The sequence below is a fragment of the Acomys russatus genome, chromosome 16, assembly GCF_903995435.1.
Source record: "Acomys russatus chromosome 16, mAcoRus1.1, whole genome shotgun sequence".
In the NCBI taxonomy this organism is placed as follows: domain Eukaryota; kingdom Metazoa; phylum Chordata; class Mammalia; order Rodentia; family Muridae; genus Acomys; species Acomys russatus.
Window position 1 is genome coordinate 10,532,502 of NC_067152.1, and position 126,974 is coordinate 10,659,475.

General features: G+C 46.6%; 2 protein-coding genes across 2 annotated transcripts; both read left to right on the forward strand.

Annotated features, from left to right (window-relative positions):
- Window positions 1–37,099: 37,099 nt before the first annotated feature.
- Window positions 37,100–41,153, forward strand: LOC127200082 (protein Wfdc21-like). The gene is made up of 3 exons (XM_051158154.1): window positions 37,100–37,340; window positions 39,444–39,544; window positions 41,142–41,153. Exons 1-2 carry the CDS (start codon window positions 37,244–37,246, stop codon window positions 39,536–39,538), a joined length of 192 nt encoding a protein of 63 aa, XP_051014111.1. The 5' UTR covers window positions 37,100–37,243; the 3' UTR covers window positions 39,539–39,544; window positions 41,142–41,153.
- A 1,276-nt stretch (window positions 41,154–42,429) lies between these two features.
- On the forward strand, window positions 42,430–71,665 carry Heatr6 (HEAT repeat containing 6). The gene is made up of 20 exons (XM_051158155.1): window positions 42,430–42,667; window positions 45,269–45,376; window positions 46,903–47,043; window positions 47,950–48,065; window positions 49,093–49,207; window positions 50,600–50,701; window positions 52,646–52,783; window positions 53,826–54,112; window positions 55,143–55,320; window positions 56,980–57,186; window positions 57,573–57,672; window positions 60,691–61,058; window positions 62,359–62,481; window positions 62,865–62,951; window positions 65,565–65,699; window positions 66,743–66,865; window positions 67,441–67,565; window positions 69,179–69,275; window positions 69,722–69,926; window positions 71,017–71,665. Exons 1-20 carry the CDS (start codon window positions 42,449–42,451, stop codon window positions 71,586–71,588), a joined length of 3,546 nt encoding a protein of 1,181 aa, XP_051014112.1. The 5' UTR covers window positions 42,430–42,448; the 3' UTR covers window positions 71,589–71,665.
- Window positions 71,666–126,974: the final 55,309 nt, after the last annotated feature.

Sequence of the window (126,974 nt, forward strand, 5' to 3'; positions counted from 1 at the left end):
GATCCCAGCCAACTGGGAACTGTAGGAACCAGGCCGGACTGGGCTGCCTGCCTGTCTTGCTGTTTCATGTCCTGTTTCTAGCAGCTTCCATGTCTGTGTTTATCTTGGTTAGATAGTCATGTTTTCTGCTCTGAGAACGTGCCCCTCCCTTCCTCAGGACTTTTCCTCCTGTGTGCAATCACCTCTTGAGGGATTTCACCTGGGAGGAGGATTCCTGTTTTGCTGCCTATAAGAAGGCTCTTTGGAACTCTGGGAGGAAAGAGAATAATAAACCGCTGCCGGGGCTGCTGCTGCAGTGGTTGCTCTCTTAGCACAAAGGACCCACTGTGTTATTGTGTGTGTGTGTGCGTGTGCGTGTGTGTGTGTGCATGAGTTAAATCCGCAGTCCCTCACCCTTGACTCAGTACCTCGGTGGCGCGGGCGCCACAAGTGGAGGTTTCACCGAGATCAGGGAAGGAAGGGAGGAAGCTGATGGATCGCCCAGGGAAGCTGGCCAGCCCCTCAGGGAGGTAGGAAATGGGCGTATTGGAAATAGGTGCCACAGGTTTGTCCACAGTTCTAGTGGACTGGTGATTAAGGCACCGTGATTAAGTATGAGAGTGTTAAAATGGGTGCCGCAGGTTCATCCACGGTTCTGGTGGATCAAGTAGTGAGATTGTTAGAGGATTAAGCATGAGAGTGTTAAAGATTTTATAAAAACAATAGAATTGAGTAGTCCTTGGTTTATGGTATCGGGAGAGCTAAATATCCAAGATTGGGATCAGGTGAAGTCTGATCTCCAGAGGACTTTACGAAATGAAGGGTCCAACAGTGTTCCTATCGCTACCTTTTCGTTATGGCGTCTTGTTAGAGATGCGCTTAGGAGCAAGGATGAGAAAATAAGTGAGCAGCTAGGAAGTTTGGAACTTGCCCTAAATGAAGTGCAGGAGGAGCAATCTGTAAAATCTTTGGCCCCTGTCTGAGATTGCCTCTGATATATCTTCTTCTAATTCTGAGGAGGAAGAGGCAACTTTAACCTCTGAGATATGGGCCCTCCAGAAGAAGTTGAAGTGTAAGACTGAAGGAAAAGAAACTAGAGGAGAGCGGCCCCTGGCGTATAACCCAGATTATCCAAGTCAATTTTCTTTGGCAAAGCCTTCTGCTCCCCCTCAGGGAGTAGTCTTTCCAGTAGTCGAAGTGCCTCACCCAACTAACCCAGGGCAAACGCAGAGACAGCATGAAGCCCTCCAGTTTAAAGACATAAAACAGCTTAAGAAAGTCCACATGCCCCTTCTACAATTGCCATTTTTTAATCCTTCACAGGACAATTCTTAACACCTAGTAATTGGCTACAAATGTGTAGAGCAGTCCTCAGTGGGGATGATTATTTGCTTTGGCGCAGTGATTATCAAGAACAGTGTATTCAGCTGGGGTTCCACAGAGAAACGTGGATATGCTAGCAGGCCTGGGTTTGTATACTGAACTTAGTGCCCAGATACAATATGGCCCAGCTGTGTATGCGCAGATTGCAACTTGTGCCATGAGGGCTTGGGAGTCCTCGCCTAATAAGGGAGCAGGAGAACAACTGTCTAAAGTGGTCCAGGGACCCTCGGAACCCTTCCAGGAATTTGTTGATCGCCTTATGCAATTGGCAGGAAGGATTTTTGGAGATGTGGAAGGAACCATGCCTATTATTAAACAATTGGCCTTTGAAAATGTTAATAAGTATTGTCAGGAAGCTCTTCGGCCTTATAGATATAAAAATGTGAATGACTATCTGAAAATTTGCCCAAGTATAGATATTACTCACATAATGGGACAAGTAATAGCTTCTGCTGTTCAGGGACGGTCACCTTCTGGGGAAGTCCGGCCAAAAACATGTTTCAGATGTGACCAGATAGGACACCTTAAGAGAGAATGTACTGGAAGGGAGACTGGACAAGCTCGAGATAGAGTTGATCATACTAAGCCAGGTTTGTGTCCTTGTTACCAACAAGGGCATCATTGGGGGAATGAGTGCCGCTCTGAGACAAATAGGCAAGGGAGGCCATTGCAGGAAAACAGGCCCCGGGGTCAGCTCCGGGCCCCGTCAAGACAGGTGTGCGGAGCATTGTAGACACCTGCCCTTCAAATGATTCAACCTGTGCATTCTATCCCCCAAAGAAACCCATTTTTATCCGAGATCTCACCTGGGGGACAGCAGGCAGCGCAGGATTGGACCTGTGTACCTCCACCAGAGTCATATTAACACCTCAGATGGGCCCCAAGGCCATTGGGACAGGAATTTTTGGTCCTTTACCTGATGGCTCATTGGGATTGTTGCTGGGTCAAAGTAGTGCCCTTATGAGAGGTCTTAAAGTTATTCCTGGAGTCATTGATGCCAATATAAGGAGAGAAATAAAAATTATGGTGGAAACTACTAAGGGTATTCTGGTGATTCCCCAAGGAGCCCGTATAGCTCAATCCTAGTACCTCAATTCCGAACAACCAACCCATTTTTAAAGGAAAAGAGAGACAAGGGAGGGTTCGGCTCTACTGGGCCAATGGCTTATTGGAGTGCAACTCTATACTATCACTGAAAATTGATAGCAGAGACTTTAAGGGCCTACTGGACATGGGAGTGGACACCTCTGTCCTTTCTCTCTCCTATTAGCCTATAGCCTGGCCACTGTAACAAACAAACACCCAATTGCAAGGAGTAGGAACAGCCAACACTCCTTTTCGCAGTACTAAGATGTTGACTTGGAAGGATGAAGAGGGACATCAGGGAATATTTCAGCCATATGTCCTCCCTCATATTCCTATTAATTTATGGGGAAGGGATATACTGGAAGGAATGGGGGCTGTATGGACCACACAGCCAGTACAAAGAATGTTAAATCAACAAGGATTTTGTCCAGGACAAGGTTTAGGCAAACACCTACAGGGTAATAACCGTCCTGTCTCAGACCAAGAGAGATAACTCTCCGCCACCCTTCTGATAAACAGGGCTAGGGTATTTTCCATAGGGGCCATTGTTCAACCCAAATTGAGGTATCATTTTTCCAGTTAATAGGAATAGCGGGAATTGGCGGCTGTTGAACAATGGCCCCTGGCTAAAGAGAAGTTGGGGGCTGCCAATGTGCTTCTACAAGAGCAGCTCGCTCTAGGTCATATTATACCTCTACATCCCCTTGGGACACACCTATTTTGTTATCAAAAAGAAATCAGGAAAATGGAGATTGTTACAGGACCTTAGAGCTGTCAATGCTACAATGGTAGTTATGGAGGCCACTCAACTGGCCTCCCTGTTCCATAGCCATTCCTAAGCATTGGCATATGATTGTAATTGACTTGAAAGATTGTTTCTTTACTATTCCCCTACATCCCAATGATTCACCACGGTTTGCCTTTAGTGTTCCCTCCGTTAATTTGCGAGAACCTTATAAAAGATATCAGTGGGTAGTATTGCCTCAGGGTATGGCTAATAGTCCCGCCATTTGTCAGAATTACGTGGCATCTGCCATAGAGTCTGTCAGGACGCATTTCTCTGCTGTATATATTATTCATTATATGGATGATATTTTGCTGGCTGCCCAGACAGAGGAGGAGGTATTATCTGCCTTAGCTGACTAGCAGGAGATGCTGAAACAGGCTAACTTACAGATCTCACCTGAGAACATTCAAAAGCAATTTCCTTATCAATATTTAGGTCATCAGTTGTTGCAGAATGGTGTTAAACCTCAAAAGATTACTTTAAGATTGGATTCCCTTTCCACTCTCAATGACTTTCAGAAGCTTCTGGGAGATATTAAGTGGGTTCGTCCCAGTTTAGGAATTACTTCTGGACAGTTAAAACCGTTGTTTGATATTTTGCAAAGACATCCTGATCCTACTTCTGCCCGACATTTAATACCGGAGGGTCGTACTTGCATAGAACTTCTGCAAAAGGCCCTATCTCAGGTCCATGTTAATTACATAGATTATAACCAACTGTTATTGCTATTGATATTCTGCACAGCCCATGCTCCTACTAGAGGTTTCTGGAAGACCAGGCCTATCTTGTGGGTACACCCGCAGGCCTCACCTGCTAGAGTAGTCATTTCTTATTCTCAAGCTGTAATAACACTATTATTTAAGGCCCAGAAATCCAGCCTGCGTATTGTTGGAAAAGAGCCTGATATAGTAATCTCTCCTTTTTCTTCGGCCCAAGTAACATGGCTTCAAAATAATAATGATGATTGGGCAATTTTTATGTCTTCTACCCTCAGCAAATTTGATAATCATTATCCTCCAAATAAGTTAGTTGAATTTTTAAAAATGTACCCTGTTGTTTTTCCTGAAATTATACAGAAGCAGCCCATTCCTCATTCTAGGGTGGTCTTTATTGATGGAACGTCTAAAGGTATTGCAGCAGTCTTTTCCCGGGAGGTAATCAAACAATTACGGTCGCCACCCTTTCTGCTCAGGCGGCAGAACTGCAGGCTGTTCTTTTGGCTCTACAGTGATTTCCTAATACATCTATAAACATTTATTCTGATAATAAATATGTGACTCAAATTCTCCCTCCCCTGTAAACATCTGCCTATGTAGCTCCTATTTCTTTGGTACATGGCCTTCTCTTACAGATGCAGAGATTAATTTGGCTGAGACAGGATCCTCTTTTTATTGGACACTTAAGAGTGCACACATCCCTGCCTGGACCCTTGAGTGAGGGAAACAGGATGGTGGATGCCCTTACTCAAAAGCCCGTATCTCTGACAGTAATCACAGGGGTGGATAAAGCTCTGCAACTACACCATAAATTCCATCTCAACGCCAGGTCCTTACGTTATCATACTGGTGTTACCAAAGATCAAGCCACACAAATAATTAAAGACTGTCCATCTTGTGCAGAGTTCCTTCAAATTCTGCAACCTGGGGTCAATCCTAAAGGGCTCCTACCAAATCATATTTGGCAAACGGATGTAACTCACTTTCCCAGCTTTGGTAAATTACAATATGTTCATGTGTCTATAGACACATACTCAGGTTTACTTTTTGCTTCAGCTCACTCAGGGGAAAAGATATGAAACCTTAAGGAACATCTGCTCTTGGCTTTCACCTATATGGGCACTCCCAAGCAAATAAAAACTGATAATGGCCCTGCATATATTAGTGCTGGCCTTGCCAAGTTTCTAGATGACTACGAGATCATTCATAAAACCGGGATCCCATAAAATCCTCAGAGACAAGCATTGCCAGAATGTGCACATCACACCATTAAGGCTTCTCTTGCTAAAATAAAGAAGGGAGAGTATGGAGGAAAATCCTCCCCGCATTCTCAATTAGCATATATTTTGTATATTCTCAATTTTTTAACTGTGGACGATTCAGGCTTATCTGCTGCGGATAGACTTTGGAGACCTCCCAAGTCACATAAAGGACTGGTTAAATGGAAAGATCTTTCCACTGGTCAGTGGAAGGGTCCGGACCCCATACTGGTGTGGGCCTGAGGGTCGGCTTGTATCTTTCCACAGGGCAATAAAGTGCCAATCTGGGTTCCTGGGCATTATGTGCGTCCTGTTGTTCCACAAGAGTCAGCCCAGCCTACAGGAGACCGTTTGGGCTCTGGTGAAGAGCCCCCCCCCCTTCCTAATGCCAGTAGGTCTGAGCAGACCAGTATGGCTGTATTTGAGTAATTGCAGCCTGGGCATGGCTGCTATGCCTGAGGATTTGGAAAGGAGTAACATTATGGGGACATTTCATTTAAGATATCATAAGTTCAGCTCTCTGTGCTGTAGCACCTTTCCTTGTTGTTGTTACTAACAACTCCCTTGAGGGGGAGACTTTAAATTGTTCCCTGCAAGTTTGCCATCTAAGAAGTTGCTGGAATGATGAGAAGACTACCGTGGTGGCACAAACACCTGGAGTGGTTCCGTTTCCTGTGACGCATGACGGCTGGCAAGGCCTGGTGATCTATCAGGAAAGGATAGATTTCGGAAATACTGCTGCTGTTATTGTCACCATTGCTGTAGCAGCTGCTGCCACCACTGCTGTGGGCCTTGCCCTTTCTCAGTCTGTTAACTACTGCGCACACGATGGATAAACTCTCAGGAGAGGTGGCCAGTGTGTTGGTTACTCAGAATTCCCTAAATTCTATGATACACCTGGCTATCTAAAATCTTAATCAGTGAACAGCCTTATTACAGGAGACTAGAGTTCCACTCATTACAGGAGCTGCCTTCTTAAAGGGCCTACAGATGTGGGAAGCTTGCTAAAAAGCTGAAGTGATGCTATCGCGCTAGGCATCCTGCTATGTGGCTTAGGAGGTTTTCTGTTCTGGAGCCTCTGCCACATGAGAACGCAACAGGCATTTCAACAGGTCCATGCCTAACAGGTCCTCACGCCTTTGGCAGGGGATAACCCCACTGCCCTCACTTGGCTGAACCTTGATAAATGAGTATCCAATGACGGGTAAGACCATGCAGGTACCTATCCACCTAAGACAGGAGGGTTTTGCAGCACAGTCTTTCCAATGACGGGTAAGATAGGAAGCCAATGTCCTGGCAACCTAAGACAGGAGCTCATTTGTATTTTATATAAAGGGGGAACCTGTAGGAACCAGGTCTGACTGGGCTGCCTGCCTGTCTTGCTGTTTCATGTCCTGTTTCTAGCAACCTCCATGTCTATGTTTATCTTGGTTAGCTAGTCACGTTTACTGCTCTGAGAACGCGCCCCTCCCTTCCTGGAGACGTTTCCTCCTGTGTACAATCACCTCTTGAGGGATTTTACCTGGGAGGAGGATTTCTGTTTTGCTGCCTATAAGAAGGCTCTTTGGAACTCTGAAAGGGAGAAGAATAATAAACCACTGCCACGGCTGCTGCAGCTGCTGCTCTCTTAGCACAAAGGACCCGCTGTGTTATTGTGTGTGTGTGTGTGTGTGTGTGCGCGTGCGAGCGTGTGCATGAGTCAAATCCACAGTCCCTCGCCCTCGACTCGGTACCGCAGTGGCACGGGCGCCACAGGAACAAGTGTGTCCTCAGTAAATCTCCCCCTGCCCCATGTGTATCTGCAGACACGGCAGGGGACATGAGAATATTTTCTGGGGTATTCTGTGAACATAAGATTCGTCAAACGAACAAAAGGAACTGACCACATCCCACTGAGCAGGCCTGATGGGGCTGCCTTTATTTAGTGGGTGATGACACAGGAGGAGCAGGGAGGGCTCTGGAATTTCCTTTTCTAGGACAATCCAACATCCTGCAGGACTGGATAGAAACCTAGGAACAGGACCATGACCTTCAGGGTATGGTGCTTCTCAGTAGGAGTTAAGAGTCTGGGGAGCCGGCTCAGTGGTTAATAGCACATACTGCTCTTCCAGAGGACATGAGTTCAGTTCTTAGTGTCTGCATCAGGCAGCTCAGAGCTTCCCTCTGCTCCATCTCTATTAGGATCTGGCACCTTTATCCTCCCGAGTCACCTGCCCTTACGTGCACCTATACCTCCTCAACACAATACACATAATTTAAAATAATTTTTTAAATCTCTAAAAAGCACAGATTAGAAGTACCAGTTCCTGTCTTCATTGAGAGTTGGAACTAAACTGAAATACCTCTAGGAATTTCGGGCCTATTTCTATCCTTCAAGCTCAGCATTGGTGTCTGAGCCCCTTCCCTTCCCCTTCCCCTGGCTTTAGCTGGATGAGGTGCAAGCCATGTCCACATTTGATGGCTTGGTTCTGTCAACATTGTTTAGGGTTTATGAGGATCACTGTAAAGGATCAGTAATTTAAAAAAAAAAAAATTAAATCCTTCCTTTTCAGGGGGGATCTAACCAGGAAACAGTGTCTATTAACTTTCCTACATCTCTCATCTTTGTCTGCCAATGGCTGGTGTCTCCTGTCTGACTCTGTCACACTTTTCCTATGCCTCACATGGCTTCCCTTATAACTTGATAGCCCTATGCCTCCTCCTGTGTAGTTCCCTCCAGAATGTTTGCTCCACATCTCATTCTCTCCGATTCACTGGGCCCATTTCCCTGTTAAATGTGTATCTCTCATCTGTGCCAGTTCTGATTCTCAGTTCTCTGGTTTTTCACCCTTCCTGAGCTCCCAGTTCCTCCTGACAGCTCCCCTCCTGTGTCTCTTCACATGCTAAACCCCAGCTCCTTGCTTGTGCTTTCCTAGAGACTTTTTATGGGGTTGGATCAGACATCCCGCTCATGTAATCTCAGTGTGTCCACCACACTTAGTGAAGCTGGTGACTTTGTATCTCAGTCGGCCTCTCCTAATTTCTTGGGCCAGTTAGGATTCAACCAGAACCCAGAATAAGTAGGATTAAACATGAAGAAAGCTTGGAGTTGGCTCATGTAGTTGGGGCTTGCCTTGCTGGCTGCAAACCCAAGCAGCAGCCCGAGGGACATTTCAGAATCCCCAGGCCAGAAATACCCACAGAAGCAACTGGTCACCTCATGGAAGGTGGACAGTGTCTCCTTCCTAACTAATGACCCTTTAAGTACTTATTTGTGTATACATGTGTCTGTATAAGTGCATGCCACAGTGTCTGTGGGGATTTCAGGAGACAACTCATGGGACTCAATTCTCTCCTCCTGCCATGTGAGTCCTGGGGATGGAGCTAGCATCATCAGGCTTGGCTTATGATGCCTTTCCCTGCTGCGCCATCTCATCAGCCTTGACTTCTTTCTAAAATCCAAAGAGGTCTTTGCAAAGTGGTCTTTTATTACTATTATTTGTAGTGGATGCAAACTTGTTTTTGTTCTGATCCCAAGTGTGAGATGTGAAACAGACAGGTGAGAGCAGCAGTGTTTGTCCACTGGAAACAGACTTGTGAGAGGGGACATGATGTTTGTTTGACAGGAGGGAACTGCCTCGTGCCAGGGCATGGTTTTTGCCAGTTGATAAACATCCTGGTACAGACTCTGAGAGGCTTAGGGTTTTTTGGTTTTTGAATCACTTCCTATCGTTTGGCTGTTCATCACTCCACTTCAAAACATTCCTATAGAGAAATGCTCAAGAGAATGCTTCGAGGTCACTTTTTTGCTGGGTTGGAAGGGAGGTATAGGCATTAAAGAACCCAAGAAAAAGCATGTGTGTAAAAGATCAAGGCCTACAAATTATCATCTTTATAATTATTAAATTTACCCTGAAATTATATGTTACTTTGACAGTCTTTTATTGCTATGAGATTACAAATGAGAAAGCTTTTGTTTTATAATCCAGAAATTCTTCACTTTTCTATATTCCAATTTCCACTTGAAAATAGATCTTTCTTCTCTCATCTCTTTCTGCCTTAGTTTGTTCAGGTTTCTGTAGCAGAATGCTACAAACTGAGCAGCTTACAAGCAGTTTCCATCTGCATGCTACAAATTTTAGACTGTACTGCGCAGTATATTACTTTCAGAACCTATTTAGGTTTGAGTGATCTTTGACTGTATCAAACTACCCCAAACCTTAAGGATTAAAAACCAAAACCAAGTATAAAACATTAATTGCCTTAATGATAAAGAGAATAAAAAGAGTGGCTGGAGAGCCGGCTCAGAGGTTAAGAGCACTGACTGCTTTTCCAGAGGTTCTGAGTTCAATTCCTAGCTACCCGCATGGTAGCTCATAACATCTATAATGTAATCTAGTGCCCTCTTCTGGTATGCAGATGTACATGCAGGCAGAGCACTGTATACATAATAATAAATAAATAAATGTTTAAAAGAATAAAACTACAAGATAACTGACCATTTATTCATCTCAAACTTTTGTAGGTTGGCAGGGCAGTCTGGTTTGTTCCATCTCAGTGGCATCTGCAGGCACTTGGCTTTTCTGATGGTAAATGGAAGATCAAAGTGGATCTTATTTACATGCCTTGGGTGTGACAGGCTGGACTGACCTACCATAAAGATGCCTGGACCATGTGTGTTTTGTCACTCAGTAATCCACATCAGGCAGAATTCTGGGATCACTAAAAAAAAAAGCTGCAATGCACAGACCTTCCCTATACCTTACTTGCTCTGAATATCTTATAACAATGGCTGACTGTATAAATCAGTTTTTAGCCCGGTAGATTACTGTGAGTTCGAGGCCAGCCTAATCTACAAAGTTAGTCCAGGAAAGCCGAGGAGGCTCCACAGGGGGAAAAAAGAGTCTGGTAAAGAAGTGAGATTTTAGAGTTCTCCGCAGGTGTTGGTTTTTCCCATTTAGAACAGGAGAATCCTGGTCAACTTGTGTGCGGTGGATATCTACAGTGTAGAAGTGTGATGGGGTTGGACTGCCAGCATTTTAAAAATGCTGTCTATACATATTTTTTCATATTTAAACATCTTTAAAAATTGGAATTACTCACCCTGAAAGGGCATCCGGCAGCTGGGGACAGCTGTGCTAATGGTTGGGGAATTTCCTAGAACAGGAAGGCCACAGAATTTCTCATTGAACATGGATATAGTTTATGTTCAACCTGACTCTGTGCAGACATTCTTTTCTATCGGTAACAAGTAGAATTGATTGGTGGAGCCTGAAGCAAAAATGGCTACAGTTGTGTTAAGGGGGCAGGTCTCAACAAATTCCTCTTCGTGGCATAGGAAATGGTGGTACTTCTTGAAAATGAATTGTTTCTTAGCTTCAGTGAAATCCAGTAAACGTAACTGGTTAATTGGCCCAGCTCTCCTCTGACTCACAGGGAAGGGCTCTGGCACACAAAAATCTCTCAAAGGGCCTAAGGCGAAGTCTCTCTATGTAGTCTTGGCTCTCTTGGAACTCGCTATACAAACAAGGCTGGCTCACAGAACTCCCCATGCCTCTGCCTCCCAAGTGCTGGAATTAAAGGTATGCACCACCATGCCTGGGTCCTAGAACCTTTTATGATAGTTTTTTGTTTGTTTGTTTGTTTGTTTTTCGGTATTTGTCTAAGGTTTTTGAAGGTTGCAGAAAAAGACAAGGCCATCAGTAGGGCTTTCAGGCAGATCCCCAGATGCTCAATACTAGCTTCCAGGAATGAAAAGAGCAGTTCCAGGGTGGGCCAGTGTTTCTGTTATTGAACCCCTCTTACGGGGCATGTATCCATAGCGTGGCTTGTTTTTTTTTTTTTTAAACAGGCTTGCCTTGGGTATTGATTGGACAGTAAATGTTAAGTTCAGGAGTGCTGCTTGCTGGGCCCTGCAATCCCAGCATGCGGGAGGATCAAGCACTGTAAGTGTAGGTATGTAGCAAAAATGTCACCTCAAAAAAAAAAGTACCTAGGCAGTGGTGATGCAGGTCTTTAGTCCCAGCACTTGGGAGGCAGAGACAGGCAGATCTCTAAGTTCGAGGCCAGTCTGGTTTACAGAGTGAGTTCTAGGACAGCCAAGGCCACACAGAGAAACCCTGTTTCAAAAAACCTAAATAAATGTAGTAAGCAAATAATTAGTGTGTATGTGAACTAAAAAATAGTGCTGCTTGTTTTCTTGCTGTTTTCTTTTACATTTCTAGTTCTCATGCATAATTGTTGGGACTTTAATTTTCTCGTAACCGAATACTTGTGTGCAGATCTGTGTAAACCCAATATCCCTTTGCCCCAGTGGATTAAGGAAAGAACGGGTAGCATTCTGCTCACTCATACTCTCACTTTGTTGTGAGTAGCTATCATAACACTCCCAAACCCTGGGAGGTATGAGTTGGAGAAAATCGTGGACTGCTTCCTCCATCTCCTTTTTGTCTGTCTCTAATCTGGACACTTTGTACTTCTCCCTGCCAGCTACAGTGTGGACTTGAGTCCAGAGCAAAAGGACAGACTCATCCTGCAAGGAAGAAGGAAGTCCTTTTTTTTTTTTTTTAAATAACACAGATCTAGCTTTTTTTAACCTTTATTTTCTGTGTATTGGTGTTTTGCCTGCATGTGTCTATGTGAGGGTGTCAGATCTTGGAGTTACAGACAGTTGTGAGCTGCCATGTGGGTGCTGGGATTTGAACTTGGCTCCTCTGGAAGACCAGGCAGTACCCTTAATTGTTGAGCCATCTCTCCATCCCCAAGAAGGAAGTCTTAAAGATGAGCAGAGCCCAGCAGTGACACCTTGCTGCAAAGCGGAAGAGCCAGATCAGGTATGGAGACTGCACCCTGGCTTGTCCTGGTCTCCATGGATTAAGTCTGTGAGGCCATGAAATAAAAGCAGAACAAAACAAAATAAAACAAACAAACAAAAACCCTGAAAGTAAGTTTTCCTTCAACACTGTGAAAGATGGAAAGTTCTGGAACTCAAGCTATCGTTGAATTCTCTGCTGAGAACCCTGCAAGCTCCCGGCCACAACTGCTCCCAGCACAAGCATCAAGAATGGATGCCCACCTGGGAATTTTGACTTATTATTAATTATATACACAATGAAATGGCCTGAGTCACTTTGTAAAGACTTCACTCTGTCAAAAATCTATGAATGGAGTTAGGGTATAAGAGGCCTCTTTGGTACTGTATGCATCTTTTCTGTAGATGTTAAAACTGTTACATGTAAAAAACTTTCCACAAACATACCTAGGAGACACAGGTACTTCTCAGGGGTACTCCTCAATGGTAATAAAGCCAAGTCCCATGGGCTAGCACATGGATTAGGTAGTCACACAGGTAAGAGAAGACTCTTGCCTCTCGCATTTTGATCGTGGGTATCCCCATCAAATAGAACGTATTACCTAAAGTTCAAACCTCTTAATGAATAGACATGTGGCTTGGTGACAGCATATTTGCCTACTATGCCTAAGGCCCTGGGTTCAACCCCAAGTACTGGGTAGGGGGTGTCATTGTTTCTCCCTTAGGGGCTTGTTGTCTGTTAAGTGGAAATACTAAGAACGTTGAATGTTATCCTATCACAACATGAGATTCTAATGCTAAAGACACTGAGAAATCGGGCTGAATTTCAGGTAGGGCTTTCCTTTCTGCTCACTGGCTTTCAAAGAATTGGAAGGTGCTACGCAAGCTGCAGGGAAAGAAATCACCAACAGCCCTATCCTGCTCGGACCCTGTGGCTACAGTAGTGACCTGCCTGGCAAGTATGCCCACCAGTACAACAGTGGCATGGCCATTATGGTGACAACCAATGGGTTTCTGATTGGATCTGAGGCCCACGCCATAGGAGGAAACTCATGTCTGGCACTGTAAATCTGGTCAAGGACACTTGGCTGTGGTGTTAGAAGCCCTAGTGGGATTCTACAAAAGCACAAAGGCCAAACAAATGATCTAAGGACAAATAAAATTACATAATTAAAACAACCAAAATAACAGTATCTAATACTGCAAAAGATATATTTTTCTCTGAAGTTAAATGCAGACATTATATTTGATAATTGAAAATTTTGGGGGCCAGGCATGGTGGCACACGCCTTTAATCCCAGCACTTGGGAGGCAGAGGCAGGTGGATCGATGTGAGTTCAAGGTCAGCCTGGTCTACAAAGTGAGTCCAGGACAGCCAAGGCTACACAGAGAGACCCTGTCTTGAAAAACAAACAAAAAGAAAAAAAGAAAGAAAAACTTGTTTGTGTGCTTATACCATAATTGAAGACGAAGGAGTGGGAGTGGTGAGATGGCTCAACCAGTAGGGATGCTTGTGGCCAATTGTGATGACCTGTGTTCAATCCCTGAAATCCACACACTAGAAGGAAAAGCCTAACTCCTGCAAGTTGTCCTTGATCTCCACACACACACTGTGAGACACCCGCATCTACGCACACACGCCTCACAACGATCTGTCACTCCAGCTCGTGTGCCTAACACCCTGTTCTGGTCTTGAAAAACACCATCACACACATGTGCATATACACATAAACACCATACATACACAAATCAATCTTCTAAAGTGATTTGGTCAACTAAATCAAATGCAGCGTCTCCAAATTCAACATAAAAACAAACCAAAAAAAAAAAAATGAGGAAGAATGATCTATATTGTCTATCTCCTATCAGCCTTTCACAAATGAACCTTCCGAATTTGTGTTTCTAACTTCCACATATTTGCACTACTCCAACTCACAAAACTCAGATGAGAGCACACTCTGGGCAGGCTCCTCATGAGTGTCTGAGCAGTTCTGTGTTCTCCCATCATCCTGTTCGTGAAACCTGAGAGGTCCACCATGATCATGCCAATGGTGAACAGTTTCCTAGAAGAACTTGTAGAACTCAGAAAAGCCATTATATTCTTTTTAACTGCAACCAGCCACACTTTAATCCCAACACTTGGGAGGCAGAGGCAGGTGGAGCTCTGTGAGTTCAAGGCCAGCCTGGTCTACAAAGCAAGTCCAGAACAGCCAAATCTACACAGAGAAACCTTGTCTCAAAAAAAGAAAAGAAACAACAACAAAAAAGGAAGTGTCTAGGCAAAGGGCCAGAAGGCTCCAGACACAGACATCCCAGTTGTCCCAATAGAGTCACAAGGGTGGCTTTTGCTTCTCCCAGTGGCAAGGTATGGCACTATCAGCCCATGGAGCTATTGCCAGCCAGGGAAGCTCTCCCTGAAAGACTCCAATCTCCCAGGAAGGGATCTCTGCCTATCCCTTAGAATCACCTGGAAGTTTTTAAAGAACACCAATGCCAGGGCCTTTGAGTCACATCCATTAAATCAGGTTCTCTGGACATCTTCCAGCTGTGTGGTGCACTTAATGAAATAGTTACACATAATTACAAAGTACACAGGCTAGTGTGTATTCACAATTTGAGGCAGCCACCAGCACTGTCTAATACAGAACACCTCCACAACTCCAAAGTTTAAAAACAAAAAAACTCTGTAGGTATTTAGGGAGACACGGATGATCTGCTCTTTGCTTCCTTGGGTCCCTGATTTCCATCTGGAAACATTTTCCTATTCTGGAAGTTTCATCTAAACGGAATCAAATAATTTCTAGTCTTCTAAGTGCAGGACTTCCCAGTGTTTTCACAGTTCATCTGTGCCAGGCACCTCTACCAAAACTTAACTCTTTGTAAGGTATGAATGATGTCCATTGAATGCTTGTGGCACATGGTGTCTGCACACTCATTGGTCAGTGGCACACTTTCACTGTTTCCACCTTGTACATTTTACAAAACGCTCTCACCAATACCTCATACAGCAAATTTTGTCTGACTGCACTTTCAATGCAATTGTTCCGTTCTGTGACAGCTCCTCTGACTTTCTGAAGAACTTCCAAAACCTGCCCATCAGCAATGGATGAGGCTCCTAGCTTCTCCACAGTTTTCATCCATATTTATGGCTTACCTAGCTTTGTTTCTTTAATTGGCTAATTAACTGTGTGGCATATAAGTGGAGGTCAGAAGGCAACTTTCAGACTCAGGTCTTCTTCTACCATGCGGGAGACAAGGATTGAACTCAGATTGTCAGGTTTGGTGACAGGCACCTTTACCTATGAAACCATCTCGCCAGCCTGGCACCTGACCCCAGGACCTAAAGCAAGCTAGCCAAGCACTCCGCTGTTGATCTGTAGCTCCATCCTCCTGTTATTTGTGGCCAGGTCTAGAGATCAACTGTCCATTATTTAATCCAAGGTCACAAAGATCTATACCTATATGTCCTCCTAAGGGTCTCTATTTTGAGTGAGGTTTTTGTTTTGTTTTGTTTCTTTTTTATTGATCATTCTTGAGGAGGGTTCAGTAGAAGAGTGGAAGGAAGGATAGAGGGAGCCAAAGGGGTCAAGGACACCATGAGAAGACCACAAAGTCAATTAACCTGGGCCCATGGGGGTTCACAGAGTGAACCAGCAACCAAAGAACATTCATGGGGTGGACTTATACCCCCACACATATGTAGCAGATGTTGTGCAGCTTGGTCAGCCTGTAGGTTCCCTAACAATTGGGAGTAGGGACGCCTCTTGACTCCTTTGCCTGCCTTTGGATCCCTTTCCCCTAGCTTGGCTGCTTCTCAGACCTCAATGGAAGAGGATGCCCTTAGTCCTGATGCAACTTGAAGTGCCAGGGTGGGTTGGTACCCCTAGGGGGGCTTCCCCTTCTCTGAGAAGGAGAGGGGAGCATGGAAGAAGAGAGCATGAAGGTGGGGCTGGGAGGAGAGGAGGGAAGGGACTAGGAACAGGCTATAAATAAATAAATAAATAAATAAATAAATAAATAAATAAAAACATACACGAGGGGGGGCAGAGCAAAAGTAGGAATAGTGGTGGGGTCCATTGCGTCACCTGCTGGCTGTTACTGTGCAGTGCAGAACAAGGGAACACAAGTAAATCTCAACTTCCCCCCCCCTTAATCTTCACAATACCTTTTCTAAATAAATGTTACCCTTGTTTCAAATCCTTAGAAGTTGAGTCCTAAATCAAACACTTTATGAATAGCCTAGCTGCTGTCTTTGCTTCCAAAGCCAAAATTCATTTCCTGCAAACCATGCCACCTCCCCAAATGCAGTAGTCATGAGAAGTCAGTGTGTACCTCTTTCTGCACGTTCCTCTAAGCTGTGCAGAAAAAAAGAAAGGCACTCCACATCTCTGACCACAAACATGAGTGGCAAGGGCTGCCCCTGCTGACTCGCTCACAGAAAAGCTCCTTACTCACGACTGTCTCTTCTGCTCACAGTCGCCTTCTGCTCTGTGCAAAAGCTAGTCAGGGCAGAGAAATTCTTCCCCAGAGGATGGTTGGGCTTTCTCTGCAATCCCCCTCTTTCCCTAATCAGAGCCCCAAAGCTACTATATCCATGAGCCTCCTGATGTGGCCAGTGGGGCCAGCTATCCCCAGAGGCAGCTGTTGGCATTGTTCTGGTTTGTGGGCGAATGTGGCCAGCCACTAGCTCCATGGGTTTGGCAAGTGTGAGGTGGTTTCTTTTTCAATTTCCCTCTGGAAGTCTTTGCTTGCAAGCTCTGCCCATTCATTCTTGGCTCTTTGCTTTCACATAAGTTGCTTGTGCTCCCACAGCCTAGGTTTCCATGCATTCGGGTCAAAAATACCTATTCTGGGGCTGGCAGATCCCTCTCTTCAGAGCAGAAATTGAACTTTTAGGGAGCCCGAGTTCAGTTCCCAGCACCCACCTAGAGCAGTTCATAATCACCTGTAATTCCAGCTCCAGGGGATCAGATGCCCCCTCCTGGCCTCTGTGAGTACCTGCACTCACACGCACATACCTACACACAGACACATGCACAATTTTAAAGTTTGGAAAAAACTTAAAACATTTTAGAAGAATGATCATTTCATAGGGATCTCATGACAAATGTATGAGGCTTGGTGTGAACCATTTATCAGGAAATGACACAAGAATGTCTTGGAAATGGTACAGAAAACCCATAGGGAAATGAAAGTGAGAGTTGCCTGTCTCTACAGACATCCTTCATCAAGAGGGAGTATTACTCATACATAAAGAGAACCCGCCATGTTTAGTGTGCCGTAAATATCTAATAGAAGCCCACAGCCCTCTCCTCTTTTGCCGTGGGCTTCATGCTATAGGTTTGGATAGTATTTGTTCCCCCCAAAGATTCGTGTGCTTCTAGCTTGATGACATTGGCGTGGGGAAGGGAACTAAAGGACTAGGACACTGGAGTGCCACCTTCACAGGATCTGTCTCATGGGTGGGCTCAAACTTGCAGCAGTGGATTAGAATCGTCTGTCTGGAGTGGGTTGTTATAAATGTGTGTGCCTGCGTTTTCCTCACCTCTCCCCTCCTGAATTACTGTGAGATCACTCTCTTCTACAGGGGCTCACCACCAGGATGCCATCCGCTCTGTTTTGATGTAATGAGAAAGCGCTCACCAGGAGCGGATTTAGACAAGGTCAATCTTAGACCTTTTCTGCTTCTAAAATTATAGGCCAGATAAGTCTTTTAAAAAGGAGGATCACCCAGCTTCATGTATTTTGGTATAGCAACAGAAAACAGACTAATATAAGGCTCATTGTCAATCCTCCATGCAAAGCCATGGCACTGTGACCTTGCTCACATTTGTGAGTTTTGATACCTTTTAAAACTGCCCCGTGGGACCTTTTATAGCATAAGAAATGTTAGAAAACCTTCACAATGCGCTGTCCCAGTGACCCAGTGATAACTGTTAAAAGGCAAATCATTTTACTGGCTACAACAGGTTTGAGAAACAGTCGTGTGAAGCTCTGTAGAATTTGGTGTTTTTAAGGGATACCCAACCTCACGCAATAAACTACTCTCCCTAAGTAAGAAGAAGACTCAGCAAGATTGTTTATTTGTTGAGATAGGGTCTCATTCTATAGCCCAGGCTAGCCCAGAACTCACTAAGCATCCCAGGCTGGTCTCAGGGTCAAAGCAATCCTCCATCCTCCATCCTCCATCCTCCATCCTCCATCCTCCATCTCCCACGTGATGGCATTATTGGCATGCACCAGCACACTTGGCTCGCCCTCAGGTCCTAAGATTATACTCCTGCTAGTCACATCCTGATTGTTGCTTTTAAATCTCAGACTTTCCCTGCAATGTTACTGATGTCATTGTTTTACAGGTGAAGGAGCTGAGGCAGCAGACAATAATTAGGAAAGACAAGGTCTGGCTGTGGAGCATAACAAAATTAATGCCGTCATACTCTATAATGTGACACGCTCTATTGTGTGTAAGATTTTATATTGTTGCTATTTAACCTTATTGATAAGCATATTTTGTATCAACTCTCCTTGTTGTTGTTGTTGTTGTTTTGGTTTTTGAGACAGGGTCCGTACAGCCCTGGCTGTCCTGGAACTCACTTTGTAGACCAGGCTGCCCTTTAACTTACAGAAATCCACCTGCCTCTGCTTCCCAAGTCCTGGGATGGGATGAAAGGTATATGCTACCGTGCTCAGCCTATGAATTAACCTTATCCTTTGGGGGTTATATAAGCTTGGTGACTGGATTTACTGCAACCCACTTAGCCAACAGCCTTCTTTCTGTGACCATTGCTCACTTGCTTGCATTTTGCTGCTGTGCTGGTTGCTGTAGTTACAATGATGCAACAGCAATATTTTGTACATCTGGGGAAGATGCTCCCTGTAATCCCTAGGAATGAAATTGCAAGGCCAAAAGATTACAAATATTCATTTCATAAATGTCGCCAAGTCAAGAAGCAAGCGATAGGTCGCAGATGGTTTCCAGTCACTGTATTTAAAAGTAAGAACTTTATTGAGCGCACTTTCACAAAGAAATGCTTGTTTTCAGGTACTGGTCTAAGTGCTTTGTAAGATTTGTTTCTTTAATCTTTAACACAGAAAAAAATCATGTGTTTCTATGGATGTGGAGCATCCTCTGATACATAAAGAGTAGAGCTTTCCCATAGCACTTAGGAATGAGATTATACATCTCCTGGGGGTGGGCAATAGAAGGTGTGAGGCTGGGGCAGGTGCCTGTGGGAACAGTGGTGCTCCTTTGAGACCAGGTCCACAATTAATGTAACCCTCACGGATAAACATTTCTTTGGGGGGGGGTGCCAAATTAAGCTTTTCAACAGAAAAAGACTTCGTTAGCTGAAGTTGTGGTGGCAGGCCATGTATTTTATTCTGTAATGCCCACAAAATAATGTATTAGTGGTATTGCATTTTTCCTTTTGGGGGGTGAGGGAGAGTGAGGCAAAGTTTCATGCATCCCAGGCTGGCCTCAAATTTATTACTTTACTATGTAGCTGAGGGTGACCTTGAACTCTTGATCTTCTTGCTTCCACCTCCCATGTGCCTCACTGACCTATATCACATATTGAAATCAGTGTGTCTAAATTTACGCCTTAAAGAAGGATTCTAATTACCCCACAGATACCTGCCTCCTTCTTGTAACTTTTATTTTTCCCACAAGAATAATTCAGTCACGATACAGTAACTATACACTATAATATAATATATACGTTTATGTAGATCAAAGACATTATAAAGTAGGCTGCATTTCTATTAAGCTACATACATTGGATATAGAGAGGTGAACTACAACCTATTTAAACATTGCAGAACTATTACATGGAGGTTGGCCAAGACTGGTTTTCCCCGATCATGTGGTTAATAAAAACGCAGCAGAAATCTAGCTGAATCCTTGGGACTCTCCCTGACTTTCTCAAAGGACAAATCTGCCTCAAAGTCATCATTTTCAAGTATGAGACCCTTTGGAGGTGGTTAACATTTGAATTTCTCAGCGAATACATATTTGTCCATACTCATTACAGAAAAGCCAGACCCTACAGAAAAACAAGATCTTAGGGAAAGCTATAATGCCACCATCAAAACAGAAGCATCCTTAGCTTGTTGGGCCACATGCTCCTATGTTCTTTCCTGTTGCCCAGAATAATCACAGGTGATTACAGTTGGGGATTTTCCTGGATTTTTGTTATTAGCATATATTGACCCATTCCCTCAGACTTGCAACATACATTGTTTCCAAACAATAGATTTGTAAATGTAGGCACAACACACACATACACACACACACACACACACACACACTCATATGTACATGCAGTTATATTAGCGTGTTTTACTTTACATCATAGAATGCTTACGTTTTTCTAGCATTTTCTATTATCCATACCTGGAACCAGTGAATGTTTCCATGAAAAGTCAGTGAGTTAAGATGTTAGATTGTGTAAACCACGGGCTTCTTTTGCAACCACTCAACCCTGCCACCACAGGAACATGTCAGAAGGTTTATAAATGCGTCACTTGGATGACGTTGCTCCAGTATTTCCTGCTCTTCCTCACTACCCGGAAGTCTTTCCTCATTCCTTGGGATGAAAGCTTGCTCACATCCTGCATCCTTCCTGCGCCTCAGCTAAGTCCTGTGCTTACCAAGTTTTAAAACCCCTTTCTTTCTCCATAAGTCCTACTGATGCCTAATTCAACCAGGACTAATCTGAAATTCCCTGCTGAGCCCTGGCCCCTTTATTCCAGGCTATGGCACCCCTTCAGCAGCTGCCACTGAGCAGGGAGACACAGGACAACCAGAAGTGTGGAAAACCCACCCCAGCACTCAGGTAGGCAGAGGCCAGCCTGGTCTACAAAGCGGGTCCAGGACAGCCAAGGCTACACAGAGAAACCCTGTCTCAGAAAAACAAACAAACAAACAAACAAACCCCCTACTGGACTTAAACCTCAGAATTCCCCCAGAATGTCACATGCAGTGTGTTTCATGTGCACTGTGAATGTGTCACCACACTGGGCTCACTTTGCCCCCACTACACAAGCCATTGAAATGAAGAGATTTACAAAAGAGAAATGAGAAGATGGCCAAGGATAGAGTCAGGGAAGCAGATCTCACCTCCCCAGAGATTGAGTTTAGAAATGGTGGAGGGGTGGGGAAAGATGCTTAGTGGTTAAGGCATAATCAGAGCTTTTATCATCAAACACCATCATGGTCCATGTCGGGTGTCCTCTACCCCTCTAAAATAGCAACTGTCCCAAGGAGAGCTGGAATGCAAGGAGAGCCATGGCCCACTCCCCTCTTTTCTCTGCAGTCATATTCCTGTCACCTCGAAGGAGTAGATGAACCTGAAACTGAAAAGCAGATCAGACTTTTAGCCCTTGCACACTGTGTGTTTGATATGGTCTGGCTTCTATTCCTACATCTTTAATTGTGTAAAGGGCTTCACATCTCCAGCAAGGAAACCGGAAAAGCACAGACACCCTACTAAGGCCACACCTGAGCACTGCGCAGTCACAGCAGAGCTCCCCTCGTCTGTCTCATATTTTCTTTCTCTGTGGCCAGGAAAGCTCCAGAACTGTAGATGACAAGTCCATTCCCCAAGCATCTTGTCTAAAGAGTGTGTGTGTGTGTGTCTGTGTGTGTGTGTGTGTGTGTGTGTGTGTGTGTGTGTGTGTGCGCGCGCATGCGCGCGCTCGCCATCATTTAACCACAGGCATGAATTCAGAAACCTGGGCCCCATCCCCCTAGACATGGGACCCTCAGCCAGGCCATGGTGGGTGGGTGTGGCGAGGACACATGTCTGTCTTGGTTTCCCAATACCATGAGGATGTCAGTGTCACTACTGATAGATACTGATAGAAGTGCTCACTTCTGCAGACCACCAGGATAATACTTCTTGGGCTTGCCTTCTGATGCTGGTACATGAAAGCATTATCCTACTCTTCACCCCAAAGAGACTGGTTGGCACAGTTTCTTTAATTTGGCTCTCTCCTGCTCCCATCTACCTAGCAACTTCTCTCCTCCACTCTCTGGACAGCTACAGCACAGCAGCATCTGGGACATCTCTATAAACTATAACCCCAAAGTGTCACTCTCTGTTGTCCACAGGTAATACTTCAGGTTTTCCTTCCTGCCCCCACATAGTTTCTTCGTATCTAAATTGATAGCGAACTATTTGTCTGTCTGTCTGTCTGTCTGTTTTTGGCAGGGCTTCCACTATCTGAGTGGGCAATGAAAGGCTCGGGCCTGGTATTTGACTCTCCAAGCATAAGTAAAAGAAGCAGCCAAACACTAAAGCAAGGGAAGCCATTTCTTCAAGAGGGCGTATGTGTGGCACAAGGGCCACCCCTTGCCTCCCTGCCCCTGTTTCTCAAGTATAGCCATTGGCATTTGCTGTCGAAAAGAGCTTCTACGGTTGCAATGACATAGGGATAGAGACCATGACCTGGGAACTTAGGTGCCTTAGCTTGCCTCAGGTTTATAGCTGTATTGACGAAGCAGCTTTCGCCTTTAGTCAACCCTTTGTAATGAATCAATAGGCACAAGAAAAGTGGTGTTCAGTGCCAGTCATTATGGAAATGCAAATCAAAACCATGGATGACATCATCTCATCCCAGTTAGAATGATTTCTATAGAAAGCCCCAAAATAGCAAAGACTAGTGAGGCAGTGGAGAAAGGGAAACTCCCACTGGGGAACTCTCGGTAGGAATGTATATTAGTACAGCTATTGCAGAGAGGAGTTCCTCAAAAAACATGAAACAAGACTGCCATCTGATTCAGCAATCCCACTTCTGGGTATGTACCCAAGGGAAATGAAATCACTATATCAAAGTCACACCTCCATTGTCTGTTAGAGCCTTATTCACAATGGCCAGGATATGGAATCGACCAAGGTGTCCACCGGTGGATGAACAGACAAATAAAACGACATACATACTGGTGGTAGGATAGTATTTGGTCACGAAAAAGATGAAGCACTGTCATTTGCAACAGCACAGATGAAGCCAAAAGACAGTATGTTGAGCGAAGTAAAGCAGGCTTAGAAAGACAAATACTGTGTGTTCTTACTTACTTGTAGAAACAAAAATGTTGATATCATGGAAGTGGGGAGCAGAACAGTGGTTATCAGAGGCTATCTAGGAAAACTACAGAGGAGAAGGCGTTTGGATAATTAGGAGCAAAAGACAATGGAAGAATGAGTCCCTGGCTCCATAGCGCACTAGCTCACTCTGCGGTCTACATCAGTTCCTTAGCTATTTCAAACAACTAGAAAAGATTGAAGGCTCCAAAAACATAGAGTGATCGATGCTTGAGGTGACACAAATGGCGATTATCCTGATCTGATTATCACACGTAGTATACGTGAACTGAACTATGGCACAGTACCCATAGCTATGTATACCTGATACATGTTAATCTATAACATTAAATTCCATGAGAAATTTAAAGTGTTGCAAGAATATAAGTCAAAAGACTAGTTCTGTCTATACGCTTATCTTTTTAAAATAATCATCATATTAATTAATATTAATATGACAGGTAACTAATAGTTTGGTAGATGTTATCCCCATCTCTTCTATGGTATGCCAGTAACTTATATTACGTCCTGTTACATGTTCCATTACAATAGCTAAGCCATCCTGTCTAGAAATAGGCCATGCCTAATTGCCACTGTGTTTCCAGAGGCACAGCTCTGAGGGTTGTCTGTGTGCAGGGAGTCTTTTCAGTGCGAGGAATCTGTGCAGGCTGCTGCCAAGGGACCTGGGACCGTGGAATCCTAGACCAAGAAGGGACATGGCTGTGTCTGCTCTCCAGCCTGGAAATCGTGTAGAAGCACCGTGCCCCGCCCAGGTCCCCACCTCACACAACCCAGTGAGATCATGTCTGGCTCTGTTCCGACCTTCCTTACTTCCATGGTTAATGCTCAGGTGCTCTGCTCTCAAGCCTGTCCACGTGGGGTGAAGAGAAGATCACAGAAGCTTTTCCCAGCCTTTTTTGAGCACAGATCAGTCTGCTCTTACCTTATTATACAAGTCAGCTGTTCAACATGGGAAAATTAAGAAAGGACACTATCAGCCAGGCGTGGTGGTGCACGCCTTTAATCCCAGCACTCAGGAGGCAGAGGCAGGTGGATCTCTGAGTTCGAGGCCAGCCTGGTCTACAAAACGAGTTCAGGACAGCTAGGGCTGTTACATAGAGAAACCCTGTCTCAAAAAACAAAACAACAACAACAACAACAACAAAAAAAAAGGATACTATCCAGTCTTCCCACATAGAAAGCCACATTGATGTTCTAAATGAAAGCTTCTACACACATGTACACACATACACACTCACACACACAGGTACACAAATATATATGCACACACATACACACACTCACACACACTCACACACAAACATACACAACACACACACACACACCCATACACATACACCTTATACTGTATGTCCATGCATGAACGTAGTCCAACCTGCTTGATATCAAAACCAACATCCTAGCGGAAAGCACTGTTTGGACACTTGATGTAGTTGTGACCTCCAAGAATCAGGAAATGAATTATTTTTCTATGGTCAGAAGACCATGAAGACACAGATGGATATGTTGCTTAGAAGTCTTCATAAACTTTAAAGAGCTGCAAATATTCTTAGTTTAAAAGTTTAAGTGTCCATTAGGATTTCAATTTATTTTTGGATATCAACGTATTCTCAGCAAGAGCTGAAAAGAACTGGGCTGTAAGGAAGTTAGCCCAAACCTTGTTCCTGGCGCTCGCCTGAGACATGCAGGCTTTTCATCCATCCTGCCACCTGGTGGATGCAACTGTCACTGTACCTCTGTAGCCCTCTCTTCGCTGAAAGCCTAGGATTGATTGTTGCCACTAGATCTAGAAGGGGTGTCCCACGATGACCTGGGAACTGAGGTCAGAGGAGCAGAGACTGACGGTGTAATCTAAGAACAGCTCGCAAACACACATATTCATCATCTCAGGCTTACGAGCCATGCTTAGATGTGTGGGCGACAGGGAGCGTGGGCTTTCCTCAGCTGAGGGAAATCCTCCCAATATATTCACTTAAAATGGGAGTGTAACATCCAGTATGCATCTTCCACGCCACCAATTTTTGTTTTAAGGTTGTTTTAAGAGGTTGCTGTGCATAGACAGCATCCAAAAGAATTGTTGCTTGGAGCTGGGCGTGGTGGCGCACGCCTTTAATCCCAGCACTCGGGAGGCAGAGGCAGGCGGCCAGCCTGGTCTACAGAGAGAGTCCAGGACAGCCAAGGCTACACAGAGAAACCCTGTCTCGAAAAACAAAACAAAACAAAAATAAAACAAAACAACAACAACAACAACAAAAGAGAATTGCTGCTTGGGGCAGGGGTGTCTTGTTAAACTCCAGATTATTGCACCCCAACCCCAGGGTTTCTGCTTCAGTAGGTCTGGTGTAAAATCCAAGGATCTTCATTTCTTCCAAGGGATCTGTACAAGGCGAAGACCTTGGTGGTCCATGAATCTGTTCTTATTTCAGGCTAACTGCAAAGTATCTGTCAACCCTACCCTTCTCTCTGAACTACACTGCCTCGTTCTTGTGATGAAATCCTGGAGGGTCACAAATATTCCCTCTCGTGTGTGACAAAATATATATTTATAATGATGCAACACCCCGCAACTCCATCCCCCCACTAAAAGTGCTATGGTTTTTGACAAATGTCCATCCAAAGACCCATGTGATAAAGGCATGGTCTCTAGCCTCTGGCACCATTCAGAGACGGCGGAGCATTTTGGAGGTGGGTATGACTGAAGGCAGTTAGGTCACTGGAGGCATGAACTTGAAGCAGATGTGGGGGCCACTCAGTGCCCCTCCCTCTTTTTCTTCCTGCTGCCCGCCCTGAGGTAGGCAGTTTTCTCTGCCACGTGGTCCAATCATGAGGCACAGTTTTACTACACTGCCCCCCAAAATGATGGAGCTGACTAACTACGGATGGATACTCGTGAATCTGTGAGCCAGAATAGATAGATCTCGCCCTTTTGTAAACTGTTTACCTCAGATAAATGCCACCAGAAACACGGGAAATTATCTAAAAGGCAGGCACAAAGTTAAAACAGAATTACAAAATAAGGGCTGGGGAAATGGCTCAGCGGCTAGGAGGTCTAGCTGTTCTTCCAGAGGGCTCAGGTTCAATTGCCAGCAGCCACATGGTGCCTCATGACTGTCTATAACTCAAGTTCCAGGGGGATCTGGCACCCTCACATAAACATGCATGCAGATAGGACACCAATGTACATAAAAAAAAATAAGTGAATAAATAAAATCATTTTAAAAAGAATTTCAGACTAGTTTGGTGATGTTTAAATGTTGTAAGAATATAGTGTTCTTCAGCAGCTGCCCCCACCACTGTTTTGCTCAGAAATGCAATCTCCAAACCCCTGTTCCCCCCAGGAGTGCAGTGTGGGGCACTGTTAGCATCTCATAGAGCTAACCACGTGATGAATTCTAGGCAGCTTGGACATTGAAACAAAGAGGATGCCAGTCTCTATTCCCAGGCTAAGCTCTGAGATTTGGGTGGCAAGTGAACACAAGTGGGGAGCTATGCAGGTACACAGAGGTGAGGTGTGGACATGCAAGTTCGCAGAGCGGAGACATGGGTGAGGGAGACAGAAAGACAGGGAGTGAAGCTGGGCCTCAGCTAGGGCAATGACGCAGTGGGTACAAGCTCTTGCTGCACAACTAATGATGGTGTGAGTTTGAATTCCTCATCCACACTAAAAGGCAGGTGTGGCCATCCTTGGGCCTATAAATTTAGGGCACGGCCATGTGTGAAATGGAGCTAGCCCTTGAGAATTTTTGTAACAACAGGGATAGATTTTGGGGATACACATATGCATTGGGGTGTGTGTGTGTGTGTGTGTGTGTGTGTGTGTGTGTGTAATGCAGCACGTACACATGCCCAGTGTGTACTAATCCCTTTCTCCCCGTCCCATTTCTCTGTCATTCAGAGTGGCCTCCATTCTTTGGTAATGTCTATTATAAGGCAGAGGGGTTATTTTTCTCCACTTGGCATGCTGGTATGAAAGCAAGTCATCAGTCAACGCTTAGAAAAGATCTCTCACTCAGAAATGACAGATAGTTATCAGGACTAGGCTTCCAAATGCCTAAGTTGCGTATGCCAGCCTGGCTCAGTGGGAGGGAGTGTGACATCTTCTCTCTGTCTTGGCCCATCTATGGTGTACCAAAGGAGGCCACTCAGTGGCCGATGCCGGAGCTGAAGGACATGTCCTTGATTGCACAGGAGGGTCTGGCAGGCTGGGGTCAAGTGCGGATAAGCTGGCTCTGGTGCTCATCAGACATTTACCAGCTACGCTATGTGGATCTGGTTCAGATGAAAGGTACAGTGGGAGGGCACGTGCTTCTCGTTCTCCTGGGACACGGACCTTACCCTACGGTCCCCGACAGGTCTCACGCTCTAGTTTCAGAGCATAAGAGACAGGATAGCTGGTATTTGGAACAGCTCAGTTCTTACTAATCAATGTTGGCAACAACTCTTTTGCCTTGCAAATGTTCTGATCAAGAGCGGGAGCCCTTTAGGGGATGACAGTCCCCCTAGACAGTATTGTGCTCTTTATTCCCTCTAACTAATGACTCTTTAGCAGAAATTGTTCTCATGCTATGCTTCTAGGCTTCTGTATAGGACCCATGAGGGCATATATGATCGCTGAGCTAGTAGCTCTCCTCCATTAAGCCCTGGGGTTTCTTCATGGCTCAGTTATAATGTCTGGTGGAATAAGACACGCGCGGGTCCTGACGCCTTTTTATTTATTTACTTTGTAGTGTTTCCTTAGTATCTCACACACTTCTACACAAGTTGTGTGTAAGTGGCCTGTTCCAGAGACCATAAATACAAACTAGCAATCCCTTTTGTAAGTACAGTCCTGAAAGCAGACAGCTTAGAGCCAAGAGTAGGAATACGTACGAACTATATTTTTTCTCATCTCATATACCCAATAAAGCACAGCCCCTGTCAGTGGCATCAGAGAAAGCAACCCTGAAACGCCATCAGCAACCTGAGGAGTTACCTTTTACGTAGGGACATCCACTTGGGTAAAGCCAGGTCTTTGACTATACCATAGAAAAGAACCTCAAGGTGAGCCGGAGGAGAGCAAGGTTAGTGATTTTAAGTATTTAGACAGGGAAATGGATAGAACAAGGATAGTACAGGTCAAAGACATAAGGGTAAACTGGCTGGCTCTCTCTCTCTCCTCCCTCTCCCCCTCCCCCTTCTCCTCACTCTCTCCCCCTCCCTCTCCCCCTCCCTCTCCTTCCCTCCCTCTCCCCCTCCCTCTCCTCCTCTCCCCTTCTCTCTCTCTCTCTCTCTCTCTCTCTCTCTCTCTCTCTCTCTCTCTCTCTCTCTCTCTCTCTCTCTCGTTTTTCAAGACAAGGTTTTTCTGTGCAGTTTTGTCTGTCCTGGAACTCACCCTGTAGACCAGGATTGCCTCAAACTCAGAGATCTGCCTGCATCTGCCTCCCCAGTGCTAGAATTAAAAAGCATGTGCCACCACCACCCAGTTGAGTGTGGACTTCTGAAGGCAAGAATCACACACACACACACACACACACACACACACACACACACGTTCCAAATGTGTGTGTGTATGTGTGTGTGTGTGTGTGTGGTTTTGTGGTTTCTAAATTACATCATTCAAAGAATATCATTTACCAAAAAAAGGTTCGAAGTTAAGTAATGTTTTTAAATCAAGTTAAATTTTTTTTAAAGTATATTATGTGTATGGATGTTTGGTCTGTATGTGTATCACATGTGCATCTGACTCCCACAGAGGCCAGATTCCCTAAGACCTGGAGTTGAAGACAATTGTGAGCCACAATGTGGGTGCTGGGAACTGAGCCTGGGTCCTCAGAAAGAGTAGCTAGTGCTCTTAATCATGAAGCCATCTCTTCAGCTCCCAGAATCAAAGTAAAAAATTTAAAGTAAACCTCTGTGGTCTAGCTGGCTTACTTTTCCTATCTTAAAGAATTTCCTTTTATAAATGAAATCATTAGATGGTTTACAAGGTGTATTGTATAGATTTAGAGATGAAAAGGAAGACCCATACAGTTCAACTCAAGGCCACAAACACTTTGGTCCCAAATAAGCATAATTCGTTCTTTTAAACATTCTTGGCAACAGGAGATGCAAACTAGCTCCCAGGGTGAGAGGCTCCTTTCTCTTCCCATGACCCTCTCATCTCTCTCCTCTTTCTGTTTTGCTTCATCCCCACTTCACAGATGGAAACCCTGAGGCCCAGGGACCTCGCCTGTACTGTTACTTGGAAAGATGTCTGGCTGAAACTACACATCAAACTCTCAACCTTTAGTATCCTTCAATATCTCTTTCTCACATGGTTTAAGAGAGAGAGAGAGGACTGGGTTAGCGGAATGTGAAAGACAGAGCTGAGGTGACAGTGAAGCAGACACGGCTCCTCCACACCCTCACACAAATTATTTGGGGCAATCAACGCTGTAACTGATGAACCCACCTGACTGGACTGCCTGTTGGAGTATTAACCCCAGGAACGGCTGGTGGAGAGCTTCGCCTGCGCTCCTGGAAGGCAGGTGAACAGCCACGTCCTTGGTTCACATCTGCCACGCACCAGTCTTGTTGACTCCTTGGTCTACACAATGGAAAATGATTTTTTCTCTGTGTGTAGCACTATAGGCTCTCAAAGTTTAAGGCTCTATTTAATTGGCAGCATAAAGGGAGATAGCACAGGTTAAATATATAGTAAGGGCATCTGTGCAGCGAGAGCTGGAGCTGGCAGAGAAGCCAGTCTCATTTTTGCAAGTGAAGAACCCAGTCACCCATGCAAAATGCAAATGAAGTCATCCTGGGCAAGCGAGGTGGCTTTTGGTTTCTACTTTTTATTTCTGTAAATAAAACACTATCTGTCTTAGTTGGGGTTTCTGTTGCTGGGATAAAGCACCACGACCACGAATAACCTGGGGAGGGAAGGGCTCATTTCCGCTTACAAGGCATATTTCACTGCTGAAGGAAGTCAGGGCAGGGACCTGGAGGCAGAAGCTGATGCAGCAGTCATGGAGGGATGCATCTTTTTAAAAATTAATTTATTCAGATTACATCTAAATTGTTATCCCCTTGCTTGTCTCCTCCCGTTCCTCCCTCCCTCCCTCTTTTGCCCTATTCCCCTCCCCTAGGTCTGTGACAGAAGGGGACCTCCTCCCTCACAATATGGTCACAGCCTATCAAGTCTCATCTTAGTAGCCTTCCCCTTCTTCCTCTGAGTGCCACCAAGGCTCCCCGCCAAGGGGAAGTGGTCAAATATGGGGCACCAGAGCTCATGTCAGAGTCAGTCCCCGCTCTCCACACAACTGTGGATAATGTCCTGTCCCTTGGCTAGATCTGAGTAGGGGTTCAATGTTTACTGCATGTATTATCCTTGGTTGGTACAGTAGTTTGAGCAGACTCCCCTGGGTCCAGATCCGCCCATCATGATGTTCTTCTTGTAGGTTTCTAGGACCCTCTGGGTCCTTCTATTTCCCCATTCTCCCATACTTCTCTCACCTAGAGTCCCAATAGGAGGTCCCTGCATCTATCCCAATCTCCTGGTAAGTGGAGACTTTCAGGGGATATTCCTGTTGGGCTAGTGCCCAATTATAAGTGAGTATATACCATATGAGTCTTCCTGAGTCTGGGTTAACTCACTCAGTATGATCATTTCTAGTTCCATCCATTTACCCACAAATTTCAGGATTTCCTTGTTTTTAATAGCTCAGTAGTATTCCATAGTGCAAATGTACCACAGTTTTTTTTTTTAATCCATTCTTCAACTAAGGGGCATTTAGGTTATTTCCAGGTTCTGGCTATTATGAATAAGGCTGCTATGAACATGGTTGAGCATGTGTCCTTGTTGTATGGTATATTCCAAGGAGTGGAATAGCTGGGTCATGAGGAATCCCTATTCCCAGTATTCTGAGAAAGCGCCAGATTGATTTCCAAAGTGGTTGTACAAGTTTGCACTCCCACCAGCAATGAAGGAGTGTTCCCCTTTCTCCACATCCTCGCCAGCGTGTGCTGTCACTTGAGTTTTTGATCCTGGACATTCTGGTGGGTGTAAGATGGAATCTCAGAGTCATTTTGATTTGCATTTCTCTGATGACTAAAGACATTGAGCATTTCTTTAAGTGTTTCTCAGCCATTCGATATTCCTCTGCTGAGAATTCTGTTTAATTCTGAGCCCCATTTCTTAATTGGGTTATTTGGTTGGGTGGTGTTTAATTTCTTGAGTTCTTTATATATTTTGGATACTAGGCCTTCATCATATATAGGGTTGGTGAAGATCTTTTCCCAGTCTGTGGACTGTCGCTTTGTTCTGTTGACAGTGTCTTCTGCCTTACAGAAACTTCTCAGCCTCATGATGTCCCATTTATTAATCGTTGACCTTAAGGCCTGGGCTGTTGGAGTTCTGTTTAGGAAATTGTCTCCTGTGCCAATGAGTCTCAGGCTCTTCCCTACTTTTTCTTCTAACAGATTTAGCATCTCTGGTTTTATGTTGAGGTCTTTAATCCACTTGAGTTTTGTGCATGGTGATAAATATGGGTCTACTTGCATTTTTCTACATGTAGACATCCAGTTAGACCAGCACCATTTGTTGAAGATGCTGTCATTTTTCCATTGGCTTTTTTGTCAAAAATCAAGTGTCCATATGTGTGTGGATTTATTTCTGGGTCTTTGATCCTGTTCCATTGATCAACCAGCCTATTGCTGTGCCAGTACCATGCTGTTTTAATTACTGTTGCTCTATAGTACAGCTTGAGATGAGGTATGGAGTTCCTCTGGAGGATCTTTTATTTTACAGGATTGTTTTAGCTATTCTTGTTTTTTGTTTTTCCATATGAAGTTGAGAATTGATCTTTCAATGTTTTTTAAAAATTGTGTAAGTATTTTGATAGGGATTGCATTCAATCTGTAAATTGCTTTTGGCCATTTTTACTATGTTAATTCTCCTGATCCTTGAACAAGGGAGGTATTTCCATATTCTGATGTCATCTTCAATCTCCTTCATCAGATATTTGACTTTTTTTTTTTTCCCCAAACAAGTCTTTCACTTGCTTGGTTAGAGTTACTCCTAGATATTTTATATTGCTTGTGGCTATCGTGAAGAGTATAGTTGCCCTAATTTCCTCCTCTGTACAATTGTCATTTGTGTATAGGAAGGCTACTGGCTTTTTTGTATCTAGTCATTTTGCTGAAGGTGTTTATCAGCTGTAGGAGTTCTCTGGTGGAATTGTGGGGGGTCAGTTATGTACACTATCATATCTGCAAATAGAGATAATTTGACTTCCTCCTTTCCCATTTGGATTCCCTTGATCTCCTTTTGCTGTCTTATTGCTCTAGCTAGAACTTCAAGCACTATATTGAAGAGATATGGAGAAAGTGGGCAGCCTTGCCTCATCCCCGACTTTAGAAGAATTTCCTTTTAATTTTCTATTGGCTATTGGCTTGCTGTATGCAGCCTTTATTATGTTTAGGCATGTGTCTTATATTGGAGGGATGCTTCTTACTGGCTTGCTCCTTGTGACTTGCACAATCTGCTTTCTTACAGCACCCAAGACCACCAGCCCAGGGGTGGCAACCCCCCATAGCCTTTCCCATAAATCATTAATTTTAAAAAATGTCCTACAGACATTTATTTATTTATTAGGCCAATCTGGTGGGGGTGTTTTCTCAATTTCAGTTTCTCAATTAAAGTCCTCTCTTCCAAAATGGCCCCCACCTGTGTCAAGATGACACTGTCTTTGTTCTCAGCCTTCAGGGCTTCTGTGGGCTGTTTGTTTGTCTCTAGCTCCCTCCTTTAAAGTGGAAACTCCTAAAGAATGCCCCATACCTGTTGCCCCCATAAGCCCTGCACACAGTAGCAGACTCATAAGCTGTGTTCAAAATAAACACAGCCCTTTAGTCACTGCAGTGAATTCTTATCTGCCCTCACATTTTCAGTGGCGGCATACTGAGCTCCTCCAGTGCTGTGCCTTTATGGAAGACCCAGTCTGGCAGCTTCAAGATCTCAGGAGGGGTTCTAGGTAGGCCTACCTTCAGCTTCTTGTCCTCTCCTCCAACTCTCCCATTCTTATTCTCCGCCACTTTCATCATTTGGTTAGAAAAAGAAAATCAAATCTACACTCCACCCCAATAGTCACTAAGGACAATAAACACCCGCCATGGAGCACTGAAAACAAGCCCCCCCCACCCCCCGCCCCGCGCCTAGCTATCAAGATCCTCCCAGGAGAGAAATGCAAGGTAGCGGCAGTGGTGACTAAGTATATAGTGCTAACAGAGCTCAAGAAGAGCCATGATAGTCTGAAGACCAAGGGCTTGGGGACGTTCCTGAGGTGGTGTTGGAGCTAGGGTGACTGATAAATAAGGACTTGACTTTTGACGGAAAGTAATCCCATACTCCAGGAACAGCCTGCACTGGGCAAGTCAAAGGCGGCTGTTCTCAGCAATGAGGGGCATGAAGCAGAACAGCTGGGATGGATGGCGGAGACGGGTGGGGTCCAGGAGAAGAGACGAGGGGCAGGATGGAATGTGTCACTCAAACTCGGTCCCCATTCTGCTCTGAGAACCTGCACGCATATGGCACCAAAAGTAAGATCAGAAATGGGGCTGCTTGGAAAGAAATGAGGATGATTTCAGTATACATTTGACTTTCGTGTAATTTCAGGAAATAGTTTTATTTCAGGCCTCAGCATTGTGAAAACATGGAATTACATGGAAGCACACTGTGTAGGCCTTTCAGTATTCAAGCTCTCTAAAATCTTTACTGGGTGTTATGGATCAAGAATGAAATGTCCCCACCACAGGCTAAGGTGTTTGAACACTTGGTCCCTAGCTGGTGGTGCCCTCTGGGGAGACTTCAGAAACTTGAGGAGCTAGAGCTTGGTTGGGGGAAGTGGGGTACTGGGGACAGGACATAGGAATTTTGACCTAATCTCTGTGTGTGTGTCTGTCTCTGTTTCTGTCTGTCTCTGTCTTTCCCTGTCTGTCTGTCTGTCTGTCTCTGTGTGTGTCTCTCTGTGTGTCTCTATATCTGTGTGTCTATCTTTGCCTCTTGCTCTGTGCGTCTCTCTGTTTCTGTCTCTGTCTCTCTGTCTCTCTGTGTCTGTATCTCTGTGTCTCTGTGTCTCTCTCTTCTTGTCTGCAAAGCTGTGAGAAGTCCCAGCTGCCCACTGCCATGCTTCCCCACCATGATAACAACTCCCCAAACAGGGAACCCATCTTCCCTCCACTTGTATGAGCCAGGAATTTTATCACAGTGACCAGAAGTCAGTGACGTGCCAGGCTTCAGACTATTGCACAAATCATACACCAATGGACCTCCCTTTGGCCTAGGCTGAGTGGAGTTAAAGCAGCTTGCAAAAGGATTTTCTGCATGGCCCATAATCCTACCTTTTCACCGCTCGGGAGAGCTAGCAGTGTATGGCGTCAGTTGTTTGTCAGAAGGACATCCAACTTGTGGCACTGAAGAGCTGTGACAAATGAAAGGAAGAGACTCTTCCTGTAGCTCCAGAATTAGGAACCAAGGTCCTTGTGAAACATCAGGTTTTCTCTTCCTCCCCTCACCGTGTGTGTGTGTGTGTGTGTGTGTGTGTGTGTGTGTGTGTGTGTGTTCCTAGGAATTGAACTTAGGGCCTCATGCCCTCTACCATTCAGCTATAACCACAGCCCAAGTACTCGACTCTCTAAAGTGAAATCAACCATTTCCCACGGGATCTACAAAGGGACAACAAACTGACCTGCTACCTCTCACTCCCCCTCCTCCCCCTGCTACCCCTCACTCCCCCTCCTCCCCTGCTACCTCTCACTCCCTCTCCTCCCCCTGCTACTCCTCACTCCCCCTCCTCCCCCTGCTACCCCTCACTCCCCCTCCTCCCCCTGCTACCCTCACTACCCCCTCCTCCCCCCTGCTACCTCTCACTCCCCCTCCTCCCCCTGCTACCTCTCACGTCCACCTCCTCCCCCTGCTTACCTCTGCACTCTCCCCCCTCTCCCCCTGCTAACCCATGACTCCCCCTCCACCCCCTGCTGCCTCTCACTCCCCCCTCCTCCCCCTGCTACCCTCACTCCCCTTCCTCCCCCCTGCCTACCTCTCACTCCCACTCCGTCCCCCTGCTACCTCTCACTACACTCCCCTCCTCGCCCCCCTGCTTACACCCTCACTCCCCCTCCTCCCCCTGCTACCCCTCACTCCCCCTCCTTCCCCCTCACTACCCCTCCTTCCCCCTGCTACCTCTCACTCCCCCTCCTCCCCTGCTTCCAAACCATTTCATGTTAAGGTGTTTTATGAGACACGGTAGTTAAGGGTTTCTATTGCTACCAGAAAATACTGTGACCAAAAATCAAGTCGGGAAGGAAAGAGTTTATTTGGCTTATATTTCCAAATCATAGTGCATCCTTGGAAGAAGTCAAGACAAGAACTCAAGCAGTGCTGGAACCTTGAGGCAGAAGCTGATGCAGAGGCCATGGAGGAAAGCTACTTACTGGCTTGCTCAGCTTCCTTATACAACCCAGGACCAGCAGCCCAGGGTTGGCACCACTTACTATGGGCTGGGACCTCCCCTATTAATCACTAATTGAGAAAATGCTTTACAGCTGGATCTCAAGGAGGCATTGCCTCAACTGAGGCTCCTTCCTCTCTGATGACACCAGCTTGTGTCAAGTTGACATACAAAACTGGCCAGTACTGTGTTTATAGACAAACATTATGTGTGCCCCTCTCCCACCTCTCAGGAAAGAAGAGGGTATGTCCCCCTGGCACTCAAACCAAGAGTAGTCTGAGGTACACTGTTGTGGGTTGGCCTGGTGCTCTGTGTATTCAAATGCTGGATTCTGGGCCCCAAGATCTGGTTGCACTCCAGACAAGAACATTGTCACGTACATTAATCATTATTGTACAAACTCTGCTTCCCAATTATCTCTGATTGGTTAATAAAGAAGCCAGACAGCCTGTAGCTGGGCAGAAGAGGTAGGCAGAGCTTCCATTCCCAGTCCTGGGGTCTCAGGTAGGGAGAGAGAAGAAGGAAGAAGAGGGAAAGAAAGGATGAGGCAATTAAGAACTGACCTGATGGAGCAGAAACAGCCCAGACAGGACCAATATGGCAAGTAACTCAGGACGTGTGGCCGGGAAGTAGCTAGACTAGCTTAGAGGATTAAAATAGATCATATCTGCCCAGTTATTGAGCCTAAAACTTATTAATAAATCTTATAAGTCTCTGTCTCATTTATTTGATAGCTACAGTGAGTGATTAGAAAAGCCAGCCCAAAATTATAATATCTTTTCAGTACACACTCACTCACTCATCTAGATTTGTAGGCACATCTACAAGGAGGAAATGAAAGGTCACACCTAGGCTGGTTGCCACTATCACCCCGTTCCAAGTTCCACAGCAGTGGTACAGCCCGAGAGGCATCCTGCGGGTGTTTAACATGGATATTGCCAGCTAGGGTTCCCCAAGATGAAGGCTCCAAGCAGCAGAAATCATCACATCAAGGCAGAGGCTTGCTGTCTCCTCAATGGGTGGCCACTCTTATTGCCCCTCCCTGTCCTCAGGGACAAGAACAATTGTCCTAGAGCAGCAAGGGAGGCATGAAAAAGCTGATGGTGTCCTTGCTGACACTCAGACCCTGGATTGTAATTCCCTGAGGACATATTCCTTATCCCAGCTCATTCCTGGCCCGGAGTAGATCTCTAATATTTTGTTGAAAATGAATGAAGAGACTTGATATTCTGAGAGCATATATAGGGGGAGGAGGTCTCCCTCGGTCACGGACATAGGGGAGGGGAGAAGGGGAGAAATAGGAGGGAGGGAAGAATGGGAGGAAACAGGGAAGGGCTAACAATCGAGATGTAATATGAATAAATTAATAAAAAAAAGATTTAAAAAAAAAAGAAAAGAAAATGAATGAGAGCTCCTAACCCACCCCAGCGTTCCAGCTTTAGATATGTGGAGAAGAGGAAGGTGTTCTTTGGCTGAACCTGGCTTGGGTAACATGGCACTACCCAGACACACGCGGCGTGTGTGTTTCTAGCAATGCCAGTTTCTGGGTGGGGCTTTGGCTTCCGGGATGTGCAGACCCGCCCCTGGCCTTGCATCCTGGCTCAGTGGATGGAAAGAACTGCAATTCTAGCAGCTCTCAGCCCCGCCGCTTGTTAGTCAAAATCCTCCAGCAGCAACATGAAGTTGGGCGCCTTCCTTTTCTTGGTGCTCCTCGTCACCCTCAGCCTGGAGGTGCAGGAGCTACAGGCTGCAGTGAGACCGCTGCAGCTTTTAGGTAAGTCTGGGCAAATGGTTGCATTATTCTTCCTTGAGTGAAGTCGCCTCTGGAGTAGAACCTCCAAAACCAGTGCATGCAGGAAGTGAGGAGAAAAGAGAGGAAAGAAAGTTCTCTTTAGAATCCTCCTTGATGGTCACCTCTTAGCTCTCCAGAACAGAATCACTCTTCTGTTTCTTCTTTCTCTCTCCTTTTGCTGGGTCACCTCCTAACTGGACTCAGCTGCATGCTCATCACAGCCACTCTCCATCTCCCCAGCGTCTTCCTCTCTACCAGCTTCTTCCTTGAACTGTCTACAGAAAACACCTCTGTCATTATATTAAACACAGGTCAATCTCCATGTCCTTTACCAACCATAGTCTCAAAAAGGGTTTTGGTGCCATAGGGTGTTTGTTGTTGCTTGTTTGCGGAGGTCTCATACTGCAGCCCAAGCTGTCCAGGAACTGACTGTGTAGCTCAGACTGAGCCCAAACTCATGGCGATCTCCCTACTTCATCCTGCTCTGCCGGGATCACAAACACAAGCCGCCTCACCTCAGTAGGCTTCAAAGGAGTATGCTTATTCTCTGACCATTCCTCTCTTGAGCTCAGCCTTGCCAAGCTCCTGACACATCCCCCTCAGGTGCTCTGAATGAGGTTCCCGACTCTTCTCAGTAGTAAAGCCTCACCTATGCAGCCCTGGAGCTGTGTGCCCTCCTCCAGCCCACGCCCACCCTGCTTTCCTGAAATGTAAGCTCCTAAATGGCTTTAGACAGAGCTCAGACCCTCTCTTCCCCACTCTTTCCCACTCCGTCACCTGCCTGCTTTTGAAACACTGCTCGCATCTCCCTTGCCCTCCTGTTGCCTCACTGGGGCCAGCCCCGATTACTCCACTGCTCTGCCACTGCAATAGTTCCCCCAAAGCTCCCCTCCCCGCCCCCTCTTGCTTCTTTGATGTGCTTACTAGTTGAAGCCTGGTTCTGTCTATGCTTTTGCAGCCGAGACTCCTCCCAAGTGTCCTCCTTCCCTCAGCCTGTTACTTGGCATCCCAAATCCCCAGGTCCTGCTGAGCTTCTTGCCCTCTGAAGCATTTCTTTCTCCCGCTCCCGAACTTTCCCAGACTTCTCCTTGCCATTCCTCTTCGCTCCTCATATTCCAGGGAACAGAGAGAGGCAGATAGTATGTCCAACAAACAAGACTGGAAGTGTCCATCTCAGCGTCTTGGGTCGGCAGCCCTGTCTCCTAGGTAACACACCAGCATCCCCAGAGTCCTGCCCTACTACATTTTCCCCTTGTGAATTTTTGCATCTTTCCTCACAGCACTCCACCTGCTTTCTCTCCCCCGCGCCATCTCCATACTCTTCCTTGAGAATATTCCTGCACTTCCAGGCTTACTTTTTCTGGTGAACAAGAATAATGTCGTGCCTCCTCTGAGCCCTTTGAGTCCCCTGGATCCACCTTCCAGGACACTTGGGAAACCCTGCTTTGTTTCCAGTACCTTAAAGATAAGTCTCACTTGCACTGGAAGACTCTAAGACGTGCTTCTTATGTCATTGCCCTTCCTGGTTGCTTTATATATAGCAAAACATCATAAATACTTAATGATTGACCAAACTACTGTGAATAGGGGCAATGGTCTTTCTCACCTCAAAGCAACAACAGTGTCATAACCACTTAGGGATCACACTATAAACTAGGGAGAACAGCCTCACAGAGACTGCAAGACAACCAGCAAGTCTGGGTGTCCCCTTCTCCGCTCCATGTCCTGTGGTGTGGGAAAGTATTTTCATTTAAACAACCTTCTGCCGTCCTTTCCACAAATGCAATCTCTGTATCTGTCTCAAAGTAGGCTTGCTTTAATGTGATTAATTGTATGCATTTTTAATAGAAACAAACAGTTACAAATGGTACTACGTATTGAGCTAAAAGAAAGAAAAGAAAAAGAAAGAAAGCTGGTGAAATTTACTCTTCAATCAAGGGCTGTCATCCCCAGCACTTGAACCTCTAGCACAGTGGTCTGTCTGTGAGAGGGTAAATGCATTATGTAGTCCAGGTTGGCCTCTTGCTGATGACCGGCCTGCCTTGGTCCACCGTGCTTGCTTTCAACTGATCTTTTCTAACTTAGGCACCTGCGTTGAGCTCTGCAAAGGTGACTGGGACTGTGAGCCAGGGGAGCAATGTGTCAGCAATGGGTGCAGTCACGTCTGTATTATGAACTAACAACAGGTAAAAACAAAACAAAACAACAACAACAAAACACATGGCCCTTACTATTCCTACAAATCTTGCCCAGACTAGGCAGGGTCTACATTTGACCTCCCATGGGACTTTCCAGAAGTTGGTAGGATGGAACTCTATGTATCTTCCTATAGCTCCTCCCTTTTTCCTCCATGAAAAAGAAGCACCTACCACAGGATGGTGCTTTCCAAACCTTTAGAACAATTTTCCAACCCAGTCTACCCAGGAGAAAAGTCAGACCATATTTGAGCAAGAAGATAAAAATCACCCAAATCACTCCAAAACGATGTCTGAATGTGACTGTGGTGCATATTTAACTATGCACAAATATATATCTAAAAACAAAATCCTGGGCTGGAGATGTGGCTCAGAGGTTAAGAGCACTGGCTGCTCTTCCAAAGGTCCTGAGTTCAATTCCCAGCAACCACATGATGGCTCACAACCATCCATAATGAGATATGGTGCCCTCTTCTGGCCTGCAGGGGGTCCATGCAGATAGAACACTGTGTACATAATAAATAAATAAACCTTAAAAACAAACAAACAAGCAAGCAAAATATTGTACCTATTTGGTTTCTTAGCTATTTCACTCAAAATTAGTTAATCAACAATTTTTAATCTCGGTACTTATCCTCAGTCCCATCCAACCATCTTTGCTTTCTCTGTAGTCCATCGTATATGGTCCTCTATGAGAAATCTCTGTAAATGTACATTTAAGGTATTTATTTTATAACATTAACATGGCTGAAAATGAATATTAAAATGTGAACACCCTTACTAATTCCCTTGGGAATTAGTAATTATAATCATGTTAGTCCTTTGATGTATGCTGCCACATGTACATCATAAGCACATCCTTTCTCTGGAAAAATAACTGATGGGATTCATATTATTGTATGTTTACCTTTCTAATTTTCAGTACCCATTAATTTTTTAAAAGAATAAAAAGCTACCATAATTAAGTTGAATTTATACGGTTAAATTGTATTAGCAGATTTAGCATGTACTCTTAAACACCAAACTATTCAGGCCAACAAGATTTATCTATAGGTAAAGGCTCCTGTTGCCAAGACTGGTGACCTGAGTTTGGTCCCTAGAATCCACATGGTGGAAGGTGAGAACTGGCTCTCAAAAGCTGTCCTCTGTCCTCTACATGTGCCATGGCATGCACATGACTGCACATACACATATACACAAATAATACTAATATATCAAATTAAAACAAGCCCAAACAGTGGCTCAGCTTTAATCCCAGCACTTGGGAGGCAGAGGCAGGTGGATCACTGTGAGTTTGAGGCCAGCCTGGTCTACAAAGTGAGTCCAGGACAGCCAAGGCTACACAGAGAAACCCTGTCTCAAAAACCCAAACAACAAAAGCAAAACAAGCCCAAACTATACCTGTAGTGCTTGCTGGCTTCTTGATGGTGTTATGGATTTCTAGAATCAAGAACTGCTGTTTCTCATTGCATTCTGGGTAGCCAGCTATCCCAAACACATTCTCATGTGTAATTCTTATATCCATTTCTCCAACAAAGAATTGTCTCAAGGGCCATCTTCTCTAATAACTGCTCATCTCTTCCTGTAGCTTCTACCTGGGGTGAAAAAAATGTGCCTGTTGGAGTTCTCTGACCAAGAAATAGTTGAAGATGGAGGCCATGGACGGAGATTACAAGGAGCACAGTGGAGGAGGAACAACGTGTTTCTTTTAATAAACAACACAGTAAAAGTCTCCACACTACTTGGGTTCCTTTTTTGGAGGTTGTTATGGTTTGACTATGGCACGTCTCCCACAGACTCATATGTGGAGGGTGATTTGGTCTATAGCTGATGGCACTGTTTGGGAAGGAGGGGCCTTGCTAGAGTAGGTAGATAACTGGGGAGTTTTGTCCTGGGCCTGCCTTGTTCCTTGCTGCTTCCTGGTTGCTTTAGGTGAGCGACCTCAACCAAACCCTCCTGTTGTCACGATGATCCACCCAAGCATAACCTTAAACTTATGAAATAGTGCACCCCCAAATGACAACACCATCAACAACAGCAGCAACAACAACATTCCTTCCTTTAAACTGTTTCCAACAGTGGAAAGGCTCCTAATGCCAATATCTTGAGTTCTGATAGCATATATCCTTGTGGGTGGCAATGTGGGTCCACCAAGAAAATGAACGTACCTATTCTACGGTCATCACCAACTGAAGGGAAAAAAAAATATATATAAGAGTTCCCAGGAAGACCCTGGCATGAGTTACACGGCAGTACAGACCCTACACGCCCACCTCCTACCCTGAGACTGGAAACTCACAGCTTAGCACCAATATACTCTTTAATACCAAGGCCATTCAGTCTTTCTGTGGGTCATCCATGTTGTTAAACCCAGACTGTTGACACAGTCTCTTCATACGTCTGTTGTGGTAAGAACCAGGCCTTACACATCCTTCAAGCTCGGCGCAATATTTCCATATGTCCTAGGTACGGCTTCAATTACTCTTGGTGCTAAGCAAGAAGCACCACTGCTAGGGTAACCAGTTTATCTCTCTAGGTAGTGGGACTTTTGTGGCTGGTGGTAAGGAGGAAACCAAGGCCTTTTACAGTATATAAGAATAGAAGGATGGATGTCACATCTATAAGAGTGCTCTCCAATTCCAGCCAGAATCTTAAACTCTAGCAACGTTAGCCCTGCCAACATTCTGAGAGGATAAACAGGGGTGGGTAAGTGAAGTTTCCAAGCCTTACTTCTGCCACCTTTTACAGGATACCTCGCTGAAGGACACCCTAACCACACCCCTGTCTTGCAATCCGTAGTGCAAATAAAAGCCTTTCCGGAACTAGAGCCTACAACGAGGCCCTGCCCCAAACGGTGCCCCGGAAGTATTTCCGAACTCTCTTATGTAGGAAAAAATGGCGGCGGTGCAAGTCGCCGCCTCGCTTCCTTGTGGGCAGCCGCGAGAGGCCCCGCGGGAGCTATCGCCCGAGCTGGACGATGGGTTCCGCCGCTTGTCTGCCAGGCTGCGGGCGCTGCAGCCGGATGACAGCACTGTGTCCCGCATGGAGATCCACCTGCTCTTCGACCAGCTCATCTCCGAGAACTACAGCGACGGCGGCGGCGTGACCCCCGAGGTAGGCGGCGCGCCTCACCCTTCCCGGTCAACCGCTGGTTCCTCCCTCCCGCCCCTCCGGGTCTCACCCGTATCCCGGATGACTTAGTTCCAGCCTGGCTTTCTCCCTCCACCCGTGCCGTATTCTCTGCCCTCCATCTTTCTGAAAGCTGGCAAGCTAGCATCTTTCAAAGGCTTCTGCGCTAACGCCCTCAGTTGCCATCCCTGGAAAAACGATTCCAGGAATGTCGGGATGAGAATGGTTTTAGTTGGTTTCGCTGATGAATACACTGAAGCTCACAAAGATCCAGCAGGACTGGTTTGGCAGATGGCAGAGTTAGAACTGGAGCCCAAGTTTGCTGTGGGGAATCTATTTTCTGTCGTTTTCGTACTAGCTCTCCTTTGCCTCCCATTTCTACCGTCATAGTAATTTTATTCATACACATCAGACCTCTTCTATCCCTGATTTCCAGAATCCTTGAGCCAGCCCTACCCACAAGCACCTCACATTTGATAGCTCAAAAAGATGACTACGTTGTCTCCCACACTCCCATCCCCAATTCATTCTACCCTTCGAAACCCTAAATACACACAAGGCGCGCGCACGTTTGTTTTTTGTTTTTGTTTTTTTGTTTGTTTTCTTTGTGCTGGAGCCTGTCGGATTGCAGGTCTTCAGAGTCGGTCTCAAACATGTTTTTTTCGGTTCACTCTCTCTTCTCTATTCCCATTGTCTGTGACTTAGGCAAAAATAATTCTTGGCTGGACAATTCCCCTGGTCTCTTCACTGGTCTTTCTTCAGGCTAGCCCCTTTCCAGACTACTCTTGCTTATGTTGCCAGAATCTACTATTTAGTTAATTAAAAAAAAAAAAAAAAAGACAAAGAACCCATAAAAGTGTAAGCCTAATCAGATATTTTCAGTGTATATTTGAAAATGACCGAAACAAGCTGCCTAATAAAACAATCCATCCGTACAGTAAGAGACAAATATGGAACTCAAGGAGGGAGAAGGATTTTTAAACTAAATAAATTTATATACGAAGGGGGGGGGGGGGGGGAAATCCAGAAGAGCTCACCAAAGGGAGCGAAGAGGAATTAAGACTGAAGTTAGGGGAACTTTTATTTATATAGTTTGATATTTTGTACAACAACAACAAATCTGTGCCTTCCTAGTTTTCTCTCTTATTTCTCCTCTTAGCCCCTGGGCACAGTCTTTGGGACTTGCTGCTGTTCAAGCACCTGACGACATCACGTCTCCAAGGCATCTCACGCTCCACATTACTTGTTTTTTGAGTACTCGTCTACCTGGCAAAGCTCTATTCAGTCTTCAAGCCTTGAGAAAGATTTGTGTATCTTTCTGTCTCCCTCAGGAGACTGTAAATTGTTTGCCATTCAGGGAAATGTTGCCTCACCTTTGGAGTCAAAAGACCTAGCCTACTACCTGACACATATCAGATGTTCAGAGGCTTTTTATTCAGTAAGCATCAGTAGATGGTGTCATCCATGGATATTGTTATTTTTGTTGTTGTTGTAAAAGTAACTTTTATCCACCTAATTAACCTAGGCCTAGTCCTGGAAGCTTCTAGCCTCCATACAATCTAACCTAGGGCTAGAATGTTTTCAGCCTCTGAGACTTACTGCTTAATAAGCTCACCCTTCCTAGTTCTGAACTCATGGCTGGCTCATTCAATTCAGCTGTTCTGCCTCCAACTCCTCTCCCAGCTGACTTATTTAATCTGGCTTCTCTCTCAGCACCTGAATTGCTCTGCTTCGCCTCAGACTAACTCCAGCATCTGCTCTAATCTTCTGGCTTCCCGAATTCTCTGGCTTGTTCTCTCTTTAACCTCCCTCTGTAAAAGTGCCTCTCTCCTCGGTGCTGTTTCCCTTTCCTCTCTCTTCTCCTGAGAGTTGGGCATATCCTAATCTGTCAAATCTTTCTCTCACTCATCACTTGTCTGCCACTCAATTAGACATCACTTTCAAACTTGGGTGCTTCCTTCTACAAGCTAACTTCACCTTCATTGTTTGGGATTAAAAGTGTGTAGCACCACGCCTGGACCTAAGCTTTTGAAACCTTCCTCTATACCAGGCTGGCCTCGAACTCAGATATCTGCTGGCCTCTGTCTCCTGGGATTAAAGGCGTATGCCACCACTACCTAACGTGTCTGCATTTCAGCCAGATCACGCAGACCCAGAAGGTCTTTGGATGTGGTCTCTTGCCAGAGCAGCCATGTTCTGAATTAAAATTCCTTCTACATTTTGTAATTTTCTAATTCTATCTAAGAGTCATCATGTAAGTGTTTGTTATTTGTTCAACAGCATTGAATGTCTGGGTTACTTGATGTTCTTAGCTATAGCATGTGTTTTTCTATGCTAGAAGCCTTTCTATTGCTGTTTAATAGTACTGTATGGTTAAAGTTCTTTCCTTTCTTTTTAGTGCCTCCTAATTTTTGTTATTTCATTCCCCCAACCCTTACTTTCTGTCTCAACTTTCACTCAGATATTTTTCCTCACTGAGTGTGGAGCATTCACTATACTTTTCCCACTTGACTGTGTTTGGATGGGGTCACTTGGCTAACAGGTGCATTATCATTGTTTTGTCTTTTTTTTTTTTTTTTTAAATAGGATGTCAGTGGTCTTCTTGTGCGAGCTTGTCAGCTGGTGCCTCTTAATCAGAATCACCTTGTGAGCAAAGTGTCTCAGCTGATCCATCACTTACTTAACAGATTACAGGTAATTCTGTCTGTAACCTTAGGGCTCAGATTGGGAATGCTGAGAACACATAAATGCCTTTGAAATACCGCCCCGTGGTAGATATGGTAGGCTCGTCTTTTTTTTTTTTTTTTTTTTGAGATAGGATCTTAGCTCAGGTTGGCATGAGAAAGATTTTCCTTAACCTTCTCGTCTTTTTGTTCACCTGTAAAGTGCTAGGATTACAGATGTTTGCTACCACGCTGAGGTCAGTATTCGAATCTTTTGAAAAACTTGGGAAAGCAAAATGTCTTGAGCCGGGAATGTAACTCAGTGAATGGTGGAGCCTTGGCCCCCTGGCACACATGAGGCCATGGGTTCACTGCCAGCTATGCTTAATAAGAGTACATCATCAAATCCAAATATAACTGACCAATTATATATTCTGAGACATTCTAGACTTTTGCTTATGAGAAATATTCCTTTATGTTTGATTCAATAAACCAACATCTTAGATTTTTGGTGTTTGGGTTTTTCTTTCTTTCTTTCTTTCCTTTTTTTCCAATGGAAGATAGAATTGACCAAGATATATCCCAGAACAAAATTACAGGATTCCTTATTTCTTTCCTACCAATATTCCTCCTCCCCCCCCCCCCGCCCGAAACTATTATTTTTGTGATCTACATAAAAACCTCGAAAGTAGCTTGGGAACAGAGAGCCCCAGGATGAAAGTCCACAGTTATTTCTGTCAAGGTCTGTTTTGTAGTTCTCCTTCCGTGAGAACTCCTAGGTGAGTCCCTGAGTCGATGAGTGTTTGACTGCCAGTTAGCATTGTGTCAGCCAGAATCCTCTGGACTGCAAGAGAGGGGGCACCCACAAACCAGAGCCCTGCCATCAGAAGGAGATGGGTGCTGATGTGTGTGTTTGGTGAGCTCACGTTGTTTCCAGGCTTAGAATGTCACAGACAGGTGTGGGGTATCGTCTGAATTTTTGCTGCTGTCACGTGCTTCATTTTTGTGTCACTGACAGTTGGAAAACTTCCTATCACTTGTGGCACCTGCAGCCCACAGCCAGCTTTCTAGCGTTTGATGATATTGTATACGGACTTGAATGTCTATAAATAGACTTTCGGTTAGCCCACTCATTTTCAGGAGGATTATAAACTCTGGGGGAACAGGAATGTGTCATATCTTATTGGTGTATTCCTCACATCATGACAGATTCATAGTATGTATTTAGCAGATATGTTTCTTTGCTGTATATTAGTTGAGTAATTACTGTGTATAAGTCAATTAAATTGAATTAAAACATTTCAGTGTATTGAATCTTGTATTATAGCTGCCAGTTTCTGAGTAATTCCAGGAAAAGTTACAGGGACTACCAGGTTCTACTCTGCAGAGATCTAAGGGGCAGAAGAGGCGGAGACCCTGCAGCAAGGGGAAGGTCTCCCCGTATCTTGATTAAGCTTGCAAACCTTAGAGCCCCGATGCTTTGGTTAAAAATTAAAAAAAAAGATGAGCATGCTCTCTCTTAAGTTAGAGCATCTCGGTTCTTTCCTTTCTTGGCAGGTGGTTGTGGATGAGCAGAACTTGGATTTCCTGTTGACCTATACAATCTCAGCTATTGAGCAGTGTAGCTCTTGGACACACATGGAAATTCTTCAAGCCCTGGCAGCTCTGCTTTACTGCAATGGCTCAAAATGTCAAAAGGTAATGTCTTAGGTTGTGTCCTGTGATATACACCGTGACCAAAAGCAACTTGGGGAAGACTGGGCTTATATCAATTTGCAGCATCTAACCGACCATCGAGCAGCCAGGAACTGTAGAGGAAACCATGGAGAAATGCTGCTTACTAGCTTGCTTCGGCTTACTCAGCTAGCTTTTCATACAGCGCAGGCCCAACAGCCTAGGCCTAGGGATGGTGGACACCCACAGCGGGCTGGGACCCCCTACATCAGTTAGCAATTAAGAAAATGCCCCACAGACATTTCCCCGGGGCCAGCCTGATGGAGAAAAGTCCTCAGTTGAGGTTCCCCGCTTCCCAGGGGACTGTAGGTTTGTGTCCGGTTGACTACTGAAGCTAACTATGACAGGTAGTTTAAACTATTCTGTCTTTCCTCTGAAAGGCTAGTAGCCCAGACTTGAGAGCCAAGGTGCCCTGTTTCCAAGTATCCATCCAGTCGCTAATTGTATGGATAGCCTCGGGAAGTTCTTATGAACCTCCCCCCCCCCCCCCCCCCAGAGCCTTGTTCACCATGTGTAAGAGCGTTAATTATTCTAAGGATGAAGTGAGACAGTGCGTGGCACTCTGTTAACCGATGGCCATCGCTGTCATCAGCACCCTTTGTCCACACAGCCAAGACTAAAGACTCTCAGCAACTACCTAGTAATGCCTCTTGCTGCTTATTTCTGCGCATGTTTGGTAGCCATTGAACGGTTTACCTGGTAGCTTGGGGTTTGTTTTTTTTTTTTTGTTTGTTTTCTTTTTTGAGATTTTTGTTTTGGTTTGGTTTGGTTTTTGTATTTAACTGCCTCTTAGTTAAGAAAATACTGTCTAACAAACGCAGTCTTCCCAGAGCTGCTCTTAGACCCCTCACGGTTGCTGTTTTGTTTCAGTACCTCCCGGACTTGCTAGGCAAAAGTGGCCTCTTGGTGAAGTTGAGTGACTTGACTCACTCTGACCCTGAAGTCAGGAGAGCCGCAGTGCATTGTATGGCTAACTTATGTCTCAGGTACGTGGGGCCAACCAGGTTTCCCAGTAGTGGACAGACAATAGGACCGCCCTGGGCCCTTTGCATACTGCTCTCACTGCCTGAAGCCAGAGCCAACTTAGAAAACTAGCGTAGCTTAAGCTACCCCCTGCAACGCATGCCTGTGATGCCCGCGCTCAGGAGGCTGAGGCAGGAGGCTCCTTAGCTTCAGGCTGTCCTACATAGCAAGTCCCAGGCCGGCTTGGGCTCCAGGCTACAATAAACAAAAAGAAAAAGGACCTAGTTTACATTCCCCATGCCATTTAACAAGGTTGGCTTGTATGGTTTGTTTTTAATTCAAGAAGGTCTATCAAGAAATCTGGGGGAGGGGGGTGGAAATCTGGGCGATGCTAGCACATGCCTTTAATCCCAGCACTCAGGAGACAGAGGCAGGTGGATAGCTGTGAGTTTGAGGCCAGCCTGGTCTACAAAGTTACTCCAGGACAACCAAGGATACACAGAGAAATCCTGTCTCTGGGAAGAAAAAAAAAAAAGGTCTATCAAGAAACTAAGGGAGAAATGCATGCTAGAAGCGAGAGGCATGCAGTATGTGAGTTTCATATTCCTTTAGAAAGAATATCCCTGTGAACGTTAAGTCCAGTTTCTTCTTTAAGAAGATGGAGCGGGTCTGTAGTATGCAATAGCATACAGGCAGCACAAACTTGACCTTGTCTCTGGCTAGCACTGTGCTGTCCAGGGCCTGGGAAGGCGGACTCAGTCACACTCTCATTCTGTAGGAATCTGCTTTATTTCCCTCCTTATGACCAAAGGGAAGAACCAAAAAAGATTGTTTCTTCTCCGCACCACCTGCGCTACACTTCATAATGTTTTCTGTAGAAATTTCTCTTCCTCCTCCATGTGTGTTCAAGCCTGTGCCAGTCCTGCAGTCGCTAACCCGCCAAAGTGTGTTCCAGACCCGGCAGTCTGCGTTGCTCTCGTTATTGCTTGCTTGTCTAGAAGCCCCGCCTCAGAGAGACTGCTTGAGTCATTTTCTACTCGTGTGTTTTAGTGTGCCAGGGCAGCCGTACTTGGAGGAGTCCTACCAGCACGTCTGCTTCCAAGCTTTCTTGACCATTTTGCAGGCTCCAAAATCGTCTGATATGGATGATATAACATTTTGCATGGTAGGTGATTTGACTCCTATATTTGTTTGGTCTAGGAGATAGATAGCTCTGTGTGTGTGTGTGTGTGTGTGTGTGTGTGTGTGTGTGTGTGTGTGTACACAATGTCTGTACAACAACAGCCCTGAAACCACACCTTTGGACTCAAATGATAAGGATTGGTTTTGCTTGCTTTGGTTTGCACCGAGTTCTGTTTGTCCTTTTTTTCTCCTGAGTCTAAAAACTTTACAATGATTATGACTGATCTTAGCATTTAAAAACAAATGCTCAATAATATTTTTAATGACACATATGATGATATGAGCATATTTTAAGTTAAGAAGCATACATTTCAAACATTATAGATCCGAGATAGTAAAAGTTATTTTTGGTATGCAGCTCATACCAAATAATTCATTCTGTGGGTCCTCGGCTTTCTAAGCTCTTTTATCATTTGAGGTACTGTTTTACAGCCCTCCCATCTTTTAAAGTTTTAATGACTCTTGAATACCTTTCTAGTTCATATTTATTTATGTCACGGTTTCTAGTGGCTACAGATGGAATAACTTGGGCAGATTATGCCTGGTGCCTCTGTGCTCTGCCCTAAAACTGGAGTGGTAAAACCGTATTGCCGGGCTCCTAGGCCGTGCACAATATAAAGAATGTGACAGAGTCGTGTCGCTGTTGACTTCCTCATTTAGCAAGTATTAGCTTCTTGTGTAATTGTTGTAGCCACAATTCATGAAAATTAGCTTTTCCCACTATTTCAACATGTCTACAGTTTACAACCTCCCCTGTGTGGAGTATCTGAAGGACAGACCCCTGGAAATGGGGTTACTGAGCTAAGAAGTCAGTCATCAGGACTGCCCTCCCACCCCTACCCACCCCCACCCCCACCCCCGTGCCTTTATGAGCCTCTCTGGGTGTTTTCTTACAGATTCTCTTCTCCTCTCTGCTCTTTTATGTCATGTGTGGGAGAGCATGTGGGCATGCCATAGCCCTTGTGTGGAGGACAGAGAATACGTTGGAGAAGTTGATTCTTTCCTTCCACCACGTGTGCCTGGGAACTGAACCCAGGTCGTCAGGCTTGGCAGCAGGTGCCTGTACATGCTGAGCCATCTCACAGGCCCCATGCACCGTTTCCATGGCCTCCCCTTTCTTCCTCTCATTTTTACTTGCTGGTTTGTAACTGTTTATAACAAGAGTGCTCAGTAGCAGAACGCTTCTGGAAGGCTGCCCAGGGGGCTCATCGGGTCTGTTCCCTGGCTTCTCATCTCTGCTGTGTGCTCCAAAAGATGTTCGTCACCCAGCCAGAAGACTTTTCTCTCTTTCGTTGTAACTGCTATAGAGTTGGTCCCTGAGGAGCTAGGTTTTATTCTCCCTTCTAATTTGCATCTCTGCCTCCCCCACCCTCAGTTGTTACAGAACGCACTGAAAGGCATGCAGTCACTTCTCAATGGTGGAAAGATGAGACTGACGCAGGCCGAGCACCTGGGAGCACTGCTCGCTGTGCTAAAGGTAAGGCAAGTCCTCACCTTGGCTCCTCGCTTCCTGTTTCACACCTCAAGTGTGGAGGCCATCCTATATCCCCTCACCTCACTGTGACGTATAAGAAGTTCTCAGGTGGGTTTGTGTTGTTGTTGTTTGTTTGTCCTTCTGGGGTTTTTTTGTGGGTTTTTTGTTTGTTTGTTTGTTTTTTGTTTTGTTTTGTTTGAGACAGGGTTTTCTCATATGGGTTTTAAGAGCAGAGTAAAATGTCCATATCCAGGCATACTTAGTTAAAATTAAGAGCCGAGAGCAACCGCAATCAAGAAAATGTTTCAAAGGTTTAAGAATTACTTTTGAACCTCAGAAAGGAATCAGTGGTGAGTTATGATCTGTAGATAATTTAATTATCCATTATCTTGAGCCTTCTTTACCGGTTTGTACTGAAGATGCCGTAGGCGCTGTTGTTAGCTTCTGAGCCTGCACACTGGGAAAGTCGAGTCACCCTGAGATCCCGCATCCTTCAGCTCACCCAGGAAGAGTCAGAGGCTCAGTCCTCACCTCAGGTCAAAGCCGTCTGTGACAGTCCTGCTTTGTGACCAGTGCTTTAGTTATTTTCTCTTCAGCCCCAAATAGAAACAGACAGATATTGAAATAGGTGAATAAATAAAAATGATAAATTAGGGGCTGGAGAGATGACTCAGTGGTTAAGAGTACTTGTTCCTTTCACAAAGGATCCAGCATGTACATGGCGGCTCACAGCCATTCACAACTCCAGTTCCAGGGGATCCAGCCCCCTCTTCTGACCTGCACAGGCACCAGGTACCCACATGGTCCACATACGTACAAGCAGACCACTCATGCACACAAATAAATCTAAAAAGTAATAAAATATTGGGGCTTAAAATAATAATAAATTAAGCCAGGCATGGTGGTGCATGCCTTGAATCCCAGCACTCAGGAGGCAGAGGCAGGCAGATCACTGTGAGTTCGAGGCCAGGTCTACAAAGTGAGTCCAGGACAACCAAAGCTAACACTGAGAGACCCTGTACTGAAGAAGAAAAAAAGTTGTTTTAATCAATTTGTGATTAATAAAAGTAACTTGGATAAAAGTGATTTAAGAAACAAAAATTACAGTGTACTAAAACTAAGCCTAATCTGGTGTGGCCAGTGCAGACCTAGCTACATGTACATAAGATTCAGCTCTTCTGCCATCATAGTGCTTACCACACCCAACCCTGCTTAGCTTCAGAAATCCAATGAGGTCAGCACGCCAGGGTGGGACTCAGGGTGGGCGTAGATGAGATCAAGTTCACCTTTCAGATCTCTCCTTGGGTATCTGCTCTGCCATAACTATGGGTATTCTGCCATAGTTTCGTTTTCTTTTCTTTCTCGAGACAGGGTTTCTCTGTGTAGCCCTGGCTGTCCTGGACTCACTCTGTAGAACAGGCTGGCCTCGAACTCACAGAGATCTGATGGCCTCTGCATCCCTAAGTGCTGGGATTAAAAGTGTGCACCACCACACCTGGCCTGTAATAGTTTGTTTTTGTTTGTTTACTTTTACATATACATTTATATTATTACACACATATACAATAAACTACATATAGAAAGGACCACGAAACAATTAGGAATTGTATAAATATTACATTCATAGCATTTTGCCTATTTGTATTTGGCAACCTTGAAGAAAACATCTTTGCTGTCTTGATGTGTCTACCATTCTGAGGGTAAATCAATATCTATCATATCTCATTTCTATCAACCTAAAAACCTCTATTTAGACCTAAAAACAACTTAACCCCTAAACAACTAAGCTTAATTGTAAAACTAAACTGTTTGGTCCTCAACCCCATCAGAAATTTCTCAAGTCCCTGTAATAGTTTTTCAACATTGGTCTGCTTGAGTTCTGATGAGAACGTGCTGGTTGAGTTAGGATTTATGTGGTATTTGTTTTTCCTTTCTTTTCACTGTTAGAAAGCCATGTTTCATGGACTCCCTGGATTAAACATAGAGATGCCCACGGTGCTCTACCCAACTCCACTTCCTCAGTACGACGGGCGATCGCCGCCCAAGCCCCAGCAGCCAGAATCCAGTGCGGCCCGACCATCTGCGGTACGTGTTAGTCCACTGAGATTTCAGCTGCGGAGCATTTGTGTGCTCGCTGTGTCGCGGTGTGTGCTGTCTCTGTGTGCTGTGTGTGCTGACTGCCTCAAAAGGCCACTAAGAATTTGTTTTCAGGTTAGTGTAGTTAATCCAGAAATTTCAAATAGATCAGATTGCTGAGGAGACCAGTTAGAGTGCCCTGTGCTTCTGCAAGGTCTGGACAGTGTAACTGTTACAGCAAATGTCTGCTTTATATTCAACGAGGTGGAGGCTCATCCCCAGGCCTCTCAAATGCAAGAAGATCCAATGCACTTCTTTTTGTAAAGGGCCAACTGTCACAGGTACCCTAGTGCAAGAGCAGGGGGGGGGGGGGATTCGCTGTGGAAGCAGATGGGCATGGCTGCATTCCAGGAAGTAATAGAAGCAGGCTGCAGTTAGCCTTTGGGTCATAATGGAGGCAATTCTTCTCAAGAGCCTCTGAAGCCTGCCTGTCTGTCAGGTCTCTGTCTCAGCGATGCTCCAGTCACATTTCCCAGCCTTCCTAGAAAGCTGTCTTTCTCCCTCAGTTCCCTTGGAGACTGAAGCACACAGATGGCCCATCTGGGCATCATGCATCAAACATCATGCCTGGCACGCCCTGCTACTCTGCTCTGGCCCTCTTTTTGCCTTTTTTTTTTTTTCATACTTCATATGTGAATGCCTGCAGTCACTTTCAAATGAAAAGCGCCAACTATTTCAGTTAAAAGTAGTTTTGAAGGGCCGGCTGTGGTGGCACAGGCCTTTAATCCCAGCACTTGGGAGGCAGAGGCGGGCGAGTCATTGTGAGTTCGAGACCAGCCTGGTCTACAAAGCAACTTCAGGACAGTCAAGGCTAACACAGAGAAAACCCTGTCTAGGAAAACCAACAACAACAGAAAAACAACCAAGCAAAATAAGTAGTTTTGGAATGACTTTCATAATGTATATGTGGGTGTGTATAAATGTAAGTATATATGTACATGTGTGTGTATATGTATGTATGTTTTATGTCTTTGTTTGCTCCAAAAATCAGAATAAAAAGAAAAAACACAAAGTAAAACAAAAGAAAACCCAGCAAGGAGAGAAAGAGGAGGAGGAGGAATCCAGCAGTGAAGTGGAAGCAGGCCCCGGCCTCAGCATGGGCAGGGTAAACACGTGTGGCCAGAACACTTGGTGCTCCTCCCCGCGGGGCTCCCAGAGCTTGCCTGCAGATACAGGCAGAGAGGTCCCCTCGCCCTTCACCGCCTCCGGCTGGAAAAGAGTCAGCAGCAGTGAGTCGGACTACTCGGATGCGGAAGGAGGCATGCAGAGTAAATTGAGGTAGCAGTTTTTGTTACAATGCTCCGCCTGCCACTTGTAGTTGCATGTGACTTTCAGAACCCGTCTGCTATGTGGCATTGACCTTGAAAGTCTCTTTCTTGTGGGACTTTGCGTCACTTTGATTTGTGGCCACTCGCTGGATCTGCCGATATGATTGCTTCTTTCTAGCCTTTTCATCTTGTTAACCATTCGTCCTCTTTGAAATGAGGTCACAAGTCATATTTTCTGAGAAGCTTGTCTGACACCTCCATTCTGACGTAGGCTCTCTTTGTCCTAATGTCATGTAAAGTGTGCTATAGTTCTTTCATGAGCCATCTGTCACTGGTGTCTGTGTGTGTATGTGTGTGTCTGTCTGTGTGTGTGTGTGTCTGTCTGTGTGTGTGTGTGTGTGTGTGTGTGTGTCTGTGTATGTATGTGTGCGTCTTTGTATGTATGTGTGCGTCTGTGTGTCTGTGTGTGTGTGTCTGTGTATGTATGTGTGTGTCTGTGTGTCTGTGTATGTATGTGTGCGTCTGTGTGTGTGTGTCTGTGTGTGTGTGTCTGCGTGTGTGTGTCTATGTATGTGTGTGTCTGTGTGTCTGGGTGTGTGTGTCTGTGTGTCTGGGTGTGTGTGTCTGTGTGTCTGGGTGTGTGTGTCTGTGTATGTGTGTGTCTGTGTGTGTGTGTGTGTGTGTGTGTCTGCATGTGTGTGTGTCTGTGTTGGCCACCTCAAGCCCTGTGGCCCCCAGGAGGCCAGTCAGGGGATGCCCATTGAGCACATGCATGGACACTCAGCACTGTCTCTTGTCTGGCTCCAGCTCCTGATCAAAATGCTGCTTCTCTTACTCTCGCCTTGCTTGTTTTCCAATCACCTTAATCGCTTATAGCAAAACTGCCTGACATGCTTTGGTCATACTTGAAAGGGATGGTAGTATCCTTAGGGGTAGGCAAGATGCGTAATTCCTCAAATCATTTGAGCTGGCTGGAATAAACAGCCTTTCCATCGCCTTTCCAAAAACTTCTAATACTTTTTTTCTTCTCACAATGATAGGTCGTACCAAGCCAAGGTCCGCCAAGGGGCATTGGCTTGTTTTCTTTCTACTATCAAATCAATAGAAAAGAAAGTGCTGTATGGCTACTGGTCAGCCTTTGTCCCTGACACGCCTGAGCTTGGAAGCCCACAGTCAGTGTCCTTAATGACGCTCACATTAAAGGACCCGTCTCCAAAGGTAAGGTGCCGAACCACAGCCCTGTGGAAAGAGGACACGTTTTATGTCCTTTCCCCCTTTGCCCTGTCAGATCCGTTCTGAATTCTGATCTCACTAATACCAGCCCAGGTCCTGACAACCTTAATAGGCAGGAAATGAAGAGAGGACGGGCTTCTGTGGACCACACATAAAGATGACATCTTATGACCAGGGCTTGCTTGAAGTCGGAGCACACTGAGCCGTAACGTCTGTGTCTCCCATAAGGCCCACTGAAGCTGTGGTGTTTCTAACAGGAACAACTCAGGAGTGGCTTAGCTCCATGGAATGGAATGGTCGGGAAGGCTCCAAAGCTAGCGAAGAACCTGTAGTGTTTTGTGGAAGCACAAGATAGTGCTGTGTAAAATAAAGTCCTAAAAAATTCTCCCGTATCTTAAGAAGTCATGAGTGAGTTACATATTTTAATGAGAAAAGGCAATTTCTGGGAAGAAAAAGCAATGGCATCGGCAACTACCCCGTGGCAGCTGGAGTGGTTTGCCTCTGTTTAGATCTGTGTATTCCCCTCTGTTCCTTGTTAAACTAGCTCTTAGCCAGGAAGGAAAGGAGTTGTTTCCAGCCTTCCAGCAGTGAGTACTAAAAAGTCACCCTGAGCAGCTCCTGGCTTTCCTTAGGAAGCCCAGCTACCCACTGAAAGGCAGCATTTTAATAAGCCTACCACGTATTTTCCTTATTTTTAAGGGTTCTTTCTAAAAGGTAACGTAATCCACAGTAGATTGGAACATCCCATAATCATTTGGGTAGCTAATTATAGTCTCTGTAGTTAGGGTGGTGGCTTTCTGGCTAAGAGCACTGACTGCTTCCAGAGGTTCAGTTCTCAGCGGGATCCACCCGGCAGCTAGCTCACAATCCTCCGTAACTGACTTTTCCTTAATAAACAGCAACCCATGACAAAGATGGATTTTCCCCCCTTTCCATCCATAAAGTTATGTGTAGGGTCTGTGAGATGGCTCAGTGTCCAGAATACTTCTTGTACACTGAGGAAGTGAGTTCAGATGTCTAGCACACCCATAAAAAAGCTGGGGTGGAGACAGGTAGATTCCCCAGGGCTTGCTGGCCAGCCTAGCCAAGTCAGGGAGCTCCAGGCTCCGCGGAGAGGCCTCTTCTCCAAAAATGAAGTGGAGAGCAACTGAGGTAGATGCCTCTGGCCTCCACATGCATATGCACATATGTGTATACACATGAGCAGATACACACATACAACTTACATTCTTTAGTTCCTACCCCCAAGTGCTTGCAAACATTAAGTTACCATTCTTAATGTGCGCGCGTACACACACGCGCGCGTGCTCACTCAGATGTAAGCAGCTAGTTGAAGAGCGTTTGTGTCTCTCTACCCTAGGTGCTGTTGCTTCTCTCTTCATCAGCCTCATGCTTAGATGTGTAGGTGTCTAATCTCTAATCCTTCCCCCGCCTAGGACTTCAGATCTGTGTGCTGTGGTAGCACGTAGGATAGCCGTACATGTATGTAGCGCACGTGGCCTACCTCATAGCCACCCGCAGTGCCTGATACTTCCTTCATTCTTCTAAGTGTTCCCTGAATACTTGGAGAATGAGTCTGCATAGGAAGAAGGGAGCCTGGTCCCAGCTTCTAGCCAATGCATGTGAATCATCTTGACATTCCAGACTCGCGCCTGCGCTCTTCAAGTCTTGTCTGCCATCTTGGAAGGCTCAAAGCAGTTTCTTTCTGTTGCCGAAGACACCAGTGACCACAAAAGGGCTTTCACTCCCTTCTCTGTCACGATTGCATCCAGCATTAGAGAGTTGCACAGATGTCTTTTGTTAGCTCTGGTGGCAGAGTCATCGTCCCAGACCCTTACTCAGATAATTAAGGTAAGTCCCACGTTTCCTGCAGCCTTCAGTTTGTATGTTTCACGTCATCTAAAAGTAATGAGTATATTAAAGACACCTTTTCAGAAGTCTGTACCTACTTAGCCAGTCTAACAATAGACATTATAAAGACTGGTTTTCATTTAGTATAAGACCTTTAAAAGCTGGAGAACAGAGGGCTGGTGGGATGGCTCAGTGGGTAAAGGTGCTTGCCGCTAAGCGAAGTGTGATCTGCAGAAAACATGTGGTAGAAGGAGAGAACAGATTCCCACAGTTGCCCTCTGACCTCCACATAAGCATACACGCTCACACAAATAAATGTCAAAATAAGTTTTCTAATTTAAAAGACCTCTTAAACTAACTATTGTAAACATGTGTTTCTGTCACAGTGCCTTGCAAATCTAGTATCAAATGCCCCCTACAACCGTCTGAAACTCAGCTTGCTGACCAAAGTCTGGACCCACATAAAGCCTTATATCCGCCACAAAGGTGGGTAGTACTAACTGTCGCCTTATAGCCATCAATGTAGAGCATCTATGTTTAAAAGGAAGAGGAGTGAGTATTCAGAGCGTCCCTCAGGCTCGAAGGTCTTCCCTTAGTCTCAGCTTCTCAAGGGTGTCCTCTGTTGTTAGAAGGCCATTTGCCAGAAAGAACTGAGCTGGAGAATTGTCTGTGGGCTGAGTGCCTCTTTGTTCCTAGTGAACAAACTACATCTCAGATTAAGAGTGAGACAAGTCCAAGCGGCTGTGTCAAATGCATAAGAGTCAGAATCTTTAGGCAGAGGTGGGTAGGTGGATGGATGGATGATGGGTGGGTGGGTGGGTGGGTGGGTGGATGGATAAATGATGATGGGTAGGTGGATGGATGGATCATGGGTGGGTGGATGGATGGATGCATGAGGGGTGGGTGGATAGATGGATGGATGGATGGATGATGGCTGGGTGATGGATGGATGGATGATGGGTGGATAGATGGATGATGGGTGGATGGATGATGGGTAGATAAATGGATGATGGGTGGATGGATGATGGGTAGATGGATGGATGGATGATGGGTGGATGGATGATGGGTAGATGGATGGATGGATGATGGGTGGATGGATGGATGATGGGTAGATGGATGGATGATGGGTGGATGGATGGATGATGGGTAGATGGATGGATGGATGGATGATGGATAGATGGATGGATGATGGATGGGTGGATGGATGATGGGTAGATGGATGGATGGATGATGGGTGGATGGATGGATGGATGGGTGGATGATGGGTAGATGGATGGATGGATGATGGGTAGATGGATGGATGGATGATGGGTGGATGGATGGATGGATGATGGGTGGATGGATGGATGATGGGTAGATGGATGGATGATGGGTGGATGGATGGATGATGGGTAGATGGATGGATGATGGATGGGTGGATGGATGATGGGTAGATGGATGGATGGTGGGTAGATGGATGGATGGATGGTGGGTGGATGGATGGATGATGGGTGGATGGATGGATGGATGATGGGTAGATGGATGGATGATGGATGGGTGGATGGATGATGGGTAGATGGATGGATGGATGATGGGTGGATGGATGGATGATGGGTGGATGGATGGATGGGTGGATGATGGGAAGATGGATGAATGGATGATGGGTGGATGGATGGATGGTGGGTGGATGGATGGATGATGAGTGGATGGATGGATGGATGATGGGTAGATGGATGGATGGATGATGGGTGGGTGGATTGATGGATGGATAGGTGGGTGGGTGAGTGGGTGGTATCCTGTATTAGGAAGAAACACTGTAAAACAAAAACCTGACTTCTGTAACGTGATCTATGAAGGTCACATAAAGTCCGGTGAAGTTAGTTGATATCTCCTCTAACTGCAGGCTTATTGCTCATTTGTCAGCTTTTCCCTCCATAAGGTGTGTGGGCTCTGAGCACCTGCCTTTGGAATGCTCCTTTCTGGTTTTTTGTAAGATTTCAGACCAGACTCGCTCTTTGTCTGAGTTTTCAGTCAGAGTTATGGAGTAAAACGGCAGTGCAGGTGTTTTCTGGAATGCTGTAGAAGGGACAGCGGCCTGGAATCAGTCTGAGAGTCTGCAGCCCTCTCCCACATCATCCTCAGAGCTGTGGTGCACCCAGAACCCAGTTCCTCACAGCAGGGAGACTGGCACCTATTCTGTAGGATTCTCATCAGACGCAAATGAGAGGCCGAGTTCAACCTACTCCTTACACCAGCCTATAAGTCAGGGCACAGAAAGATAAGTCCTGTCCTGAGGCCTCTCATCACAGCGATGGCAAAAGTACACTTAAACCAAGTCTCAGGTGGGTGGTGGTGGCGCACGCCCTTAATCCCAGTACTCAGGAGGCAGAGGCAGGCACATCTCTGAGGTTGAGGGGGGGCTTTTACATGCCTCTGGGCACATGCATGGAAGGCCCAAGGCTAACATCGCATGTCTTAAGTCTCCTCACTTTATTCATTGAGATGGAGTCTCTCCGTTGCACACAGAGCTCTGGCTGGACACTTTTCCTCCCCAGCCCCAGTCCCTGGTCTTCTGAGCACTGAAGTGTAAGTGGGCCGCCGTACCCACTCAGCGTGTGTATGTGTTGTGTATGTGTTCTGGGGTCTGAACGCCAGGCCTTGAGCTTATTGGCAGTTGCTTCAATCACTGAAATACCCCTCTCATCTGGGTTTGTTTGTTTGTTTTATAGCTTTTTTATTTTAACTCCGGGATTGTTCAGAGTTCGGAGATTAATAACATTTTGTTACAGTGTGTACTACTTTAGTGTTCTCATTTGGTTTGGTTCTATTTTGAAGCAAGACCTCCCTGTATAGCCCAGCTTGGCCGCAAATGTTTTTCCCTCCTCGGCTTCTGGAGTGCTAGGAGTGTAAAGATTCCTGATTTTGTTTTGTGACTGTGGGCAGGTATATGCGTGTGTTTGAGGTCAGAGGAGGGCATGGAATTCCCAGGAACTGGAGTTAGAGGTAGCTGTGAGCTGCACAGTGCTTGTGCAGGCAACCAGATTCTAGTCCGGCTGGGAGTTCACAAATACAGCCCCGTGCCTGGGTTCTGTGGTCTTTTTAAATGAAGAAACTCCACCGTGCCTTTTGATTTTTTTTTCTAGTCTTCATATTTGGATACTCATAGTCAGTAGAATGTCTAATGCTCTTGATTTTTCAGGTTGTTTCTTCGCAGTATTGTCACATACTTTCTATGAACTGAAATTTGAACCTTAATTATACCTAATTAAAGAAGAAGCCAGGCATAGAGGCACACGACTTTAATCCCAGCACTCGGGAGGCAGAGGCAGGCGGGTTGCTGTGAGTTCAAGGCCAGCCTGGTCTACCTAGTGAGTCCAGGAAAGCCAAGGCTACACAGAGAGACCCTATCTCGGAAAAAAGAAAACAAAACAAAAAGAATCTAGTCATTCTTACTTGCTGTCAGGGATAACTACAGCCCTTATGACAGTGGTTCCATGGTGATAGGCTCTGCCTTTCTTTGGACAGATGTTAACGTCCGAGTGTCGAGCCTCACACTCTTGGGAGCTATAGTGTCCACTCATGCGCCTCTGCCCGAAGTCCAGCTGCTTCTGCAACAGCCCTGTTCCTCTGGGCTCAGCAGCGGCAGCAGCAGTTCAGCAACTCCTCACCTCGGCACTCCTGACGGCTGGAAGAAATTCCCTGCAGGACCCTCTCTGGAGGACGCCTCAGTCATCTCCCCGAAGGGGTCTTCAGAGCCCTGCTGGCTCATTCGACTTTGCATTTCCACTGTGGTGCTGCCCAGGGAAGACTCCTGCTCAGAAAGCGATGCTGGTGCTGGCTCTGGCCTGGGCAGCACCTATGAACCCTCCCCCATGCGGCTGGAAGCTCTACAGGTAGGAGGCTCTACGCCCTGCTGGAAGTCCGGGACCACTCCTTCTCAGGAGGGTAACTAAGGAACAGTGCATGAAGTGGCCTTGCTGTTTGGTGCAGCCTTTCTTTGTTGTTTTGTTTGAGGTAGTCGTAACTTGTTGAGTCTATTCCTTTTTGCTCTTTTGTTACAAACTATTGTAGTCATGTCAAGAGTTGCATGCCCAACCAGTGGATGTAATGACTAAGCTTGACTTCTGTAACCTAATTCTTGTCATCTTGTATCTATTTATTGAACCAAAATGATTGCACCTTGAAGGGAAGAAGTCACCTCTTGTAGGGCATGTTGGTCTGCATATTTAATCCCAATGCTTGGGAAGCAGACGCAGGCAGATCTCTGTTTGTTCAAGGCCAGCCTGGTTTACATCACTAGTTCCAGGCCATCCAGGGCTACTTAGTAAAAACTCACCTCCAAAAAATTAAATAAATAAAATTTTGAAAAGGAAGGAAAACATCTACGTAGTCAGACGTAGTCTAAGACATAGATTTCTGTATAGTCAGGGCTCTCTAGGGGAACACAACTGATAGAATGAGATATATACATAAAGGAGATTTGTTAGAATGGCTTACAGGCTGTGGTCCAGCTAGCCCAACAATGGCTGTCTACCAATGGAAGGTCCAAGAATCCAATGGTTGTTCAGTCCACAAGGCTGGGATGTCTCAGCTGATCTTCAGTACAGAGATGTAGGCTCTAGTGCCAGTGAAGGAATGCACTTGCCATTGAGAGTAAGACCAAGCAGGCAGAGAGAGCAAACTTCCTTCTTCCCTGCCCTTTATGTAGGCTGCCAGCAGAAGGTGTGGCCCAGGGTAAAGGTGGATTTTCCCACCTGAAAAGATCCAGATTAAAAGTGGGTCTTCCCCCCTTCAAATGATTTAATTAAGAAAAAAAAAAAAAAAAAAAAACCCTCATGGGTGTGCCCAGCAGTTTGGGTTTTAGTTAAATCCAGATGTGGTCAGGTTGACGCTCAGAGTAGCCATCGCAGCTTGGTTCTGCAGGCTGCTAACCCTCTGAGGACACTGAACACACCCTTCACACTTCCAGCCTTGGTTCTTTCAGGTATGAATTCCATTAAAATCTGCATCAAAGAATTCTTCTTGACATCACAAACCAATAAAGTGTCATGAAGCCAGCAGCAGCTAGCTAATGGCTGACTCTTGCTTCATCCATGTCAGACTGGAGGTCCCTGTTGGGTGCGAGTGGTTGGACACTTTTGGAGTGTGCAGCCTTGCCCCGTCAAATGAGCTCACTGCCTGTTCCCTGTGTAGGTTTTGGCTCACCTGGCCAGGGGCTATTTTTCGATGACTCAGCAGTACTTGATGGAGCTCAGTGAGGTGATCTGTAAGTGCATGGGCGAAGCAAACCCGTCCGTCCAGCTCCACGGCATGAAGGTAATTCCATTACGGTTTCTCAGATTTCAGGAGAGGAGGGTTCTTACGTGCAGGGCTAGCTAACAGCATAGGTGTTGGTTTTACTCCTTGAAAGAATACCTCTGTCGCAGGTGCTGAGAAGAAAACAACAGTTAGGAATTACTTTTCCTAAACTCCGTTCACACCTTTAACAAGCATGAGTGAGGAGAGGCTGGTGGATCTTAAGTTCGAGGCCAGCCAGGGTCTCAAAGAACAAAAAGGGGAAAGGAAGGAAGGAAGGGAGAGAGAGAGAGAACCTACTTTTCTTGTTGATTTGAGATGGTCTCCAAACTGAAGGCACATTATTTGCGGTCTCCGTAGAGCTAGCTCTCTGCTCTGATGGCTCATTTCTCATATCTCGGCAGCTCCTGGAAGAACTGGGCACAGGCTTGATACAGCAGCACAAACCAGATTCCAACACGGCACCTGACCAGAGAGTGCCCGTCTACCTGGTAAGTGCCCCCGCCCCAGTGTTCTGCCCTTGGAGCTCTGGTGTGAGTTTTTATTTAGAGGCTCAGTGATAAAGTGGAGCAGATGATCTCATTTCTTCCCATGTCAAAATGGCACTGTGGGTAAAGGCGCACACTGCCCAGCATCACAGATCTGACAACCTGAGTGTGATCCTCAGAATCCACATAGAGAACCAACTCTATAAAGTTTTCCTCTGATGTTTCTGTGTGCACCGTACGTAACAGATGTGTCCACATATGTCACATGTGTGCACACTAATGATAACAACAAAATTCAGAGAAAATCTGTGATAGTTTGAATAGCAATGGCCCCCACAGACTTATACCTTTGAATGCAGATCAAGATGTAGAACTCAACCGGGCGTGGTGGCACACACCTTTAATCCCAGCACTCGGGAGGCAGAGACAGGCGGATCGCTGTGAGTTCGAGACCAGCCAGGTCTACAATCCAGGACAGCTAAGGCTACACAGAGAAACCCTGTCTCAAAAAACAAACAAACAAAAAAAGAAAATGTAGAACTCTCCACTCCTTCTCCAGCACCATGTCTGCCTAGAAGCTCCCACGCTTCCCACCATAATGATAATAGACTAGATCCCGGAAACTGTAAGCCAGCCCCAATTCAATGTTGTCCTTTATAAGAGTTGCCTTGGTCATGATGTCTCTTTACAGCAATAAAAGCCTAACTACGACCAAATCTGTGCTGTTCCTGTAGAATAGCACGCCAGAACTTTTTAATTTTTAAGTTTTTATTGAACTGTCTAACTGTTGTTACTGGGGTATGGCGTGTGTGCTAATGTCCACACCTAGAGGTCAGAAGATAATTTGTGGGTTCTCTGTGTCCGCTTCTGTGTGGGTTCCAGAGGTGAGGTCACCAGGATGAGGTCACCAGCTTGTATAGCAGCCCCCTTTCCAAGCTTCCGTGGGACAACTCGTAAGGAGATGGCCCGAGTTTAGGCATCAGGTAGAACTTGGTTGGGAATCCAAATTTCTCCTCCCGCCAGACAGGTGGTTGTGGGCAACCTCTCAGCTGTACATCGTCTCAGTGTTGCATTGTCCGGAGAGAAAGCAGACATTATTACCTGGCGCCAGCCAAGCAACACAGAACCCTAAGCACACAGCCTCTTCGGGCCATTTGTTCTCTGAGTGGTCTCTACAGGCCACGTCCTGGGTAGAGGTCTCATGAGTCAAGATGCCACCAAGGCTGCAGTCAGTTATGACCTTGTCGAGGGGTGGAGGGCCCTCCAGGCGGCTCACTCCTGGACCCAGCAACTTGGGCCGGTTGTTGGGAAAGGCGCGCTCACTTTCTCCCAGAGAACCATTGGGTGTCCTCTTGTCATTTTTCACAGAATCCTATGGGTTACACAGAGCAGCCCTATTTATTCACTGTGGGCTAGGACTCCACAGGTGTGAATATTTGGAAGTGAGAGTCCCTGGGACACCCAGGAGGTTGCAGCCATCCAGTTTATACATTCTGGGGTATGAAGGGTCCAGACTGGGTTTCGGGGAGCTAAGGTAGGACATGGACAGAGACAGTGCACAAGTACACAGCAAAAGCTAGGGCCAAGCCTATGGAAAGAAAACTAGAAAAAACAAAACAAACCCAGACACATTCTCAAATGAATTTGAAATGGCAGAGATTTTATGTCTTGTGGGAAGGAAACCTCAGAAGCCTGCCTGAGGGGCTTTCATGGATAAGTCTTCACAGCGCCTCCTGCAGAGCCTGCCTCTGTGCTCAGAGTGGCTACCATGTCCTCGTGCTGGGAACTGAGTACTCAGTGTCACATCTTGTTGTAGACTTCAGGGGAGATGTCATTGCCTCCTGTGGTTGGAGAAGAACCAGAGTTTATGTAGATCAAGTCACCCAGGCAGGGTTACAGACAGGAGGGGACAGGAACAGCTCCAGCTCTCCCTCTGAGCCTCTTGACAGGTGTGCGCAGTCTCTTGTGCTTCAGTAGGGTCACGTTGAGAGAGCCCGCAGGATGTCGGCTCATCCCAAGTCTCAGTGACCCCTGCTGCTGACTAGCATGTTAGGATGTGTTTTGTGCCTCTGTTTTCTTGGTAGAGATGGGTGTCGTGGTGTAGACCTCGTTTAGCTGTGCTGGAACTAAAATGGATTGAAGTATGACAGTCGCTTAGAACAATGGCTGGCCTGTGATAAAGCCTCTGAGATGTAGCTGCTTCTGCTGCTGTTGCCACCATCACTATCACTACCATCATCACTGTCACCACCACCACCACCACCACCATCACTACCATCATCACTGTCACCACCACCATCACTACCATCATCATCACCACCACCACCATCACCACCACCATCATCACCATCACTACCATCACCACCACCACCACCATCACTACCATCACCATCACCATCATCGTCATTATCGTCATCACTATTGCTGTCAACTCAGTTACACTACAGGGTCCTACTGGATATGGCTGCTTATTTCAGAAGTTGTTTCCATGACTGTGGAAAAAGTTACTACTTCAGCAAAACTTGTCTCATCTCCAAGGCCGCATCTAGTGGGCATGGCTTCAACAGGTTCTGCCACGGCTGTTGTGCTGTGGTTCTAACTGCGCCTCTGTTCCAGGTGGTGATGTTCTGGACTGCTATGCTGAATGGTCCTTTGCCCCGAGCCCTGCAGAGTTCAGAGCACCCAACCCTCCAGGCGAGCGCCTGTGATGCCCTGTCCTCCATCCTGCCAGAAGCCTTCAGCAGTCTGCCGGTAACATAGCAACGTATCCCCACTCTTGGTCCCTGTCCTGGGCAGCAGGGCTCCAGTGTGATTCTTGGTTCCGAAATCTTTTCAGCCTTATCTCTTTTAAGAGGAACTGGTTCTGTTGAGTTCATGGTGGGGGCAATGAAGCCTTACCCCTCCAGGAAAGCCTTGCTTCTTGGGCTGTAGAAGATGGGTGTGGGCGTGGGCCCGGTTGCGGCTGTTAGTGACACAGCTCTGAAGACAGAGTTCAGAAACATTGACGTCCTGAGTTGAAGGTCTTTGGCCCACGTCCTAGCCATTCCACTCTGGCTCTGTGACTCCTTGGGTTTCTTTTCTTTTATTTATTTATTTAGTTAGTTAGTTAGTTAGTTTACAGTGCTCTGCCTGCTTGTACCCCTGCAGGCCAGAAGAGGGCATCAGATCACATTATAGATGGTTATGAGCCACCATGTGGTTGCTGGCAATTGAACTCAGGAGCTCTGGAAAAGCAGTCAGTTCTCTTAACCACTGCGCCATCTCTCCAACCCCTCCTTGGCTTTCTTTAAAGCTTTGTAGTACCCACTTACAGAGGAGTCCTGTGAGAGGTAACAGTGGTGAAAATATTTGTTATAAGGCCTCGACACAGGGTATTTGCTTAGCCTGTCACCTAATCCCATCGCTCTGGGTGAGGATTTCATGTCTGATTTGGGGCACACAAATGCATCCACACTGCTCCTGTTCTTTATTCCTTGATGGCCTTTGATCTGTTATTAGCTATGTAAGCTTTTATAAAGGAGGCAGCTGGATGAAGCAGAAGGAGAAAATCGACCTTGTTTACATAGGTGAAAGGTACAGTGTGATCAGAGGCCATGTGTGCCTTGCCCAAAATCGCTCCTCAGATGCCTGCCCCAGTGTCCAGGCACCTGCCCTTTACCAGAGCCGGCTGAAGGTCACAGTGGGATTTAACACGGGTACAGGCCATCTCATCACGCACAGCTGCTTGTGGAAGGAAGATTTTGGCTCACAGGTGTTCCTTCTCACTTCTCCTTTCGTGACCCTTCTCGTTGCAGAATGACAAGCAGATTTTGTGCATTACAATGCTGCTCGGCCTGAATGACAGCAAGAACCATGTAGTGAAAGCTGCCACCTCCAGGGCCCTTGGAGTCTATGTGCTTTTCCCTTGTCTCAGACAGGTGAGTCTGTCCTCCTCCACTAGTGGATCTGTGGGCGCAAAGCTTCTGAGTTGAACAGCGAAGGAAATTAACCTGCTATATAATCTGATCGTAATTCCTTAATTGCTATTACAATGCGCGGCGCCTAGGCTTTGTGTGTGTGTGTGTGTGTGTGTGGTAGTGTTGTTGTTGTTGTTGTTAATTATTTGACACACTACCTGGGACTGTAGTGTGCAGAAAAATTTTAACTAATGAATGATTGGCTAAAGATTAAAGGACATTACCACGTGGAAGTAATGACTGAGAAAGCTAATACCCATTTTTCTAGAGGTCAGTGAAGTTTTCCTTTAGTCTTATGTGTGACGTTCATCTCTAAGAAGGGGTGCTGCACACACTGTGTGTTTGGAAATGCTTTCCCTGTCAGAACATTGCTGCAGGAGGTAGAAAACAACCCACACACAGAAGGCACAGGTAACTGTCGTAGACTCACATTGACTCCACAGACGAATGTTACAGCTTTCTGTGAAAATAAACTGTGAAGTGCAGAGGCAGCAGTGTGAAGCCCTTAAGTAATACAGCCTGGTTTTGTTGTACAGGACGTCATATTTGTTGCAGACACAGCAAATGCCATACTGATGTCACTTCAAGACAAGTCCCTAAACGTGCGTGCCAAAGCAGCCTGGTCCCTGGGCAACCTGACAGATACTCTGATTGTCAACATGTAAGTGACTCACTCAGCTTGCTTTCCCTGGGTGGCATCCTTCTTAGAATTCCTAGAAGATGTCTTTCATCCTCATTATGAAAGAATTAGTAAGAATCCCCCCAAGTTATGCAGGCGGTTTTACAACTTGTTTTAATATTCCTTTAAGCAATAGACCTAGTAGGTTTTTACTATATATTATGAATATATATTATTCTATTCTATTATATATATATTCAAAAATACCATGTGCTGTCTAAGTGCATACCCACATTGTAGAAAATATCACAGTAGAAATCCGAGACCTTAGTCATGGTTGCTCTGCTTTTAGCATGCAAGGGTTTCTGAGGTTTTGTTTTATTAAACATTTTTACATACAATATATTTTAGTCGTATTTTCATTAACCAGCTCCTCCCAGATCCCCCCACCTCTCTACCCATCCAACTTCATAGTCTCCCCCCTCCCCAGAAAAAAACAAAAACCAGGATCCTGCCATGGGATGTAGTTGATATACCCAGTGACAGTCAATTACAGTGAACAGTTTATATTTTTTCTAGGAAATACATTCACAGGGCTGGAGAGCAGACTCAGAGGTTAAGAGCACTGGCTGCTCTTCCAAGGGTCCTGAATTCATTTCCCAGCAAGCACATGGTAGCTCACAACCATCTATAATGAGATCTGGTGCCCTCTTCTGGCCTATAGGTGTACATGCAGGCAGAGCACTGTATACATAATAAATAAATAAATCCTAAAAAAAAGAGAGCGAGAGAGAAAGAAAAGAAATATATTCACAGGTCAAAAGAATTAGAACAGTACTGAGGGGTATGCCGAATAAAATTTGCCTCCTTCCCTGCCACTCCATTCACATCTCTAGAGGTGGTTGCTGGTGTGCTTTTAAAATTCTGCACAAGAGGCATGTGAGACATAGCACACGGCCCATTCTCTGCACTGACGTCTAATGAACACCTGTTACACAGAGCCTGCCAAGGGACACACCCTTACCCATTCCTTCCTGAACGGTTGTTGTAGGCCTTGGCCTTGTGGCTGTCTATATGCTGTGAACACCTCTGGGCATGAGCTGTCCACTTGAGGTGCCCCCTGTGGTAACATTCTCAAATGTGGAACTGCTGAGTCAAAATCTAAGTGTGGTGGCCCGTGCCTGTAATCCCAGCATTCAGCGGGCTGAAGCAGGAGGATCACAAATTTGAAGTCAGCATAGGCTCTGGACCAAGTTCCAGGCCTGTCCACACTCTATAAGAGGTCCTGGTTCGGGGGCTGGACAGATGGCTCAGAGGTTAAAGGCACTGACTGCTCTTCCAGAGGTCCTGAGTTCAATTCCCAGCAACCATATATAATGTGGTTTGGTGCCCTCTTCTGATGTGCAGGTGTACAGGCAGAGCACTATATACATAATAAATAAATTAAATAAAAAAAAAAAAAAAGAGGTCCTGGTTCAAAAGCAAACAAACAGAATAAAAAGAAAAGAGATGTGAGTTCTTAATATAATCTGGAGACATCTGTCGAGCTGTTTTCCTGAAGTTTTTACCCTCCTATACTCGGTGACTATGTCTTTGTCTGCACGCATTTAAATTATTTTCTTTTTTACCCCCGCCTTGTGCCTTGGGTGGGACAGGGACACGCCAGATCCAAGTTTTCAGGATGAGTTCTCTGGCCTCCTGCTCTTGAAAATGTTGCAGTCTGCGATCCAAGCCTCCAGGGATAAGGACAAGGTACACACAGGATGGCGAGGGTGTGCACTTAGCACAGCGCTCCAGCAGTGCGGCCTGACTGCCAACAACCGCCCTGTGTTCCTGGGAGCATTGCCTCCTGTCCCCTCGTTGTCACACTGTATATGTTCATGCTTATCTGCTGTTAAGAAAGAAAGGAAGGAAAGAAAGAAAGGATAAAGTACATCCTTAGGTGGAATTGACAAGAAAGATAAAGAGAAAAAAAAGAAAAAAAAAAGATAAGGACCCTGTGTGGCTGCTACTCGGTACATTTAATAGGCTGGGATCAGGGTTAGGTCGGGTGAGCTTGCACAGGGCTCGTGTCGTCATTAACCTTGTGCTCTATGACAGGGTGGGGAGACAGGGGGTGGGGTTATTTTTAAGTGAAGTTTATACATTCTGAAATGTCCCTGGCAAATAGCTCTGAGGCCTTTTATGTTTTATTCTAGGTCAAGAGCAATGCGGTCCGGGCCCTCGGGAATTTGCTTCACTTTCTGCAGCCCGCTCACATAGAAAGGCCCAGGTTTGCTGAGATCATCGAGGAGGCCATCCAGGCCCTGATCTCCACCGTTGTCCACGAGGCTGCCATGAAGGTCCGATGGAATGCTTGTTACGCGATGGGAAATGTTTTTAAAAACCCCACCCTTCCACTTGGTAAGATGGTTTCCCTCTCCTTGCCTGTCACAAGTCTCCTGGGAAGGAACATGCCAGTGTGTGCTCTTGTTAAAGACCTTTGTCACAATGGCTTTTGTTGCAGGTCTAGAAAACAGCAGGAACCAAGTTTAGTGGAAAGATGAAATAAGTCTGTGTGTGTGTGTGTGTGTGTGTGTGTGTGTGTGTGTGTGTGTGTGTGTTTTATTGCCATTTAAAAAGCATATTTACAAAGATCCTTTTTATAATCTGAGAAAATACTTCTTCTGTTAAGCAAACTAAAATGAGATTTTTGACTCATTTCCTCAGTATCATCTCATTAAATACTTAGGAGAAAAGATAGACAGGAAATTGGCCAAATCCACAGAGTCGCTCTGGTATAGAGGGTACAAACTCAAATCTCACAAGTTCTGGGTTCAGATATGGATGCTCAGGGCTCCACTGTGAATGTCAGCACTGCCCTACATCTCTGCCTCCGACAGAGCTAAGGGTGTGTCCCTGAGGAGCGGGTGGACTGTGTGGGCCAGCAGACCAGGCACCATGTGAAGAGCCCCTGAAGCAATAGTGGAGAGCGACGCCCTGATCCACAAGCAGAGAGAGGCTGGGCCTGACATGGGCTTTGGAGCCCGCAGAGCCCATCCCGAATGTGGCACAGTTCCTCCAACAAGGCCACGCCTCCTAATTGGCTTCCAATAGTGCCAGTTCCCTAGTGACTAAACATTTAAATATATGTGCCTATGAGGCCATTCTTTTTTTTTTTTTTTTTTTTTTTTTTAACTCATTTATTATTAAGTATACAGTGCTCTGCCTACACGTACACCTGTAGTCCAGAGGAGGACATCAGATCACATTATAGATGGTTGTGAGCCACCCTGTGGTTGCTGGGAATTGAACTCAGGACCTTTGGAAGAACAGCCAGTGCTCTTAACCTCTGAGCCACCTCTCCAGCCCCCATGAGGCCATTCTTACTCAGAGCACCTCATGGGGTTATCATGAGAGTGGAGTCAACATAAAGTGCATGCCTCCTCCAGCCCTCACCTCTCCCGGCTCATCGCTAAGCGTTCACTAGTTTCGGTTACTGGTTCCTTCCTAGGCACAGCCCCGTGGACCTCCCAGGCCTACAAGGCCCTAACATCGGTTGTGCTGTCATGCAAGAACTTCAAAGTGCGCATCCGATCTGCCGCAGCCCTTTCCGTTCCCGGCAAGAGAGCGCAGTACGGGTCTCGAGAACAGTTCACTCAGATCTGGGATGCCTTGGTCACTGCCTTGCAGAAGAGCGAGGACACTACAGACTTTCTGGAATTCAAGTACTGCGCCAGCCTCCGGACTCACATCTGCCAGGCGCTGTTTCACCTCCTGAGCCTCGCCAGCGCCTCGGACCTCCCCAGCATTCAAGAATCTCTGGAACTGAATGGAGATATGATCCGGTCCTACGTCCTGCAGTTCTTAAAGTCAGGAGCAGAGGGAGATGACCCCGGAGCCGTCCACACCCCCCAGGAGAGAGACCAGATGGTCAGGGCGGCCCTGAAGCACACACGCAGCGTGCAGGCCCTGGCTGGAGACACAGCCCAAGGGGTCATCGTGGGCTTCTTAGACGATATCCTGAGGGCTCACCGTGACTGCTTGGGAGGACAAGTGGCCCTCCTCGGGTCATCAGATCGGTGACTTTCCACCCTCCCTTCAAGTGTTATAAATGAGAATCAGAGACCGAGCTTGTGCGTTTGGTCCTCAGTTTCCTCATAGGGCAGCATTTGCTTAGGATAGGTTAGTGGCTATTTAACATGGTCTCAAAGGGCTCAGCCACTTTGGAGAGCATTTCCACTGCTGGCCGTTCTAACCCTGACCACCAAGGTCAGACAACTGGAGGTCTGGAAGTGGTTAGTCTCAAAGAAAGAAAAATAGGTTCATAAATTAGAATCTCATTAGAATTGTGTTTTCAAGACTTTTTTTTAATAACAAACTGGCTTTTAAAAAAACTTAGCAACAAGCGGAGCAGGCTCTCAGGCAGTGTCTGCTGACACAGCTGCAGCAGCTGGGAACGCCCACAAGAGCACCCCCTGATGAGTGCACGTACACATACACACACACACGCGCGCGCGCGTGCGCAAATGCGCACCCATATACACATGCACTCGGGCACGTGCGCATGCACACACACACATAACGCATGCTTGGGCATACACACACACACACACACACACACATTCCAGGCTCCTTCCACTTCCCCACAGTCACACACACACACACACACCCCAGGCTCCTTCCACAGTCACACACACACACACACACACACACACACACACACACACCCCAGGCTCCTTCCACCTCCCCACAGTGACACACACACACACCAGGCTCCTTCCACCTCCCCACAGTCCAGGAGCCTCGGCAGTACCCACTTGTCTCTAAATTCACAAACGACCCTTCAGGGTAATACGGTCCCACGTGTTAAATATTCTGTTTGGCGAAGCGAAGCACCCTTTAATTTGAATCTTCAAAAAAGGTTATTTGTATCACTTAAAGGTCTCAAAGAATTTAAAATTCTATTTATTAATGTCAAGCATCTGTTAAAGTATTTTCTGGCTGAATAATTGTTTACATTTTGATTTTGCACTTTTGACCACAATCTAGTAAAATTATCTCCGACAGAAATGTCGGGTTATATAAGGAACAATTAAACCACATCCCACTTATATTTGATGTGGGATAAATTAAAGCACGCAGTGATTTGGTCCTAGTGGTATTTGTTTAATTACGAGACTTAAGCTAGGCACGGTTGCACATTTCTGTTAGCCCAGCACTCTGGAGGCCAGGCTAGAAGAGTGGCAAGCTTGATGCCATCCTGGGCTACGTAGCAAGACCCTGTCTCCGAGCACTACAGCAGCGCTAGCTGTGCCGGTCCGCACCAGTAACCCTGCACCAGGGACTCTAAGGCAGGAGGGCCAGGAGCTTGAAGCTCGTCCTTTGCTGCATAGTTTCAGGCAAACCTGAGCTACATAATGACAGCCTGTTCTCAAACAAACACACACCCAGCAGGGGCTGGGGGAGGGGCTGCTCAGTGGGAAAAGTGTGTGTGCTTGTGCAAGTGTGAGAACTGGAGTGTGAATCGCCCGAAACCACCAGAAAGCCAGGTGGGCACTATGGTAGCAGAGACAGGATCCTCATAGCAAGCTCTGGGTTCAGTTGAGAGACCTGCTTCGGTGAGTATAAGATGGAGACCAGTGGAGGAAGAATCCTCACGTCTACCTCAGGCCTACACATTCACACACACACACACACACACACACGCATGCATACATACACAGGCATAAACACATGCACTTGTACACAGGCGTGCACACAAGATATACAACAGAAACCAATTTTATTTAGCTTAAAATACATACTTAAGGGTATGCATACAATCCTATTTTTCTTTTTTCTTCTTTGCCCCAATTTAGCTTTTTTTTTTTTTTTTTCCCCTTCCTTCCTTATCTGGCCATTCAGAAACTTCTGTGTGAACAGTGATTGGGGAACATAGCACTCACAGTGACTATAAAATCTTCATGTTCCATTGGGAAGGGGCTAGCCTCTCCAAAGGGGGTCATCTGCACAGTGAGGTGCCCTCCCAGGACATTCTGTGAACTTGGCCATTCCATCAGAGGTGATTCTGAAATGGACTGCTGCAGAGGGCTCCAGGGCTCGGGCTGACCTTGCCCTGACCCTGTGTGACTCTTCCGCACCCTTGGGACTTCCTTCTTTCTCTGTGCACTCTCAGCAACGGCTTCCTTAACATACTCACAAGTGTGGGGATATGACGTCTCTGGTTCTTTGAGCTTCTGCCCGTTTGTTTCTTGGTGAACATATTTGTGAAACGCGCTCTAATGATCTGCTCCTAGCCTTTGCTTATCTTGAATAAAATTTCACATTCCTTTGTAACCCTTTGGTTTCTGGATCTCTCATCTGGGTGTCAGTGTTCACTTAAAGGGGAAAACGTAGAAGCACCTCTAGATATTCCAGGTGTCTGGGTCCCTACATCTGTCTTCAGGGGACAGATTCTCACTGAGGCCCCCTGAGCCTGTAGCACAAGGAAACACCTTTCTCAGGCTGCCTGGTACAGGAGCAGCCAGCGCGGCACATTGCCACACAGGCCAGTCAGGAGATCTGCTGTCATATCAAACAAGGTAATACCTTCAGAATCCTCACTCATGGCACTAAACTCCAGACACTGCTGCAGCTCAGTGCTTACCTACCAACTAGAGGCCACACATGGGATGGTAACCTTGTTACCTTGCCACTTGGAGCAGGTCAGTGAGGGGAGGTTCAGGGAGGACTAACTCAGGCCCCTCCCACAGAGAGGGCAGCACTGTTGGCAGGGTCCAGGTACAGAGAGAGCTGAGGAAAAATGAGTGCTGCTCCCTGCCTGCCTTGCTGGTGAGTGCGTCTTCCTCCTCCTCCTCCTCCTTCCCCCCCCTCCTCCTCCTTCCCCTCCTCCCCACTCCTCCTCCTTCTCTCCCCTTCCGCTCCCCCTATTCTTCCCTCTTTTCCTCCCCCTCCTTCCTTGCTGGCACCAGACTGCAGCTTCTTCAACCCCCCAACATGGACTGAAGAGCAGCAGCAGCCCGTAGGAATTGCCCGGGCGTTCAGCGCCAGCCGTGGGCCTGCTGTGGCCTTCAGCTCCATGGAGTGGGCAGCTACCTAGCCCCCACTGTATAAGCCACTTAGGATTTTTTTTTTTAATGACATACACATTCTTTAACTCTAGAGAACCCTGCCTAATACAACAACGGCCTCTAAACCCTTTCAATATTTAAAAGTTAGAGGCTGGGGCTGGAAAGGCGAGTCAACAGTTATTTAAAGCATTTGTTGCACTCCCAGAGGACCTAGGCTTGGTTCCCAGCACCCATACAGCAGCTCAAAACCATCTACAACTCCGGTGTCAGGGGACCCAACGCCCTCCTTTGGCCTCTGCAAGCACCTGCTACACACAGACACAGAATATAAAAATAAGTCTTAAGAAAAAATAAAAAGTAAAAGTGAGAGCCATGATAGCCTGACAACAGTGGGACGTCGCTTCTCAGCCTTTTCCCACAGAGCCTGAGTGTGACACAGGCCTCATAGAGAACGCTCACTAATTAACGGTGCCTCTGGCTCCTATAGCCTCCTTATGGTGCCTGGATATCTCTGAGCCTGGATACCAGATTCGGAGGGAAAGTCTGCCCCAAGTCCAACAGTTCTCCCAAACCGCCAGGCTGCCAGGCTTATAGTCCTCCAGGCCTCCCTGTCAGTCCTCCAGCCCTCCAGTCCTCCAGTCCTCCAGTCCTCCAGCCCTCCCACCCTCCACTCTCTCTAGTCCTCCCCTCACCCCAGTCCTCTGCTCCTCCAGCCATCTTGCCTAGCTAAAGGGAACCTCAGCTCCCAGAAGGGGAGAACCTAACATTAGGGCTAATGGGGCTGATTCTCCCATAAGGAATATTTATGCATTTGCCATCTGTGGTGGTTTGAATAGGTATGACCTCCGCGGATCATGTGTTTGAATGCTTGGCCATAGGGAGTGGCACTGTTAGGAGGTGTGGCCTTGCTGGAGTAGGTGTAGCACTGTTGGAGCAAGTGAATTCCTGTTGAGGTGGGCTTTGAAGTCTTACATATGCTCAGGCCTGTTTGCCACACAGTCTCCTGCTGCCTGAGGGTCAAGCTGTAGAACTCTCTGCTCCTTTCCCAGCACCCTGTCTGCCTGCACACTGCCACACTTCCCACCATGACGACAATGGACGGAACCTCTGAACTGTAAGCCAGCCCCAGTGAAATGTCTTCCTTTATAAGAGTTGCTGTGCTCATGGTGTCTCCTCACAGCAAGGAAGCCAAACTAAGACACCATCTCTGTCCACACAGGCAAGGATCACAGCGTGGCTATCAGTTACAGTGGCCCATGGGAAGGGCGAGGAGAGCAGGGCCGTGGTGGGACACATCTCTGGGTCAGACTCATGAGACCCCTTGGTCTAGCCTAAGCCGTGCCAATGAGGGGCGATACCGTGGGAATGCAGCCAAGTTCAAGCAGTAAATATTATCATTTCGTGTCAAGTAGGAGAAACCATCTCTGTGGGTGATAAAAGAGTAAAATGCAGCCTGGCGTGGTGGCGCACGCCTTTAGTCCCAGCACTCAGGAGGCAGAGGCAAGGCAGATCACCGTGAGTTCGAGGCCAGCCTGGTCTACCAAGTGAGTCCAGTACAACCAGGGCTACACAGAGAGACTCTGTCTCAAAAAACCAAACCAACCAAACAAACACAAAACAGTACAACACACTGTCCTTTTCCACTCAACATTCATCTTCAAAAATAGAGAAAAGGGGTTGGAGAGATGCCTTAGGGGTCAAGAGAGCTTTATAATCTTACAGAGAACGTAAGTTCGCTTACCTGCGTGCACATCTGACAGTTACAGCCTCCTGTGAAGCCAGCTCCAGGAGATGAATCCTGTTCTGGCTCTGTGGTGCTCATTCTTGTGCACAGACCCACACTCAGACACACATATATGCACATAATTTAAAGTCTTTTATTTGGAATCTATTTTCAAAATATGTAAAGACAGGAAGAAAACAAAAAGTAGCTCATTAGCCGAGTGTAGTGTTGCACACCTTTAATCCTAGCACTTGGGAGGCAGAGGCAGGAGGATCTCTGTGAGTTCAAAGCCAGCCTGGTCTACATAGCTCCAGGCCATCCAAGACTCCATGTGAGATCCTGTCTCAAAAAACTAAAAACAAACAAACAAACAAGTAGTTCATTAACATAATAAAATGTGTGCAATTAATAGTGCATTTAATTAAAATGTCAAACCAAGCCAGCCTGACTCACTACTGCCAACTAACATTGTACAAGAATTAGTTTCCAATGTGATTAAAAACAAAAATAACATTTAAAAATATTTTTAAAAGAATCTAAATGATGATTTCTTGTATAAAGCCAGTCCGAGATACAACATGTGCAGAAAACCAAGAAAATGAGCTCAGAAAAATAACAGAATATATAAAGAGCCTATAAGGCAGCCAGTTAAAAAGTAAATATGCCAAAATCAGTAGCCGTTCTATATATCAGCAATAATCAATTTGGTTTTTTTTATGTTAACATTCACGGTGGCAACATGAATAACAGAAAACCTGGAATAAGTACAATGATGAAAGTCCCTGCACATAGCTTATGATAGAAATAAAAATGTTACTGAAGATATAAAAGACACAAAAAGAGAAAATATATCATGTTCCTAGGCTGAATAACTCATTAGTATAAAAATCTATAAATTTATATTTTCATCAGAATCAAAATTAGGTTTTGTGTATTCATATATTTGTATGGTGAGGGTGGTGTGTGTCTATATGTGTGTATGTGTGTGTGGTCGTAGTGGTGGGGTGTAAGTGTGTATGTACGTGGTGTGTGTGTGTGTGTGCATGTGTGTATGTACGTGGTGTATATGTGGTGTGTGTGTGTGTGTGGTGTGTGTGTATATGTGTATGTGTGTGTGGTCGTAGTGGTGGGGTGTGTGTGTGTGTGATGGTTGTGCGTCTCTGGATATGCACCTTTAGAGTTTGTTAAGAGAAGGGCATCTGGTGTTCTCTCACTTGCTGTATTATTCCTCTGAGATTGAGTCTCTTGCTGAACCCAGAGCTAGGCTGGCTGCCAGCAAGCCCCAGGGATCTATCCTCCTGTCGTGGCCCCGCCCACCCCACCCCCCAGTGCTGGGGTTACAAGCACTTGATCATGCCCAGCTTTTTATGTGGGCACTGAGATGTGAATACAGGTCCCCAAGATTGCATGACAAGTGTTCTTATTCACCGTCATTCACCGAGACATTTCCCCAGCCACCCAAATTTTTTTTTTTTTCTATCTTACTTTTTAGATGTGTGGGTGTTTGGAATCTGTGTGTGCCTGTGCACGGGATGTGCAGTACCTACAGAGGCCAGAAGAGGGCATCAGATCCTCCCTGAACAAGAGGCTGTGAGCTGCCATGTAGGGGTCTGGGAACTAAATCTGGGTCCTCTGAAAAAGCAACAAGTGCTTTTAAGCACTAAGCCATCTCTCTAGCCCTAAGACCTGTATTCCCCCATATCCCTTCATCACTAAGTACCCATAGTAAAAAAAAATATCAGGCAAAATAAGATTATACTTGGAATTAATGAAAAAATTTTCATTAAAAATGAATCGTTGGTACCAACAGAAGGAGTCTGTCTCATACTTAACTATACTACATGCTTTATCCTAGTGTATTTAAGACTCTTAGGCAACCTCACTATAGGAAAGGATATCACTTTTACTTTTTTTTTTTTTTTAAGACAGAGTTTTTCTGTGTAACAGCTCTGGCTGTCCTGGAACTCGCTCTGTAGTCCAGGCTGGTCTCGAACTCATGGAGATCCACCAGCCTCTGCCTCCCGAGCACTGGGATTAAAGGCGTGTGCCACCAGTACCCGGCTCTTTTACATATTTTTATTAAGATTTTTGGGGCCAGGCATGGTAGTGCACGCCTTTAATCCCAGCACTCAGGAAGCAGAGGCAGGCAGATCAATGTGAGTTCAAGGCCTGACTCTTTGGTTCTTTTTTTTTTTTTTTTTTAATCAATTTAGCAATTTTGTTTGTTTTTGTTTTTCAAGACAGGGTTTCTCTGTGCAGCTCTGGCTGTCCTGGAACTCACTCTGTAGACCAGGATGATCTCGAACTCACAGTGATCCACCTGCCTCTGCCTCCCTGACTGCTAAGATTAAAGGCGTGCTCCATCACCTCCCAGCCCATTTAGTAAGCTTTTTAAAAGTACAGGTAGTGAGTGTCTTATTAGATACACAAATAACACAGAACAACTGCAGTTTGGTTTAGTGGCCAGCAGGTGGAGACAGAGAACGCAAAGACATTTAGGGTCCACGCGGGAGGGAGCTAGGTATCAGGTTGCTCTCATTAGAAACAATGGGGGGGGCGGGGCGGCGCTAGCTTTGCATTGAAATCACCTGGGACAACTTTAAACAGATTCTGAGCTGAGTGGTCTGAGGTATGCATGCCTTTGCTTTGAGCCTTTTTTCCTCCTCCTTCGAGACAGGCTTTCTCTGTGTACCAGCCCTGGCTGTCCTGGACTCACTATGTAGCTCAGACTAGCCTCAAACTCACTGCCTCAAACAAACTGCCTGCCTCTGCCCCCCAGAGTGCTGGGATTAAAGGCGTGCACCGCCACACCTGGCACTTCGAGAATTTTTTTATTGGTTGTATTATTGTTTCTGCTTCCAGCAACGTCTAAGGCTTCAGGATATGCTGCGAGAGCCAGTTGATGTGATGCAGAACCTTCTGAAGAATTTACGGAACCCTGGCTGCTGCTGTATAGTCTTTGTTCTCAAAAGTCAGCATCTTCTATGATGATAAAACAGTAAGCATGAGTTAGGAAATATAATCAGGCTGGGTGTGGGCCATTAACCCCAGCCCTCAGAGGCAGAGGTAGGCAGAGCTCTGAATTCAAAGCCAGTCTGTTCTACAAAACAAGTTCCAGGCTAGCCAAGGCTACACAGTGAGACTCCCTGGATGCATTGAATAGACAGATAGATCGATAGATAGATCGATAATAGGTAGGAATTTCATTAACAAAAAATAAATAAAGAGAAAAAGCAATATAGTTAGTACTAATCTCATTCTTGTAGGAACCAGGCCCGACTGGGCTGCCTGCCTTTCTTGCTGTTTCATGTCCTGTTTCTAGCAGCTTCCATGTCTGTGTTTATCTTGGTTAACTAGTCGTGTTTACTGCTCTAAGAACGCGCCCCTCCAATCCTCGAGACTTTTCCTCCTGTGTGCAATCACCTCTTGAGGGATTTCACCTGGGAGGAGGAGTCCTGTTTTGCTGCCTGTAAGAAGGCTCTTTGGAACTCTGGAGGGGGGAGGAGAATAATAAACTGCTGCGGCGGCTGCTGCTCTCTTAGCACAAAGGACCCGCTGTGTTATTGTGTGTGTGCGTGCGCGTGTGCCTAAATTAAATCCGCCGTCCCTCGCCCTCGACTCGGTACCGCGGTGGCATGGGCGCACAATTCTCACGTGAGATTCCTTGTGGCATCCAGGCATTTTCCTCCCCAGAGCCAGGAGAGTTCCTCTGCGCTGCCAAGGAGTTCACAAAGTCTGTTTGTTTGTTTTTGGGGTTTTGTTCGTTTGTTTGTTTTTCAAGACAGGAGTTCTCTCTGCAGCCTTAGCTGTCCTAGACTCGCTTTGCAGACAAGGTTGGCCTCGAACTCACAGTAATCCACCTGCCTCTGCCTCCCGGGGTGCTGAGATTAAAGATGTGCGCCACCACGCACAGCTAAGTTCACAAAGTCTTGTGATGGAGTGTTCGGAAAAAGCCAGACCGCTCAGCCCCCTGTGTCCCCAGTCTTCACGGGCTCCGTTCCCCACGGCTTGCCTTCACTTCCTTGTGCAAAACGGTGTACATTATTTTTACATAAGCCGTTATAAATTAATCTCTAAATGACATCTGTCTGTTGCCTTTCACGTTTCAAAAGTAACAATCTTTGTTGTGGAAAAGACAAAAACAGAAGGCTGTGGGTAAAAACATCACCATGCCAAAGCCATCACTACCATCATCTGGATGCATGTCATTACAGGTTTTTTTGAGGGCATGTGTATGTATGTGAGTCTATATTGTATATGTGAACTCACAGTCCAAACCCGTGTGCGTGTGCACATGATCCCGGATACACTGTGGTTCATTAAGCTCCAGAACTGGAGTTTCATTAAAGATTATTTACAGTGGGGCAATTGGCTTGCCAGGTGGTGAGCACTGGCGATTTGGCGAAAGTGTGGCTTTGCTGACTAGGCTGCAGCCCATTGCTCGGAAACACAGTCCTTTAAGCAGATTCCTACTGTGGCATGGTGTTTTCTAACCTCAGCGTGACTCGCACATGACTCTAGTTTGCTGGGGTTTTGTGAGGAGAGCTTTTGGAAGTGTTTGGGGTTTTTTTGTTGTTGTTGTTTTGTTGTTTTTTTTTTTTTTTTTTAATCATTTAAAAACATTTATTGGGCCTGAAAGGATGGCTCAGAGGTTAAGAGCACTGACTGCTCTTCGAGAGAACCAGGGTTCAATTCCCAGCACCCACATGGCAGCTCACAACTGTCTATAACTCCAAGATCTGACACCTTCACACAGACATACTTGCAGGCAAAACACCAATGAACACAAAAAATAAATAAATAAAATAATTTTTAAAACATTGATTTGCCTGTTTATTTTACCTATGTATGTACGTGCCTGCTTGTATGTGCATGTGTGTACAGGTATCTGAGGAGTCCCAAAGAGGGGGTTGGATCCCCTAAAACTGAAGTTATAGGCATTGGGAGCTATTTGCTGAGTGTGCTGGGAACCAAACCCACGTCCTCTGCAAGAACAGCAAGTGCCCTTGACTACTGAGCCACCTCTCCGGCCCCCTGCTTTATTATTGTTTTGTTTGTTTGTTTGTTTTGAGATGGTCTGTCACAACATCCACAGGCTGGAGTGACATTCATGGCCTTCCTACCTCAGCCTTTCCAGCCAATCCTGGGATCACGGGTTCCGCACCTAACTTCTTTACCCTTCAGTAGGCATTTGGCATGATCTGAGGTAGGAGAGTGACAGGGTTTCTAAGCACATCGCTGCCTGTGTCCTGGACCACTGCTCTAGTATTCAAGCCATCCTCCAGCCTCTGAATGCCCCTCATTCCCTGGTTCCATCTTCACCTTCCTGGAGCCTTTTCTGCTTGGGACCCTCTGCTGAAACAGTTGTCACTGGACTTTGAATATTGGCTTGGAAAGTCACACTTCCCAATGGAGGGGCAAACTTACTCTCCTCTCTAGCCCCAGTTCCCATCTTTAAGAAGACACAGAGAAAGAGTAGTGCCCGGTGCACACTTTAATCCCAGCAGAAGCTGGCAGATAGTTGTGAGTTCGAGGCCAGCTTGGTCTACAAAGCGAGTCCAGGACAGCCAAGGCTACACAGAGAAACCCTGTCTAGAAAAACAAACAAAACAAAACAGAAACCAGAGCATCCTTTACTACGCTGTTGTGTTCTTCTGCCTGTTCGTCTGTTGTCTCCCAGCTGGATTTAAGTCACTTGGTGTCTTCTTGGTCCTTCTTGCCTGGCCACACTCAATGGGGCGTGGCAAGAGACTACTGGATGGATTGGAAAGGTATCAAACATCCCTTTGTACAGATGAGCCCCAAGGCCTCAGTGGGGACATGGCGGCCCCCATGACCAGCCTCACCAAGGGGGACAGTGGGAATGGATGTTCGGGTCTGGGAGCTTTCTTTATCTCGTACTGTCTCCTCCACGCTTCTGCTACCATCCAAATGTAAAACCCAAAGACGGCGGAATTCAACATTTAAAGACTATAATTTCTAAGCTTGGGGTCTTATTTTTGTTTTTACCAAATTTTGACTTCCCAAATATGGCTTTTCCTATCATTCAGGGCCTTAGATAGTGCTGAGATAAGGCCAGTGAAGCTGACTTAGCCTTCTGAGTCATCCCAGCCCCAGCCGCCACCTTCCTCCACCCCAGGAGTCTCACACACACCACATACACATAGCACAGACATTTTATTTTACGTGTACAGGTGCCTTGCCTGCTTGTATGGCTGTACCACACGCATGCAGTTCACGCAGAGGCCAAAAAAGGGCATTGGATCTCCTGGAACCTGAGCTACGGGTGGTTGTAAGCAGTCATGGGGATGCTAGGAATTGAACGCAGGCCCTCTGGGAGTACAGCCAGTGTTCTTAACTGCTGAGCCATCTCTCCCTTGGCAAGAGGAGGGCATCACCTTTCCAAGCCTAGAGACTAGAGGCGAAGGAAAGCCTTCCACTGAACTCTGGCTCTCAGAATGTAGATTTGTGGCTTGCATCTTCTGGTTAAGGCTTTACCTTGAACTTCAAGAACTGTCCTACCCTGATCATGCAATACTTGCTTGGCACTTGTGCTCATAGCTAGAAAAGGGACAGACACACGCCTGAGCCCGGGGGAAATGCAGGTAGGGGGCATGAAAATAAGTGAGACTCACAGTCAAGGGAGTGCCTGCCCCACCCTTGGCAAGATTGCCTTGATGGCCCCTCCCCTACCTAAGTGGTAGGCACTCAGCCTCCTTCGTTCCTTCATTTCTCACCTCCCCCTAGCAAGGGTAACCTACTAAAACCCAGGCAAGTGCAGATTTTGCAGATTCAAAGGTGAATGTTTGAACCAGTTCAAGCCAGGAGGCATGCCCAGATGAGGGCGATGAGGGCTGGACAGAGACCAGCAGGGGGCCAAATAAGACAGAGCCAGTTAGGCAGTTCTTAAGGGCAGGAAGAGGAGGGAGTGGCCTACTGCAAGGCAGGGAGATGAGGCTAAGTAGACTGGCTCAGAGGGGTTAGTGTGTGGTCCTCAGCTTGATGAGCGGGTAGAAGTCACGGGCAGTGTTGGGGAGGCTTACCAGACCTGTGGGTACCTTGGAAAGATTTGCTTTAGGAAGCACTCAGGTAGCAAGTGGAGCACGGACAGAAGGGAGGAGGTGAAGGCTCTCACGGGCGGGCGGTTGCACTGTAGTCATAGCAAAGCTTTGCCTGAGGAAGCTGCAGCATCCAGCCACACCTGAGGGAAGTTGCTGTCATCTGCTGCAGGTGTAGCCTGGGCCCTGGGATATTGAAACTCTCTCCCTTGTGACTGAGGTGTTGGCCATACAGGGATCCCCTCAGGAGGCACAGGAGCCTCCGAGGTGTGACATGCAGAGGAGGCTAGGCAGGACCAAAGGCAGCACGGACAGAAGGCCAGCCCTTGTCTGGATGTGCATCTATAAAACCAGGAAGAAAGCGCAGCTGCAGTGCCCTCCAAAGTTTCCACACAGTCACCATGTGACACCCCCAACAAAAGGTGTGAACAAGCACAGTATTGCCCGCCTCCGCAGCATTCGGGATGGCCCCATACAAGAAACAGCTGGTGAGTTGATGATTGGAGAATGACATGTTGCTCTTCTACTCGGTGGAATATGATTAGGCTGTAGAAAAGATGAAAGATTAATATACTCCACATCCTGGGTGAGTCCTGAAATGCTATGCTAAGTCGAAGAAACCAGTCACGTAGATTGTAGGTTTTCGTTTACATGAGATGTTCAGCATTGGCAAACCTCACAGTCAGAAACAGATTAACTGGTTGCCCGAGCTTAGGAAGAAACAGGTGTGGGGGAAAATAAGGGAAAGTACCTGAGTTGGGTTCCCACTCCCCATGTCCAGCTGCTCACAGCCACCTGTCACTCCAGCTCCAGGGGATACAGTGCCCTCTTCTGGACACTGAGGGCAACTGCACTCACATGACATTTCAGTATGAGGCAAAGCATGACTTCATAAAGCAATGACGGGTCAGAGCAGCAGCTTCAGAACAGTATGATTTTCATTCACTCATTCACTCACTCATTCATGTATTCATTCATTCACTGGAGAAGATACCAGAAGAATTTAGCAAATACATTGTGAGAACCGGCAGGAGAAAAATATCAAGGAACAAGACCAAAAACAAAAACAAACAAACAAAAACTTTCCTGCAGAGCTTACACATCAGCAGGACAGTAATCTAATGTAATCAGTGAACTGGGGTCCCGAGGGTCAGAGCCATGATCAAGGGAGGGTAGAAAGTTCTGGGCAAATTGTAGCTTGGTAAATTGTAGGTGTTAGGGGAGTTCTCTCCTGGGAAGGCCACCTTTGACCAGAGACAGGCAGGAGGTGAAGTTGGGGATGACCACAGAAGAGCTGTACAGGCAGGTGGCATGTAGGGCACATGGAGCATGTTTGAGGGACAGCAGGCCGCAAAGCAGAACAGCTGGCGGGAACAGGAAGAGGATGGGCACAGCAACTGGGGTGTGGGACGCCGCTAGCCTTGCCCTCAACCTGGAAGAGGAAGAACAGGGGAAGCATGGACGGCTGTGAGCAAAGCTTTGCCATGACCAGACCTGTCCTAATGAAAGGTCCCCTCTAAGTCAAGGTTTTCAGCCATGACAGTATTGATACCTGGGGGCAGGTTGGTTCCTCAGGATGCATTGTGGGATGTTTGTCATCTCAGACCTCTTACCAGATGCCGGAAAGAACCCTTCCCCCTAGCTGTGACAACCTGCAGTATCTCATGCCTCACCAAATGTCCCCGGGAGGGCTAAGACTCCCACAGTGGAGAGCCATCACTTTAGGTTGTAGCGGGCGTGGACCCCAGGAGCTCTGGTTCTGAAAGGCTGGACACGAGGTGGCCGGGAGACCTGTAGGACAAGCTGTCTCTCTCGAGCAGCTAGACAAGTGAGTTCAGCGACTTCCACACCCTGGGATGAGGAGCAACGCCAGAAGGCTTGGTTGCACTGAATTCCTTGAACAAGGATATGTGTAAGGCACTGGAGACGGTACCGGAAGAATTACTTGAGTGTTCTGCCCCTCCCCATCCCCACCAAGCATAGAAAATGGGAGTAAAGGGGAGAGAGTGGTGGGAAGCTGGAGAAAAAGGAGAGAGTTGCAGATGTCTGGGAGGGAAGCCCGTCGATTATTGGGACACTTCGTGACTATCTTTTATATGTGACACAATGTTATCCTTCCTGTTCTGTGACTCACAGACTAGGAATCTTGAATAACATTATTAGAGCACGTCCGGGACTCGTGCTCCTTAACGCCAATGCCTGATGCTGGCTCCTTGAAGCTTCTAAGTGTGGCTTATGCCAGCATTGAAGGCAGCACGGGTTGCAGGGCGTTGGGAAAGAAAGCAGATGACACAGCTGCTTGGATGGGGAGTAATTACAGGAATTTGGGGCAGGGCTTTTTTTTTGGTTTTTCAAGACAGGGTTTCTTGTGTAACAGTCCTGGCTGTCCTGGACTCACTTTTGTAGACCAGACTGGCCTCGAACTCACAGCGGTCCGCCTGCCTCTGCCTCCCAAGTGCTGGGATTAAAGACGTGCGCCACCATGCCCCACAATTTCTTAAAGCATACAGCTTGTTAATATCAATTTTACTTGGGGGGCGGGGAGCTCCAATGCTGCAGTACGCCTGCCCAGGCCAGAGGACAGTGTAGACGAGATGGATCTCTCCTACCAGTACATTTTTAAAAATTGGTTATTTAAAAAAAAAAAAAGGTCAGAGTCTGACAAGATGTGCACTGGGGTTAATAGCACTTACTAACATTGCAGAGGACTCATATTTGGTGCCCAGGCCCCACACATGGTACCTTATAGTCATCTTTAACTCCAGTTTCAGAGGAACCAGTGATTTCTTCTGACATGTGTAAACTCTTGCACACATGTGGCGTACATACTCAGGCACATGGTCACTTACACATAAGTGAAATGTGTTTTAAAGGCTGAGTGAATTTGTACCCACCCAATATACAGATGATGAAACTGAGGACTGAGAGGGAAGGTACGTGACCCAGGTTTGGGTTAGAACTCAGGTCTAACTCCCAGCCTGATGCCAACTTCCTCTTCGGTCCCTCTTCACACTTTTCTAGCTACAAAGTCAGAAAACTGCAATCTGAGACACATGCAGCAGAGACCAGATGCCCGGTTAGTGTTTCACTTCAGGTTCCCAACACATCAGGGATGGGCCCACTCAGTTGTGGGGACCTCCAGGGGAAAAAAAAAACCCCACAGATACACGGGCTTCAGCAGAGGTGGTGGTGGTGGGGGACTCTACAGCACGTATCTGGACAGATGCGCGCACACCATCTCTTACAGTAAGAGAGGACCGAGGACCAAGGGTAAGATAAGCCAGGCAAGGGTTAGGAGGCAAGACAAGCGTTTGTTTAAACAGAAAAGAGGCCAGCAAGATGGCTTGGTGGGCGAAGGCACTTGCCACCTGGCCTGATGACCTGGTAGAAGGAGAGAAATGTCCTCTGACCTCTACACAAAACTTGTGGCATGAGGGCATTCCCTTCCCCCAGCCCCCAGTCACTCCCTCAATCTTCCCCTACCCCCTTCCATAAATGTAATTTTTAAAGTTAAAAAAAAGGATAAAGTTTATTTCTAAATACCATGACTACCTCCCTCCCTCCTTTCCTTCCTATATGTGATGTTTGGCACATATGGGGGTCAGATCACATCTTTTGGGTATCAGTTCTCAACTCCCTTGTGAATGAACCCCCAGTTCTGTACCCCTTCCCTGCCTCACAGTGCACGGTCCTGGGTAAACCTTACTCCTCACGCACACCTCAAACGTGTGGCTGAGCAAGATTTGAGCTGGCTGCTCTCACTTTAAATTCACCTTGGTCCATAGTGCCAGCACTGCACACCCTAGGCAGTCCACACTGCCGTGTCCTGCCCCGTGCTGTTGACTGAATACACAGTTTCATATTTGGGGGCCCTGTCTATATCAGTGTTCTGCTTGTCTAAGTTTCTTGATTATGTTTATTTTATTTATTTATCTTGTGTTCTTTGGGAAGGGGCAAGTTGTCCCTGAAGAGTCAGTTCTCCCCTTCTGTCATATAGGGCCGAGGAATTGAACTCAGGTTGTCAGGCTTGGCAGCAAGCGCCTTTACCTGCTGAGTCATTTTGGCTGCCCCTGACTTGCCCTTTGTTGTTTGTTTGTTTTTGAGATACGGTTTCTCTGTGTAGCCTTGGCTGTCCTGGAACTCACTTTGTAGACCAGGCTGGCCTTGAACTCACAGAGATCTGCCTGCCTCTGCCTCCTAAGTGCTGGGATTAAAAGCACGCACCACCATGCCCCACTTGTTTTTGTTTTGTTTGTTTGTTTGTTTGTTTGCTTTTGAGAGACAGGGTTTCTCTGTGTAACAGCCCTGGCTGTCCTGGAGCTCCATTTGTAGACCAGGCTAGCCTCAAATGTACAGTGATCCACCTGCTTCCACCTCCCAATGCTGGGATTAAAGGTGTGCTCCACTATGTTCAATTCACTAATTTAAAAAATTTTTTTATTTAAGTAATTTATTCAGATTACATCTAAATTGTTATCCCCTCACTAATATCTTCCCGTTTCTCCTCCCTCAATCTTTCATCCTATTCCCCTCTCCTAGGTCTGTGACAGAAGGGGACCTTGTCCACCACTATAAGATCACAGCCTATCAGGTCTCTTTTCACTTTTATTTTTTTATTTCATTTGTATAGGTACTTTGCCTGCATGTATGTCTGTGCACCAATGCATGCTGGTACCCTCAAAGGCTAGAGGAGAGCATTGAATCTCCTGGAACTGGAGTTATAGGCCACTATGCACTGCCATGTAGGTGCTGAGAATCCAACCTGGATCCTCTAGTGGTCTTAACCACTAAGCCGTCTCCAGCTTCCTTCTCCAATCTTTAACATGTCACAAAATGAGTTTTGAAGGCAGAGTATAGTGGCCTCTACTTGGCCTGGGAGGCCTCAGACTCAGAATTGGCACAGGCCTGGTAAATTGGTAGTTTTACAGGCTCCCCACAACGCAGTCATCATCTGCATAAGAAAGCTGCCTTCTGCTGAGTTGCTTCCAGCACTCGACGCCAGAGCCCAGCAATCTCTTTCCTCTGGAAGAAACCTCTGGAACTTGTCTAGGGGTCTGCTGAAAGCCCAGGAACCGTGGCTCTGCTTAGTAGCGTAAGGAAATAGCCAGCTTCCTATTTGGAGAAAAGATGCGTCTGTTCTCAAGGCTGCCCAGAGTCCGCCCTCTCACCCTCTAGGGTGGTGGAAAGCACACTTCTGCTCCCCTGCTGGGGTCCGTGTGCCACCTTTAACCATGAAAGATGATTGCCAGCGAGGCTGTGATTCATGCCGCACTACTCCCCAGCCTCTGCCCGCCCTCCCCCCCCACCCCTCGCTTACTCAGAACCTGGCCTTCTTTCCTCTCATCGTGGGTCCTGTGCTGGGGACACGCATTCCTTACTTTTCATTGATGTCAGCAGTATAATGATTAAGTAGAAACGCTCTGCCCGCATTCAGAAGCTCACTTTTCCCTGCAGAGCACCACTGAGAACCCAGGTTACCATGCGCCTGCCAGCATCTTCCAACCGCTGGAGTCCCAGGGATGTGAAACAGTAGACAGTGAGCCCCTCTGATTTGGATCGCGCTACCGTCATGGCGTTCGGAAAGCCTACCGGCGCCTCCTCTCCTCCCTAAGCTGTTCCTACACTTGGAAAAGCCCAGATCGGGCATCTGGCTCCCAGGTAGCTATGAACTTGAAGATACGACTGAAACAGAGCTATAAGCATAATGGGCCAGTGGCATGGCTCAGTGAGTAAAGACATGTGCTGCCGAGCCCTAGGACCCGAGCTGGGTCCTCAGGACCCACCTGGTGGAAGGCAAGAACTGACCCCCACCCCTCCACCCGCCTCCCCCCACCGCTCCCCCCACCCCACGCCGCAAAGTTCTCTTCTGACCTTCACATGAGTGCTGTGTGTATGGATTCCTTGTGTGTATAAATGATAATTCAAAAGAAAACATGTAATAAGGCGGGATCAAGGCTGTGCTCTAAGTAAGGTGGGATTTAGGTTAGGCCAAAAAGCTGTGACCACTGTAAGATGCCCAGCTGTCCAGAGAACACCAACAAAGTGAAGACGAAGAATCATTTGTTATTTCAGGGGGAAAAAAAACCCAGAATGATAAAAGCAAAGGCACCCACCCCCTACACCTCTGCCCTCACATTCTCAGTTCCCTCAAGAGATTTAAAAAGAGAAAAGCCCAGGAGATTCCAGGCAGGAATGCCTTCCCAGATAAGGCAGGCATGATCGAAGACAACCAGACTTTCTTTTAAGTAAAACATTTTGATCTTCATGCAAACATAGAGTTAATCCGGGGACAGCTAAGCACAATTGCCCAGATGAATTCGCTGTGCGGAATGGTCACTGAGCGCAGAGAATGCCAGAGCCGTGCAGAGTCCACGCTCTGTAGGGGTCATACCGGAACCTGCTGAGTGAGGCGCACAGAAAGCGTCTGTGTGCGTTCAGCCTTGACGAGTCTTTCTAAATCTATTTCACAGCTGCTCACCTGGTGGTTTCAGGAAATGCAAATCAAGAGTGGTATTCGAAGATGTGTGTTAAACTGAAAATGCAAATCGAACTCTCTGGGCCTGTTTACTCTCGGTAATGTTCTTCTGACTGGCCGGCCTGTGTCTCTGTCATCCTTTGTCCCTCCAGCCAGACTTCACTTCTGCAGAGAAGCAATCACAGGCAGGGAGGTGGCACGGGACAGCCATGGTGGCAGGAAGTATTGACTTCGGGTCTGTCTCACATTCTCCTGGACCTTGAGGCTCTTTCCTTGACTCTGAGCCTCCACATTGGTAAACTGAGAAGGAACAGCTGCTGACATGGGCCAACTTTCCAGCTCAGAAGCCCTGCCTCCGAATCTTCCGGGTTTGACTTTAAACAAGTGGGAGATACTTTTACAGTGTAAAATGCCTGTGACTCTGCAGTCGGCCATCCGGACTCAGGCTCAGGGCCACTGTTAGAAAGAAGCCATAGTTTTTACGTGCTTTATTCTTGTCAAGAGGCGATCCTATGCCTGGCAGAGCAGTGGGTGCCTTTAATCCCAGCAGGAAGGATTAGGGGCAGGAGTTCAAGGCTAGTCTGGTCTACAAAGCGAGTTCCAGGGTATCCAGGGCAACAGAGCAAAACCCTGTCCTAAAAAAACAAAACAAAACAAAAACATTAAGAAAAAAAACCGAAGCGCAGCTGGGAACGTATGGAGCTGGCACCACAAAGGAACCGTATTATTGGGAAGATTCTGTCAGTGTTTTAATCTACATTTGCACTAGAAGGGTCCTCCGTAGGCATTTGGGCCCAGAGAAGCTAAGCGACTTGCTGAATCAAGCCCATAATGTTAAGTCTCTTCTCTCCTATGCTGGAATGCTTCTGCCTGTGCCCTTCAGCATTAGACCTCTGCACGTCTATGTCCACACGCATGCGCAACCGGACTGGAAATAGTGCCAGCTGGGCTTTAGGGTTCAGTGGGGAAGTGAGCCTTGCCTCTTCTATCAGACTGCTTTACTGAGGAAACGTTAGCGCTCTTCACTTGAAGTTGTCCCTCCCTGGGACATACAGTAACCAAGAGACAAAGGAAAGAAGAGGCCCTGGTGACAAAGGGCAGTGTAACTGACTGACAGGAAGCAGCCTCAGAGAGGAGTCTGTGCTGACTCCGAGGTTGTTGTGTGCGGTGCTGGGGACTGAACCCAGGGCCCCGTGCACTGCAGACAAGAACTCTACCACCAAGCCACTCCCTCAGCCCCTGCACTGACCTCAAAGCATGACTTAGATAGAAAGGGTCCTGGCTCACCAATGGTGCGTGGGCCTATGAAAGCAGGATGGTCTTGCAGTGAAATAGACATATGCCTGGGCGCTGTCTTACAATGCTCCTGGACTTCAGAGCTTTAGGAAAGGGACTCCTGTATCCAAACACTGACCTGGCCCTGGAGAAACAGCATGGGACCAGGAGAGGCAGGGAATGCATCCTGTCTGCTTTACAAAGCACCATTGAGAGGACTGTTGTTTGTAGCTCCTCTGTCTCTTTTCTTAACAGGGTCTCTATGGAGAGAGGTGACTGTTTACCGAGGACCCCTGGGTGCCAGGTGCTAGTTCATCACTGAAGATGCTCCTCCAGGTGTCCAATAGTACTGAAGGGTGGGTGCCATCTTGACTCCCCCAATCCCCCAACCCCAGAAACAATTATTACTGTGCCTTGGAAAATGGTGGTGGAGGTACCATATAATTCACAACTGGTCTCATATCGGCGAGAGTAGCCTCTCCATCCCTCCCAGGGGCCACTCTGTTCCTGATGCCACACTGAGCTACCACCCTTGTGATGGGTACCACGGCCCCTCTCTGAAGAAGCCACCAGCACCAGGCTCAGGTGTAGAAGCAAGCACCTGCCAGACCCCAGTCTGGTTCTCCCACTCCCACTGTGACCTAAGCAAACCCTCTCTCTCCTAGCCACAGTTTCTCCACTGTGTATGGATCTGGAAGAAGTGTCTCTTGAGGGCCACTCCAGGGACGCCTCAGTTTGGTGACCATACGAAGCGTGCCATCTTCCTCCAGAAAATGTTTCCTTTTCCAGCTCTCCCAAGCAGCAACACCTCTTCTCTGCTATCAATGTACTATGTCTGGGGTCTTTTTTACAAAATCTGGTTTTTACAAGGTTTTCCTTTCCCCACCCTGCACCTGCCACAGAGACCAAACTGGTCCCAGTGCCAGTGACCCCAAAGCATCCCTCTTCCTCTTCAGAACTCGATTTCTGCTTTGAACCTTATGCCAAGTCTAAGGCTTATCAGCCAGCTTGTGTATGAATTACCATATGAAAGAACTTAATTGGACCCTATTGAAAAGAATCACCATTTCGACTTAGTTAAGAAAAACAACCAGGGCCTCAGAAAGGTACACACCAATGCCTCTCTAAACAGCCAAACCGATTTATGCCCATAGAAGATCTAACTATGTCCCTTATAAGACAAAGGAACTCTCGGGCGGTGGGGAAGGGCCAAGAGCCAACCTGTTATGCTCAAGGGGCACACCCGCAGAGCCCCCACAGAAGCTGTGTACACTGTTCCCCACACAGGGGTGCCTGGCTGAGGAGAGCAGGCTGGAGTAGGGATGGGAATTCACCGGCCAAGGCCCACGCCTAGCTCTGTGCATTCAATGGAGGTACCCAAAGGCTTGAGCCAGAGCAAAGAGTAGGAACACAGTGCGGGGTGTACCAGGAGATGCCGTTGTTTTAAATTGGTTGCCCTGAAGGGACTCTCTTCCCCCAAATGCCTCCAGAAATAGATGCCAAAGGGGCTCCCTCTCACTCAAGGCTCAGCCTTGGCCCTCTGGCCCAGCCTGACCTGGGGCCCTCATTACAGATTCAAGCCAGACATAAAAATCCTAAACCCACCAGCACTCAGAAGGCAGACAGACAGAGGCAGGCAGATCTCTGTGAGCTGGGCTTATAGAGTGAGTGCATCTAAGATGGATGCCGCTGGCAGAGTGGTGGCAGAGGTCATCCCTGACACACACAGCCACGCAGTTCCAGTGTAGCAGGAAGAGCCATTTTATTCAACACGAGAGCAGGCCGCAGACAGACCTGCCCATCTGTTCTCACTTCTGTCTTTGGGGAGGAACAGAATGAAGCAGCCGAAGGAGGGAGTGACAGAAGGGAGGCCTGTGAGGTGGGATGCATGTCTTCAAAGGCCTGCTTTCCTGGGGGGAATCGGCAAGCCGGCTGCCTCCCATCCCTCCCTCCACATCTTCTGGTCACCTCCTTTCTCCCCACACCTAGTCCCACCCAGGTGGCCTCCAGGCCTGCCTGGGCTATAGCATGCTGATCTTTCATAAGACAAACAGCTACACTGGGGAGAGGAAGGGAGAGGCCTCAGCAGGTGCCTGGAGGAAACAGGGAGGATCTGGGAGTTCCCAGCCTCAGCACCGAGCTGCACACCCAGGTGTCTTCTGAGCCGTGCCCCGCTACAGTTCAGTGCCGCCCGCTGAGACCTGAACTATCTTGTCTGCTGTCCAGTTATAAATTAATCTCGTCATCAGTGATTAACGTATTCAAGCCACAGGAGCTGCTGAACCAAAACAGCCCCTTGGGGCGAGAGAGTCTCCGCTGTGGCCCTGCATGCGTGGATCTGTCTGTGACCACCCCACCCCCCCCCCCCCCCCCCCCCCCACCCCACCCCGTCACTCTGGGCTTTGCGCTGTGTCAGCAGGGGTATGGGGACAGCCAAGACACGCTCGCTGAGCCACATTCTGGGGGCTTGTTTCCCTTATGAAATGATGTTGGGGGTGAAGTTCGAGTCACCTCAATGTAACAACCCGGGTTGATGTGGAAGAAAAGGACATCCAGGCTGTGACAGTCACTGGACACAGAGAGGAGCTGGGGTCGCTTCATAATACATAAACTGCACATGGTGGGAAGAGGACTAGGCCTGGCTAGTGGCTGGAGCCGACTTCCCAGTTCCATAGAGGCCAAGAGAGTGGGCTGGGCTGACCAACCAACGTCACCCCAAAGAAACAATGAGGAGAACAAGAATGAATGTCAACTCACATTTATATGTCAATTAAAGGCTTGTTTATTCACCTTACGCATAGCCAGGACTACATAGAAAGACCCTGGAGAGAGAGAGAGAGAGAGAGAGAGAGAGAGAGAGAGAGAGAGAGAGAGAGAGAGAGAGAATGCATAAAAATCACCCTGACTAATGTCAGCCAAGTAAGAGACTCAGTATACTATGGGCATATTTCTCATCATTATTGCATTTATGGAGGCACTTTATAAGTTAGGATCATTTAAAAATAAAGCTCCATGGTGGGTGTTGCAGTACACTCTCACAGGAAGACCATGCATTCAAGACAAGCCTGGAGGCCATAGATTGTTCCAGATCGGTCTCAGCCACATAGTAAAATCCTGTCTCAAAACACAAACCCAAAATAAAAATAAATCTTGATCAAAGAAAACCCTCCCTGGGACTGGCGAGATGGCTCAGCAGGCAAGGGCACTAGGTGCCAAGCCTGACACCCTGAGTTCAGTCACCAGGGCCCATGTGCAGAAGGAGAGAGCAACTCCCCCAAGTTGTCCTCTGGCCTCTACACAAATACTGTGCCACATGCATCACACACACACACACACACACACACACACACACACACGCGCGCGCGCGCGCGTACTAAAGGAAACATAACAAAAAGCCCTCTCTAATTTATTATAAAACCTCATAGAAAAAGTAGAGTTTCTTTATTTGTTTATTTTTTGTTTTTAATCCTAGACTAAATGGCAAATGGAGTTTCTGGGCTGTTTAGTACTGAATACATAGGAAGAAAAGCCCAAAACTATCAGCTGGATTTTAGGTACTAAGGCCCCTCTCCTTTTACCCTTGTCTATAAGACAAAAGTGTAGCTCAGTGGAAAGGGCTTGACCTACATTCACAAAACCCAGGGTTGGCTCCTACTGCTTCGTAAACAAGGGGGTGGGTGGTGCTTTCCTATACTTTCAGTAAGGTAGATACAGAAGGATCAGAAGTTCAAGGTCATCCTCAGCTACGTGGCTAGTTCCAGGCCTACAAGAGATTGTCTCAATAATCAAATAATTAAATAAATATGACAAAATGAAACAAATCCGCTTGGTCTTGGTAGATATGGTAGAGGTGAAAGATTTTGATATTCAAATACCTCAAGTTTCAAAGCAAAATCTGATTTCAATGTCCTTTTCCTTTTTGTTTTTTTTTTTTGGGGGGGGGTTGTTTTTGTTTTTTCAAGACAGGGTTTCTCTGTGTAGCCTTGGCTGTCCTGGACTCACTTTGTAGACCAGGCTGGCTTCGAACTCACAGCGATCCAATTGCCTCTGCCTCCTGAGTGCTGGGATTAAAGGCGTGCACCACCAAGCCCAGCCGCCATTTCCCTTTTCATATATTTAAAATGATTGATTTGCTTTTATTTTATGGGCCTCAATGTTTTGCCTGCATGTATAGGTGTGAGAGGGTGTCATATATGAATATGCGAAGGTGTCAGGTCCCCTAGAACTGGAGCTACAGACAGTTGTGGATTGTCCGATGGGTGCTGGGAATTGAACCCTGGTACTCTGGAAGAGCTATCAATGCTCTAAACCGTTGAGCCATCTCTCCTGCCCCTCAATGTTCATTTCTTGTATCTTCAACATTCCATGAAACAACACCTTAAATATGTGGAAATGCACGTGGTTTAAACAGAAAGAGAAAGCACAGAGTGAGGACTAAGGGCAAGCCTTGGTCGCGCTTTGTAAAGAACATCTATATAATATTGGATGTTTCCAGAAATTTGAGTGTGGTGTGGTACTGGCAGAATACCAGAGGCCAGGTTTGCCAGGTTGGATTTACCTGACTCTGTCAACTAACTGCACTTCTCCACAAACGCCCGCATTTGAAGTTGTCTCCTTTCTGCCTTCTGGATCTGGCCCATCCTGAAGGATCAAACCCTCTGTCCCCTTGGTCTATAGAGGTGGTACCCATGATGCTTTGCTTTGCTAAACTCCCTTGACAAACCTTGAGGTTAACTCAGGAAATAGATGGTCGTTGCTGTTGTTGTTTCTAACCCACCCTCTTTTTTTTTTTTTTCCCCAGCGTTTCCCAGAATTCCGTGGCGTGCTGCTGAAATGCCTCTGGTGAGTGAGAATGCGTTCCTTAGCAGGCTGTTCACGGACTCCATGGGTGGCTGGAAGCCAAACTGCTTCCCGGCTACTTCCGGTCCTCAGTCCCAGTCCAGCCTCCTGGGATTGGTTCCTAGAGGAACCCACCCCTCCCTCTGCAGTGTGAAGAGCACAGCCATGTTTTCTGAGTTTGCCCTGTGCTCTCACGCTAAACACTCCCCAGGTGAGTTAAACGAGAAAATGGCAGCTCAGGAGGGTGAGTAACTTGTTCAAAGATCACACCTCTTTCTTCCCGTCGGTGGCACTTCACCTAGTAGAATCATTCAACCAACCCTTGCTTCATTTTAAAGTCTTCTGGCAAACCATTTTTAAAAAGAAAGAAAGAAAGGATGGAAGAAAGAAAGGAAGGAAGGAAGGAAGGAAGAAGCATAGTGGTGCACATCCTTAACCCCAGCATTCCAAGGCAGGCAGATTTCTGTGAGTTCGAGGCCAGCCTGGTCTATAGGTTGCGCCTTCCAGGACACAAAACAGAACAAAAAGAAAAAAAAAAAAAAAAAAAAGGAAGGAAGGGATTTCACAGGCAGAGTAATTCCCAGGCAATTCCCAGCGCCTATTTACCACCCCAGGTGATACTAATGGGGGGTTGGGGGGGGGGGCAGAGACAAGGCCTTTGAGGCTGAATTCCAGCACTTGCTACTTCTGACTTCCTCCCTGCCTCTGTGGGCTTAATAAAACCCACACCTGCCTGGCACTGTATGTGACCGCTGCAGCAGGGATGTCCTGTGCTTCTTGCAAGATAGTAAGTAAGAACATTAGCCACTCTAGTAAAACAAGGCCAAGGAGATGTGTCACCCTTTATGTGCTAATACAAGAGCCTAAGGCCTCTGGCTGTTCAAACACGTGGCCCATGGGGCGTTTACATATTGACCTAAACATCCAAAGACAGAAGTGGAGGTGCATGCCTCTAATCTCAGCGCTCTCAGAAGAGGCAGAGGCCAATGGACCTCTGACTTTGATGTCTGCCTGGTCTACGTAGTAAGTTCTAGTCCACGTAAAATAAGTAAAAATATATATCCAAGGAAGAGAGTAGAAAAAAATATTTTAAAATTTGTTTTTAATGAAAGAGTATTTGTTTCCTCTTAATCTTTCTGTTGCTATTTATAGTTGGTTTTTCTTTCTTTCTTTCTTTCTTTTTTTTTTTCTTTCTTTTTTTTTTTTTTTTTTTTTTGGTCACTCGTTCACGTCCTTGCTCCTGTAACCACTAGGTGGCGCGCGCTCCAAAAAGTTAGCCCTTTGTGGGACGTTTGTCACTTCAATGTAAGGGAGTGGGGGCTGGAGCCCTGTGCCAGGTTTAGCAAAAGAAAATATACGACTACCTGTTAAATGAGAATTTCAAGTGAGCAAATACATAATTAACATATACTGAAAAAAAAAAACAATGTTCATCTGAAATTCGAATTCAGCTGGAGACTTATGGGTATAAATAGCTATCAGCTTGTCCAAATAGTAAGATTTGAGGGCGGCATGCTTGAAAAATAATCAGCCAGTGATTATGACAATGCAGTTATAACTATCCTGTGACATCTTGATGCTCCAAAGCCTTACCACACCCTAACCCTCTATTCCCTGCCTGTCCCCTGTCACCATGCTCCTGCCCTGACCACAATAACTGAGACAAAGGTCTAGAATGCTCCACTCACCTCCTTTGCTTTCTTTGGCTTGGTGTAGTTTACCCCCTGTCTCCTTTACTAGTGTGAGGCCCACAGCCTCGGTGTCCAGTTTGCCAGAGGCCGTGTGTCAGAAACGGTTTATATGCTGGTGGAAGTGTAAATGGCACACGATGTAAACCCATGTATCCCATATCTGCCCTTAGCTGGCATCTCTTGGGCAGCCTCAAATTTAACACTTCATGGAGCAAGGAGGGAGGGGGTGGGGGTGGGGAAGGAAAGCAGGAAACTGACTGAATCCTGGGCTCTTGCTCTTCAACACTCCAGCACAGGCTCAAATTCACAGCACCCCACCCCAAATCAGTGTCACACTCACTGTACTGCCTGCATAACGATGTCACAGTTGTGACGCCACCCCCAACCGTGGTCTGCGGCTCTACCTGTGTGAATACGGTGTTCCTGGGGATAGAAGAGGGAAAAGACAGAAGGGAGTTAAGAAAACTCCGCAGGAAAGAGCCCCTTGGTGCCACACCACCTCTGCTACTCTCCTCTGAGCAAGAGGAAGGCCGGGCCGAGGGTTGGAGGCCTGAGTCTCAAGCCACAAGGGATGCAGAGCACAGCACCCAGGAGGTTCAGTCCAGCCCTTACCCGCCGCCTACCTGCTGACACGTTGAGAGGAATCCACTCACTTGTGTCCAGAAACCCATTCAAAGCCAAAGAACCCCACAGGATGTTGCTTCCACTATCAGGGCAAAAAGAAAGAGAACATTCATTTAACAAGGGAGGGGGGAATCCTGGGGGGCGCAGGGACCTCTTGGTAGAATGCTGAGGAGCTGCGTAAGTCTTCAGGCTCTGAGGAATTGAGAGAGGGTCATGAGGTTGCCACTTGCAAAATGGGTGCACAGCCCTGTGCTTCCCTTCGTGGTCTCTTTCCTTTGCTTGTAGAGCTGGGAACCCAACCCAGGGCCTTTCACATGCTGGGCGAGTGTTCTGCCACTGAGCTACACCCTCAGCCTCCGCTCAGGGACTGATAATTAATAGACTCACACTTAGAAGAAAAAGTTGGGTCCTAAATGAATACCCTGCTTGACGGGCTCATAAGAATGGTCTTTGAAAGCCGGGTGTGGTGGTGCGCGCACCTTTAATCCCAGCACTCAGGAGGCAGAGGCAGGTGGATTGCTGTGAGTTCGAGGCCAGCCTGGTTTACAAATCAAGTCCAGGACAGGCAGGGCTACACAAGAGAAACCATGACTCAGAGACAAACAAACAAACAAACAAACAAACCTAAATCAGAATGGTCTGTGAGTGTCTGTAGTCCTTAGACCAATGGTTCTCAACCTGACGGTCCCAGGCAGGAGACCATCGCAAAACAGCTGTTTATATTATCCTCCCTAACAGCAAAATTACAGTTATGAAGTAGCAACAAAAATAACTTTATGGTTTAGGAGTCACCACACTAGGAGGACCTGTATTAAAGGGTCACAGCATTACTGGGGAAGGGAGTGGTGCACGCCGCTAATCCCAGCACTCCGGAGGCAGAGGCAGGTGAATTTCTGTGAGTTCGAGGCCAGCCTGGTCTACAAAGCGACTCCAGGACAGCCAAGGCTACACAGAGAAACCCTGTCTCGAAAAAACAGAAACAAACAAAAAACAAAAATGAAACCCCAAAACAAACAAACTAACTAACAAATAAATTCAAAGCACAGTACACTATTACAATCCCCAGAACAGCTATAGTGAGAAAGACAAATACTATAAAATTTCAGGAAATATTTGGAGTGTCTAGAATTCTTCTGAACTACAGTAGAATGTATATTTATCAGTCACTTTGAAAATAGACATTAAGGGGGCTGGAGAGATGGCTTAGAGGTTAAGAGCGCCTCCTGCTCTTCCAAAGGTCCTGAGTTCAATTCCCAGCAACTACATAGTGGCATACAACCATCTACAATGGGATCTGATGCCCTTTTCTGTCCTGCAGGTGTACATGCAGACGGAACACTGTATACGTAATAAATAAATCCTAAAGAAAATAGACATTAAAATAGAACATATTCATATTCTATGCTGTAGTAGTTCTGTTCCTGGGTAATTATCCAACAGTCATGTGTACATATGTTCATCAAAATATATTTGGTTTTTTTTTAATATTTTTTTATTTTATTTTGTTTTTAAAGATTTATTTTATGTATGTGAGTGCTCTGTTTTCATGCATACCAGAAAAAGGAATCAGATTCCATTACAGATGGTTGCTGGGAATTGAACTCAGGACCTCTGGAACAGTGCTCTTAACCGCTGAGCCATCTCTCCAGCTCCTATTTTTTATTTTTATTCACTTTACATCCATATTGTAGCCCTCCCTCATCTCCTCCCAGCCCCATCCCAAAATATATTTATTAAAAGGATGTTCAGAGGGTTGGAGAAATGGCTCAGCAAGTAAGATCTCTTGAGTTCAAACCCCTGACACCCATGCAAATGGGGATGGCCGGCTGCCACCCTATGAGGGAATCAGCTAACTCCAAGGTCACTCAGAGCCCTGGTCTCAAGAGAATAAGGCTGAGAGTGACAGAGCAGGAGACCTGACATCCTTCTCTGGTCTCCACATGTGTCAAAGCATGTGTACCCACATGTGTGCACACACCATGGGCAAACACACACACATTTTTAAGTTGGTATTCTGATTGGAATCATATTCATTCTAGCCATCAGTTTGAAGAGAGTGTAGCGCTTTGCATATGGAGCCATCCCCAATACAGAAATAAGAAAATTGAGGTTGAGGAAGAAGAGGCAACTTGTTTACAGTCATGTGAGCAGAGTTTGAACCCCCTCCCCAACACTGCACTTTTCTACCTCTGACCTCAGAGCCCTTCAAACTGATAGACTAAAGTATTCTGCTGCGCTGCTGTCATTCACTGTCACCTGAAAGATACATTACATTATGCGCAGTTGTGCCTCCTCTGCTCCTAGTCAGGTCCTGGGACTAAGAAAACCCGCAACACTTAAATTACTTCTTAGTTCAGCCTTGGAGTGGAGGAGTGAAAACGGTGCTGGTATTCCCTGAGACACAAGTACTTGACAAAAGACAGCATTAAACATGACCTTTAACCCCTGCCAAGAACCTAACTCTCACTTCCTGACTCTATTTGATGTCCTCTAGGCCTCTCTATGCCATAGCTGACGTGGAATAGTAAGCATGCTGCTGGAAGACCAGTGGTTCCAGGCATAAGAGAACTTTGCTGCATTTAGATTGAGTGCCTTGTGTCCTTTAGCTCTCTAATGATGTCCTTGTCTATTTCTTTTTTAATTCTTCTGCGTGTGCGTGCACAAGTGTGCAGGTGTGTACGCATGTGTGTGCACATGGGTATGGAGGCCAGAGGTCAAGGTCAATGTCTTCTTCAATTTACCTCTACCTTCTTTTTGTTTTAAGTTAACTTGTCTTTCATTTTAATTTTATGTGTATGAGTGTTTTGACTGCACATATATATGTGTGTGTGTTTGTGTGTGTGTGTGTGTGTGTGTGCATGTGCACTCTGTGCATGCCTGATACCCACAGAAGCCAGCAAAGGGTGTTCAATCCTCTTGGAACTGGGGTCACAGACAGTTGTGACCCTGCACTTGGGTGTTGGGAACTGAACCTGGCTCCTCTGCGTGAGGCGAGCTATCATCACTGAACTATCACTCTAGCCTCTTCACCTTAGATTTTAAGACAGAGTCTCTCGCTGAACCTGGAGCTCCCTCTCAGATTGGCTAGACTAGCTGGCCAGCAACCCCCAGGAATCCTGTCTCTGCCTTCCTAGTGCTGGGGTTATAGATGTGGAGTACCACATCCGCTTTTGACATGGGTACCAGGCATCTGGTCCTCAGGTCTTCGTGTCTCTACATCGCTGAGCGTTCGCTTCTATCCTCTTCTTTGTTCCCTTTGCTGCAATTTCCTCTTCTGCACCAGGCATGGTCTGGTAGGTCCTACAGATCTTTGACTGAGCAGCTGGGGAGGTGACTGATCAACTTGATGTTCCTTTCTTGGGTTGGAGTTTGAGCAAAGAGCAAATCAGCAGTGATTGGCTGTGACACTCTGGCAAGCATCTGACAAGAGCAGCCCCTCCCTGGGTCCATGCTGAGATTTCCCAGCCTCATCCTCTGGTTTCCTGCTAATTTTTTTAGCCTCTGGGAGCATGCCATGAAATACATCGATCCATCCATCTGTCCGTCTGTCCGTCCTCTCTCTCTGTCTCTGTCTTAGTTAGGGTTTCTATTGCTGTGAAGAAACACCATGACCACTATGTCTTATAAAGGACAACATTTAATTGGGGCTGGCTTACAGTTTGAGAGGTTTAGACCATTATCATCATGGTGGGAAGCCTGACAGCATGCAGGCAGACATGGTGCTAGAGAGCTAGTTGAGAGTTCTACATCCAGATCTCAGGTAGCAGGAAGAGAGGGTGGGGGGGGGAGGGAGGGAGAGGGAGAGGGACAGAGACAGAGACAGAGACAGAGACAGACAGACAGGGAGACAGGGAGACAGAGACAGAGACAGACAGACAGGGAGACAGACTGACTGACTGACTGACTGACTGACTGACTGACTGACTGAGTTACTAGGCCTGGCTTGAGCACTTGAAATCCCAAAGCCCATCTCCAGTGACACACTCCCTCACTCCCTCCAACAAGGCCACACCTCCTAACCCTTTCAAATAGTGCCACTTCCTATGAGCCTATGGGGTCCATTTTCACCCACACCGCTGCAGTCTCCTTTTCTCTTTGCTTCCCTTCCTCTTTCATCTCCTCATATTGGCCTCAAATTCCCGAAGTCAAGAGTAAGCCTCCTCCCTCAGCTGCCTGAGAAGTCATGCTACTGTGCCTGTCTAGGAAACTCTTTTGCTTACGTTTGTTTGAGTGGCAAGCCAAAGACTCCTGATGAATGCAAACTCTACTGTCAGAAGTGGGGTGTGAGAAGGCTAAGCTCTGGCATTTAAGCAAAAAGATAAGAGTTGGTCCATGAACATTCAGCCATTCTCTGCTGGGCTGCAGTGAACAAATGAATCTATTAACCCTTTCCTGGCTTCCCTGGGGTGTGACAACGAAGGATACTGTAGGGAAAGTTTTCATTTTAGAGTGTGCAGAAGAAAGAGAAGGGTAAGAGCAGACAGAAGCAGGCTGCTTTGAAAGCGCAAGAGCTGCCTGTTTGCCAATGGCCTGCAGTTGCCCGGGAGTGGGAGCGAAAGCTGTTCTCCACCTTCAGGTTAAAATGAGCAGAAGACAGGGGGCCCTGCACAAACGGTTGCATCAGACCAGTGGTTCCAGGCATAAGAGAACTTTGCTGCATTCAGATTGAGTGCTTTGTGTCCTCTAGCCCTCTAATGACATCCTTGTCTATTTTTTTTTTTTATTCTTCTGAGTATGCGTGCACAAATGTACAGGTGCTCCAAGTACAATGCATGCCGTAAATCTAGCCCTCCTGTTCAGAAATAGCCAGTGGACAGCTCATCCTCCACAGTTGTTGGGGGAGCAGGGACTGCCTCCGATTTGATCACTTGCCCATGGTGAGGAGGCCCAGTGGGCACACAGAGGAAGGGGATCCACAGGCTAACTGGATGAGACCTCATAGGCTGTGGTCATATGGAGGAGGTCCCCTTCTGTCAGAGGTCTAGGGGAGGGGAATAGGGCAGAAAAGGGAGGGTAGGAATGGAAAGATAGGAGCAAGGGGGTAACAATTGGGGTGTAATGTGAATAAATTATAATAAATTAAAAAATAGCATCCAGGCCGGGCGTGGTGGCGCACACCTGTAATCCCAGCACTTGGGAGGCAGAGGCAGGTGGATCTCTGTGAGTTCGAGGCCAGCCTGGTCTACAAAGTGAGTCCAGGACAGCCAAGGCTCCACAGAGAACCTCTGTTTTCTGATCTTTATAGCTTTGTGACTAGTTTCAGAACTGCTGGTGCCATCAGTTCCCTATCTCACGGGGTTGTCATAAAGCTCAAGAAGGAAAGCCAACGCCGAGCGATTGATAAGTGCCATCCTTAATAATTTTTGTGGTTATTGAGAAAGATGGGTGAGTTTGTGAGCTACCCCCATGAAGCCTATTGTTTTGCACATTTCTGAATAGAGGCCAAGACAGAAACATTTATGCTCCAGGCACAAGGGGATGCCAGGGCACCTGGGCCAACGCTTGCAGAGCGACAGGGCCAGGAAAGGCTCTTCTTTCAAAGCTGGGATGTGATAAGATCTCTGACTGCAAAGACTATCTATAGTGTTGGCCAGAATCCCAAAGAGCTAGAATTTCGTGAATGTTTTAAGAGTGTCATTTGGTTAAAACAAAAAACAAACAAACAAAGAAACAAGCAATACCCCTCAAGCCTGGGCTACAACACTCTATGAAAATCATTCTGGACTCCACCCCCACCCCCACCCCCACCCCCCCGGCTCACATTCACAGGAAGAGACCTAACAGAATGGTATAATACTCGGAGAGGACATTCTTCCCGGTGGGCATGCGGTATAATCCTATAAAATGCAATCCAGAGGGCAGATTCTCCTGGAGAGAAGTGGCGGGACCACAGGGAAAGGGAACCTTGTAGAGGGAAGACTCAAGACCAGCCATGTCCTCACACCCAGAATAGCACATCTGTGTGGTTTCTGGCACAATGAGGCCGGGGCTTGGGGGGCATTTGTGTGGTATATGTGTTGCACGTGGGCACAGATGTGGAATGTGCAAGTGTGTGTGTGTGTGTGTGTTACATGCATGTAGAGGCCAGAGGATGATATTTTATGTCTTTCTTGATCGCTCTCCACTTTACTTATTGAGACAGTCTCTCACGTGGACCCTGAGTCTCTTATTCAACTGGTCTAGCTGGCCAACTTGTTTGGGCACCTCCTGTCTCTGCCCCCTGAGTGCTGGGATGGGATGATGATTGGACCACTATACCACACTGGCATTTACACAGATGCTAGAGGTCTGAGCTCAGGGTCTCATGCTTTACTTTTTTTATATTTCAAATATGTATTTATTATTATGTATACAGTGCTCTGCCTGCGTGTACACCTGCAGGCTAGAAGGGGGCATCAGATCATACTATAGATGGTTGTGAGCCAACATGTGGCTGCTGGGAATTGAACTCGGGACCTCTGGAGGAGCAGTCAGTGTTCCTCACCTCTAAGCCATCTCCCCAGCCTCCCCCTCATGCGTTATTAGCTGAGCCATCCCCCAGTGCCCTTGAGAATTTTTAATCACAATTTCCTTGTGCCCCCTCCACTACTATTAATGAAGCACGTCCATTGGTGGTGACTAGATTTAACCATTTAGTCTCACAGGACCAAGAAGCACTCTACTTGTAAGGACAGCATGTCACCCAGACAGTCACAATCAGATGAAACTGAAAGAGGTTGACTACAGGAGGTTGACATGTTGGAAGGGATGTAGCTAGCATGGATCTGGGCCAGCTAAATGGGTGGGCTGTGTGGGCTATGTGTGAATTTTTACATGCCAGCATCACCCTTCTGATAAAGTACCTCCAAATGTGGATAGGTTGGACAGGACTGGGCTTTGATAGCCTATCCTACCTCCCTACCCCTACCCTGGCTAGTAAACAGAAGCTGTGAACCCGGAAGCAGAAGCTAAACCTGCAAAAGGCGTTTCCTCACTTTCTCCCTCTCTCCTGTGAGGAAATTATCAGGGAGAAGGCCCCTCTTTCTCCCAATGGCCTCCCGTGAGCACGTGAGACTTATAGTCACTGTGGGTATTCGTGACCATAAGGACATGGCTGAAGCCAGAGGGTGTGCCACAGAAGGCAGAGTGAGGAGATGGGGACATTGCTCAGGCTTAGTCTCACCTGAGCATCCCATCTCTGCTCTTCTCAAGGACTTAGGTCAAAGGATCTCCCTGCTGAAGGCCAAGCTGACCTCAAACTCTGGACACGTCACCAGGAGCTATAGCAGGAACATTAGCATTCAAAGCACTTTTAAAATCTTACGACAGTATTTTTTTTTTCATAAAACCTGCTAGGCAGAGGGGTGGGGGGGGGGCACCTGAAGAACAGGGATCACAGAATCAACTAAGCAAGACTCACAGGGGCTCATGGGATGCCTCCTCAGGCTTGTCCTGTCTTCTCAGACACCTGCCTACATAGTCGTCAAGAGCCTCTCACAGTCAGCTGGGCCTCTGCAGGAGACACTGAGGCTCAGAGATGCCCAGGTTGTAAATTTAGTGGCAATGGTGGAGCCTGCATGGGTGTCTGAGCTCGATCCTCTGCGTCTATGTTAGAGTTGTTGGCTTTGTGTTTGGGGAGGCACTCCCTGACAGTGGGAGTGGAGTGTCTCCAACTCTTTTGCCTGTCCTTGGGACCCTTTCCCTCCTACCGGGCTGCCTCACCCAGCCTTGATGTGAGGGTTTGTGCCTGGTCGTATTGTATTTTGTCGTGCAGTATTTGGTTGATATTCCTGGCGGAATGCTCTTTTCTGGAGGAAGGTGGGGGTGGGGAGTAGATCTGGGGGAGAGGGTTGATGGGGGCCACTGGGAGGAGGTGGGGAAGCTGTGGTCCGGATGTACTGTGTGAGAGAAGAATAAATAAATGTTTTTAATAAATATTTTTTAAGTATCTTAAATCAGTGGCTTAATTGTTGAAATAAACTTATCAGGTTACTTTTTTTGTTTGGTTGGTTGGTTTTGTTTTGTTTTGTTTTGTTTTGTTTTGTTTTGTTTTTCGAGACAGGGTTTCCTGGACTAACTTTGTATGCTAGGCTGGCCTCAAACTCACAAAGATCCGCCTACCTCTACCTCCTGAGTGCTAGGATTAGAGGCACGCACTACCACGCTCAGCACTACAATTAAAAATAAAAAAGACAATTGCATAGATAGATGTCTTTTGATCTCTTTGCCTCTCTGATAAGACAGGTAGGATTTAAACAACTACCTTCCTTGTACCCGTTAAATTGAGCTTGGAGAATGTCTCTGACACCAGGCAAGCATTGCAGTAAGGAGGGGCACAGAGCCACCCCTCACAAAATGCACCTTCTGCTCTCAGTTCTGCAAGTAAAATGAGATTGATGTGGACTAACTTAGGCGATGTCCTCACGGCTTCATAATCTCCACACAGTGCCTGGGTTTCAATTCCTGAACACCAGCCTGGTTGTGTCTTCGGGAGAGGAAAGAACTGTCTGAGATAGCAGTTGGGCAGTCATGCGGGAGGCCATTTTCCTTGCGGTTTCATTGATTTTATGGAAAGGGAGTCTGTGATCTTAGTTGGAAATATTTATGCTCCAAGGAGAGAAACGAGGGAGTTTCAGTCATGTCTTTAGGCCACCAGCTCCCAGCAACTTTCTTACTTTAGCAACTCTCACCTCCATCAGTCTTCCCTTACAGGGGGGCAGGGCTCCGTGGGGGGCTTGTATTTACAAGCCATGGCACCTACAAGGTGGGGCAGCCTCCCTATCCTAAGAGACAGTTCAAAGCTTTCCACACATTCCTTCAAGGAGAAGGGCTGGTCTCAGCCAGAGGCCTCCTCAGGCTTGTCCTGTCTTCTCAGACACCTGCCCACATAGTCGCCAAGAGCCTCTCACAGTCAGCTGGGCCTCTGCAGGAGACACTGAGGCTCAGAGATGCCCAGGTTGTAAATTTAGTGGGGTGGGAGGGCACTGAACCCACACTCAGAAATGCGTATCTGGGGTTCCACTTGCCGAAGCCATCCTCCCCAAAGGCCAAGACTGTGTCTTTTTTTTTTTTTTTTTTTAAAGACTGTGTCTTATCTATCTCCAAGTGCAAATTATAGCCAATGGCTGAGGCTTGATACATATTTTTGTGGCAATTGCTGACTTATATTGCTGTCTGGGTATTCGGGCCAAACTTGGTTCAAATCCAAAATTTAAATTTGCAATTTCTTCAGGCCTCCAAGAACAAAGAACGCAAGATACTCAACAGGACATTGGATAAGGTCCAATCTGATTCCCCAGGACCCAAATAAAAATTCTTCACATTAGTAAAATTGCTTGGCAATCCTCAAAGCCCTTCTATTTGATCCGGCTAGCCATGCCTAAAACCACAAACCCAGCACCGAGACATGGACACTGACACAGAAAGATGGTGTAATCTGCCCAGTTACACAGCTGGGTCCAGGGCTCTTCTCTCTGCGTCCATAGCATTGGTGCATTTGTATCCATTTTCTCAGGGCCAAAGGGAGCTACAGGAGAAGGAAAAAGCTGACCTAGGATGTGACCGGGTCTGACTCAGCCAGAAGTAATGCAGTAGAAAGAAGAGGGTTGTCTCCTATGTCCTGAGCACTTCCTTCGTGCCACCCTGCACTTTCAGTGGGGGGTGGGGGGTGTCCCAGATTTGACAACAACCTTAAAAGTGTGTGTGACACTGAGTGTGACATTGAGAGATAAGCTCCCAATCAAAAGCAAATGTTGATCTGCTATGCTAATTAAAGCGGAAAGAGACCTTTCTCTTCCAAGAACAGAAACTAATGCAATGACACCACATGCTGGCGAGGATGTGGAGAGAGGGGAGCACTCCTTCATTGCTGGTGGGAATGCAAACTTGTACAACCACTTTGGAAATCTATCTGGCGCTGTCTCAGAAAGCTGGAAATAGGGCTTCTTCAAGACCCAGCTATTCCACTCTTTGGAATATATCCAGAAAATGTTCCAAGGACATATGCTCAACCATGTTCATAGCAGCCTTATTCATAATAGCCAGAACCTGGAAACAGCCTATGTGTCCCTCAGGTGAAGAATGGATAAAGAAACTATGGTACATTTACAGTATGGAATACTACTCAGCTCTTAAAAACAAGGAAATCCTGAAATCTGTGGACAAATGGATCGAACCAGAAATGATCACACTGAATGAGTTAACCCAGAAGCAGAAAGACTCACATGGTATATACTCACTTATAATTGGGCACTAGCCCAAAAGGCATGTACCATGAAAGTCTTCACTTACCAGGAGATTGGGATAGATGTGAGGACTTCCTACTGGGACTCTAGGTAAGAGAAATATAGGAGATGGGGAAATAGAAAGATCCAGAGGGTCCTAGAAACCTACAAGAAGAACATCGTGATGGGTGGATCGGGGCCAGGGGCGTCTGCTCAAACTATTGCACTAACCAAGGACAATACAAGCAGTAAAAATCGAACCCCTACTCTGATCTAGCCAATGGACAGACATTCTCCACAGTTATGTGGAGAGCGGGGACTGACTTTCACATGAACTCTGGTGCCCCATATTTGACCATCTCCCCTTCGTGGGGAGGTTTGTGGCACTCAAAGAAAGAATAAGCAGGCTACCAAGATGGGACTTGATAGCTTATGGCCATATAGTGGGGGAGGAGGTCCCCCTTGGTCATAGACCTAGGGGAGGGGAATAGGGTAAAAGCGGGAGGGAGGGAGGAACGGGAGGATACAAGTGATGAGATAACAATTTAGTTGTAATCTGAATTAATTAAATAAATAAACACACACACACAAAAAGAAACTAATGCAAACTTGTCATTTCAGACGACAGTGCTCACAGTTATGCAGTCAAACGCGGCCACGGTGGTCTGGTAGTGCACTCCTGAAATCCCAGCACCAGGGAGTTACAGGCAGTGGATAAGGAGTCCAAAGCCAGCTCAGCCACCCAGAGAATGTGGCCAGCCTGAATTATGTAGGCCCCGTCTAACAAAGACTGGAAAAAAAAAAGCCTATGAAAGTTTATATACGGATGAATTTCAAAGATATGTACAAAAGATATATGCAATTCAAAGATAGGTTAATATTTGAAATTATAATTTTTTTTCTCCTGGATTTTGTGGTATTTGTGGCATTTGTTGACTTCAAAAACTATTATTTTTCTTTTTCAGGCAAGTTGTCACTATGTAGCTCAGGCTAGCCTCAAATTCACAACCCTCCTGTTCTAGCAGAAGCTTGGGGCAGACCCATATTCCTATTGTCTGATCAGCTTCCTGTGTTTGAACCTGAACAGTCAGGCAAGGTGTGTGTGTGTGTGTGTGTGTGTTTGTGTATGTGTGTGCGTGTGTGTAAATGCGCCTGTGTGTCGTTTGTTCGTGCTGCTGTGCTGTGTACTCCAGGCTAGCCCTCCAGCTTCTGGCCCATTCTCCTGTCTGCACCGTCTTTTCTCTTTAGGAGTGCTGGGGTTATAGATGTCCCCACTGCATCCAGCTTTCACTGGTGTCCTTGAGTGGACCTCAGGAGGAGTCGCTCTTAGCCCTTGATTTTTCCTCTTATACTCGGCTCTACATGTTATGCAGGCAAAGCCTGTTCATTTCACCAATGGAGAATAGTTCCTAATAGTATTGAAGGGTTTTTGTTTGTTTGTTTGAAACCTGTGAGTTTGAAAGGAATCTCTCCCTGTGGTTCCCAGGGAAAGAAGGTGTCTTATGGTTTCTACTCCTGCAATGAAACACCATGACCAAAAAGCAAGTTGGGGATGAAGGGATTTACTCAGCTTACACCTCCACATCGCTGTTCATCACCAAAGAGTGTCAGGACAGGAACTCAAACAGGCAGGAAGGAACCTGGAGGCAGAGGCTGATGCAGAGGCTATTGAGGGGTGCTACTTACTGCCTTGCTCCCCATGTCTTGCTCAGCCTGCTTTCTTATAGAACCTAGAACCTCCATCCCAGCGCTGGTACCACCAATGGATCGGGCCCTCCTCTATCAATCTTTAATTAAGAAAATGCCCTATGGGGGGGCTGGAGAGATGGCTCAGAGGTTAAGGGCACTGACTGCTCTTCCAGAGGTCTTGAGTTCAATTCCCAGCAACCACATGGTGGCTCACAACCATCTATAATGTGATCTAATGCCCTCTTCTGGCCTGCAGGTGTACATGCAGGCAGAGCACTGTATAAATAATCAATCAATCAATATTTTTTTTAAAAAAGAAAAAAAAATGCCACCCTACAACTAGATCTTAGGGGGACATTGAGGCTCCATCCTCTCTGATAACTCTCCCTTGTGTCATGTTGGCATAAAACCAGCCAATAAAAAAGAATAGGACTTTCTTTTCTGTTATGTCCGGTGATGCTCGGGATTGGTGTGAGAAGCGAAGACGCCATCCCAGCCAGCAGAGAAGCTGGTTGGCCAGGCTTGGCCTGTGGAAACAAGCCTACAGCCTTGAAGAATCCAGCCTCAAAATCTCACTGCCCACATGGTGGGGGGGGGGGGTCTCTCCTATGGCCATGAAGCAGATCGGGCTGGATTGCATTCCCTGAGACCAGAACCTTCTCATGCAGTCTACCCACTGGGGAGGTCTGAGGGCGCCACAGCTGTGCAAGACCCTTGCTGGTCCTGAGGGATGTGGACACACCTTGTCTGGATGGCCACTGTGAGCGTGCAGAGAGGCGCCTCCATGTGAAGGGTTGTGTGTTTGCACAGAGACAAGTCTCAGGGCTCCTACCCTTACCTGGGCAGAGAGATTGGGTAAAGCGGCTTGAGTGTGTGGTGGGGACCAGAGCCTGACTTCAGTCAGAGCAAGGAACTTTTTGGGAAGATTGTAACAAGTATGGTAGGCCCTTCGCTGTTTGAGACAGCCCTCTTTTCACCTGCCTCCTATTTCTTCATAAAGGACTAAAGCATTCCCCTGCAGGGATAGCCTGAATTTTGACTTCTGGAGCCAGGCCTGCCAAACCTGGATCATGGAGAAAGAATAGAGACTAACTACCATTTGCTATCCCACCATAGGCAGCGTGCTCTTCTGATTTCCAAAGAGTGAATGCCCTTAGCCGGGCATGGTGGCGCATGCCTTTAATCCCAGCACTCGGGAGGCAGAGGCAGGCGGGTCGCTGTGAGTTCAAGGCCAGCCTGGTCTACAAAGCGAGTCCAGGACAGCCAAAGATACACAGAGAAACCCTGTCTCGAAAAACCAAAAAGAAAAAAAAAGAGTGAATGTCCTTCTCCACCAGTGCCTCTGAGCATCCCTGAGACTGTCCATTGATTGACAGATAGAGCTGGTCCAGGACATTCGGGGCATCTTAGTTTGTCCAGTATTACCCGGTTTCCCAGGAAATGGGGTTTTCAGTGCTCAGACAGGGACAATGCCAGGCAAATAGGGTACTGGTCACTTTACTGGTATCTAGACCACTGTGAAAGCCACCTAATTGCAGATTGATATTTTCAAATTAAAAAAAATTTAAAAAGCTAACAAAAAAATCTAAATATCACCACTGTCCTTCAGAAATTCCTAGGTTAACAAGAAACCTAACTTTGCTTTGACCTCACTTCAGGGAGCATGGAAAAGGCTCCCTGTTTCCTGTTGCCTTCCTGCCCTGGGGCTGAACTCTTTGTGAACAGGCTTGCAAGTGACAACGCACCTGAAGACTTGGTTTTCGAGGAATTGAGCAGGTGACAGGTATGTTGTCCTGTATATAAACATGCCTGACAGGAGGAGGCTCACTGCTCAAGTTTAAGTGCCAGCAAGGCTCCCCTGGGGACACCTGATTTCCCTTGCGGGATATGAATTGGATTGCGCATAATTGAGTAAACATTTTGTTTAGAAGGATTAGGAGAGACAGCTCAGTAGACAAAGTCCTGAACTCATCCTAGTCTGTCTTCCCGTCATCGCTGTGATAAAATACCCTGATGAGAGGGGTCCAAGGCAGGGACACCAAGTCGGCAGGGACTTGAACCAACCTGGTCCTATTGAGCCCACAATGGGAAAGTGGACAGTAATGACGCACGTCAGGTGCCCAGTTTGCTTTCTTTCTCCATTCCCGGCCCAGAGAACAGGTCTTTCCGCATCTATTAACATAATGAGATAATCCCTCACCCACAGACAGGCCCAGAGCCCCACCTCCCAGGAGATTCTGGATTCTGTCAAGTTGACAATTAACATGGCACAGGCATGAGCTCTTAGGCTCAATCCCCGCCCCCCCCCCAAAGTCTTATCCTAGAGCTCACTGGCCAACAAGTTTACCCCCTAGTCAGTGAGTCTCAGGTGACAGTAAGAGTCCCTATATGAAAAGCAATGTGGACAGCTCCTGAGTTCGATACCTGAGATTAGCTTGAGGATGCTTCTCTCTCTCTCTCTCTCTCTCTCTCTCTCTCTCTCTCTCTCTCTCTCTCTCTCTCTCTCTCAGACCAGTAAGCAGATAAAGGTACTTGCCAACAAGCCTCAAGATCCAAGTTCAAATCCTGGAGTCCACATGGTGGAAGGGAAGAATCAATGCCCATAGTTGTTGTCCTCTAACTCATGTGCACCATAAGACACACACACACACACACACACACACACACACACACACACACACACAGAGTAAATAAATATTTTAAAGGCCTTAGCTTAATTTCTATCCAGTTCCTGTTGTGCTCTATGGAGTAGGAGCCCCATTCTTTCTTCAGAGATAGCATCTAACTCTGAGGCAGGAGTGGGGGCACTGACACTGATGCTAGCAAGAGGGTGAAGTGCTTCACCTATGTCCACTCTTGGTAAGATCTTAGCCCGATTTTTAGCCCCATTTTACAGACGAGGCAGGGGAAGTAGAGGGTTGCAGCGATAAGAAAAGGCACAGCGGAGGTCTAAAATCCAAGTCCTGAGCCCAGAACTTTCAGCAGATAATCATCCAGCTGCCTAATATTGACTGACCGTTATGGGCTGACCCAATTGGACAGGGTGGAGCATTGAAGAAAGTAGATGAGGTTCCCCCCACAACCATGAGACGCACCCTCCACATCGAAGTCCTAGCCACCAAGCCACCCCTGCCTCCCCCAGGCTATGTTTTCTCCTGTTCCTGTCCTAAGGCCCAAAAACTTCCCTTTATTTCACACTTCTCATAAAAAGATATGTGTTCGTTTCTCTGGCCGCCATGTTGTGTTAGACCAGTGGCTTTCGGCCTTCCTATGCTTTGACCCTTTAATACAGTTCCTCCCGTTGAGGTGACCCTCCCCCCTGCCATCGAATCATCTTGTTGCTACTTCATATCTGTAATTTTGCTGTTATAAATCGTAGTGTAAATATCTGACACACGACCCTCCCAAGGAGGCTGAGAACTGTTGTGCTAGAGGAAAGTAGGCTGAGAGAGGCTTTCTTCCCCGCCCCTCCCATCTGCCCGCGGACCTGCTGCAGTACACTCTAACCCTGCGAGCACAAACAAACTCTGTGTGCTAACTCAGGCCCAACACTTGAGCCATCCCTGCTCTGCGGCCTGACTCCTAGAACCCACTGGACACCTAGCTCTGGTGAGATATAGTCCTTAGAAAGCCAGAAACTTCCAGGGCAACCATCCCATCTAACCTTGGTTTACGGAGAGGGGTTATGAGGCCAGAAAGGGAGATAGTGTGCTAAGGGTCACCTAATTTGTAGTAAAAGGAAGATTTAAAATCAGAGGGGGGGGGATGTTTAATCAGTTCTGCATGGCTATTCTTGAATCCACCCCCTTCTTGCATCCTTGACTCAACGATGGACCCTAATGTACCCTCACTATCCTATGGGAAGAGTAGAGGCTCTGATGCCTCCAAAGACCAGACCCAGTCCCACCACTTGGCACTGTATGGCCACTGGATTAACTAGGCCTTACTTTCTTCATTTATGAGATGGGATCACAGTACTGAGTCTGCAGGAGTTTTGTGGGCATTCAATGAATTGATGTAGGAACCAGGTCTGATTGGGCTGCCTGCCTGTCTTGCTGTTTCATGTCCTGTTTCTAGCAGCTTCCATGTCTGTGTTTATCTTGGTTAGCTAGTCATGTTTACTGCTCTGAGAACGCGTCCCTCCCTTCCTCGAGACTTGTCCTCCTGTGTGCAATCACCTCTTGAGGGATTTCACCTGGGAGGAGGAGTCCTGTTTTGCTGCCTATAAGAAGGCTCTTTGGAACTCTGGGGGGAAGGAGAATAATAAACCGCTGCCACAGCTGCTGCTCTCTTAGCACGAAGGACCCGCTGTGTTATTGTGTGTGTGTGTGCGAGTGTGCATGTGTGTGTGCATAAGTTAAATCCACAGTCCCTCGACTTGGTACTGAGGTGGCACGGGCGCCACAAATTGATGGGTTCATGCTTTTAGCCCACCTGCTTCACCCCCCCCCCCTTGCATCTCAGTATCACATGAAAAAGACAAGATCCTTGTCCTCACTATTATAATCAACGTGACGACCCGTGAATCTGTGCAAAATAAAGGCTGAGTAGAGATAAGCTAAAGTTTGGTAAAAAACCAGGAAGGGGTGCATGGTAATTGGAGAGCTTTTAGTCAGAGGCAAGCCGTGTTTGGAAGTTGAGAGAGAAAGGCGAGTTGCTGGAGTGGATCAGGAAAGTTTTGTAGAGAGGCGGTCCCAAAGCCTCTTGGTAAGGCAGCCTCCATCTTCACCCTGTGTTCCTTACCCAGCTGTGTTTACTCACAACACAATGCCAGATACACTCGTTCATCTTGCGGCAGAAGGTAAGCCCTCCGGGGATCACGTCTAAAGCAGCGAGAGGCACAGTGAATGGATGGGCTGAGGTACTCAGTCCCAGAGCCAGAAGCAAAAGCCTGTTCTGTTGAGCTGAGCACAACTGCCTTGCCTGGAAGGTCCCTATTCCTGGCCTTTGGCTAGCTTCTTTCAAATACTCTTTCCAACTGGCGAGTCCAGAGAGACAACCCCCACCCACTCTAGACTGTGGGTGCCTGGAAGTTGGCCCTTGACTGGGGACCATCTGAAGTTGGTGACCAGGAATGTACCCCTCTAAGATGGGAGTCAGCTGAAAACACTTTAAAACACACACACACACACACACACGCACACGCACACACACACACACGCACACGCACACGCACACACACACACACACACACACACACACACGCGCGCGCGCGCGCTTGCTGCATTGTGAGAGTGAGCGGTAGGGGGCGCTGTTGATACAAATTCTGTCAGTAACTTTCTTACAGGGGCTGCTGAGTAATTAGCAGTCTTACCAGTTCGCAAGGTGATCTTTCCTGGTTGGCATCCTGTTGGCTGGGGCTAGCTCTCTTGCTACAAAAATTGTCTCATTATTAGTTTGAATTTTGCTACACAAGATTGGCCTCTCTCCTGAAGTTATTGATGTTATTTGCCTCGAGGACAAACATTGAATGACTTAAGAATCCTTATTTTAGGATGTGAGCGATCTGGAAGGAGGGACCCCAGGGCCCGCTCACTAGCTTGAAGACAATCTAGACCAGTGGTTCTCAATCTTCCTAATGCTGCGACCCTTTAATATACAGTCTTTCATGTTGTGGTGACTCCACCAACCATAACAGTATTTTCATGCTTCATATTCTCATACAGTGACTTCATAACTGTAATTTGGCTACGGCTGTGAATCATAACATAATGACCAGATGTGCAACCCCTGCAGGGGTCGCGACCCACGGATTGAGAACCACCAATTTAGACACTCCAGGGTCAAATTCACCTCTTCCAAATATGACTTGGGGGGGGGGCGCTGCAAAAGAAACGGTTGAAAACTTGTACTTCCAGGTGCTCTTGGCTCACCTATAAGTCACCAGGGAAATGAAAACTACTCCTAGAAATGCTAAAAAAAAAAAAGAAAAGAAAAGAAAAGTGCTTCATACGAATGGGTTAGTTGGGGTCAGATGGGGAGTTTGACCCTCAACACTTGGTAAACCCTTGTGGTGATGCTCTGCTACATTCCCGGCGCTTGTGAGGGTGTCAGACGCTATGAGAAGTTCAAGGTTATCCTTGGCAATAGGTTTTCTTCTTTTTTGGATTGTTTGTGTTGTTGTTGTTGTTTTGTTTTGTTGTCATTCTAAAGACTAAAGGATAGCTACCCACACAGGCACCAGGCAGTAAAATCGTACACACCCAGAAGCCGGGTTCTTAACAGCTTGAAGGATGAGCCAAGGATGCCTTCTTTTCTTATCTCCAACCCCCTCACCCTCTTTCAACCAACCAGCCTTCAAGGCTAGCCCAGCCACATCCTGCAATGAGTTCCTTTGTGATACGCAGATCGCCACAAGGATAAGAAAATACCAACATGGTTGGAGGCTACACAGCTATTTTGACCCTTTCTGGAGTTTAGAACGTTCACTGTCCAGGGCAGGCTTCTAGGTCTTCTGCAGAGGAGGACAACACGTTCCCAGACAGATCAGGTGCTCGTCATGGTTCAAGGTCCTTGAGACTGGGGGGACCCAGGCTGAGGCGATGCCTCGGGACCCTCGCCTCCCTGCACACAACAGCATTTGTGGAGGTGCCAGAAAGAGAGGCTGGGAGACAAAGGTGGCTTTCACCCAGAGCCAGCTGAGAGGGGATGGCTGTGGCACGGTCCGTGGCTGTAGCCCTGAAGCAGGGTGCCGTCCTGTGACTCTGAGCTCAAAAAAATGTGTGAAATTTCTTTTTGCTGGGCATTTTACACCAAGCGGAACCTGTTCCCAGAGAAACATTCCATTTCACAGACCCTAATGGTTTTCCTCTGTGTCTGTGCATTAATGAGGCTCCGGCTCATTCTAATCAGAAGGAAGCCAAGCAGATAATTGCCTGAATTTTTAATTCAGGGTTATGATAGGAGAATCAAAGTCACACTGCAGTTGCTGAGGCTGCCTCTGGTTCCAGGCCATTGACTTTTGCAATTTTCTTTGATTTCCCCCTCCCTGTCTCTTTCTCCCACTCCCACCTCTCTCTCTCTCTCTCTCTCTCTCTCTCTCTCTCTCTCTTTCTCTCTCTGTGTGTGTGTGTGTGTGTGTGTGTGTGTTTTCCTGAAGGCAGTTTCGAGTTGGGTGGCATACATAAAAACAGGGGCAGCCCTTAGGATCTTTCTTCTTCCTCCTCCTCCTTTTTATTTATTTATTTATTTATTTTTATTTTTTTATTCCTCCCTCCCCCATCATTGAAGGAGCTGATCTCTAATACACCTGTCACCCAGGGCTGGTTCTGGGAGAGTGCCCTGCCACTGGCCTCCCCACTCAGGGTCTCCGTGCTGGTAAGCAAAGACAGGAAATCTGCCCCAGGAGAGGACCTCCCTGGGCAATTTACATTTCATCTCAGATTTTAGGGCGAGAGAGTGAGGTTTAAAGGGGGAAGGGCAGGGAGATTGGTGCTGAGATGGGGGCCAGTGCGATGCTAGGGTCCTTTCTGAACAGATTTAACCTCCTAACATGACTACCACAGAGGGCTAGAACTTTAAGAGACTCTCAGTACCCTGACAAAGTTCCCATGACAGAATGAGGTGAAGGCAAATTGGTTGTATACTATATATGCCGCCACCCAGAGGTGGTACAAATGGAGGCTCCCTGACATTGGCCAGTTCCCCCCCCCCCCCCCCCCACTGTCTGGGACCTTGGCCTGATACAGATTTTTGCTAGAGATGAGAGTCAGCCTTGGCCCAGCTCCAACAAGGCAAGCTGGCTCTTCCAGGACAGTAACTTCCTGCGAAAGGGATTTCTTCTCCCAGCATCTCCTACCAACAAGTGTTTACACTTGAAGCCGTATCAGCAGAGTGAGCCTGGGGCTCTGAACCGATGCCCTCACCTCACGTGGCCTCTAGGAGCAGACTGCATCTCCACCCCTGGCTCTGTGAGATAGAAGGTATTCAAGAGACAGAAGGTATTTGCACAGTGTATGAGCATCTTCTAGCTGCCAAGGACTTTCCTAAGCCACCCAGCCATTAAAGCCTCACAAATGCCATATGAAGAAGACGTGGCGGCCATCTTTACCCAGCAGGAAGTAGGTACATCAGCAGGAGTTAAATTCTTGCCGCTTCCCAAGCGGAAGGTCGTGTTTGCTGGTTTGGTTTTGCCCTTTTGTTTTAGTAGAATACAGGAATACCTTCTAAAGGATTGCGTTCCCAGGACGTAGCAACAGTACTGCCAACACTCGTCCTCATTGCAAGATCTCAGAAATTACGAGGGGCAGTTAGCTTTGATTCCCCTACGGGGCTTTCATTTCCTCAGCCAAAGGTGGTGGCCCCATGCTTGAATAACACCCGTGTCTGGAGAACGCCAAAGCCACGTCAGACATATGCTGCCCTTGCTCAGACATTAGGAACAAAGAGGAGAAGACAGCCACTTGTTTGAGACCCTGAGACTTCACCCAAGCTCTGCTACGATACAGGAGATGTCTGCAAACCTCCGCTCAACTTTTTGTTATTGCTGCTGTTTGTTTTCTTTGAGACAGGGTCTCACTGTGCCCTGGCTGGCCTAAGACTCTCTATGTAGACTAACCTGGCCTTGAGCTCATAGAGACCCACCTGCCTTTGTCCCCTGAGTGCTGAGCTGAAAGGAACGAATGCTCCTCCATGCCCTGCTCTATTGAAATTTTTAAATAAAATCAGTTGCTTGGCGTGGTGGTACAAACATGTAATCCCAGCACTCAAGAAGCTGAGGCAGGAGAATAGCAGGTTTGAATGTAGCCTGGGCTTCATAGTGTTACTCTGCCCCCTGCTGCCCCCCAGTATTAAAAACAAGCTAGGGTGGTGCTTTATATATGTAATCCCAGTGCTTGGAAGGCTGAGGCAGGTGGATTGTTATGACTTCCAAGGCAGCCTGGACTACAGAGTCCGACGACGACGACGACGACGATGACGAAATCAGTTCTTATTTCTTTTTAAAAAGAGGATACTTCAAAAACACTTTTAGGCAGAGTTGGGGCTTCATTCAATCAGCAAATATTCATGATTATATTCCAGGTTGTACCAGGCACTAGGCTGCTGTGTGTGTGTGTGTGTGTGTGTGTGTGTGTGTGTGTGTGTGTGTGTGCGTGCGTGCGTGTGTGTGCGCGCGCGCGCGCGCAAATGGGTAGGTAAATCCTTGTCTTGCAGGATGAAGGCAGAGGCAGACAGACATACAGCCTCTTATGAACACTGAAAGGATACCCTGAAATCACGCTTACAAAACATTGTATAAATTCCAGCCAAATTGAGAGTCACAGTCAGAACCCTTGTCCCCGTACTCAGGGTGTATCCATTCAGGGATGAGCAAGCCCATTCTAAACTTTGCCCCCTTCGCCTCCAGGGCCATCTTTCTCCTGGCTCCCTAGAGACCCAGGCTGCTCCCCAGATCCTGTGCATTCCAGCTCCAGCCCTGTGAACCTGGAGTTAATGATTAAACCCAGCGTCAGTGCCATGGCTGGAGGCCGAGGCTTCCTTGGGGTGAGCCAGGCAGCTCAGTCTTGGAAACTGCCTGGCTTCCTGGCCCTGTTCCAGGCCAGCACAGGCCAGAGACAGACCCAGTGCCCACACCCACAGGCCATACCTTCTCAAAGTCATCTGGAACCTCAACGCCATGCAGTCTCCAGCCTTTCTGGAGCAAACCTAAGGCACTGGAGACCCTCTGAAGGGTGTGTGTGGGGGAGGAAGGGAATCTTAGGACAGGTTCTGGGTCTGCTCCTAATTAGCCGGGTGACCTTGAGGGCAGTCTCCTTACCTTTTTGGGTCTTCAAACTTCTCATCCGTAGCAAAAGAAGACCATGAGCAGCCTGGGCCCTGTTCCGTGCCTTTGCACGAGCTGAGCTGTCACCCTGGCCTGGTATGTGCTATTTCTTCTTTCTCGTTCACCCTTTAGGATTCAGCGAAGGGGGTCACCGTCTTCAGAAAACCATCCCTGGCCCTCTCCCCATGCCCCTTCCCTTAGCCTCAGGGTGCTGCTTGAAGTTTCATGACTTAGCCCATATCCTTTCTAGTTGTCCCTTGCTAGACTGAGCTTATGGAAGAAGTTGTTGCTTAACCTGTTCTATGCCAGCGTTGTGTCTGGCATTAAGTGCGAGCTTGGACATGTCAGGGTCCATCTGATCACCATTGCCTCCATTGGTGGTATCGTTTTATCTTTTTGAAAAGATTTTATTGATTTATTCATTCATTTGTTTAATGTGTATGAGTGCTTTGCTTCGCTTGCATGTATGTCTGTATACCTTCATGCCTGGTCCTCAAAGAAGCCAGAAGAGGGTGAGACTACAGTTAAAAATCTGTATGAGCTACCATGTGGGTGCTGGGAATCAAACTTGGGTCACCCGGATGAGCAGCCATTGCTCTTAATACTGAGCCATCTCTCCAGCCTCTATTTATTTTATCTTTTATCTTTACTTCCTTGGTCTATGCCTTTCCACTTGGAGAGTGTAACCTCATTTACTTTATTTTCCTTTTGGTTTGGAAACCCTACATTTTATTTCTTGTTTTGTTTCCTAAGCTGAGAACCTTTGAACTATTAATGTGTTAATATCTCCAATTTCTTTCCCCCCAATATGAAAACCTTAGAATACTTTAGTCCTTCCCAAGTCCTTTCTGTGTTTCAGTTTTTGTTTCATCTTATTTTTATATCCAGCAAAATTATTGTATGAAATAATTTATAGTCGATATTATTTAAATCTAAATGCATGGCTATATATTTATTTTATTTTTGTGTTGCTTCTTACAATGGCACTCCATGTAGATTGTTGTCTTCTTGAAGACAACTCACAACCTTTAATAATCCTCTCATTGAGGGATTATGACAGATGATCTCTTCTGTATCTGAAAGACGTCTTTCTATTGCTCTTACTCACTCTTGAGTAACACATTAGCATGGATGTGTACACTGATGGCTTCTTCTTGTGCATGTTAAAGATCACTCCCGCTGGGTTCCAGCATCCTTAGTAGCTGAGAAGAACTCTGCTGTGGGTCAGACATTGCTGTATAAGGAATGTGTTTAGAGGGTGTGTCGATTGGACCCATCTTTTATCCCAGAACTCAGGAAATAGGCAAGTGGATCTCTGTGAGTTCAAGGCCAGCCTGGCATACATCGAGAGTTCCAGGCCAACCAATGCTACACAGTGAGACCATACCTCAACTTACATATATTGAAATTCTCTATGTACCCTAGGCTGGGTCTTGAACTTAAGGCAATCCTCCTGCCTCTGCTTCCTATGTGCTGGGATTATAAGCAGGAACCATCAGCTTTTTAGGAGGTTTAATTTTGTTGTTTCTGTTGCTTCGTTGTGCTGTGCCCAACTATTTTTATTTTTGTTTTCTGCATGGGACTCAGTACATTCCTTTACCTGAGTTCTTTCATATCATTTTTCATTATTTAGTTAGTATAGTTTAGAAGCCAGGGTTTGAATTGTCATCTGTACATTTTCTCCATGTTGTCTCTCGAACTATTAGAAACATGCTGGACCATCATTCTGTCTTCCCAGCTCCTAACCTCCCTGATAACCCTCTCCTTAATCACCATGTCTCAACTGAGATGACATCCTCAGGTCCTTACTTTATATGGACAACTTTTTTGGGGGGGGCACGGTTTTTCCAAGACAGGGTTTCTCTGTGTAGCCTTGACTGTCCTGGACTCTCTTTTGTAGACCAGGATGGCCTGGAACTCACTGTGATCTGCCTGCCTCCACTTCCCAAGTGCTGGGATTAAAGGCATGCACCACCACCGCCTGCCTGGACAACTTTTTTTTTTTTTTTTTTTAAGATTTATTTATTTAATGTATATGAGTGCTTTATCTGCATTTACACCAGCATGCCAGAAGAGGGCATCAGATCACATTTTACATGGTTGTGAGCCACCGTGTGGTTGCTGGGAATTGAACTCAGGACCTCTGGAAGAGCAGACCGTGCCCTTAAAGATCAACAATTTTCGCAGTGGTGTTTTATACATTTTTTAATACTAAAAATAATGTTTATGCTTGTGTGACTGTCTGTGGTTATGTACATGTGAATGCAAGTGCCTAAGAAGGCCAGAATAAGCATCAGATGGAGTCGTAAGTGATTGTAAGGTACTGGGATGAGGCTCTCAGCTGAATTCCAAAGCCTTGAAGCTTTCCCTGGAGCAGTCTCTCTAGGAGCGTCTCTCGAAGTGCTGGGACGGACACCCAAAACAATCCCAAGTCCTCTCTCCCAAGCCTCTTGTTTTGGGCTCATATATGTATACCTCCTCTCAGAGTCTCTACTAGGATGTTTTCAGCTGGCAACATCCAAGCTCCCCCCGCAAAGTAGTTCAACTTCTAAGGGGATAAACATCCTGCTTTCTCACTAGTCTGTTCCCAATCCCATACCTGGGATCAACACAAAAACATGTTTGTCTCTCCTACATCTCCTCCACCTTTCTGTTAAGTAGAATAAACAATATACAATGAAAGTAATTGTGAGAATTATTCAAGCAAAAGTCACGTCTACAAGGACCAGTCCATTTGTATTTGACAATCTTGGAGAAATTATTTCACTATCTATCCTATCCTACTGAGTCTTATCCTAGTGTCCAGAGTTTTTCAAAATAGCAACACTGTGGCTATCTAGTCTTCAACCCCATCAGAGACCCCAGAAGAAAAAACTATCCAGTATGAAGGAAGTGCAGGCAAGCAACTCCCAAAAGTATAGACAGAACAGAGAGAGCTGACTGCCTGGACAGTCACAGGTTCCACCCCATCATCGGGACATCCAGTCTTCAGCCCGCTGGCCCAAAACCATCTGACAGACTGCTCTGAAGCAGGAATCCTGAAGGACTGGCCCACCTGGTCCCTGCAAGGCTGGGCAGCCAAGTTCTCAGTATCAGGCTTGATCATGACGGTCAGTCTGTCATCAGCAGTGTAAGCCATCAATCATATTCATTTGTTTGAGCTGTAATAGCCAAGCGGTATGAAAAAATGTTATAAGAACCATGTATCCCCTAATATTCCCTCGCTATATGAACACATTCATGTTTAAGGTACCGAGAGGTCTTTCCTGGTCAGATCTAATCTTTATAAGTTTTGTTGGCAACCATGTTTTTTCGCTCCCTTCTACACTGGGAGGTGGACAGAACTCAAGTCCTCTGAAGATCAGTACACCATCTTAACCTCTGAGCCATCCTCTAGGCCAATTGGTGTTTTTGAGTCAGGATCTCACCAACTTGCCTGGGCTAGTCTTAAACTCACTCTGTAATTCAGTCAGGCCTTGAACTTTTTTTTTTTTTTTTTTTACTTTCTTTTTTTTTTAAAGTTTTATTTATTATGTACACAATTTCTGTCTGCACATACACCTGGAGGCCAGAAGAGGGCACTAGATCTCATTATAGATGGTTCTGAGCCACTACACGGTTGCTGGGAATTGAACTCAGGACCTTTGGAAGAGCAAACAGTGCTGTTAACCTCTGAGCCATCTCTCCAGCCCGCAGACCTTGAATTTATAACCCTCCTACCCCCAGTGGTTTTAGTGGTTGGGATTATAGGCTTTTACCAATAGACCCACTTAAAACATTTGTTTTGCTTTGCCTAGGTTGTAGCCTAGATTGGCCTGTGTTGTGTAACAGTTTCCTTTGAGACTGGAAACATTCCATCCTTCAGGAAAGCTCCTTAAACAGGAAGGTAAACAACTCAAAATAGCTTTAGGAAGTCCCTGAAACTGACCAGATTCACTAGCCCCACCCCCACCCCCACCCCCGACCCCCTGCCTGAATAAGCAATAAATAAAAACTGAGCTTGCCTTTGAGACTGGGTGGGGAAAAGCCTCCAACCAGATTTTCAGAAAACTGCACTAAAGCAGAAAACGATTCTCAGAGGCGCTAAGCTGCAGAGACTCTTGAGACCAGACCCGGGAGAATAAAAAGCCCGCTGACATTCCTGGAAAAGGCTTAGAGCAGAGTTACTTGGAAAGGACCCTCTCCAACCTGTTGAGCTGCTTGCAGCTGTGCAGTGTGCTCCTAGTCCCTAGCTCTGTGAGTTTTCACCCATACTGGGGGGCCGTGGGGGACCTCAGTGATACAGCTGTCTTGAAGTCATTTCTGCTTCTGTAGGTAACCTCTCACCCATATTCCTGTAAGTAATCCCAATAAAACTCATGGTTTACCAAATTGGATTTCGGTGGTATCTATACTTGGCTCTGTTGTGGGCGCCTCATCTGCGGCGAGTGCTACATCTGCCTAGGAAAGCTTTGTCACACACAGCCTAGTGTTTGAAATCCTTCTGCCTCAGCCTCCTCAGCACTGGAAATGATAGGCCTGCCCACCACGTCCGACAACAATCTACCACCTACTCTTTCTTCATTTGTAGCTATTTATCGTCTTGCTCACCCTATTAAGTTTGGCGGTTCAGTAACTGTATTTTCACGTTAAAATGCTCACTTTTCCCACATTTGTTCTTTTTTTACTATTTCATTCTTGACTTATTTTAAATAATACATACATTTTATAAACTCTTTTAGAGTATTCTGTTGTCTGCAGTTCTGTCAACACTGATGCTCTGCTGACTTTTTTTTTTTTTTTTTTTTCTTTTCTTTTCTTTTTTCTGAGACAGGGTTTCTCTGTGTAACAGCCCTGGCTGTCCTGGAATTCTCTTTTTGGACCAGGCTGGCCTTGAACTCACAGTGATCAACCTGCCTCTGCCTCCCAGAGTGCTGGGATTACAGATCTGTGCTACCGAACTCAGCTCTCTGCTGACTCTCAGTAACTGTCCATCAGAGTGCCTGCTCCTGACAGAGAGACAGAGACAGGCAGAAAGACAGAGACGACAGAGACAGACAGACACAGAGAGAGGGAGAGACAGAGACAGAAAGCCACACACACAGAGAACACGTTCTACCCTTGAGCCACCTTCCAGTTCAGCCCAGTTAGTAACTTTTTGCGGGTTCCTCTCCAGCAGAGGCTCTCAGGACTGTTTCATGTCTTCTCGGGCCCTGGGGAGTGTGGGGATATGAACCAGTTGCTTTACTCCCCAGCCTGGCTCTTGTGACTCAGGCGCCACACCTTCACATTAGATAGGTTGGGGTAGAACTTTTGACGGCTTCTGCGTTCCCTATGCTAGAATGCATTTTCAGTCCTAACCCTTGCAAACCCAAGCCCCATCTCCACTTCCCCCCTGTCCTCAGGGTTTGTCTTCTGGGCCTCCATTAACTATTTAAAAACTACTTCTAAGGCTGGAGAGATGACTTGGTCAACAGGTAAGAATATGTGCTGATCTTACAGAGGACCGAAATTCAGTTCCCAGCACCCATGTCTGTCAGCCTACGACCACCTGTAAGTCCAGCTCCCCGGGGGGAATCTGACTCCTCTGGCTCCCTTGGACACAGGCACACAGACACACGCATACACATACTAACACTCACCTGTACTCTCACACACTCATACTCACACAGATTTTAAAAATAACTCTTAAAAACTTGACTCCCACCCCCTGTCACGGAATCTGAGATGCACCTTCTTTCCTGTTTAATAATTCTTGCCTTGCTTTCCTTAATCCAGTCTCCAGACGTTTGCTCATGTACAAGTTTCTTTCTAGTTCAACAGTCTGATATTTCTTGTATCCAAAAAAAAGAAGCTTCACATCAGAATTAGAACTACAAGAGCCGCTGGGCGTGGTGGCGAGGCAGAGGCAGGTGGATCACTGTGAGTTCGAGGCCAGCCTGGTCTACAAAGAGAATTCCAGGACAGCCAGGGCTACACAGAGAAACCCTGTCTCAAAAAGCAAAGAAGAAGAAGAAGGAGAGAAAGAAAAAAAAAGAAATCTAAGTGGAAAAAAAAAAAAAAAAAAAAAACCCAACAACAACAACAAACTAAGTGCCACCTGTCTTTCCCCATCGCTCTTCCTGTGGAAATGTGGAAAGTGTAGAGACTGCCAACTAAGATTCTCTCCAGCTGTATTTTGGGAGCAATGGATATAAACTGTGCCTAGGAAAATCGAATAACTTCCCGCCCCCCCCCCCCCCCCCCCCCCCCAGAGCTGGTTTCTCTGTGTACCCTTGGCAGTCCTGGACTCGCTTTGTAGACCAATGTGGCCTCTAACTCACAGAGATCCACCTGCTTCTGCGTCCTCGAGTGCGGAGATGAAAGGCGTGTGCCGCTGTGCCCAGTGGGGTCCATTCTTTGAGGAGGTTTTATTTTCTTGCCCTTTATGAGTCTAGAGATTGAATCCAGGCCTCCCACGCGCCAGGCAAGTGCCCTGACAACAGAGAGCTACATTTTCATCCCAGTGTGGTGGCCTTCTGCACACACTGAGCTTCTTTCTGCTGGATCCCCTGCGGTGCCACACCCTGGAGTCACAATTATGCGCAAATAGTACCTACATAGTGCCCTCATAGTACCTACAGGCTGGATGTTACCAAATGTGGGTAGAAAGCGAAAGCTTTCCTGAGCTTTCAGTTTTCTTTGTGTTCCCACTTACTCAACCAGGTTAGAATCTCTGGGACGGTCCCACTACAACGTGTACGGCCCTTAGCTTATTTAGTCTGGGCAATGGTTAGGGGGTCTCAAGCATGTGTTCCACGATGCTCGTTTTCTGAGTAGAACGTTAGGCTGAGCTGGCAGGACACCCCGTTCCTGGAGTCCTGGCTCCTCTCCCAGGCCACTTCCATTTTATTTATTTATTTATTTATTTATTTATTTATTTATTTATTTATTTATTGTCATTTCTTATACAACTCTCTTATCTCCACTCCTGGACTGTAAGTTCCTTGAAGGTAGGGTTCACCCAGGTCCATCTTTTATAGATGCTCAAAAATTACCTTTGTATCATTTAGTGCAGTCCAACTACCTCCAGCCACATGAA

Excerpts from the sequence above, each read along its gene's own strand:
- Heatr6 (XM_051158155.1), top strand. The coding sequence starts at position 42,449 with ATGGCGGCGGTGCAAGTCGCCGCCTCGCTTCCTTGTGGGCAGCCGCGA. Across the intron at positions 62,482-62,864 it reads TCCAGCTCCACGGCATGAAG|CTCCTGGAAGAACTGGGCAC; the intron begins GTAATTCCATTA and ends ATATCTCGGCAG. Across the intron at positions 66,866-67,440 it reads TTTTCCCTTGTCTCAGACAG|GACGTCATATTTGTTGCAGA; the intron begins GTGAGTCTGTCC and ends TTTGTTGTACAG.
- LOC127200082 (XM_051158154.1), top strand. The coding sequence starts at position 37,244 with ATGAAGTTGGGCGCCTTCCTTTTCTTGGTGCTCCTCGTCACCCTCAGC. Across the intron at positions 37,341-39,443 it reads GAGACCGCTGCAGCTTTTAG|GCACCTGCGTTGAGCTCTGC; the intron begins GTAAGTCTGGGC and ends TTTCTAACTTAG.